The sequence below is a fragment of the Pinus tabuliformis genome, chromosome 7 (assembly GCF_031772625.1).
Source record: "Pinus tabuliformis cultivar Carrire ecotype Pingquan chromosome 7, CPIR1, whole genome shotgun sequence".
In the NCBI taxonomy this organism is placed as follows: Eukaryota; Viridiplantae; Streptophyta; class Pinopsida; order Pinales; family Pinaceae; genus Pinus; species Pinus tabuliformis.
The window spans coordinates 1,609,290,533-1,609,434,711 of record NC_142293.1 but is presented as its reverse complement, the minus strand read 5'-3'; the positions used below and the strand labels follow the sequence as shown (position 1 = coordinate 1,609,434,711).

General features: G+C 35.0%; 1 pseudogene; it reads right to left on the bottom strand.

Moving 5' to 3' along the window:
* Positions 1-52,382: 52,382 nt before the first annotated feature.
* LOC149254328 (7-deoxyloganetin glucosyltransferase pseudogene) lies at positions 52,383-143,113 on the bottom strand (annotated as a pseudogene).
* Between the last annotated feature and the right edge of the window lie 1,066 nt (positions 143,114-144,179).

Genomic DNA, 144,179 nt, shown 5'->3' with positions numbered 1-144,179 from the left:
ATTCGAAGTTATTGATGTTTAGGGAACCTATGCAATAATTGACCCACTAATGAAATTATTTATATATTTGATTGAGGAGATGGAATTTTGTGATATCCTTTCAACCAAGCTTCCACCCACATGGTAAAAAAATAGGACAAGATCTTATCGAATTTCCAAAATGTTGGACCATTTCATCATTTTAAAGGCCCTCCCTAACTCTAGCACCAGGTTTTGTCAAAGATCCATTGTTGGTGGGATTTTGATCACAATCCAATTCTCCTAAGTTTAGATCTCTTCCTCTCCAAGCATTTAATTCCCTTAAAACTTAATCCTTCTGGGCTTGAAAACCCAACTTTTATTGAATCACTGAAATCTAACTACATCCCCTTTTAATCCTCTTCCCTAGAGTCCCAATCGGCCCCTCCCGCCTCCCACAATACAATCCTACAAATGCAAAACTAATTGATTATTAAGTGGGCAAGGGAAGAAGAAGAAGAAGAAGAAGAAGAAGCACACAACAAATACCTCGCTGAAATTGAGGCTGAATTGAAAAATATATGAGAAAAATATCCAAGAGATGGCTACAATGGGTCAAAAGGAAGAGATAAAGGGATTAGAGGATAAAAGAGAAATTTCTCCTAGAAAAGGAAAAAGAATGATGGATGAAGAGTAGATCCATCTCGCTACACGTAGAGGATGACAACACCATGTACTTTCACAATATTTCAAACCCAAGGATATCTATTTACAGTATTTGGGAGATCAAACATCCATATTGGCTCACTTGCAACCTCCTTCAAAGATATTAGAAGAAGGATGTAATTATTTTAAGGACTTTTTTTCTACTCCTCAGAGAACCACCATACAGCAAGTCCTAAATGTGATCAACCTTTTCCCCAGATTTATAAACTATGAAGGGAACATCTCCTCAATGACTAAGGTCACAAAAGAAGAGCTATAGTTTTATATAGTTTCCAGAGAAGAAAAACCCCAAGTGAAATGGACTCCTTATTCAGTTGAACCTAGAATGTTACAACTTTATAGTAGATGGCCTTCTCTCTATAATGGAATAATGAATGACTTCATGACAAGTTATTTCCCCGTTTAATTGCACTTTAATCCAAAATCATACTCACCTACATCATTTTACCCTTTTCATCTGGTTTCTTTGTCTAACTCTATGTGCAAGATCATTTCAATGCTCATTTCCCTCTACCTCAAAGATGTCTTGTATAAACACATTTCTCTAGAAAAAAATGTATTCTTCCAAAATAATGATATTCATGATGTCATTATCCTTTCCCAAGAAGGCATTCATTCTATAGGAACTAAGAAACAAAGAGAGATTCTATATAAATTTTATCTCTCAAAATATTTTTATTAGGTAAGTTGGTTATACCTAAGAATCCTTTTAATCTATATGGGCTTCTACCAGTTCTTTGTAACCCAGGAGATGAAGTGCATCAACAAAACCTCTTTAACCTCGACAATTAATGGAGCAACCTCTCCATTATCCCAAATAAAAATAAGGCTTAGGTAGGTCTATCCACTTTCACTCCTTCTCTTCCTCCTTGTTGCAAAAGGACTAAGTAGAGCAATAATGGATTCAAAATCACAAGGAAATTTAAAAGTGATTTAAATATGCCAATTTTGAAACCTCTCACCTTGACTATTTCTAGACAATATTTTGGTTTTACTTGAAGGGAAGATATCCCATCTCCAGTCTCTAAAATACCTATCTTTGTTATTCATTAATGTTATAGGAATGAAGATAAACAATGCAAAATTTTCCATCTTTGGTTGGAGGATCACAGAAAGGGTGAAAGCCTTTGAGGAGTAAATTTTATCCATAAATGTTAATCAGTTGGGATTTGGAATAAAATATCCATGTTTTACTTTAAAACTTCTCAAATATCTCAAATCGGACTAGAGATGGCTTTTGGAAAACATGGAAAAGGGAGTATGAATCTCGTGCAATAGATGGATCTCAAGGGCATGGATATTAATGTTGTGTAAATAAGCTATGGAAGATTTCCAAGTGTTTTGGGCTTCATTAATCTAGATCCCTCTAGGAATTATACAAAAACTTAAACAAATTGTCAAAAAAATTATTTCGGCAAAGAGGGAAGAAAAATTTACCTTTTCTGTCCCATCCTAGAAGTACATAGCCATCCCAGAATACCCAGGTCAATGGGGCTTAAAAAAATATCATTTTGTTCTCAAAACACCTAGCCTCCAAAGGGAATGGAATATCATCCATGGCAAGGACCTTTGGGCATATACCACTGAGTAAAAATATATCATACCCCTCTCCACTCTAGATTGAATCAGATCTTGCCAAAAATGGCTCCATAATATGAAAGACAATCATGAAAAGAATTCCATTAATCAGCGATTTTCTCAGCTGGAAGGTAGGGAGTACTACACAAGTTCTTATTAACAAAGACTCTTGTATAGTAAGTCAACACTAGCACAAGATTTCAAACCCTCTTATCCATATACTAGTTGAAGAGGGATGGTATACTTTGAATTAGATAGAAATTGCCCTGACCATTTTAGGAAACCAATTCATCTTGGAGGTGAGAAATTTGAAGCTTGGATAACATTCATCAAAGGATTAAAATTCTCAAATGTTATTATTTCAGATTCAAAAGATAGTATTATATGGACCCCACGTCCAAGGGGATTTTTTTCTCCTTAAGTCATGTATATGATACTACAACAAATTCTCCTCTTGAACTCCCTTAATGCTGGGGGGGAATGCTTTGGAAAATATATTTTCCTCCAAATCTAAATTGTTTACATGGTTCTAAAAAATAGGCTCCTACTTGGGACAACTTGCAAAAACAATATTTTCATGGCCAAGGCTATTGTCCCTTGTGCAAGGTAGAATCAGAATCATTCAACCACCTTTTCATACGTTGCTTTTTCTCGAAGGAAGTATGCAAAAGAGATAAGCTAGTTAGAAAATCATCAATTCCTTTAGGATGCCATTTAATTTGAAGAAAATTAAAAAATATGGATGTAAGTCACAAAAAACCAAGGGCATAAATTCCTCCCTCTACCAATTGCTAGGGGAATTTGGCCTGAATGAAATTGTTCAATTTTTGAACCTTGAAATATAATCTTCATCAGAGTAGACATCAATAGTCTCTCTATAGCCATGCACTTAAAAATTTATTCAAATGGAAAGGCCCACCCTCCATAGGAATTTAAAATATGATTTAATTCCCCTTGGGGTCTTTTTGATGGTGAAACCCAAGGTTTCCTCTCTTGATGGATAAGAATCAACCCTTAGGCAAACATCTTTACCTAGTCCCAAAGGGGGTCATAAAATTTCCGAAGGGAAAGAAATTTATCACAAATGTAATTTCTATAAATTATAAAGAGTGGGTCTTTGATGCAATTACAAATGTCTTGACTCTAGAAGGAATCTTGATTGAAAGTTTGTTTTGGAGAGTTGTTACTTTGCCTAAGTGAGCCGTTATTAAAGTGACAATTTCTAGGTTGAGGTGTTAGTATGTTGGGAATGATGTCCAATTTAGTTTTGATCTGTTGGGATATTTTCTAGCCAGTATGAGTTATATCTATGTGTACATTTAGAATTTTATCAGTGAGAGGGGAGTATAACTCAAGGATATCAAAGAGAGGCAACCCGAGAAAGGCAGATGAGAGCCTATAGTAAACTAGCCATGTAAATTCTCTGTACGTAAATATTTATGAGATATAAACTAATTTAAGGTACTTTTAGTTATTTATTATGCATTTGATTCCTCTATCTGAACATGTGTTGATTCCTTGTTTGAAGGGGCGACTGTCTCTCTATTAAGTTTAACGAGTGTTACATATTTTCTTGAAACTAAAGTGAGTCCCTCTATGTTTATTTTGTTCACTCCCAAATGATGCTTGAGAACCTAACCCTCCATTTATATATATTAGTATAGATCACATATTTAAGTTTGGAATGTCTACTGAGGGAACCAAAGCTGAAGAAAAATTGTGGGCGAAGTCCTAATTAGTGGAATTTGTAATCGGGTGGCAGAGTGAAAACTAGAGGGTGGTGAAACAAAAGGAATTATAACTCACAGAAAAATTCCGACTTATGATGACATTGGAACATGTTCCAAAAGATATTAGAACCACGATTGGATACCTTGTCTTGTTGATGCCAGGTCCCCCACCCTCAATCGATAAGATTCCTCAATCCTCCTTTTCCTAATCTTCATCATTTAACTAATAGGGTGGAACCTCAGTCTAGAATCGAAAGTGAAAATCAACCCCCTTCGCTGACATTAGAGGTCACCCACCCCCCATCCCGCAATTCACCAGTACCATCGACCTCTTTTGATTGATCACATCTATAAATTGGAGGTCCCGCTTCACACAAACATGCTTGATTATTACCAGGGTCGCATGGGTGCAAGTGGGAAAGGAAAATCCCATGAGGACAAGCCCTTAAGTTTGGTAAACATAAGGTGTCTAAGCTGAACAAAAACTTGGGTATGACCCATGAGTTGTAGGTGTGCAGTGATATAGAAATTGAGGTAGTGGCTCATGCGAGACAAAAAGTCAAAGAAGTAGACCTGAGCTAGGCTAGTTAAATTAGAGTGGTGTCAAAGCACAACAATTCTCTTTTGGAATTAACAGATGAAGGAAGTGATTAGAGGAGGTTTTCAACTGAAAAAGGAGGAGATTTAGGATATTATTTGTGGGGGAGAGAGTGAGTTAAGGAACATTCCAAACTCATGGTTAAGATTGGAAAAAGGGTAAAAATCACTACATTTGGATCTTGAGATGGTTGGTAAGTTAACCATTGGAAAAATGCTATTTGAATGGTGATCCAATGTGCAGCCAATTGGTGAAAAATCGAATTGAGTTGTTGAATAAACATTCTCACACTATAAATCTTTGTAATGGGAATTATATGAATTCTAAGAATTAGTTACAAGTTGATAAATCATGTAAGCATGAATGAAGCTAAGTGTATTAGATTCTATCATATGGTAAGATGATGAGATCATCATATATATTCATGTTAATAATTGGAAATGCAGTTTGTGTGTTAAACTATAGTTTAATTATAGGAATTTTCAATTTCTTGTAACCACATACTAAGGGAGCTTATGGAAAGTATAGGTTCTAGGTAGCATTAAAACATTATAGGAAAAATAGGGAATTATAACTTCAATACAATGATTGGGGAAAGAACCAGAACAAGGATAGAGAAAATTGAGGAGATTCCAAACCAAGAAATAATCAAATTCGGAGAAATTTTAGTCCAAGCATATTAAATAAATGATTGAAGAAGAAATGGTGGAAATGCTCACAACCAAGAGTGAACTAGTGGTGTTCTTGAATGAAAAAAGACACCAGTGTTGTGGAGACCCAACAGGTAAACATGTTCTTATGTTTTAAACCTAGAGTAGAAGTTGATAACTTACAAGTAGTAGTAGTAGGAAGAGAGTTGTGGAAAAGAACCCTTGTAGTAAGAAAATTCAAGAGAACAAGTGAAGTTCCCAAGAGGTGAGAAGTATGTGTAGAAGGCCAGACGAGCAAGGAGTGATTAGGATGTTTTAGAGGAGAGAACCATAAGAATACCAAAAGGAAAATCTATAGATAAGGTTTGGTGACATATTAGGGTAACAAGTTAATGGATAAGATTTGTTACTAGGGCGTGATTGCAACACACAATGAGTCGTATGATTCTCTTAAAGTTGGAAGGTAGAGGAAAACTAATGGTCATTATAAATTTTCAAGTGTAACCCACAAAAAAAGTAAAGAAAATGCTAAAATCAATGGCATAAGGTGAAGGATGAATCAAGAAGAATTTTATGGAGAACTTGTTTAGATAAAGGAAATTATCAATATAGTAATTCAACTACTAGAAGAAATTAAAGAAGACCAAAATCATGTTTGGGTGTTAAACATTGAAAATTTTAAGGATGGAAAATTATCTTGAAGTTTAAAAACTATGGCGAATCTCACTAGTCCCTAATATGAAAACTATGATATATTTGTAAAATTATTCAAATTATAACAATTTTATATATACTCTCTATATAATGTTGGCGATTTTAAGGTAGAATAATTTTATATTGTAAAATTTGGGCGAGTCATTTTTATAAAAAATGGAAATTGGCAAATATTTTTTTGAGAAAAATCATGGAAAATTAACCCACTTGCGAATATTAGCCCATTTCCCATGGTGTTAAAGAGGAAAAAGGTGAAATGGCCTATGCTACAATAGAAGTTGAAGCATAGTTTGAGTGTATCATTATAGAAGAAAGTAGTCGGGAAAACTATGTATGAGGGGAAAAATGTTTACCTTTGTGAACTAGAACTAGGAGAATTCCTTGGTGAATATGATGATGAAGATGAGGTTATGAGATTCATTGAAAGGGTCATTGATTGTGTGAAAAGTATAGAAAAACAAAAGAAGATAATGATAGAGGATGAGGCTAGAGAACCTCGTGATTATAAATCTAACAAAGTTGGTGTGAATGTAGGTTTTGCAACTAATGAAGGTGGACAATAATTAAAGGTTGTCACAAAGGAGGATAAGGTAGATTTGTCCTTGTGAGAAAAAGAGAGGGACAATTTTTCTAATGAAATGAAGGGAGGTGGACTTGAGATGGTAAAAGAGAATGTAATTCTTGGTGAACTTGGGATGAAGGAAGTTGCAGAGGCTAAGGTAATGGGTTTAATTTTAGTAAATAATTTTTTTTGAATGAATATGAAAGTATGTTGATAGGTGAGGATCTAATGTTGTCTCTGATGACAATAATAGAGCTCAACAACAAAATAAGGTGAAGGAAATATAAACAAAGATTTCAGAACCAGAGAATGAACATGGTAAAGGAACACGTAGTGACTATAAGGGTTTTTCCAATAAACCATATAACTTTCAATTGAGAAATCTCTTGCAGCACGAGAATTCTTATGACAAGAAACCCTTATAGAATATTTAAGAATGAGGTCTTAGCAAGTCAGAGAAAGATCTATGTTATTTGGTATTTTGTCTCTAGAGCTGAATTATTTGATAAATTTTTTATCATCAATAGCTCAGTGAAAACGAGGCATGCAAATATTCCCAACAACATATTACCATATGGATTTAAAGCTTGGAAATATTGTCCCACGAAGCGCTCGTGTGCATTGATGTAGAAATTGAGGTAGTGGCTCATGTGGGGTCAAAATTTGAAGAAAAAAACCGACATAGGTTAGGTGCATCACCTTTGTAGGAGGCACTGATAGAATTTTAAATCTAAATCACAACACATCCTTTAGTATATCAACAAGCATATCACCAACGACAAAAAGCTATGCGAAAATCTTTGCTTTAAAATTGATTTTGCAACTAACAAGACTTTAGAGGATCTCAAAACCTCATATATATGAAGACGAACCGTAATAAAATGCATGTTGGGAACTCTTTTCGTCTAACGTGGTTGTTAAATCCCTCTACAAAGATGGATTGGATATTGACCGAGGTGCATGCAAGGTCGTAAAAAAAAGGAGGTGTGGTAGTCGCAAGAATATATTCATGACCCTTCACTAATTGATTTTTGGTTGATGATTAGTGAAGCATCTATTGTATAGACAGGAAGCGAGTACTTGGACTATGGTAACGACACTTTCTGAATTTTTTTTTGGGTATGATGAACAGATAAAGCCCCATAAACTATAAGTTATCTAATTGTTACATGCATCTAATTATTTTATTTATCTTTCATAAATACAATACCGTTTAATCAGAAAAAAATAATAATTAATAATTAGTTTAATGTGTCTGGGAAATTATAGAGAATGAAAGACCCCGTTAAAACCGGGAAGAATGTTCATTTCATTAGTAAATGATTCTCACCAATTTCCATGAAACCGAGCAACTACCAGGGAACCGTACGATAGAAATAGAATCAACGGTGTGCTGGAAACCCGGACACCGTAGTGGTAGTGACCGGTTGCACGGTACGTATGATTCATTAAGTCAACGGTATGCTCGAAACTGGGCGAATGGATTCTCAAGTCTCTCATATATATATATATATAGTATTAGTTTAATTAGAGTCTTTCATTGGAAATTTGAAAATCCAGCCTATTCGAAATTTGTAAGTCCTTCACAATCCCAAATGGAATCACAGATTCATATTCTTCAAGAGGCCTTTATTACACAAGGTAGCGGAAATGGAACCACATCTTCATATTCTTCAAGGGGCTTCAACAAATTTCGAGTGCAAGATAGATAATCATTAATTCATACAAGAAGTTGAAATTGGGGAACAACGGAGTGACCATTTGATGGAAATTGATAAGGAATTACAACAACAGCCTGCAAAGAGAGACGAGGAATAAAACGCTGAGATTTCTAAAGCTTGGCAACAATTGCACGAAGCCAAGGAGAGAAATTTCTGAGAAAGAACAAGGCAGTGTTTCTGATAAACAAACTCTGGAAACTAGTGTCTTGCAGTTGACAAATAAAATTAAGGTAATGTCTGGCTAATTTGAGGCCGCATGTAAAGCTTGGGAACTGGGATTTTTTTACAGATTGCAGCGACACGAAATGAGTCTGAGGAGATCGCTGAAACTAGATTAATTGGAGAGAAAGGACGGAAGATGGATAAAGGAGAACCTTTTGTCTTGATGAGGAAGAACATATAAGAATTTCTGGATTGAACCAAAGGATTTTGTTTGCAAAGATTGAGTTGGAATTTCAATGGAATGAGTCAAGACAATTACTTGAAATTTTATAAAATGACAGGCATTTGTTGGATTCCAAAAAACAAAAATTGCAAGGAAATTCTTCAGAGCTGCAAACGAAGAATAATTCTAAGGGGTAGTGAAGGCGGATTGCTCGGTCAGAAAAATAGAGTGCTCACTACTCAAGTAGAGTCCTCGAAGGCCCAGTTGAATGAGAATATCACGAGAATAGCTCAAATTCAGGATGAAAGGGTTCAAAATGAGAGGGTTCTACAAAAATATCGAACAGAAAAAGTTGATTTGCAATCCATCTTGAATGATTCCAAGGGAAAGACTCTGTATCTGCTCAGAAAAATTGGAGGCAGGCAATTATGGGTTGCTGAAAAGAATAATTTAGAAGGTATCATCGCAGAGCTGAGAGAAAACACGAGTCAGCACGAGTCAGGCTTGTGAAATGGGATCACTGACCCAAAAGAACGGAGCGCTAACCGTTCACGCGAACTCATTTAGTTCGAGGCGAATGCATTGGAATATGAAGTGATTGAACCCCAAAAGAGTAGTCTGGAATTACGGAAGAAAAATGAAGATGACTGGCATTTGTGGGATAAGCAAAGGAGTAATTTGAAAAGTACTCTTACAGAGCTGAAAAAATGCATGAAGATTTGATTTTACAATGGTCTAGAAGGAAAAGAAAAATTACTGTCAATAATGTCCTTTTTGAAATAAATGAAGGAATCTATTTATAAAAGTGAGATAAAAATAGCTAATTTAAGAAGTCAGATAACTTATTAGCGTAATTCTATGACCAAAATCATTTTATTTGTAAAATGTAATCAAAATTGGATAAGTTGTATTTTAAGCATTTGTATGGCTATGGATAAGTTGTATTTTCGGCATTTACATGGCTATGAATTAAAGGATTCTAAAATTTCTTCCCATATTAATTTGAATTCAAGCAAAGGCAAATGGAAGTTTTTCTACATACAAAGATAGCGCCTTCTATGAATATGGCAGAAGTTGTTCTTCTTTTAATTTGTTATTTAATAAGTCAAAACAAACCTGAAATTAATGAATGTTCTTTTCTAATCCGGTGCTTGAGCAAAGCCATTAACCACTCAAGTGTTAGTTAATGCAACGGTGAAAAAGAGGTTTATGTGATGTTTCTGTGTAGGCCGGTTCTTTTTTATGTTATTATAAATTGTAAATGGTTTATTTTTGTTTTTGTTATTCTTTTTCTTACCATTATTGTTATTGTTATTCAGGTTTATTTCTATTTCTATTTTTCCTTTTCTTCTACAACTATTGATTACTGTTAGGCGATTACTGTTAGGCTCAAGCCATTTTTTCTGGGGCATATCAATGTGTGAATAAATGTTGGAAGATTAAATTGTTACATAGGTTCAGGTTGAAGCTTAGATTTGTCTCTAGTATGTAGAAGATTTGCACATTATTGTTTTATCTTTATCTAAATTTCTTAACCACAAATAGTAAATTAGACTAAAAGCTTCTGTTTTTTGAATCTCCAAGCACAAAAATATTTAAAAAATAAAAAAATTTTGTTTTTAACTATTTAGCCTCGTGTATTTGTGTTTTTAAAGATTTATACTGTTGTAGGAAATTAAAGAAGACAGGTATAATGACATGCAACTATGCAAGAGAGAAAGAGCAATTCTCATTACCCTTCAATTAATTAACAAAAAAATCATTTTCCAATTTATAGGGAGTATTCAAGTTTATAAAACTAACTCTTCGCATGTTTAAAATATTAAGGTTAACACATTTCTACAATTATGGTATTTTCTATGGTTTATGCTCTTAGTTACTCTAATGACTTTTACATATTTTAAGCTCAACAATTGATTAATTATAATGAAAAAAAAAAATTATAATATGTAATTTTATTTTAATGTGTTCAATTTTTTTCTTTTTCAATTTAATTTAATTTAATTTTTTCACATATCTTATATATTATATTATTAATTTTAATTAAATTAAATAGGTGAATAAATGTCTTTTATATATAATTTTTTTTTCTCTGCAAATACTAACTTCTATTAACTGGAAAGCAAAATATTTTTACATATTGTCGAGACGTGGTAGCACCCGACAGAACATAACTGCCCCATTACATCCCTAAGCTGGGGAGACCAGTTACAAAGTGCAAGAAACCAGAAATCAGAAATAGTGAAGGACCACTGTTGCCGAGGAGGAGAATTAAGCCGGCATAGAAAAACAAAAACAATGCAACCCAGCATATAAGTGTCACCAGGAGTCCAACTGGGAGCCAAAAACAGTAGGAAAAACAACAAAGAAACTTGACCATGCGCCTGAAGCAGAAACCGAGACAAAAAGAGACAGTCCCAAGCGACGCTACTTCTCCTGTGCTGGGCCGCTGTCCTTCTTCTCATCCCGACCAATGTCACCAGCCTTCAAACCTTCATTGCCGCTTAAATCATCATCATGGATGGCGATGGTGTGATCAGCTTCGCCATGAATCCTTTCCTCAGCGTTCGGTCCTGTATCTTCCAGGGGAGGAAGACTGTTAAGACCAGCTTCCTGTTCAACTTTCTCTTTTTCCCAGATCTCCATACTGTCTTCGTCCGAAGAATTCTCACTGTTTGGAGAAGGATTAGGGGCAATGCAGGCCAGGGGGGTGACAAGATTTTCCTCTTCTGAGAGAATGAGAGTGATGTGGGCAGTGACCAGGGGGCGGTGCAAATTACTTTGGAACTTAAAGTGCATTGTTTGGAAAGCGCTATTCGACAGAGGTTTACGACCAGAACCAGCAGAGGGTCCAGCTTCATGGACGGGAGAGGGATTGAGAGGTTCCGGCACCGTTTCCATGGCGTAACCAGCGGGAGGATGCAGGCTAGTGTTACGATGCCCCTCAGGACAATACCTCTTACCCGAGCGAACCATGGTGATGGACAGGGGATTGGACAGAGAAGGGATGTGGAAGGGATGACCAACAGGCTGGGGGCGAATGAGGCCAAAGGAATGCCCAATAGAGCTTGCGATCGACACCACAGAATAACAGAGCTTGTAAATAGCCACAGTATTACAGAGCTTATAAACGTCCACAGAACTTGCGGACAACAACAGAAAGCAGGAATTCAAAACAGGTGAGAAATTACCCTGGATATAAATGGCTTGGAGCTCGTGGTCGTGAACGAAATTTAGACCCACACCCACAGCATCCTCAGACCAGAATCCATTATCGTGCAACTGAGCACCAAGCTTGGTGAGAAAGCAATGGAGCGTCATGATTATAACCGGAGGAATTTTGCGTCGATCCACGCAGAGCATTAATGCAAATCCGCCTCCCGATCGCACATTAAAACACTTCCCCTGCTCGCATGAGTTAACGTCCCGGGAGGCCACGCTGCTCTGCAGCTGGCAGTACTGGGCATTAACTGCTGGCATGGATAACTGTCGAAGTGGTTATGCCACCCGGATTCGGAGTCTTTTATATATAATTACATATATATAAAAATTTATTATATTTTACCGTTTTATAAACAAGTATTTTTTAACTTATATGAACCATTATTAACATATATTTATGAACAACTCATATCCTTATTCAATTAACATACATTATAACCATTTAACATGTATACAAAGTTACTATATTTTACCATTTTATAAACACATAATTTATAACCTATATGAATCATTATTCACATATATTTTCGAACAACTCATTTACATATTCAATTAGCATATATTATAACCATCTAACATGTATGAACTATTTTTTAAGTGAAGTTGGGAAAAAACACTATATAGTAATTTAAATACTCATTTTCAAAAAGCTAAACTGTATCCACAGGAAATCATTCTAGCTATTATTTTTCACTTGGGGAACTAAACCAATAGCCTAAGTTCAGAATTTTACCATTGGGTATTCTATAGTATCCCAAATTCTCTCTCAAAATTGATGTCAAACCAAAAACTAAAATAAACAGAAAATCATTCCAGCTATTAGTTTTCCACTTCGAGAACTAAACCCATTGGGTATTCTATAGTATACCAAATTGTCTCCCAAAATGGATGTAGAACCAAAAATTAAAATAAACCATGAGTTGACAAAGATGATAATTATTACATTAATTTAACACAAACTATTGTAATTATAGGAGAGTTTGGTTGGAGTTGAGGGAGAGGGGTTGGGGAAGCTAACCCTAGTTTTTTTGACCTTTGTTCGTGCCTCCCTTTCCAATTTTTCGTTGTGTCACCTTGCTCTTGCAAGTGCAGATCCTAGTTCGTGGTGTCCTCTGCGTTCAGTGTTGGATGAGTTTCAGCTATTGTGGTTTGTTATTTTTGTTTTCTCGATTTCTCTCTATCACACCATTGCTTGGTCCAGTTGGAAGAGTCGAGGGGTAGTAGGGCTTGTGGAAATCATTTTTTTGGAAATATTTTTCATGCCTCTTCAATCCACGAAGTTTAGTCGACCATTGGAGCTGGTCTAATATTTGGCAAGACCTGGTTTTTGGGTGGTTTTCTTTTGTTTCAGCATAGACATGTTGCATTTATGAGTGTGCCTTTGTCTTCGTCCTAGTGTCTTCTCTTATTCTTGTAAAAGTTCCTTCACAACCTCTTCTTTCCACTTCCCAAGCTTTCTCTAGTGTCGACGTCTCTGCTCGTTGTAAGGTTTTCAACAGGGATTCTTTTTAGGATTTTTACAGCCCAACTTTTTCTCAAAGCCCTAGTTCGGGTTATATATTCTAAGCTATCTAGGTGGCTTTGGCCCATATCTTGTTTATATTTTGTTAATGGGTTTTCTTCCGCCTTTTCATTGTTTCTCCATGCCATGTTTTTTTTCCTAACCTTTGTTTCCTATTAGTTTATATGGAGTGTGGGCTAGTTTTTATGTTATTTTTACCCATATATGGGTTTTATTCGAGCCTGGATTCCCTACCTCTATTTTTTGTCGGACATTCGTGCCCAATTCATTTTGCATCTTTCTAATTTGGTGCTTTTTGACCCTAGGGTTTCATACCCTCATCCTTCTTTGTCTAATCGTTTCCTTTGTAACAAACATGTTTTCAATCACAATTGCATATACATAAGGTGTGTCTACATAATGTAATTTTATTCCTTGTTTACATAATAAAATTAAATTTTTTTGTCTAAAAAAAAATAAACAAAAAATAATGTAATATCAAAGTTTTATTCTTTACTATTTTTTTTAAATGTTTTATATTTATATTAATTGTATTTTTTATATGATTCTTTTACAAATCAGCAATTTTGATTTTGCATTTATTGAATCAATATTATTCCAAATTTATTTGGCCGTAATTTTAATTTTCATAAACATTTTAATTAAGTGTATTAATTTTGGTACAATCTACCCCTCATGGATGACTATCGAGGCAAAGAGGCGTGGGGGGGTGGGGGGGTTGTGGAGGGGAGTGGATTTCCACCTCCCCACTAGACTAGTAGGTTGGGGGACATTGCAACATGCCCCCAACAATTGTAATCAATATGTAGAGGGCATTAACATTCCTGGTGAGTAGAAAATTGAGACGTTCGGGGAATGAGGTAGATAACATTAAACATGGGACGAGGAAGGTGGCCATAATGACATACATGCTTGTGTTGATTGACCTGTCTAGCTCAATAGTCCATAGCAAATGGGGAGATAGTTCGGTTTCGTGTCCGATATCCATATACGAAAGGTGGGTATGAGGATATAAGCCATAACATGGTGAGTAGTTGGGGAAAAAATTGTAGAGTGAATGGTCTCTTTGCACTATGTTTTTCTCCACCATGCAAGAATTGTGAGTGTCACTAGTTGGGGATTGTAGATTTTGCAAGTTCCATTTCTAGCTCATATATTGAATTCAGGAATCACCACATTAAATTCCTGAAGAGTAGACTACCAAGCTCCCAGATGGTAATGTTGGAAATAATTCTAATTTTTGTTGTTCAACTCAGGTTATTGTGATGGATCCTCATTATTTTCACTTCATGTAATAGATATGCTCATGGTTGGAGTCCTCCTTCTAGTTATGTCTTATGTCTATTCTATTTAGAAGTTATTCTGGGCACCTCATTCCCTATTTTCTAGACTATGGTGGCAGTGGGTATTTTCAAATTTGTTTTTCATCTTCTGGTGCTTTGTAATTGGAGGGGATTATGGAGGTTGCAGTGTCCTTGAACTTATGTTAGTTCTATGAGGGTTGTTTGGTCTAGGGATCATCACTGCCATATATATCTTGAAGTTTATTAAGGTTGTTTTAATCTCAGGTGCTAGTGTTTTTGTATTGATGTAGTGAATATAACCAAGACTCAAGGCCACTGGCTACGGTTTAAGAGTGATCTTGGTAAATGGGGGTATATGTTATTATGAGACTTCTTGGGTTTTCACTAGTCCACTAGCTTTCATGTGTCAACATGCATTCAGTGTTAATTGTATCTTTTATTTTCAATCTTTTCTTTGGTGTCAACGTAGTTTAACTACTAGATTCGTGAACTTGTTTTTGCATGGAAACTAGGAGTTAGGAGGGGTGGAGTATTGAAGTTACGACGAGGGGTGTTTGCTGAGATAGAAAGGGTGCCTCACCTGTGGCATTTCAGGTTATTTACACCAAAGCTTTTGGTCAATCCAAGGTGAGGTCACTCTATGTTAGAGAAATTATTTTTTACCAGAGTAGACTGTGTTGCGTAGCCTAGGCTCTAGGCGTTTCCCTCGCCATGCCTAGACAAAAAGCACAAGTAAGTTGAGAGGATACTTATTATGAGGAACATTCCAGTAGAGGAAATATATGTCTACATCATTGAACTAACTATTTCAAAACCAAATATAGGGAGTATATTCATGTTCATGTGTAAGAGAAAATGGCTTGGTCTAGAGGGGAATCCTCTTCCCACAAAATTTCCCTCTCATATACTAATGTGTTTGCAGAATGGATAGATTAGATCCTTGATACAGGACATATGTGAGGAGTATTTAATCAATATATGCAGACAATAGAATTTTATTAGAAAAATGAACTTCATGTAGGGACATACTCTATTAGATTTTGTTGGCATTATGATACAAGTGTTGTCCTTGATGGCAACTCACTCAGAGGTATGATAAAGTTGATGGCAACACAACCAAAGGGCAAATCTTAGTACAACAAGTCAAGAGAGAGATATATGCAGGTTAACCTTGATGAAAGTGCGTATACACGCGGGTGAGAAGAACAAAAGGTGCATATGCGTACACACGCAGGTTCACAGAAGGAAAGGCGCGTACATGTTGGTTTTGTCACAGATGCATATATACGCAGGTTTATATTGGCGAAGTAGTGTACGTCTCTTGAAATATGTTTTAGCTGCTTCTGTTTACTACTGCAGTGCTCTGGGTGCAGAATTGGTGTCTGGTTACTGGTACTATTTTCTGGTTACAACATTCTGAGAAGTTATTGGTTGATTCAGTATTTGTACAAAGGAGATTGGTTGTTGCAGTAAAACAGAACAGATCATCACACATAAGGAGCACACATGAACACCATGATATAAGGTGGAAACCCAATGTGGGTGAAAATCACCTGCTGCAATTCATCTCTATCTTCCTTTAATAAGAAACTTCTTTTTACACTAGTACTGGTGTAGTCTTATACCAGTACATAGGCTTTTACCTGCAGAAGGCTACAACCTTCTTAGCTCTTGTACTAGCCGATCCATTTACTAGTATGTAGGCGCGGGCCTACTGAAGGCTCCAACCTTCATTCTTTTTCCAGCTACTCCTAGAAGGGAGCTACAACCCCCTGGCTCTTGTACTGGCCGATATGTTTACCAGTATGTAGGCGCCGACCTACTGAACTCTACGATCTTCCAGGGACCACGTTTCATACATTTTCATACTGGATCCATAAATACAAAACAATCACCACTGCAATACAATCATCAACTTATACCTGCATCATCAATCTCTGAATCACCCAATACTGAACCACTGAAACCAGAACACAGAACAGACAACAGAACTCTGCAACAATAACCAAATCCAACTGCAACTTCAAATATCATATCTCATAATGTATACGCGACTATGAAGAATCAAACCAGCATACATACGCGCTTTTACCAAAGCCAACCTGCGTACAGATCTACAAATACTTACTCATAACTTTGCAGTTGTTCCAGACATCAGTCATACCCAGATCATAACAAAACATGCGTCAATAATTCAGATCTAGTCTATCCATAATCAAACCACATAATGATAATACATTCCAAGCCTTATGATCCCGATCCATCATCCATCATCCATCATCAACAGCATAGGTGCATCCTTGATTCAGATCAAGCACAACATCACAAACCCATAACCAACATACTAGATCTCACACTTCATCAGATATTCATCACTTGCACCTCCCTTGGCCCAATAATCCTCTCCTTATATAGGTTTAGGCTTCTCCCAATACCATGGTCCAAAACCATGTAGAACAAAGACCTTGGACCCAATACCTGGGGTCAACACTTCAAATACCACAGACCAATACCAAAATACCATGGACCAAATATCACAGACCAATACTTAGTTTTCCAACATGTACGTGCCTTTCCTTCTGTGAACTGTACGCATACGTTCCCTTCCTTCTGTGAACTTGCGGGTGTACGCATACGTGCCTTTTGCTCTTCTAACCTGCATGTATACACGTTTTCATCAAGGTTAACTTGCTTATATCTCTCTTTTGACCTGTTGTACTAATATCTTTCCTCTGATTGTGTTGCCATCACCTGTATCATACCTCTGAGTGAGTTGCCATCAAGGAAAACACTTGTATCATAATGCCAACAATCTCCACCTTTGGACTTGATGGCAACCACCACAGCAAGTCACTCTCCCCGTTTGACATCAAGGGCAATGGGCGAACCAAGATATTTTCTTCCTTGATATACATTTTTTTGTTCATACTCCCCCTGAGTACTTGCTCAAATCTCTGATTGAGCTCCCCCTTTGTTCATGCCAAGATGTACCAATTCATCCATGCTCCCGCTGAGCACACGTAAGGTCTACAAAAGCATAACATGACTCTATACATACATCAATCTCCTAACCAAGTGGGGATTACACCAATTATGACTCAAGCACAAGAACCATTACATCATCCATCCCATGCATAGTGGGGTAACACGATACATCATATGACTCACAAAGACCAAGGACCTAAACAAGACCATGACAGTTATCAGCAACTATCATATACTGTATGATCTGCATTATAAGCATCTTAACCTGCAATCCATTATCTTGGTTAATCAACAATCAGTAGCAAGATATGTCAATAAGCATAATCACCAAGGACTTCTAACCATAATGCCAACAATGCATTATTAAAAGTATATGCTCCCCCTGAACCTGTGCCATCTGTTTACTCTTAGATCTGATCATGCATATATCAGCAAGAAGTATCAATGCATAATCATCAACAGATTAGGATCAAAACACTTCTAAACATCTTATAAGTATCAAGATATTTTCACACACCATCAGCAGAGTGTAACCATTATCAAACAGACCAAATAATGGACTGAATCATATTAGACCCTTTTTCCTAATTCTGTCCCACTGCTTTTCCTCAAACTAACATATACGCGACTGTGCAGTGTCTAACTCGCGTATACATGTGACTTCCCTTTATGAAACTTGCTTATGAGATTTAGGATACTGAAGTTTTACACTTTCAGCTGGACCCTCTGAGTCTATTATGTCAATACATTGTGCTGTGCCACATTTTCCTGACTCTACTTCGTTCTTCTTCCATATCTTCAAGTGTGATGATGTTTTCTCCTTTCGGTATGGTGCCCATACTTTGTTCCTGCATTGCTTAGCTATATGTCCAAGCTTGTTACATGCATAACATCTCATATATTTCATATTCCTTCTATAGCAATTAAAAGCTCTATGACCAAACATATTGCAAGAAAAGCAATATCCCTTAAACTACCTGGAATGTGATGGTCTTGAACCATTCTTCTTCTGCATCTGGCTACAACATGTCCAAGATTATGACATACATAACATTCTACATTATTCATCGGATGAGTAACAGATTTTCTTTGAAGAATTTCTTTCCTTGGTTGTTGATGGGATTGACCTCTCATCTCTTTGTTGAGTATTTCAGATTGTGCATTAGGGTTCCTTGTCTTATTTTGTGAACTAGATTCACCTTCAACAGATTCATGAAAACCAAGACCAGTTTTGATAGCAGGAGACCTTTGACTGCTAAGAATATCATCCAAAATCTTAGTACTGTCTTGAAATCGTAATAGTTTATCCTTTTCTTCTAATTTACCTTTCAAGATATTTACCTCAACCTGATGTTGTTCTTCCTTTTCCAGACATTGCTTCTTCAAAATTTCCTCAGACTTTCTTCCTTCTTCCATTTGTTGCCTTAGTTTGAGAATCTCCTTTTCTTGTTCTTCATTTAGCTCCTGCAGCATTTGAAAAACTATGAAGGCACATTCTAGCTGATCTTTTAAGCTAATAATTTCTTCTTTAAGGGCACTCTCCCTTTTGCTAGGTAGATCTTGTTGATTTATGACTTTCTCTGATGCTTCCTTTGCTTGTCCATCTTCAATTTGAGGTGATTTAGGATCTGAATACTTGCTTCCACTCAACGGCAGGTTGTCATTGTTCCTTTGAGATGTCTTCTTCTTTTGATGCGCTTTCTTTCCCATTGTTCTACGTACTAGTAAATGGATCGGCTAGTACAAGAGCTAAGAAGGTTGTAGCCTTCTGTAGGTAAAAGCTTGCGTACTGGTATAAGACTGCACCAATACTAATGTAAAAAGAATTTTCTTATTAAAGGAAGATAGAGACGAATTGCAGCAGGTGGTTTTCACCCACATTGGGTTTCCACCTTATATCATGGTGTTCATGTGTGCTCCTTATGTGTGATGATCTGTTCTGTTTTACTGCACCTGTTTACTGTTATTATGGTTAATAATGTTTTGATGCACTCATTGAAGATCAACTAACTGAATCATAAGTTTACTGGATATACGCTAGTTGCATTAAACACAGTTGCATATATACGCGGGTATCCTTAACTGAAGTAGCGTATATGAATCTTAATATGGAAATGAAAATGTTTTATTGATTTGATAATATTGATTCACCCCGCCACCCCCCCCCCCCTTAGTATTCTTTCCAACAAATTTCAATGAGTCTGAGAAGGATTTACTACAATCCTTGGATCACATGGGTGGGCACTTGAAAGATTCTAATAGCAAGACGAATAATATGGATCACAGGTTGGCAACGATAGAACATCATCTCAACTTTTGACCAACAACTGATAGACCTCTTGCAGATCCAACAACTCTTATCTCAATAGCACACTCTGATTATGATCCACTTACTTGATTGTGTTATGATTCTGCATCATGGTCCCACTTTTGTAGTTGGTTTTTTTGCAAGGCAAAATATGCTACTATCTTAATTTGAGCTTGTTTAATGATGTTTAAATCTGTTTCTAGTCCAAATTTAATAGAATTCACTCCACAAAATAAAAATAAAAATTGTACAATCTAGAATAATTCATTTCATTTATTTTTATAATGATAAAATGAAAATAATTCAAAACATTAATTTTAATTATTCTATAATTTTAAATGAAATACTTACATTAAGTTAGTTTGGTGAAAACATATAAACTCAAATAAATACATTTAACTTAAATTTATCAAATATGTATATAAATTCATTTTTTCTAATTTATTTCATCTTAATAAATACTTGATAAGTAAATGCTAGAATGAATTATAATACAATATATTAATTTTATAATTCAAATTAAGTTGTTCACATTAAATTAATTTGGTAAATATAGATCTAAATATTTAATCCAAATTTATCAAATATTTATATCATAATTTTTAAAATTTATTTAATTTTAATAAATATTTTATAAATTGAAAGGTAAAGTAATTTAAATTGATTTAGGTGAATTATAATGAATAGATTTATGTATATATTTAATATTTATGAAATAATAAAATATAATAAATATTTTTATTTTGTTAAAAGGATAAATGAAAACATGTATTATATAATTTTTAAATTTAATTAAAATATACAAATCCATGCTATTATTTTATAGTTATTTATTTAAGTTATTTTCCTAAACGAAAAAATCGTAAATGTATTTAAAATAATAAAATTACATGTTGTGGATGTTAGGAAGCATTCAAGCAAACCAAGCTTACTTCGTATCTTAAAAATAAAAACTCCCATAGAAATAAGACAACATTATTCTTTTCTATTCTTTTTTTTTTCTCCACTTTTCTCCAACCACCAGAGTTGGGGAATGGAAAATACAATGGTCATATGACTTGCTTCTATATTTAGAGAAGTTTCTTTGTGAGGGTCTGAATTCTCTCTGATGCAAGATTTATTTTGGTGTCACTTGCTTCTTTATGAGAGATAGCCTTCTTAATATGTTGCTCGTGAGAGGTAGTTGTGGTAACTAAGGACAAATTTGGAACCACCAAATAATTTATTTTAGTTAAAATTAATAAATGAATATATAAAATTGAATTATTTATTTTAATTAAAATTAATTAAATGAATAAGTAAATAAAATGAATAAATGACTTAGTCTAACTTGAGACAAAATGGATACATTTTCTCTTAATTTTAATCAAAATACGACAAAGATTTTTAGAACTTGAGTTTAAGTTGCTTAATTTGCATAATTGGAGTGTCCTAGGGGTTTTTTTGGGTGTTGAATCCATTTATGCATTCAAAAATGCATTTCAAAATAACAAAAAATAACAATCTTTCTTGAAATTATTTTACTAGATTACTATGAAAAAAGTCTATTTTATAAGTTAGAAGTCTATTTTATAAGTTAGATTAGGAATTCATAAATTAAATTAAGAAACATATATATTTTAATCTTACTTTTTAAACACATTAAAATAAAATATTACATATTACACTTATTTATTTATCATTATTATTAATATTTTTTTCTTAAATAATAGGTTGTTGTGTAAAATATGTGAAATTAATATACAACTCTAAAAAATAAAAAGCAATAAAGTAGTAATAATAAAAAATGATTAATCTTAATATTTTAAAGATACTAATAATAGTATTATAAAATTATGTTTTTTAAGAAAATATTGCACACCATTAAAGATAATGCAATACTTTTATTAATTTAAATAATAATAATAATAAAATCATCGACCAAGGTATTTCAATGGTTGATTGAATGGTGGATTATACAAAGGTAAAGTAGATTGGGTTATATTGGCCATTACCATTCTAACTTTTCATACTTCAAATATTTTGATCTTAACTAGAAAAGTGACTTTGCTAATTTATTGAGTGGTGAGAGTTCTTGTATTCATTCATTTTGGAAAGAGTTATTATCTTCATTCACTTACTTTCTCAAGACTCCATGTCATGATAACTGTTTGGATTCCTTTCAATGATAATAAAAATATTTACTTTGTAAATGCATGCATCTTTGACATTCAAAAGAGAAAAGTTCTTAATCTAATTTACTATTTGTGACTAACAAATTGAGATCCAAACCAAGATTAAAATCTACACTTAAAAAAAATTATTTACAAATCTACTCTTAAAATTGAGCATTTACAAATATCTACTCTTCTGATATTTATTAAAACATTAATATATTTCTAATAATCTAATATTTATTTAAACATGGCTATACCCTTTCTTAAAAGTGGAGAAGTGAATTGAGGATTGACAGTGACCAAAAAGAAATTAAAATAAAAATCAACAAATATAACCCAAAAATACTAAAAATAGAAAAAACAACACAAAAACAGAATGTAAACTTAGTAAAATGCCTATGACATGAAAAGACATCTCTTCATTTCATATATGTTTTGAGCCAGTAGTAACAGAATATATGAAAATTGAAGAAATAAATTGCAGAAAAGACAGTTCTCGAGTATTCACGGAGGGCGCTCTCTATAGTCTTCAAATTTCAAATGGCGGGGATTGCATCATGAGTTCACTGTGAAATGCTCGATGGATGACTATGTGATGGTCATTGTAATACCATGGTATGTAACGGTCATTGTTAATATCTTAAAATCTGTTAACAAAGCTTAACCATGCTATTTTTAGATATTTTTAAAATAAGCAATCTATTCTTACTATTCTAGGACATTCTAGAAACTGCAATCCATATTAGTTTAGCAAATGCATGAATCTGGTCATTACATGTACCTTTTACAACAAAACACAAAGACATTTTTTTATTAACATTGACAAAGACATTTTTTTTCATTAACATCGACAAATAAATATGTTAACGTTGACAAATAAATATATTTATGAAATAAATATGTTAACGTTGACAAATAAATATATTTCTGAAATAGGAAAAAATTGTTGTTAATCATACACACAATCTTGATAACAATATTTTTTAAATAAATAAATTACTTTTCCAACATTTAAAAAACAATAATACTTCTCAATAAACAAAAAGACAAATACTTTTTTATTAATATTGTGGAACAAATATATTTATGATTGTTAATTTCTTAAAATGAACCACATTAGTCTTTCACACCTTTAAGATGAATCACTATTGCTGGTTCGAAATGTCATCAAAACAAACCTAATAGGATGAATCTGGAAAATGATCTACACAATTATGAAGATCGCAGAAACCTACAAGATAAAATATTTATGATTCTTCATGAAACCCAAGTCACATATAAAGAAATAAGAAGAAATTGTCATCCATCAAATACTTTTTTATTAACATTGTGGAACAAATATATTTATGATTCTTCATGAAACCCAAGGCACATATAAAGAAATAAGAAAAAATTGTGATCAATCATATACAATCACGATGACGGCAACTTTCAAATAAGTTTTTTATTAACATTATGAAACAAGCATATTTATGATTCCTGACAATGGCCAACGCGCCGATAATAAAATGGGAGAAACTAGTCATCAATCACTTCCCAGAATCCATGTTTTCTCTAATTTTATAAAATCGTGTAAAGTTTCCAGCATGAAATTGAAATTCAATAATTACTAACAGATATATGTCTTAAGGGATCGAGGATAGTTTAGAACGTGGTTATCTAATTTGAATTCGATCAATGAATTTAAATTGGAAAAATATTCTTTCAAATTTATGAATATATATTTTTGATATTTATTATTAGAAAATTTGTTGATATTTATTATTTTTCAATAGTTTTAAAAAGGTACGAAATTTTCTCGGATGCGGGTGCATAGGGGGAGGGAGAATGGCACGCGCCATCACGTGGGCGGGTGGCATGCTCACGGTGTCTGGCGGTACCACGCGCTGGGTTACATTAAACTGTTTGAAGGCGAAGAGGAGAAGGCATTAATGCCTGTCTACTCGGCTCGAGGGAGGCAGTTGAGCGAAGGGGTGGAGATGAAGTTTAAACAGCGAAGGATGGCACGACGGAGGGAGATTTGCGAGCTTAGTAAGGAGACCCTGCTCCGCCCAGACAGCAATGCGATTGCAGAGCTGAGGGGTGTTAGCTCTTGGAGCTGTGATTGCGAGACTGGTGTGGGTTCTTGGAGCTGGGTTTGCGAGACTGGTGTTGGTCTCTGGAGCTGGTGCTGGTTCTTGTTGCCGGGATTGGCTCTTGGTGCTGATTCTTGTTGCCGGGGTTGGTTCTGGGTGCTGGTTCGTGTTGCCGAGGTTGGTTCTTGGTGCTGGTTCTTGTTACCGGGGTTGGTTCTTGGGGCTGGAGTCGGGTCCTGGTGCTGGCGTTGGTTCCTGACTCGGGTGGTCGCTCTAGCCATTGTCGAAGCTCAGAGCACTAGAATTGGAAGGAGAATAGCAATGCGGCGGGAAAGGCCGAGAATGGGCAGCCGGAGAGGTGGAATTCAGGGCAGAGCTCCACCGCAGGATGACTATTATTCCCCCTCTTCTTCCATTGAGGTAACCTCGCGGCCTCAGTGGTTTCAGGACAGCAACGATGAGGAGGGGGGGCATAATGAAAGAAGCCCAACTGCTGAAGAAAGGCAGAGGGAGCTCCCCATGCTCAGGTATCGACTCCCCTGCCCACAAGTCAATTCCACTTTGGTTGTGTCCATTACTGTTGAACCTGGAGTTAATCCGAACATGGAGGTCGAGCCTCTGCCAGAAGGGCAACGCTCCAGCAGAGAAGACTCTCCAATTGCTTGACTTCCGGTCAGAACAGGAATTGGTTGGTCGCCGCCTGAGCGTGATCCTGGGCCGGGATGGATGGAGCCTCGTCGCGCACATGGGATGGGCCTGGAACGCCCCGCTACCAATCTTGACCCGGATGCTGGCCCTTTTGTGCACGCTACTGCTTCACTGGCCGGTCCGAGCAAGCCAGCCTGAAAGGGTAGCCCAGATAAGGTCATCCAGCTTTCAGATTCAGAGGATAAGCTCCATTTCGGGTGCCGAATTGCAGAGGCGCTCCAGACTACTGATGAAGATTGAACTCGCCCTGGTAATCTCTATTTTTGTTGGGATTTCGATGTGTAAATCGACTAAGTGGCAGCCTTATCTTTGTCAATGTGTCAGCTATAATGTTCAAGTGTCACCTGTAATTGTCCAAGTGTCAATTGTCATTGTCCAGTTGTTTGTGTGTCTTTGTCCGGGTCATCCTACGGCCCTGGTGTCTTGGGTTCCATCTCTGTTATGTCCATCTATGTTCAGTCCATCTATGTTATGTAACAGTCTCGGCAGTGGTTCAACAACATTCCCAATTTTGAATCCTTTCAATTTTGGAGCTGATAAGTGGGCAAGGCCAGGGCTGACAGGAAAATCTTCTTAAGCCTTGCCCTTTGTACTCTATTTTGTATATTTGTTTTGTATGATAATAGAATTAGTCAAATTCAGAAAAAAAAAAAAAAAAAGGTACGAAATTTTAAAAGAAGTGTGGAATATATATCAAAAATATACATTATGATTGCATCATCAGACATAGAATATACTGTATTTCATGTGACTAAAATGCAGATGGAAAAGTTATCATTAAACCTTCCCAACTACCCAAAATCTCTTCCAATAATTTGCTTCATTGAAAATGGTATATTATTATAAATTTATTGGCTTTGATATATATCACAATGCTACGGCATATTTCCATTTGATTTAGAAGATCATGTTCCATCCCAGTTGTGATCCCTTTAAACACATCACACCATTCTAGTTTTTGATGCCCTTTCTACGTAACATCAAACTCAAATGTGCCATTCAGTGATTTGAAACCCATCTATTATTTAGGCAATTAAAAAAACCAAAGGTGTCATTCAGTGATCTGAACCCCATCTTTCTTCCTCTGAATCTTATCAAATTCAGCCCCGATTCCTCCATGGGAATTGAAAGGAAAATAACATATTATTGCCGAATTGAACCCCTATACCTCCCTTATTCATAGGGAATTGAAAGGAATAATTATGTATTATTGCTGTGATCCCCAGGTGGCAGGCGTGCAGATAGGGAAACCAATATAATAAGGGTATCAGAAAACACTGACTGGCCTTTTAACATGCATGAAGATAGGGAAACCAATATAATAAGGGTATCAGAAAACGCTGAGCGACCCTTTACGCGTTTTGTATTCAATCAGCTACAAATCCGTGGACTCAGAGGCCTCATAAGGGGTGTTGACCCCTTAAGCAACATTTGCAGTGACAGCATATAGTCGACAACATATACTCTAAGCATTGTGTTTTAGGGGCTTTCACTTTGATTCTTTATTATTACTTTTTATTATTACTTTTTAGGTGTACATTTTGTAGGGGTTGTTATTCTGATTCTTACTCTGAGTGTTGCACCTTAGTTATACACTTTAGAAGAAAACAAAAGAGATAACCACATCAACTTTTTAGTCCAGATATCTATGATGACATAAAAAAAAAGGAAATTTGAAAACAAGGTAATTGAGAATTTATATGCTACAAAAGAATTAATATTCTTAAATACATTTTTATTAACAAAATAATATTCTAAGATAAATACATAAATGCATTTTTAAGATAGAGAAATTATATTGATTGTTAAACACATTTTTATTAACAAAATAATATTTTAAGATAAATACATAACTGCATTTTTAAGATACAGAAATTATATTGATTGTTAACCGCTTTTTTATTAACAAAATAATATTTTAAGATAAATGCATAAATGCATTTTTAAGATAGAGAAATTATACTGATTGTTAGGTGAGAATTGATATATTATAACAGAATTAAAATTTCATAAACACAATCTTGTTAATAAAATAATAATAGAAGTTAATTACATGATTAATGTATTTTTAAGACAAAAATTATCTTTTCAACGAGGAAGCTAGTTAATGCAGGATATCTCTCAATCTAAGTAGATTCAATAATCTCTTAAAGACTAGAAATAGACTCATTACATAGAAAGCATTCTAAGTAGATTCAATAATCTCCTAAAGACTACCAAGAGACTCGTTTACATAGAAAACATCACACTTAAGACAAGTAGGATTTATAACTCTAATAATCCCCCTTAAAGATTGTTTTTCCTAAACTTAATAAAAAAATCCTAGTTATGATCTAATCAAAATTTTGGCATTCATATAAAAGGAGAGTCATCCACCAGAATGCATGATACTTTATGGTTGCAACTACTAGTCTACTAGGATGTCCTTCATGTACATGGTTCATTCAACCATCATATCTTCAAACCAAGACCAGGACCTATACCTTAATTCCCCTTACATCACCATGTAAATCAACGGGTTTGGCTAACAAAATTGATTAAATTTAAAGTTGGTCTAATTTCATTGGTGCATGAATTTTTAGATGAGGTTCACAAATCTCAAGTTTAGTCGAAACAACCCAAACAAGAACATGAATAATTTCATGAAATTCATCTAATTTTTATTTTTTAAAGTTCGTTATGGAATCCAATAAATTCAAAGAAATTAGTAATAAAAAACAATAAAACTGTAAAGGCTAAATCCTAATCGTTCAAAAGAAAAGAAAAAATTCTGGCTTTTTTCACTAACAAAATGTTGTCTTTAAATATTAAACTTGACAAAGAGAGATAGACTCCGATAGATTTTGGGAGAATGTTGGGATTCATGCTCCTAATTTACATAGTTGCTTGCACTCACAAAATGTTGTCTCTAAATATTAAACTTGACAAAGAGAGAGAGACTCAGATAGCTTTTGGGAGAATGTTGGGATTCATGCTCCTATTTTACATAGAACACTACCGTTTTTTTAATAATATTGTTAATTTCTATTTGTTGATCTTTATTTTCAAAATTTTGATATGTTAATTTTTTTATTTATACCATACTCAAATGATATAAATTTATATGTTTATAAATAGTGATAATAGTAGTGTAATACTTTAATAAAATATAAAAGTTGAATATATAATATAAACCTATGTAAGTTTTTTTATTTGTTTTTGTAATCCAGAGGAATCCAACAACCAACGTGACACGTAACTACCAATAAACCTTTGGGGGCCTACAATATGTCCTCTCGACAGATGGGTGTGACAATACCTTTATCTTAGGCACCCATCCAATAAAAAACTTCCATCCTTTTCTTACTCAATGAGCTCTTCAAGCAATATGGTAGACTCACCATGAACTATATCTTGCCCAACAATCCACAAAAATGTTGGTTGCCGGAAGCCAATCCCCATGAAAATTCCATGAGTTCTTCATTAGAAAAAACTTTCATGCTTCCCTAACAAACATACATAACAAAACATGGATTCTGAAAATCTAATCGTGGGCGAAAACAATTTTCTTCCTTCCACATACTAATTTCATTCTGAGATACATCCTTATGTTTAAAATGGGATGACTGAGAGAGAAATATAGGATCAATGGGATATACACAGAAATTAACTAAGAGTGCCTCTAAGACTGGGCCTTCCAATTCTTCAAATGAGTTAACTATTAATGTAGTTGTCAATAATATACCTTGGCCTTGAATTATAGTAACTTCACCACTGGGATCCAAAGAGTCTTTGACTAAGAAGATGTCGAGCAGTGCCCTCAACCGCAGATGGGTGTTTTCGGGATGCTTATGTGTATAGAAAGTCCATAGATTATTTAAAAATTAGTATGTGTAGAATTAATTGAAACTATAAAGACGTGAATTGTATGGAAGAATTTTATCTAATGAAACAATTACATTTTGAATATTGTAAGTGTGAGCAGATACATCGATTGTCTAAACAGGTGAATTGTATAGAAGGATTTTATGTACATGATGTAAGTGTTAGAGTTGGCTTTTCCCATGCTTCATTTCTCTATGAGATAATTATGCTGAGTTGTAATCTCTCATAGGGTCTTGTATTTATTGAGATGTCATAGTTATCCTTAACCGACACTGAGCCTCCTTCATTGCTATATAATGGAGGTATTATATGTAATTTTACACAAAAATGTGAGTAATGAAATACTCTTTCATGGTATTAGAGTAGGCATTTCCTGCCCTATCTAATTATTTTTGGAGTTTATTATTTTTTAATTATATGAATGGGGCTTATTTCTCACTGAGTTCTCAAAATTTCTTTCGAGATCTATAGATTTATCCAAGGGATAATGATTTCGATATAATGTGGATCTTGAAGGAATTCTAGCCATTATGATGGGATTGTGTGTGCTCAAGTTAGATCAGAGTCTGATTAAACCTAGAATGATGGGAGTTCATAATTTCTTTTTTCCTTTCTGATCTGAATATCATGTCACAATATTTTATTCTAGATATCCATATCTTCACTAGTAGCATATATGCTTAAATAATTTCATCTGTCACTCTTGGATTGTATGTAACCTTTGAGATCAGCTAACATATCAGATCAAATTATTGTGCTCACATCTTTGATCTTAGCTGGCATCATTCACCCGTGGGAAGAGTTGCGCTTCAAGAGATTTTTGCAAGCTTCTTTTTGGTTATTCATGCAAATTGGTTTGATCTAGATTTTGTTGATGCCCACATCTTGATAAAAGGGAGCACTGGTTATTTCACAGAGCTGAAGAATCTTTGTTTTGGTGCTTCTCTCCAACCCCGTCACTATGAAATTGTCCATTGATTGTTTGAGATGTAGAACAATGCACTTCGTGAGCATTGATGAATGAATCACACAATCCCTTACATTTTTGGTGTAATGGAAAATGCTAGCGTGATATCGAGATGGTCAACCATTTGGATTTTTTCAGCGATTGAAGTTTGTAACCTATTTTTAATAGTGGCATTCTCTTCTTTCAAAAGGGATACGACTGACTGCAACTAAAGAACTTCTTTAAAAAGTTCATTCATTTCCTTCTTCTCACAAAGCTTCTGTAATATTTTACCCATCACGAAAAAATCAAGTTGGAAAATGTATTTCTACTAGCCACAAAAACAAAATTGTTGCAAAACAAGACTGATGTAGATGATCATGAATCATCTCATACTATTGTCACACCCAGTTTTGAAAACCATACTACTGGTATTGGGTTTCAATTGCTGAGAAGAATGAGGTATACCGGAGCAGGACTTGGGAAGAATGCGCAAGGAATTGTTGTTGATATTAATCTTCTACTGCAAACATCAAGAGAAATTCTTATTTATGATCATGTTATTTGCTCATCACCTACATCCAACTGTGAGGTGCTTGAAGAAAATGGTCGTGATAAACATATTCATGACCTACTAGCTAATGTCATTCCAGATGAAAATGTTGTGGCACTCAACTTTGAGACTGTAGAGGCAAAAACTAAGATATTTGCACCCCTCAATAGAAGAAATTAAGCAAGCATTAACATTATTGGTCAACTAGTAGTCCAACATTTAGATGGTTAGAAAAGTTATGTGAAAGAATGAATTGTGCACCAGTGCCAATCAATTGTGGATGGATCCATGAATGGTCATGACATCATTTGAACCAATGCTTAAAGAATATATATCTTGTATTGCATCAATTGTTCGTTGTTGATTGCCATTGTTCCCTTAGTTATTCTTTAGGGGAAATTTGGTGACAATGAAGACTATTAATTCTTGATTCTTTCACAGTTGTAATGGGGGGAAGTTAGATTGGGAGAAATATTGTTGTCATTTCCTTGCTGGAAATTGTCATTTTTTGTGGTTTATGAGTGTGATGGTGATGGCATTCAAACAAATTCAGGAGTGTTGTTGTACAAAATTTTCCATACTTACAGGCCTCATTGTTTGTTTGTTGGTTGATGGTGTTTCTTACGTTTGAAGCCATCTCCCGATTCTTTACCAACAACTACTTTCTTTGAAGCATTTTTTGGAGATGTTCATAGCGTTTACCACCCTTGTGCCTCTGCAAAAATCCTACTTTAGAGATCGACTGACCTCATTGAGGTTTCATGTCTCTCATATTCATAGTTTTCATACTTCAACATTTCATACTTCTTGATTGGAGAAAGCCAATGTTCTTTCCATTCATTGGATCATTATGGGGATCTACAAGTTCAACTCCATGATAATTTGAGCACTCACATCTTTCTATCTTTTGGGGGCAAATTTTTCCCTGTGATTTTTTCTCTCTTTCTCTACTTATAGAAGTTTGTACACTGGTACCTAATTTTACCTTGTTTTCTTTTTTCTTTTATTACTCCCTATGTTTCGCTTAGGGGGGGGGGGGGGGGGTGTTAGAGTTGGCTTTTCCAATGCTTCATTTTTCTATGAGCTAATTATGGTGAGTTGTAAGCTCACATAGGGACTTTAATCTATCCAGTTGTCGTAATTATCCTTAATCAACACTCGGACTCCTCCATTTCTATATAATGGAGGTATTCTATGTACTCTTACACAACAATGTGAGCAATAAAATACTCTTTCAATATGAAGGAGACAAATGCAACTTGAGCAAATAGTGTAGTGTATATATTTTCAGTTTCTATATAACTTGTAAATAAAATATTTGAAAAGTCAATTGAATTAGTTAGAAGAATTTTCTTTTGTATTTTTAAATAAGTTTAATTTTTTTAATCAATGATATGAAGAATTCTACTTTAATAATTTTAAATTTTAAATTGGGTTTAAATATTTTTTATATTTTTTATTTGAAATATATAAATAGTTTCATATTATATATATATATATATATATATATATAACTTACATAACCTTTTTATAAAACTTACATAACCTTTTAATATTATTTAGTAATAAAATGTTTCTTGCACATTATTCTAAGAATTACCAATAATGTAATATTACATTATTTATTAAATATATATTTTAAAAAAGAGATAAATTATAATTTAAATTAAAATATATATTAGATAAGTAATATCATATCATTAAAATATTTTTTTATATAATTTTTTTTCCTTTTATATAATTTTTTATTCTATTTTATATAGTTTATTTTTATTTAAATTATAGAGTTTGTATATTTAATAATTAATAGTTAATTTAAGATATATACAAATCATGGAAGTTAATATTAATTTATCAACTAGTACTGTACCACATTAGTTATTATGGTATATTGATTTGTCTCATTTCCATATGCCAAATGACTTATAAAGGGGAAAAGTGCAATATATCAACTACATTGACTAATGTGGTTGCACTAGTTATTATATATATATATATATATATATATATATAGATAAAACTAATAGTTGGAACTTGTTAATGGAGGCTGAGGGTTTGAGCTTTTGCTTTACCCTTAGGCCCTCTCACCATATCACTACGCTACCCATACTACCGTTCCCTTGACTCATACAAAATGCATGAAGAGAGGGTGGATTTTTTTGAAGGCCCCTTGAGGGCAAAATTATTTGGATATATCCACTGCTAACCTTGCAACACTCAATGGACGTTGGCACACATTGTAGTATCGCTAGTTTTTCTAAATGGAAATCACCTACAAACCCTAAAGGTGATGGACAAAGAGAGGGGAAGGAGGTATTGTCCTCAACTACCACCCCGCCTATGATAATAACAATTGCATCAAATATAAATACATCACTCCCTTTGTCAAGTGACAAAAATACCTCTCCCCATTTTCCAAACTCAACTTGTTTCTTAGCGACATCTCGTTCTCCTCACTCCCTTCTAGATGCTACCAACTCAATCTCGTGGAAGCCACATAGTAGATCTCCCCTACCAAACCTTTTTTTTGTTGTTACTGTCCTATCTGGTCTCTCAAGTTCCTATGTAGCCTTTCTGTACTAAATATGCTATGCAGAGGTAGTCAAAGCCCCACATTCTCATTTCTCTCACTTCTATTTATTCATGACCCACCAAGATAGAAGAGGAAATGCATTAGAAAAGAGGTTGAGGAGCCCTCCCTAGTTCTAGGAAAGGATGTGCAACTAAATGAGATTATCAGTATGAAAAAGGAGGTGGTCATGGCGAATTTTCAAAGAAGAAAAAATTACATGGCTACTTTATGTAGGTGTAAAAAGTAAAAAAAAAATGTCTACTTTTAGAGATTCCCCAAAATTCTTGATATTCGCCGAGATTCGCAAGGTGTGGATAAAAAAGACATAATAGGATGCAAAAAGATTCTTGAACAACAAATGGTTATGGGGATCTTGAGAACTATATGTCAAACCCTAGATAATAGATTTGATGTGAAATAAAAAAGGTGTTGATGCCCAATTAGGTTTAGCTGCGAGGAATTCCCATGGTATTTTAGTCAAAATATGTCTTTATGAAAAATTGGAATACATCGGGTCTTTTTCACAATGAAGATTATTCTTTTCAGCAAGTAATACATAAGGGAATGGTGCAAATTTTAGTGGGATTGAACCTCACCAAGAGGCTTCTAGCTTTTATCACAGGGACATTGAAGAACTAGAAAACTTGAGATTATGAGGGGGACCTATACAAGTGAATTCATTGTCATGCCCATGGCTATCTAAGTAAGGATTATTGAATAGCGTAGTCTGGTAGGATATCGGTCATAAAAGAAACATTATATGTGGTTTCACATCCTCCCTTGCTACAAAAACAAAGCTAATACGCCCCACTACAAAAAATGCCATCAACAACAACCTAGGAGGAGAAGATTTCCACCCCACTTAAGAACTCCTTTGGACCAATTAACCTTTCTACAATCGTTGTTGTAGAACTAGGGCTTCAATATTTATCCCCTCAGGATGGTCAAACCTCCAAAGGTATGATATTTGTTTCGTATGTCCTTTTATCTTCTAATTTTGATTTATTTTTGAAGGATTTAATTTCTCAACATTCTTCTCCTCCTTTCTCTGCAGATTCCCCTATGAATAAGCTCCAAAACATGAATCTCTTGATCTCCTCCCCTTTTACTCTGCCTTAATTACGCCTTCTTTTATTCCATATTCTATTCTTATTGATACTATATTCCTTATTTCACCCTTTGGATCGACTTCACTATTAGATCCTCCTACACGCTCCCTCGAGTACAACTTGAATTCATCTACTCACCCTCTACCTTCTAACTCTTTAGAATACTTTATACTTAAACCAAGGGGAGTTCTGCGCTTTTCCTTAGGTGCGACTCAAATTTCCTCATGTAGAGGTATATGATCATCCATATATATCGCTAAGAACCTACCTCACTCAAAAATAAAAGCTAGAAAACCAAAATGCATTATTTGGACTCTTAGAGAATCTAGTCCTGCACAGGTTCCTAAAAGATGTTCCTCTCCCAAAATTGTAGCGGATTAGATAGACCCTAAAAATTGTTGGGTATAAAATTGGTATTGGAATCCCACTCCCCTCACATACTATTATTTTAGGAGTCTATACTGGAAGGAACAAAGCCAATTTGGGCTCTCAAATCAATTCTCCCCTTCTTAGTTTTTCTTGCTCTAAATGCGACTAGGAGATTAGGGGGTATTGTCTATAGATGTGACATTTGATGGGTTAATTTGATATCATCCGAGTCCCTCAAATCAAAACTTTCCATTAAGATTTTCTCTAAAGAACTAAAAGAAACCTTCATCTACATAAATTTGTATAGGCCCTTTTGAGATCATTAGTTTTATTAGCTAAACATTCCGAGAATCCCTCATGTGCACTCTATAAGGGTAATCATGGGAGTTACTTAAATTTCATATTACGGGTTGCTAAGATTTTGGGACCTTCTAGCATAATTGAGGCCTTCACAAACCTCTTTATAGATCTAATTGAGGAGATCAACTTTTTGAATAACCTTCAAACCAAGCTTCTACCAACATGGTCAAACAGCATTACTAGATCTGATAAAATTTCCTAAATAATTTATCATTTCATCATTTCGAAGGCCCTCTTTTATTTTTGAATTAGATTTGGTCAAATATCCTTTGTTATGGGGGATTCTAATGACTATCCCATTCACTTATTTATTTCAACACCCCAATGTTATTGCACAACTAAAATCCAGCTGGATCCGTGCAAATTTGTCACTCGAATGTCATCCGATCGTCAAGACCCAAATCCAACAGTCTACAACCATATCGGGTTCACCCGATGTCTGACCTTTACCCACCCGATAAAATGGTATTTCCCAGGCCCCCATCTGCTACATGTCAAGCGTTAAGGTAGATTGGGTGACCTTACCGAAATACCACCTCCTCAATAAAGCGGTGCATGGCCTCTGATACCGCCTCCCCGCTAAACCCTAAACCACTCATTGTTCATAATATAACCTTCTGTGCCAATTTACCCATTACCCGTTAAAAATCCCGAAAACGCTCATTTTCATGCCTTTTACTCAGCTACATAGTGAAACCTATCAAACCCTTCCAGCACCACCCTGAGCCTCTGAGACATGATTTTACCATGGATTCCCTCCAGAACACCTTCCGGACTCTGTCCACAGTTCTTCCTAGTTTCAGTACAGCCTCCAGTCACCTCCTCGCAAAGCTGTGTTTTATTAACAAATTGTTGTATTTTGCAGGTAATTAGTAGAATACTAGAGCTTGGATAAAATTTTTTGATACTAGTCACAAAACTTGTTTACTCCAAGACTCGAAAGGAAATCTATTTAAAAACCTTCATTCAAAAGAAGAAAATAGTTATACACAGAACATAGAAAGAAATCATTCACATAGAGACATTGATTGTTAAACCAAAGGAACCAGACAAACCATATAGTCAAAAGAAAAATAGACCAAACATACAGAAAGTTGATCAATTTCCATTACCATATGCTGATACATATAAAAAACTAAATAATTTACTGTTGAAATACACATTAAAAAGTTAAAATGTATAGTAGAAGTAAAAAAACAGTAAAGGATATTGATAGGTCATCAAAGTGAAAGTGTATTAGATGATAGAGTATCGGTAAAAGTGTATCAGATTGAAAAATCAAAGTGAAGAAAGATGAAATCAAAACAGAAATGGTACATTTTCCAGAAATTCCCTATTTAATTCATAATTGTACAGAAACTAGTGTGGCCAATCCATGATGCATTTTGAGAAACTGGAGGGGGTTTGTGTTCCTAAAAGGGAAGTCTAAAAAAACCTATCTCATGTTTTACACAAGTATTTAAAAAACGGGGATAAATGCATATCTTCACAACCTATTTTTCGGACTGCGCAAAGTCCTGTTTTTGACATCTTTTTGAAGAGAATATTGTGAACATCGAGAGATGAATTTTTAAAAACTGAGAGAGGTTTATCTCAATAGCATACGTATCTACAATAACTGCTTTCACTCTTTACATATCTATATTAGATTAGCATATACAAAGGTGTCACTGGACCCCAATTTCGCAGAATTTATGGGGAAAAATGCACAAAGGAAGGAGGTAGTAAGTGACTTGGAAGCCTCATCATCAATTAAGAGTTGCTATCAAATTTGAATTTCACTTATTTGTCACCATCAATCCATAAATATAGTGCCAAATAGGTTCATTAGTTTTGAGTGTCCTTTATTTAAGTTCTATTAATGCAAAATAGTTTGAGATATTTGTAAAACCAATCTTGATATTTTTTCAAGATATTTCAGTTTAGAATTTTTATAAATACTTCTTCATTTGAAGTATTTTATGGTGGACTCTACTAGAAATTTCTATAGACTAATTGATCAAAAGACCCAAAAGGGCATTGCATCATTTGCTGAGCCAGCAAGCTGGATTGATGAATAAAGATCAGACATTTCAAAGGATTCATGTGTTAAGCGAATTTCAGACAAGTATTCTCATGTGTTGTTGTCATTTTTCTCAAGTTATTCATAATCTTTAATGTTATTCCAAATCTAAATGTTATAACTGGAATACTACTTCAGAACTTGTTTAATTACACTTTGTCTTAACAGTTATTCATTTGAATGTTTTCTTATAATATTTAAATTAAAGAATTCTTAATTTCTCTTTGGGTTAGATTGATTTCATGAATATCCAGGTTAAAGGATTTTTAATTTCCCTTTGATCTTAATTACCCTTTCCTTCCTCATTCATTTTCCATGTTTGAGAACCCTTAACTGCTCTCTAGTTTGACTCCATAGCCCAATGGTCTAAAATACATCATTAAACAAAGTAAAATTATAAAGAGAGAGCCCTCTCTGCATGAGGAAGGCTAGGTCCTGATCTCCAAAAGCGGTTTGTAGTTACCTTGGTGATTTCTTTCTTTAACCTTGAGAAAATATTGAGTGATAACAAGGCCTAGAGCCCAGCTCACTACCAAGAATGGAGTGATATCTTGAAATCAGTGAATGTACAAGGAAACAATGATGCAAAAGAAATAAGTTGAACAAGACCATAACCAGACCCCTATTAGCCATGAAAGGAATTTCTTCAAACATATCATCAACATGTAACCTACAGGTGTAAACAACATAATTAAGTTTAGGGATCTCATACTTATCTGAGAAACGCTATGAACCATTGTTCCCTCATGTCATTTGTTGCACTATCATCTATTAGGTCATAGACACATTATCCATTCATGTACAAGTAAAAACATGTTGAGAGCCCTACATAGCTGCTATCATAGAATATACATATATACAACATAATAAGAACAAAAATACCTTAAACACATCAAACATCAAAATTCAAATATACATCAATACATTTACACATGAAAATCAAGGGAATGAATTTATCATTAATAAATGCAATGAACCAAACAGAGATGGGACTACCATGTTCCACCCTACCATAGATTGGCTGACCCAAGTCTCTCTTTAAAAAATCACCCTCGTGCCATATTCCAAGCATGAATGTGGGACTCATAGTACACACCAAAAACACCAATCAGCATGGATGCCATGTGAGTTCTCCACCTCCATTGTGCCGAATTTGAGTGTCTCCTAGTCTCTCAGGATTTACCATGCATGCACAGTCTGATCTAGGGATCACTAAGCTCTACACCGAGACATACTCTCCAGGCTTTATCGTGCATCCCATCCCAAGACCATTAGGTGCAACAGAGAGAAAATCCACCTCTTGGCTTTAACGTATAACCCATTATTCATCTGTAAGGATTCCTAGGCCCACTGAGGCACACAATATGGCTTTACCGCAACCCACAGTCCAATTCATGGGTTACAAGGCTAGTGGCTTCGTGATACTCAGTCTGTTCAGGGGCCACTCAGACCATGTGATTGTCAATTCGAAGATCCACCCCACGCGACTTTCAATCCAATCCAATCATCCCACATAAACTGAATGAGAGAACCCATCTAATCAAAGCTATAAGGAAATGGCAAGGCTAGGCTGAAAATATGGTCACAGCTCGCAAAACCCATGCCATGATAGAAAAGAACCACATGTAATCCAACTCATGCCAAATCTAGCTAGGAAAATACAAAAGCAAGTCGATATCTACAATGAAGCCCGTTGTATCTACTTGATCCTACCTTTTCCACCTTGATCTTTGCTTCCTCTTGCCTTCTTTGCCTTTCTTGCTCCAATGCCAAAGCGCTCCAGGGAACTCTAAGTGTCCGAGAGAGAGAGAGAGAGAGAGAGAGAGAGAGAGAATAATGAGAGAGCTCCAAAACTCAACTGAAAAAATGTTACCAGCTAATCCTCAGAAGCCTTTTGTGAATGAGGCCTCTATTTTCTTCATTTTCCATTATTTTCCTTCATTTTCATCCTCACATGCATCCTATGACCTTTCACCTTCGTTTTCTCATAATTTCCATTATTTTCATAAATAAATGTTTCAAAATGCCATTTTGCCTTTCCAAAGCCTTAGTCATTGCCTTTGTCAATTTCCTTAGCCATAAATAATCAAATGAACACCCCCTAGGATGTCTTGCCCAACATTCAACTTGGAATAAGTGTCCCATCAATCATGGTTATTGTTTTTAACTTTTATTACATTGAACTTTCACCATGGGTGTTACAAAATCTAAGATCATTATTAAAAACTATAAGATTATAAAGTCAAAGAATCATAAACCCAAGGTATTATTAATATTATAAACCCACATAATTAAGAAACTAATGAAATTAATATTATAAACCCAAATAATTAAGAAACCAATGAGAATAATATTATAAACCTAAGGAATTAAGAAACCAATAGAATTAATAGCATAAACCCAAAGGATGAATAAACAAAGGAATTAATAAACCCAAAGGATTTAATATTATAAACACAAAGGATCAATAAACCAAGGAATTAATAAAACCAAGAATAAATATAAAAAATACAAGGGAATAGTAATAAACCAAAGAAATTAATATTAAAATCCCAAGAGATCAATATTATAAACCATTGGGATTATTATAATAAATGTAAGCAGAATATTAATATTATAAACCCCAGAAATTTATATTATAAACCCAATGGATTTATATTAAATCTAGGACTATTATTATAATCCCTATCATTACTATTATACCCTCGGAATATGAACCCTTAGACTAATAAACCCAAGGGTTTGATATTATAAACCCAAGGCACTAATAAATGCAAGGGTTTAATACTAAAAACTCAAAGAAATAATATTTAACCCAAGGGATTAACATTGTAAGACTAAGGTATATAAACTATAAGATAAATATTATAGACCCTAAAACAAACATGGTTGACCATGGTTGATCATCATTGATTTTCATATTAAGACAAGCTCTCTCACAATATGATGTTCAACCATGGTTGATCATGGTTGACCATCATTTATTTTCATATTGAAGAAATATTTGTCACAATGTGACGTTAGACCATGATTAACCATAATTATAATCCCAAAAAAATTATATTAAATCTTAGTATTAATATTATAAACTTAAACAATGAATAAACACGTTTTCATTCTAAAATCCATTTACAAATATTTTAGGATTAATATAAACAAAATTATACGTTATATATTATTTTTACATTTATTAAATTAAAAGAAAACTTTTAACACATTATAAATATGCGTCCAATTATAAATATAAACCTGAAACATTACTAATTGTAGTCAAATTTAGAAAATATTGTTCAATAATTTAATTATACGCATTTCCAATTTTTTTCAAAATTATTTATTTGAAATATTTCATCTTACTCTACACTTAGCTTCCCTTACTTTCAGTCTCGGATTTCAACTCTTCAACTTTCATCTCAAATAAGTTTCAACTCTTCAATTTTCATCTCAAAGAAGACTGCAATGCAGTGGAATACCTACCGAATATGGGATGTGATTTTGGGTGTATGGATAAAATGTCGATGCCGTGAATATTAATATTGTTATAAAACTATGCTTCTTTGTTATTCGTTGCTGCTTGTCTACAAACACTCGGGATAACTTGCGATAATTTTCAAACCAATCATGTAGTATGTATCAAGATTAATTATGTATTGTGTTGAAAGATTCTTTCAAAATATTTGTAGCTTTTTCATTTTATCTCCTATAGTATGCCAATTTGGAGGTGTTGTTTTTTTCTGTATTATATAGGTGAAGGGAAATCATAACCCATTAGAGAAAGCATCGATGCTTGCTAGCATTTCATACAAGTTATTCCTGTGTGGATGCATTTTTTTATGTTCTGAGCAGCTATTTTAATGCTTGGTTGGTAATTTTGGGCATGGGTCATTGTGCTTGCTGGCATTTCATACAAGTTATTCCTGTGTGGTTGCATTTTTTTAAGTTTTTGAGCAGCTTTTTTAATGCTCGGTCATTGTTTGAATGGCTACGCTGTGCATAGTGTACAAGTCTATAGTCCTGAATAGACAACCTCTTTTTACTGCCAACAATATCCAATGATACTATCTATTAAAAAATATGTTCCATACCATTTCAATTATTGCCATACTGCAAGCCAACTATGGTAATCATCAAGCCAATTTGTTTGGAAATAAATTTTATTTCTGTTAGCATTTTATGTGTTTCCTATTCTCCTATGGGAAACTTTGTTGTCCCAAGTCTAGCTTGTTGGATGATAATAATTGTATGGGAGGTTGGGGTGTCAATCAAATAATTAGTTGAGTTTATCTAATTTTTGTTTTTATTTTTTTTATTTCCTCATAGGCACCTGATTTGCTAAGGCATCCTCACCTTAAACCCCAATGTTGCCTTCTCGATCTTCAACTAGATATCAATGAATGGTGGAATTGGTAGGTTGAGTACTTGTTTAGTCAAACTAAGGCCAACCAATTCAAGAAAGCTAAAGTAATCAAATAATCCTACAACCATCTTTTAATCAAACAACATGAAGCCATTGTCACTGATGATATTGATAGTATGTGTGCATACCTGTACTGAAATGGTGACACCAATGATCTTGACAGGGAATACAACAATTCTTTTCTTGGATCTATTTGACATGAAATCGTTTGTAGAGGATCATAAGAGGATATATGGAGTTTTACCAATACCGAATTGGATCACAATAAAATTTGGTGGTCATGTAAGTTCTCAATCACATTGACCTGATAATCCATGGATCCATCTTACCCTAAGATTTATTGAAGATCAAACTTTAAAATGATTACTATTATTGAATGTTGAGTTTCTTTGAAGTTGTTAATGGTACACATTAATTTTTTTGTTGATACCCAGAACATAAGAAGGGTGCTAAAACGTTTTGGAAGCTATATAATATTCTCCAACGGATTGCAAGATCCATATAGCAGTGGAGGGTAAAACATATTTCTTTATATATTACTTTGTCACTTCATTCATAGAGCAATTAAGAGTTGTGTCTCCACAGACTTCCAGCTTCCAGGTATAACTGATTTTCCTGTGGTAACTGTGATAGTATAGTAGTTAGCAGAAACTCTATTGTGATAGTATAGTTGTAGTAGAAACTCTGGGTTGGGCTTTCCTCATAGTTTTAAGACCAACAAAATGACCTCATTCTGAATACACAAGCATTAAAATACTTACGCCAATGACTTTCCAAAAATGACTTCCCTTTGGACACAATTGGAGCACCCACAACCGCAAAAATAGAAAATCCAATGTGAAGCTATAAAACAAGCATGTAAAAATATAATTATCTCACACAGATATAAAAATAAATATTCCATAAAAACCAGCAAGAGGTTATGATTGGGAAAAATGAGGACTGGAAAAACTGTGAAGGATATGTTCTGACATGGAAAAATGAATCAAAACATTAACAAGTAAAACAATAAGGCGTCCCTGCTTTCATGTGCTCTACTACCCACTTATTTACCTTCTCCTTGTTTGTTGATTCAATTTCCCACTTGTTCAACTTTTCCTTGTTTGATAATTCAATTCCATCATTCGTGCCCATTCTAGGGATTGCAGCACTTGCAAATTCAAAGTTTTTTTTTTTGTCAGATTGAAACCAAGTGTTGCTCTTTCCACTTGCTCTCTGTTAATGGATAATAAAGCCAAATCTCAACCTCTGCCACATTAACCTTTGTGAATTGGTTAAGCAGGTGTACATACACAATGGTTGGGCCGATAAGTTTATGTTTGGTGATAGGTGACCAAATGCTGAGAGGTGTTGGCAGAAAATCGTTGACAGGTTGCAGCAAGCAGTGACACTTGAATGGTAACGGGGTGACACAGTTGCCTAGAAAGGTCGTGAGGCAACTTTGGATAAAAAAAAAAATTATGCAAATTAATTTAACATAAAATATTATGAACTAATGCTAACCCAGGCTAGCATTAGTCATCTTCATCTTTGATTATCTTTTAACTTTATCCTAGCTTTATGTGAAACAGTGAGTTTTTCTTTGCACTAAGACTCCAAAGGCTTCAATGGATATGGTTGGCCAGCGAAAACACATGTCAATATTTAATAGGTTGATAAAAACATTTATAAAATATGAATAGAAAACTTGATGTTAAAATTATCGTTTTGATTGAAAATAATGCTAGGGAGAGCGACATCGATCGCTATATACTTGCTACTTTCGACAGGTATAATAAGTAACTACATCTTTATATTCAAATGGTTATGACTTAAAATAAATATATCGTTTGATTATTAAAGTTATACCAAATTGGTAGTTGTAAATAAGCATACCATTTGATTTATAATGTTTTTTCACAAATTTATAAAATTATAAAAGTAACTTTTTAAATTTTAAATACATATATATAGAAATAATAAAATACAGTGTTATAATAAATTAAGTAAATATTGTAAGGAGAATATCTTAGGCAGAGCTCTGCAAGGAAAACCCTGCACCTAGGGTTTAGCACTGTTTTGAACAGGTTCTCCAACAGTTCTGGCAGCGCACAGAGACCGATTAGTTGATCTCCTTCTCAGAGGCCGTGTACTGGCCCGACAAATGACAGACGGGGGGTCCACTGGGACCCCATCTTACAGGGAAATAGTCATGCAGAAACACACAACTCACGAAGGTTTTAATATCTCTGGGTATGAAGCCCGAAAAGACAGCTCGGGGACAAGCAGCAGAAGAGCAACCCAGGGGCAGAAAGATCCAAATCACGGATCAGAGATGCCAGGAAAAGTCAGTAACAGGCAGGAGAAGCACGGGAACAAACCGAACGTAGGCCAAAACAGCTCAGACCCAATAATAGCTCCGTCAGATGAAGAAAAGGAACACAGGGAGGGAAAACAGCCCATAGAAAACGAGGATAAAACGGAAGCTTCCAACCTCAGCCCTAAAAATACCCTACAAGGAGTCTGCAAACCCAAAAAGAAGGAAGCCCTCCGTGTGGTTTTCTCAGATCCAGATATTTAGGCCTACAGAGACCACATGATGGAGCATGCAATCATATGTAAGTTTATGGGTCTGTGGCCAACAGAAAGAGCTCTTTGCCAATGGATCAAACAGCACTGGCGACCAAAAGGTGATGTCAAACTTCATCTCGGTGCTAAAGATTTTTTTACTGTTGCCTTTTCTAACCTAGAAGACAAGGATAGGGTCTTCGATGGAGGGCCTTATTTCCTTTCATCAGCAGGCCTCTACATGAGGCCTTGGAAAGCAAACTTCGTACCTGAAAAGGAAACCTTCACCCAAGTCCCTGTGTGGATCCGCCTCTTCTCTTTACCTATCGATTACTGGGGCCTAGCAACTCTAAAGCGCATAGGAGACTGACTTGGCACCTTCATTAAAGCCTCGGAGGCAATGACGCAAAGGAGGTACACTTCCTGTGCCAGGATCTGCATTGAAATGGATGTCTCAGGTGCCCTACATGAAGGACTGTGGCTAGAGTTCAGAGATGAAGATTACTTTCAACCTATCGACTACGAATAGATCCCTTTCCGATGTAGGAAATGCCATGAACACGGTCACCTTGTAAGGGAATGCCCATTAATCAAACCTGTGGAAGAAGCCAAGCCTGAGCAGCCGGCCAAGAACCAGGAGGTTTTCAAAAAACCAAAATCACGACAAAGGGCCTACAGGAAAAGAGTAAACAAAGCAGTGATAGATCCCAGCATAACTCTTAACCCCTTCAGCATTCTGGACTCAGAAGCAGACTCGGAAGGTAACAACAAAGAGACAAGGCTACCAGAAGATCCTCAAAAAAATAAGACAGACCACAGATCAACGGATGCAGAGGAAACCACCGAAAACGCAGCAATACAAACGCATGAAGTAGCAGATGAACGAGATGAAGACACAGATATGCTAACAAGCGATGGGGAAGACCTGGAACTCAATGAAGTTCTAGAAAAAGAAGGGGTAAACCTGTCAGATATGGAAAAACACTGGAGAACACAAGGGCTGGAAAATATCCTGGAGGAAGAAATAAAGAAGATCAGCGACCTCTTCATAGCAAGACAACAAGCGGCGCTAGACAAGCAAAAGAAAAGATTAGGAATCATGAAAAGCATAGGTAACCAATCCAAAAGTCTTTTTCTTCATTCATTAGGATGGAAGCAAAACAGAAAAAGAGGTCGAAGGACGAATGGAGAGGTTCTTCATGATTTGGGTATCTTTATGATCAATTCAGGAAAAATGAAGGATTTACACGCCTTCCTGTCCTACCAATAACCTCATCATTATCAATGAAAATCATCTCCTGGAATACAAGAGGGCTCAACAGCCAAGTCAAACAATGACTTCTCAAGAGGAAGCTACAACAGGAAAAGCCAGATATTATGCTCATTCAGGAAACAAAATGTGCCACTGATCAGCTGGAGAACATCACCAAAAAGCTAGGAAAATCTATCAAATACATAGACTCAGCCAGTCACGGATGGGAAGGAGGCATTGCAACCCTCTGGGATTCCAGAGTCATTGAAATCACCTCTATGGAAGCTACCAGATCATACATTGCCACAGAATTTCAACTAACAGGTAACTCTGAAACCTACCTCTGTATAAATGTCTATGGGCCTCAGCGTTTAGAAGATAAAACTTCGTTTCTGAACTCCTTAATGAAGTTAAAGCTAAGACACCAACATTCAAAGATCATAATGGGAGGGGATTTCAACATGATTACCACCCTCCTGGAAAAAAAAGGAGGCCTCAGGCGACTAAATAGAGACTCAGAACTCTTTGTTGACTTCATGGAATCCGCCCAACTGGTCGACATCCCCCCAAAAAATGGGCTCTTCACTTGGAACAACCGAAGAGGAGGAGAACACCGGATAGCCTCTCGCCTTGACCGTTTTTTGATCTCAGAAAACATCTTACTGGAAGGAACAACAGTTGACTCTGATATCCTCCCCTGTGGGGGATCAGACCACTGGCCCATCGCCCTGGAAGCTGCTTTTCTTGAGACCCCCAAAAACAGGCCATTCAGATTTGAGAAATTCTGGCTAACTCACCCAAACTTTCCTGATCTGGTGAAGAAATGGTGGGAAGAACCCAGAAATATAAGGGGGACCAAAATGTTTAAACTCCAATCCAAACTAAAACACATCAAACTCAAAATCAAGGAATGGAATGCATCCGAGTTTGGTAATATTTTCCAGGAAAAGCACAAGATAGAAGACCGACTAAGTCAAATTCATAAGGACTGGGCTTCAGGGATTAATAGGGAGGACTCAAATGAACAGGAAAAGATACTAATGCAGAAATGGCAGCTCCGCTGCCAACAGGAAGAAATCCTTTGGAAACAAAAGTCTCGCATCCAATGGTTGAAGGAGGGAGAGAAAAATACAAAGTTCTTCCATAGATCAACAATGGATTACAGGGGGGCTAACAAAATTCTGAAGCTGACCAATGCATCTGGAGAAGTTATTCAAAATCATAATGAGATTTCAACTTTGCTTACTAGTCATTTTAAGCAAATTGCCCAGGAATCTCAAGAAGATCGATCGGAAGCGAGAGAGGAAATAATTCAGGCCATTCCCCAAATCATTACTCCAGCACAAAATGCCTCTCTGTTAAGAAAAATCTCAATGGAGGAGGTGGAGGAGGCTGTTAAAGGCATGCCAAATGATAAAGCTCCGGGCCCTGATGGTTTTACTATAAACTTCTACAAAGCTTGTTGGCAAACAGTCAAAACAGAGGTCTGGGAAGTAGTTGAAGATTCAAGACGATCTGGCTCAATTCTTAAAGGCCTAAATTCTACTTTCCTAGCCCTAATCCCCAAAGAAGAGGAAGCCCTAACTCCAGAAAAGTTCCGGCCCATAGCTCTGTGCAATGTGATTTATAAAATCATCTCTAAAGTCATCGCTAACAGACTAAAACCTATCCTCCCTGACATCATCTCGGAGGAGCAGTCAGGATTCGTGGAAGGCAGACAAATTCTGGACAATATCCTCTTGGCGCAGGAGATGATACATACTTTGCAGTCCAGGAAAATCCCCGGTATGATGATCCAGCTCGACCTTTCAAAAGCCTTCGACAAAGTGAATTGGAATTACCTGGAGGCCACATTAAAGGCTTTTGGTTTTGATAATAGGTGGACCAAATGGATTCTCGCTCTTATCAAGTCAACAAATTTCTCTATTTTAGTTAATGGATCCCCCTCGGCCACCTTCTCTCCTTCCCGAGGCATAAGGCAAGGAGACCCACTGTCCCCCTTCCTTTTTGTGATCCTCATGGAAGGGCTTAGCAGATATATTCACAGAGCCAAAGCGGAAGGGAAAATCAATGGATTGTGTCCTCTCCCCTCCACCCCTGCAACTACTCACCAGCAGTTTGCCGATGATACTATGCTGCATGGATCTCCAACTGTCAAAGAAGCCAAGGCTTACAAGTCTATCTTATCTCTTTTCAGCATGGCATCAGGTATGGACATAAACCATTCCAAATCGACAATTTTTTTCTTTAACACTCATGTTTCTATTCAAAGCCATCTTACCAGCATCCTAGGCTTTAGAAATGGTTCTTTGCCCTCGAAATATCTGGGAGCCCCGCTCACCACCAAGCCCTGGCAAAAGGTTCATTGGGAAAGGCTCATAGCAAACATGGAAAAAATATGCAACCATTGGACCCACAGGGCACTCAACTTTGCAGGGCGCCTTGTTTTAACTAAAGCCATCCTGCAAGCCATCCCTCAGTACATGCTTTCTATCCTCCCGGCGCCCAAAGCCATCCTGCAGAAAATTCGATCCATCCAAAGATCCTTTTTATGGAGTGGCAGCGCAGAGAAGAGGAAATGGGCTCTAGTGGCCTGGGAAAAGATCTGCAAATCGAAACTTGCTGGAGGGTTAAACCTAATAGACCCCGATATTAGCAACAAAACTGGGGGAGCCAAACTATGGTGGCACTGGCTGAAAGAGACCAACCTTCCCTGGGCCAGACACTGGAAGGCGAAATATACTCCCAACTGCAGAAACCAAGACCTCATAAGACTTCAAGAATTACCGGAAGGCTCTCCAATCTGGAACCTAGCAAAAAGAAACCGAAACCTAATACAGGACCACAACTTCTGGGAGATCCGAAATGGGGAATCAGCCCTCTTCTGGGAAGATGCCTGGCAACAACATCCAAAGCTTGAAAACCCAGACCTTGAAGATTACAAAACAAACTGTCATAACAGAGGCAAATTCACCGTTCATCATTACTGGACCCCCAATGGCATTGACCAAGATTGGAGAGAATGGACCCTTCCAGATACCGAAAACCCTAATGAGGAAAATAATAACATACAAGACCTGCTTCAAGTCCTTCACAAACGGAAAATTAGGATAACCTCGGAGGCGGACAAGCTGAGGTGGGGTATGAAGGGCAATGGCAACTTCACTCTTAAAGAAGCCAGAGAGCAGTTGGAACTCACAGAGCAGGGGGAGACAGCCCCTTGGTTCACCAAGGTTTGGGATCCCTTATTCTGGCCAAAAATTCAAACTTTTCTATGGCTCCTTATGAGGCGCAAGACGCTCACCTGGGAGAACCTGCGAAAAAAAGGCTTTGAAGGCCCCTCTTTTTGCCCTATGTGTAATCAAGCAGAAGAAACTATGAATCATTTGTTCAATACATGCGATTGGGCTAACCACATTTGGCAAGGGATTGAAAGCATCATGCAGCAAAACAGAAGAGATATGGACTCCATCCAAAACACCATCACCAATTGGCCAAGTAATTACTCTGAGAACCCTCAAATCAATAGCATATGGAAAGTTCTGCCAGGTTTTATCACATGGACAATATGGAAAGAAAGGAACAGAAGAATTTTCCAAAGCGAACACAGGAATATAGAGCACCTGAGAATTACCTTAATGGAGAATATTCGCCAATTGATTCTGGTAAAAAGTAAAGTAGACCCATCCATCCAAATTTCTGCGGATGACCAGAGAATCCTGAAGGCCTTCAATATCAGCTACGACCAAAGCCAAAAGCCCCAAGCTAAACAGCAGAACATTAACAACACTCCAAAGGATTGGACTCGGCCTCCTGAGGGCTTCCTGAAACTGAATTTTGATGGCGCCTCGCGAGGTAACCCGGGTCCAGCTGGCATAGGAGGCCTCATTAGAAACCAGAGAGGTGAAATAATCCATATCTACAGTCAAGCGCTGGGCGAGGGCACTAACAATGAAATGGAATTCGCTGCAATGGAAAAAGGTTTAACAATTCTTCAAAGAAACCAGGCAGAAAATGCAGTAATCGAGGGTGACTCTGAGGTTGCCATTCTGGTGGCAAGGAAAATCTATGGGGGAACGCCGGCCAGCAAGGCTACCAAGCACTGGCGCCTAGCTATGGTCACAGAGAGCATAGGGAAATTGCTCGGGAAAATGAAAGGCCTCATCTTCCAGTCGGTAAGAAGGCAGGAAAATTCGGTTGCCGACCACTTGGCAAACCATGGGATCGAGAACCCAAATGGAATGGTGGACAACTGTTGGCATCAGGTCGAGAGTAATCAATTAAAGGAACGGTGCTCTCACCTCGCACGAATAGATTTGGTGGCAGCTGACAAGGCAGAATGCCAGACCGCCTAATTCTCTACCATAAGAGTATGGATTGGTCGACGGGACGAGAGCCATCAATACACAGCAAGCACAGAAGGACAACAGGGTTGAGGGGAATAATGCGCACCGCAGGACACAGTCAATTGTACAGTAACATGATCCGGAGTGACATAAGCCGCCGCAGATCCGCAGGACAGAGGGACACTTGGCACTTTCAGATCCGTGCAGGAGGAGGTGATCGAAAACATTCTCAATCATCGCAATTCCCCTCCACAACTCCGAATCGCAGCATTTATGTTGATCGGACATGCAATTTGCATGTCGCGATCCGCTCCACCGCCCAAAATCTTCCCGCTATTATCTATATATCCTTCCTTGTTCTCCTTTGGAGCATCAATGTTTCGGTGCTCAACATTCAGAGACCATCGAATTGTATTTTCACTCAGGCAAGCAACAATCAAGAGAGGGCTCCCATGGCGGGAGAAGGATGCCGCAACCAGTCTGCAAACAACGACCTGAGGCTTGCAAGGGAAATGTTCGAGCGGAGAACGTCTGAAAGGAACAAACAGAAAATTATTGACCTGGAAGCCTCTGCTCAGGAGGAAGAGAGTAAATTTTCTGACCATCAGTTAAGCCAGGAAGTTGACTGGCTGCAAGATCCGGGGATGACTAGCACTCGGGCGACCCAGTTCGTCCGCACCCAAGCAGAAGCGTGGCGCATGAAGACCATCCTGGCTAAGGCCATGGATGTCCAAGCGGAGCAGGCTGAGCAATTGAGAACTCTCCAGCAGTTTGCTGCCACAATGACAAAGGAGCACATGGCGGTGGTTCAAAGCAGTGAATTCAAACTCACTGCTCTGCATGAGGAGGTAGATACCATAAGCAGAAAGCTCACTGTCCTGATCAAGCTGCTCAGGAAAAACATTGAGCAAGACAGCAAGCCTCCAGAGCCGCATCGGGGTGGTCCGTCAAAGGGTAACCAGGAAAATGCACTCAACTGCAAAGAGTTGCACACAGTGCCGGACTCCTCAAACAAATTCTGATCAGTCTTCCCTGTCCCTCTGTCGGACTTTGTTATGTATGTTCTGTTTTTATTCTCTCAGTTATGTGCTCGCCAGTTTTTGGCCTAAGTCACCCTGCGAGGTGTACCTTTCGGCAGCACTCTGTTTCTCTGTTTCTACTGTTTTCAAACTGTTATTAGCTGGTAAGGCCTGCTTCATAGCGGCCAGTCATCTGCTTCGGCAGAATTTTTGTACTATATGCTACTTTTGTTAATATCAAAGCTTATTTACACAAAAAAAAAATTAAGTAAATATTGTGCAGTGATACATTCAACATCTTATTATGAGTGTGATACGTAACTTTTTATATTCAACATTGAGTTGGCACATCTCTTTTCAAAATGTGTGTGTGTGTGAGAATAAAAAAAAAGTAATATCTATTATAATAAAAAATAAAAATAAATAAATGTGTATGGTGTGCAAGAGATGTGATAAAAATATTTAACTACCATTCTCAATCTTAAATAAAATATTTGGAAATAAAATAACTAAAAAAAAACTTATTCTTCACCTTTGGTGCACAAAATGTGTCTCCTATTCTTCTTACAGAAGCAGGTATTTCCCCTATTGAGAGCCTAGCTATGATTAGGTTTCTATTGTACAAGCACAAACTCAATAACATAGACGATCATAGACTTCCTAAGCTAGCTTTAAATTACAACCAAAACCACCTAAGGCTCAATCGGGGGTGGCATAAAGACACAAGGGCCTCGTTAAACTATTGGGAGATCAACGAGAATGTTTCATTGCAAAACATAACTAACATTAAAGATATTGTTACTTCTAAGTTCAAAGAAAAAATGTGGTGTGAGAAAGATTTAGCGGCTAAAAGAAAATTAAGTTATTATAAGAAGGTCATTAACCCCACCCTAGAAGATCAAAAGTATCTCTCTATTTTAACTAGCTCAAAGAAGAAAATTAATATAGAAAAGATTAGAATGAATTCTCATGAGCTCCATAGTGAAACAGGTCGTTGGGCAGTTCGTAAAACGCCATGGATGGAAAGGATCTGCCATATATGTGAGAATAGGAACATCGAGGATGAAAACCACTTCCTCTTAGAGTGCCCCGCGTACAACCACATTAGATCTCAGTTTCACAATCTTTGTTACAATACTAACCTTCCTAGCCTTTTACAATGTCAAAATTATAGTGAGCTCGGGAGGCTTCTCTCCAAGATTTTTGAGCATAGGAATAAAATCTTAAATCAAAATAAATAACTTGTTTCTTTAGGTCCGATAGACCAATGTTTGGTCTCAGGGGACGCTAACCATCATCATCATCATCATCATCATCAAAGGAATACTCCAAAACATTTAAATAAATTATTTGAGTATCTATAAGAAATAACATATTTTAAGGTCAATTTCATATATATATATATATATATAAGGTTGTACGGAAGAACAAAATTTTTGAGCTAGAATTTTTTTTTTCAAAATAATTTTTTCATCACTCTCATTCCTTATGATTTTTATGGTTAAGATAAATCTATATATATTGGTTGGTTTTGAATGATTGATCTCATGAATAAAAAATAGAAAAATAACTTATATAATAATAATAATAATAAAAGCTCTTAATTTTATCATACATTAAAACATAACAAAAAGGTATTATCGTTTTATAAATGATCTTCCTATCTAGCTATCACATAATTGGTTGCCATGTATGTTAACTACTATCTGTATTATTATGTATTGTAGATTTCACCTCGTTATTAAAAACAAAAAACAACGAAAAGCTTAAAAAGTGTATAGCATGATCATATATATATATATATAACTAGAGCAACCGTAGCAGTCGTTTAACCACAATGCCACAGAGTTTGCCAAGGAATAAGTCCATAAATATTCATTTGAGGGCAAATTAAACTGATACATGGAACCGAAGTATCCTTATTTTAGCTCGTCTATGTTTGAGCTTGAAACGAGGCTGGAACATCACGATGCTGCATCAGTCATGAAGTAGAAATCTACGTCAGGTGGTGCTGAAACAGTACAAATTGTAGCTGCAGATGAGTTCTTTAAAGGTCTGCACCTATCATCTGATTGCCATGTGATGCATTCTTTTGAGGATAATTTGGTGGAGTAACTTGTCTAAGTTGCTATTAGAAGATCCTGTCGGGAATTTCTGGTTATTCCAAACAAAATACAATGGAAAAATCCTCTGTTTCCACTGTTGAGAATTTTCTGATAAATTCCGAAACAACAAAAATATGAACAGAGAGTAATAATCTGTTTTCTGATAATTCAAAAACACAATAACAGAGCATTAAATAATACTCTACTTTGCCTCAGGATCAAAAACTGATCAAAATAATACTCTGTGTTTGACACAGAAAAATACTCTGTTTTTAACTCAGAAAAACAGAAAAATTCGTTCTCTGGAAACGGTGTTGCAGCAACACAATTTTTTTTTTCAGTTGCTGTAACTTGTGTTGCACCAACGCTGTTCATGGTGTTACAGCAACGTAAATTTTTGACGTCAAGTATTTTTTGAGTTATGGTGTAACAGCAACAGGGATTTTTTGACATCAAGTATTTTTCGACTTACGGTGTAACAACAACAGGCAAAAAGAAACTTCTATTTATGAACGATAAACTAACTGATAAAATAAGTTTTCCTCACGTAGAGTGATCTTCACAAAATATTATGCTAAAGAGCATCTTCCTCTTGACAGAGGGATTACAACAGGAACGCTTCAGTTCCAAAAACAACTATCTCAGAAAATTTCAGCACTGCTGTGCAATACAAAAAAACTCTCCTGTTCTACACTGTTGTGTGTTACAAAAGAACTTTCAATCTATTTCCTCTGTTTTCTACTTCTGTTTCTGTTTCTATTTATAGTGCGGGAAAGGGTCATCACCGCTTTAACTTGCTGATGAAGTCTCTGCTGCTCATGATTAACAGATTTGATCTTTTGTTGTATTTCTTGAGTCGGTGATGATGAAATCTATGACTGATAAATGCTGCGTCGGCTCGAGGCTGGTTCTTTTCGCTTTCAGCCGTTCTGCTCATTAATATGGTTGTTGAGAAGTAATGATGTAGTGCTGTATCTGATCTTCATCCTTCGGGAACTCAAAAATAATTAAAGAGTGAAAATATGGTAATGGCAGTGACTTAAAAGATCGGGAAAAATGTGGGGCACCGGATCACGACAAATGAATAAAGTAGTTGTTGCTGTTCTGTTCACTGCAGTTGAAATTATAATTTCAACACTCCCCTTTAATTTCAACTGCTGGGTTATCAGTCATACCCAGAAGTTTCCTTAAAAACTCAAAACTTTTCTGATCCAATGGCTTTGTCAGAATATCCGCAACCTATTCCTGAGTCCTGCAATGTTGTAAAATGATTTCTCCATTGTTCACCAACTCTCTGATGTAGTGAAACTTTGTGTCTATGTGTTTCGTTCTCTTGTGGAATACAGAGTTCTTGGATAATGCAATAACTGAGCTACTGTCACAAAAAATAACTGTTGCTGTTGCCTGCTCCTGGCATAGACTTCTCAACATTCTCCTCATCCAAACTGCTTGACATGTTGCTGCTGTAGCTGCCACATACTCTGCTTCTGATGTAGATAATGCCACAATTGGCTATTTCTTGGAAGCCCATGAAATGGCTCCTGAACCTATGTGAAAAATGTAACCAGATGTGCTTTTCCGGTCATCTACACTTCCAGCCCAATCACTATCTGTGTATCCAACTAAATCTGAACATTCTGAAACAGTATAAAATATGCCATACCTTTTTGTACCTTTAACATATCTCAAAATTCTCTTTGCTGCCTGCCAATGTGTTTCTTTTGGCTTCTCCATGAATCTGGAAATTAAAGTAACAACATACATTATGTCCGACCTAGTTGCAGTCAAATACATGAGGCTGCCAACTATGCTCTTGTACATGCTAGGGTCAAAATCTTTGCTGCTGCCCTCTTTGCTGAGTTTTAATCCCATCACTGTGGAAGTGATTGCTGCCTTGCTGTCCTGCATGTTAAATTTGCTCAACACTTCATTTACATATTTTGCCTGTGAAATAAAAATTCCATTTTCATTTTGATCTACTTCTATTCCTAAGAAGTATCTCAGCAAACCCATGTCAGTCATCTCAAATTCTTCTTTCATGACTGATTTGAAATTTTCAATGAGGTAGTCATCATTACCTATAAAAATCACATCATCAACATATAACACAACAATTAAAATTTACAGTCCTTTTCTTTGATGTAAACAGTGGGTTCTCCCTCACACTTCTCAAATCCGTTTTCCAGTAGATAGGAATCTATCCTACTGTACCATGCTCTTGGTGCTTGCTTCAGCCCATAAAGAGCTTTCTTCAATCTGCAGACTTTGTGCTCTTGGCCTTTCTTCTCATAGCCTAGAGGTTGCTCGATGTAAACCTCTTCCATTAATACTCCATTCAAGAATGTTGACTTCACGTCCATTTGGTAAACTTTCCATTTGTTTTGTGCTGCTATGGACAACACTACTCTCACGGTTTCCATTCTTGCAACCGGTGCGAAAGTCTCCTCATAATCTCTCCCATACTACTGCTTGTATCCCTTGACAACAAGTCTTGCCTTATGCCTTTCTATCTTGCCTTCAACATTACTCTTGGTCTTGTAGTCCCATTTAACTCCAATGACTTCTTTACCTTTTGGTAGCTCAACTAAATCCCATGTCTTATTTCTTTCTATTGCATTCATCTCCTCATCCATAGCTTCTATCCATTTCTTATCTTTAATTGCTTCTTCGAAATGAATAGGGTCATCAACACTACAATACAAAGCAAACAGGGAATTCATTCCTTCATCATAAATATCACTTAAATTTCTGAATTTCTTACCTCTTTCATTTGCTGTGCAAGTGCTTGTAGATGCACTTGAATTTCCTCCTTGTGGTGTGCTTGGAGAAGCACTCTCATTTCTCCTCAAGGGTGTCTCTTGCTGTTCTGTTGTTGGCGTTGCTGTTTGGGGATGTGTTTCAGCCAACTCCTTATCATCATCATCATGAGACAAACAGTTTTTAACATTAACTGTTTTCTCTATGCTTCCATCCCAAGCTTCCTCTTCAATAAATTGAACATCTCTGCTCACAAAAAACTTCTTGGTGGATGGGATATATAACCTGTAAGCTTTGGATTCTTCACTGTATTCAATGAAAATACATTTCTCCCCTTTGCTGTCCAATTTCTTCCTTAGCTGATCTGGAATGTGTGCATAAGCCACACAACCTAAAACTTTCATGTGGGTGACTCCTTGCTTTCTCCTACTCCATTCTTCTTCTGGCACTTTTTTCATCACTGCTTTTGTAGGAAATCTATTCAAAATATATTCTGCACAGTGTACAGCTTCAGCCCAATAATTATTTGGAAAATGCTTTGCCTTCAACATGCTCCTCGCCATATCCATGATTGTTCTGTTTTTCCTTTCAGCAACTCCATTTTTCTGTGGGGTGTACCTTACTGTAAATTGCTTATGAATTCCATTTTCTCTACAAAAACGTAAAAATTCTTTGGAGATATACTCACCTCCTCTGTCAGTTCTCAAAACCTTGATACGCAGCCCACTTTGATTTTCTACAAGTGCTTTGAAATTTTGAAATTTTTCAAACACTTCACTCTTATTCTTCAGAAAATAAACCCAAGTCTTTCTAGTAAAGTCATCAATAAATGTTAGAAAATATTGGCTGCCTGCAAGTGATGGAGCTTGCATCGGTCCACATAAATCTGAGTGGACAATTTCTAAGGGTGCTTTTGCCCTTATGCTTTTCCCAGTTGGAAAACTTTCTTTGTGTTGTTTTCCCAATATACAACCTTCACAAAGGCTGTCTAGCTTTTCTATCAATGGTAATCCTCTTACCATTCCTCTTCTACTCAACAAATTAAGACCTCCAAAGTTGAGATGTCCAAATCTCAAATGCCACAACCAATTTTCATCCTTTGGTACGCTTTGGAGAGCCTCTTGTGTCACTGCTGCAACTACTTCTTTATTTTTCAAATATGCTCTTATTCTGAAAGGGAACATCATGTTCCTTGTCATCTTCACTTCAGCAATACAACATTTGCTGGGTAATCTGTCCATGATGGTGCATACATCATTCGTAAAGAAAACATTGTAACCCTTCTGAACAAGCTGTCCAATACTCAAGAGATTACACTTCATTCCAGGAACATAATAGACATCTGTTATGGTTTTCTTTTCACCTTTCTTTCTAAATGTTTTAACTTCTCCTTTTCCCATAACAGAAATTTTACTATCAGTCCCAAGTGTGACTTGTGACTGCACACTCTGATCTAAAACAGAAAATAGGGCTATGTTTCCTGTCATATGGTTGCTGCAACCAGAATCTAGAAACCATATATCTTCACTATTTCTTTCAGCCATATTACAAACTAACAACACATTATCTTGACTGATATTTTCTCTAGTGATATTTGCACTAGATCTATTACTCATATCATGCTGCTTCTTCCTACATTCATTTGCATAGTGCCCATATTTTTTACAATAATAACATTGGACATTGGATTTTTCATACCTTTGTCCTTGAGCATGATGTTGTCCACTTTGTTGACTACTGCCATAGCCTTGGTTCTGATTTGGATTGCTGCCTCTTCCTTGAATGTTTGCTGGACTGTTTCTTCCGCCTCTGTATTGGGTTCTGCCTCTTCCTCTATTGTTTCCTCTGGCTTGACCTCTTCCTCTTCCAAATGACATCTGGGTCTTGAAGGCTTGCTCTAGAGATGAGTTTTCATTTCTACTCAACCTCTGCTCATGTGTTATCAGTGATGCATGAAGTTCATCAACTGAAAAATTTGAGAGATCCTTTGTCTCTTCTATGGTTGTGACAATCACATCAAACTTTGAGGGTAGGCACCTCAATAGTTTCTCCACAATCCTCCTTTCTTAAAGAGTTTCTCCATGAGACCTTATCTATGTGACCAAACCAATTGCTTGTGTGAAGAATGAGTCAATATTGTCTGACTCCTTCATACGCAAGTTCTCAAAATCTTTCCTCAGCAACTGTAGTTTTGCTGTCTTCACTTTCTCCATGCCTTGATAGGTTGTCTTGAGAGTTTTCCATGCTTCTCTGGATGTCTTGGCTGCTGCTATCCTCGGAAACACACTCTCATGCGCTGCTTGATATAAAAGTACAAAGGCTTTTGAGTCCTTCTTATTGCTCTTCAACAGCTCTTTCTCTGCCTGAGTTAATCCAATAAACTCTTCTTCATTTGCTAGTTCTTCAAATACATATTCAACAAGTTCCCATAAATCTTGTGAGGCAAACACGCCTCTCATGGTTATTGCCCAGTAGTCATCATTTTTCCCATTGAACTGTGGGAGCTGGGTATTAAACATACCCACGCTGGTGCTGCCATTCTTGCAATACTTGACTGTAAAAAATCACTTAATTGTCTTGAACAGCTACACAAAAAACTAATCTGAAAAATACCTTGACAGCGTTTTCGCTCTGCTGGATAATTTGCTACAGCAACAAATCTTCTTTCAGCTTCTTTGATGTCTTCAAAGAGCCTGGACAAGCTCCGATACCATGTTGGGAATTTCTGGTTATTCCAAAAAAAATACAGTGGAAAAATCCTCTGTTTCCACTGTTGAGAATTTTCTGATAAATTCCGAAACAACAAAAATATGAACAGAGAGTAATACTCTGTTTTCTGATAATTCAAAAACACAAGAACAGAGCATAAAATAATACTCTACTTTGCCTCAGGATCAAAAACTGATCAAAATAATACTCTGTTTTTGACACAGAAAAATACTCTGTTTTTAACTCAGAAAAACAGAAAAATTCGTTCTCTGGAAACGGTATTGCAGCAACACAGTTTTTTTTTTTCAGTTGCTGTAACTTGTGTTGCACCAACGCTGTTCGTGGTGTTGCAGCAACGTAAATTTTTGACGTCAAGTATTTTTTGAGTTACGGTGTAACAGCAACAGGGATTTTTTGACGTCAAGTATTTTTCGACTTACGGTGTAACAGCAACAGGCAAAAAGAATCTTCTATTTATGAACGATAAATTAACTGATAAAATAATTCTTCCTCACGTAGAGGGATCTTCACAAAATATTATGCTAAAGAGCATCTTCCTCTTGACAGAGTGATTACAACAGGAACGCTTCAGTTCCAAAAACAATTATCTCAGAAAATTTCAGCATTGCTGTGCAATACAAAAAAAACTCTCTTGTTCTACACTGCTGTGTGTTACAAAAGAACTTTCAATCTATTTCCTCTGTTTTCTACTTCTGTTTCTGTTTCTATTTATAGTGCGGGAAAGGGTCATCACCGCTTTAACTTGCTGATGAAGTCTCTGCTGCTCATGATTAACAGATTTGATCTTTTGTTGTATTTCTTGAGTCGGTGATGATGAAATCTATGACTGATAAATGCTGCGTCGGCTCGAGGCTGGTTCTTTTCTCTTTCAGCCGTTCTGCTCATTAATATGGTTGTTGAGAAGTAATGATGTAGTGTTGTATCTGATCTTCATCCTTCGGGAACTCAAAAATAATTAAAGAGTGAAAAGATGGTAATGGCGGTGACTTAAAAGATCGGAAAAAAATGTGGGGCGCCGGATCATGACAAATGAATAAAGTAGCTGCTGCTGTTCTGTTCACTAACAGATCCTCCTTCCTCGACCGCTCGCTTCACACTTTCCTTCAATTTTCCAATTCTTTTGCTCATTTTGACTCCTTCCTCTCCTTCTACCAAATTCCTCACGAGCGCTGCCACCTCTTCCCTTTTCACGGTCTGTTTCAAGTGTAGTCCTACGCTCTACTCTTCACAAACAAATTTCGCATTTGTATGTTGCTCGGCATAGAAGGGCCAGCATATCATTGGCACTCCCGCGCTTATGCTTTCCAATGTGGAGTTCCACCCGCTGTGAGTCAGAAACCCTCCCACAGAAGGGTGGGACAGTACCTTTATCTGAGGTACCCACCCAACCAACAAACCTCTATCCTTTGTTTCTTCAATGAACTCCTTGGGCAATATGGCAGATTCACCATGAACTATATCTTGCCGGACAACCCACAGAAAGTGTTGGTTGCTGGAAGCCAATCCCCATGCAAATTCCAGGAGTTGTTGATTAGACAAAACGGTAATGCTTCCCAAAGAAACGTACATGACAGAGCATGGATTCCAAGAATCCAACCATGTGAGACAGCTATTTTCTTCCTTCCACATACTCAATTCATCCGAGGATCCATCGTTATCTTTACGATGGAACGATTGAGAGAGCAGTAGAGGACCGATGGGATATACACGGAAGTTAAGTCTGAGTGCCTCTAAGACCGGGCCTTCCAGTTCTTCGAATGTGTTAACTATCAATGCAGCTGCTGATAATGTACCTTGGCCTAGAATTATACTATGTTGAACAACCGGAACCGAAACGTCTGTGATTAAGAGGAAGTTGGGGAGGTCCCTCAGCCGCAGTGGGGGCATTCCCAGAATGCAAGTGATTCTCACTTCATCAATATATTCCTCGGTAAGGCAGCTTTCATCTGTCAGACATGAAAATTATTCTATAATAATACAAGAGAAAATCCATAGAAGGTTTAAAAATACATTTGTGTACAGAATTGCTTTTGGAAGGATTTTAGCTACTTGAGACAATTACATTTTGAATGAAGTAAACGTGTAGTGTGTATATGTTCAGTTTCCAAATAACTTGTACGTTAAGTAAATATAATATTCGAAAAGTCAATTTCTATATAAGTTGAATGTAAATCACATAGGATATTCGTTGGGAATGACTGTTATATTTTTTTATCATTTCAATTCTTATCCAGGTGATATAACGAATTTTATTATAATAATTTGACGCTAGAATCTAACGATTAAATCTAAATAATCCACAATCCACATATATGGAAGGAAAAAAAAATCGAATATATATATATATATATATATATATATATATATATATATTATAAATTCTTATTTTATATTATATATAGTTATTTTTATTTAAATTATAGATTTTGTATATATAATAATTAATAGCTTATTTAATATGTGTTATTTAAATTTATCATATATTTAATAAGTCATAGTAGTCAATACTAATTTATCAACCAGTATAATTATATTAGTCAATGTGGTTGATATAAATTGTTTGGTCTTATTTTAATACACCAATTATCAATTAGTATATATAGCTATCAATAATTGGAATTTGTTAATGGAGTGTCAGGGTTTAAGTTTTGCTCTGCAAAATGAAATAATTCAGGTTGCAAGCGTTGAAGGGCCTTTGGCCCTCCCCCATTTTAGTGCACTCCCCATATTTCCATTCCCCCAATTCATAAAAAATGCATGAAGACAAGGTGGATTTTTCTAAGGACCCCAATAGGGGGCAAATCATTTGGATATCTCCACCCCAACCTTGTAGCACTCAATGGACCTTGGCGCATAGTTGAATAACACTACTTTTTCAAAAAGGAAATCATCAGTGGGCTCTCCAAGTGAAGGATGAAGGGAGGAGTACGAGGTATTTTCATGAATTTTCACCCCACCTCCTACAATAATGACCAAATCAACTCCAAATAGATCACTCACTCTGACAAGTGACAAAATTACCCCTCCCCCTTTCATAGACTTAACTTATCATCCAATGAATCCTTCTTCTGCTCACTCCCCACTATATTCTACTAACTTAGTCTTTTGATAGCGACATAGTAGATCTCCTTCATCAGACCTTATCTTTAGTTGTTAGTTTTATAGCTCAACTTCTAGTTTCTTGTGCAACCTTCTCACAATAGACATTGAAAGCAGAGATGGTAAAAACCCTAGGTTCTTGATTCTCTCACCTCCACTTGTTGATGATCCACCAAGACAAAAGAGGAAATTCATCAAAAGAAAGAAAGATGAGCCTTCCCTAGTTCTAGGCAAGGATGTGGAATTGATTGAAATTCTCAGTGTGGAAAATGAATTGGCATTTTGCTAGCAAAAGAGTGTCCACAGTTGTTCTATAGTTGGATAGAGCAAAACATTTTTTTGTCTTTTGGATATGCCCCAAAATACTTGATATTAGTTAAGGGTTGGATGGGGTATCTGAAAAATACAAAAGAGGATGCACAAAGGCGCTTGAATGAAAAATGGTTTGGAAGATATTGGGTACTCCATCTAAAACCCTGGACAATAGATTTTGACGTGAAATCCAAAAAAAAAAAGAAATCATGCCCATCTAGGTTCATCTTCCAGTGCTTTCCCTAATATTTTGGTTTGAGGAAATCTTTAACGAAATTTTGACTACACTAGGGTTTTTTTACGTAGTGGTAACTCACAAATCATCATGTAGAGGAGGAAATGGAATCCTATCTATTTCTCAGAGCATGGATCACTTAGAAATCAATGCTAGAAAACAAAATTCCATTATTTCAGCTCTTAGGGAATCTATCCCTACAAAAGTTCCTAAATCAAGTTCCTCTCCCTCAATTACAAGGGACTAACCAACCCCTCATAAAAGCTAGCTATGAAATGACTAACGTAGCTCCACTCCCTCACATCTTACTCTTACAAGAGTATATGGTTGAAGTAATAAATGAAATTTCATCTCTCAAATCAATTCTCTAGTATTGGTGTTTTCTTGCTTTGGATGTAATTAGGATGTTAGGGGTTATTGTCTCTAGATGATACACTATATGGGTTCGTTTAATTTCGACCTAGTCCTTCAAATCATGGATTTCCATGACCATTCTCTCTAGAGAAATGGACAAAGCCTTCCTTTTCATAATGTGTATGGTCACTTTACAAATCATGAGGTTTATTGGTCAAACATTCCTAGACTCCCTTACATGGACTATGGATTTGTTATCATGGAAGGGGACCTAAATTTCACATTCGGAGTTATTGATGTTTAGGGAACCTATGCAATAATTGACCCACTAATGAAATTATTTATATATTTGATTGAGGAAATGGAATTTTGTGATATCCTTTCAACCAAGCTTCTGCCCACATGGTCAAAAAATAGGACAAGATCTTATCGAATTTCCAAAATGTCGGACCATTTCATCATTTTAAAGGCCCTCCTTAACTCTAGCACTAGGTTTTGTCAAAGATCCATAGTTCGTGGGATTTTGATCACAATCCCATTCTCCTAAGTTTACATCTCTTCCTCTCCAAGCATCTAATTCCCTTCAAACTTAATCCTTCTTGGCTTGAAAACCCAACTTTTATTGAATCACTGAAATCCAACTAGATCCCCTTTTAATCCTCTTCCCTAGAGTCCCAATCGGCCCCTCCCACCTCCCCACATTACAATCCCACCAAATCCTAGAAATGTCAAACTAATTGATTATTAAGTCGGCAAGGGAAGAAGAAGAAGAAGAAGCACACAACAAATACATGGGTGAAATTGAGGCTGAATTGAAAAATATATGAGAAAAATATCCAAGAGACGGCTACAATGGGTCAAAAGGAAGAGATAAAGGGATTGGAGAATAAAAGAGAAATTTCTCCTAGAAAATGAAAAAGAATGAAGGATGAAGAGTAGATCCATCTCACTACACATAGAGGATGAAAACACGTGCACTTTCACAATATTTCAAACCAAAGGATATCTATTTACAGTATTTGGGAGATCAAAAATCCATATTGGCTCACTTGCAACCTCTTCAAAGATATTAGAAGAAGGATGTAATTATTTTAAGCACATTTTTTCTACTCCTCAGAGAACCACGATACAACGATCACTAAATGTGATCAACCTTTTCACCAGATTTATAAACTACGAAGGGAACATCTCCTTAATGACTAAGGTCACAAAAGAAGAGCTATAGTTTTATATAGTTTCCGGAGAAGAAAAGCCCCAAGTCAAATGGACTCCTTATTGAGTTGATCCTAGAATGTTACAACTTTATAGTGGATGGCCTTCTCTCGATAATGGAATGATGAATGACTTCATGACAAGTTATTTCCCTCTTTAATTTCACTTTAATCCAAAATCATACTCACGTACATCATTTTACCTTTTTCATCTGATTTCTTTCTCCTACCTCAAAGAAGTCTTGTATAATCACATTTCTCTAGAAAAAATTGTATGCTTCCAAAATCATGATATTCATGATGTCAATATCCTTTCCCAAGAAGGCATTCATTCCATAGGAACTAAGAAACAAAGAGAGATTCTATATAAATTTTATCTCTGAAAATATTTTTATCAGGTAAGTTGGTTATACCTAAGAATCCTCTTAATTTATATAGGCTTATACTAGTTCTTTGTAACTCGGGTGATGAACCGCATCAACAAAACCTCTTTAACCTTGCTAATTAATGGAGCAACCTCTCCAATATCCCAAATAAAAATTTGCCTTAGGTAGGTCTATCCACTTTCACTCCTTCTCTTCCTCCTTGTTGCAAAAGGACTAAGCAGAGCAATAATGGATTCAAAATCACAAGGAAATTTAAAAGTGATTTAAATATGCCAATGTTGAAACATCTCATCTTGACTATTTCTAGACAATATTTTGGTTTTACTTGAAGGGAAGATATCCCACCTCCAGTCTCTAAAATACCTATCTTTGTTATTCATTAATGTTATAGGAATAAAGATAAACAATGCAAAATTTTCCATCTTTGGTTGGAGGATCACAGAAAGGGTGAAAGCCTTTGAGGAGTAAATTTTATCCATAAATGTTAATCAGTTGGGATTTGGAACAAAATATCCATGTTTTACTTTAAAACTTCTCAAATATCTCAAATTAGACTAGAGATGGCTTTTGGAAAATATGGAAAAGAGAGTACGAATCTGGTGCAATAAATGGATCTCAAGGGCATGGATATTGATGTTGTGTAAATAAGCTATGGAAGCTTTCCAAGTGTTTTGGGCTTCATTAACCTAGATCCCTCTAGGAATTATACAAAAACTTAAACAAATTGTCAAAAAAATTATTTCGACAAACAGGGAAGAAAAATTTACCTTTTCTATCCCATCCTAGAAGTACATAGCCATCCCAGAATACCAAGGTCGATGGGGCTTAAAAAAAATATTATTTTGTTCTCAAAACACCTAGCCCCCAAAGGGAATGGAATATCATCCATGGCAAGGACCTTTGGGCATATAGCACTGAGTAAAAATATATCATACCCCTCTCCACTCTAGATTGAATTAGATCTTGCCAAAAATGGCTCCATAATATGAAAGACAATCATAAAAAGAATTCCATTAATCAGTGATTTTCTCAGTTGGAAGGTAGGGAGTGCTACACAAGTTCTTATTGACAAAGACTCTTGTATAGGAAGTCAACACTAGCACAAGATTTCAAACCCTCTTATCCATATACTACATGAAGAGGGATGGTATACTTTGAATTAGATAGAAATTGCCCTCACCATTTTAGGACACCAATTCATCTTGGAGGTGAGAGATTTGAAGCTTGGATAATATTCATCAAAGGATTAAAATTCTCAAATCTTATTATTTCAGATTCAGTAGATAGTATTATCTGGACCCCACATCCAAGGGGAATTTTTTCTCCTTAAGTCGTGTATATGATACTTACTACAAAAAATTCTCCTCTTGAACTCCGTTAATGTTTGGGGGGAATGCTTTGGAAACTATATTTTTCTCCAAATCTAAATTGTTTACATGGTTCTAAAAAATAGGCCCCTAATTGGGACAACTTGCAAAAAAAATATTTTCATGGCCAAAGGCTATTGTCCCTTGTGCAAGGTAGAATCAGAATCATTCAACCACCTTTTCATACATTGCTTTTTCTCAAAGGAAGTATGCAAAAGAGATAAGCCAATTAGAAAATCAACAATTCCTTTAGGATTCCATTTAATTTGAAGAAAATTAAAAAATATGGACGTACGTCACAAAAAACCAAGGGCATAAATTCCTCCCTTTACCAATTGCTAGGGGAATTTGGCCTGAATGAAATTGTTCAATTTTTGAAGATTGAAATATAATCTCCATCAGAGTAGACATCAATAGTCTCTCTATAGCCATCCACTTAAAAATTTATTCAAATGGAAAGGCCCACCCTCAACCATAAGAATTTAAAATACGATTTAATTTCCCTTGGGGTTTTTTTGATGGTGCAACCCAAGGTTTCCCCTCTTGATGCATAAGAATCAACCCTTAGGCAACCATCTTTACCTAGTCCCAAAGCGGGTCATGAAATTTCCGAAGGGAAAGAAATTTATCACAAATGTAATTTCTATAAATTATAAAGAGTGGGTCTTTGATGCAATTGCAAATGTCTTGACTCTAGAAATAATTTTGATTGAAAGGTTGTTTTGGAGGGTTGTTACTTTGCCTAAGTGAGCCTTTATAAAAGTGACAATTTCTAGGTTGAGGTGTTAGTATGTTGGGAATGATGTCCAATTTAATTTTGATCTGTTGGGATATTTTCTAGCTAGTATGAGTTATATCTATATGTACATTTAGAATTTGATCAGCAAGAGGGGAGTATAACTCAAGGATATCAGTGAGAGGCAACCCGAGAAAGGCAGATGAGAGCCTATAGTAAACTAGCCATGTAAATTCTCTGTACATATATATTTATGAGATACAAACTAATTTAAGGTACTTTTAGTTATTTATTATGCATTTGATTCCTCTATCTGAACATGTGTTGATTCCTTGTTTGAACGGACGACTGTCTCTCTGTTAAGTTTAACGAGTGTTACATATTTTCTTGAAACTAAAGTGAGTCCCTCTATGTTGATTTTGTTCACTCCCAAATGATGTTTGAGAACCTAAACCCTCCATTTATATATATTAGTACAGATCACATATTTAAGTTTGGCATGTCTACTGAGGGAACCAAAGTTGAAGAAAAATTTTGGGCCAAGTCCTAACTAGTGGAATTTGTAATCGGGTGGCAGAGTGAAAAATAGAAGGTGGTGAAACAAAAGGAATTATAACTTGCAGAAATCATTCCCACTTATGATGACATTGGAACATGATCCAAAAGAGATTAGAACCACGATTGGATACCTTGCCTTGTTGATGCCAGGTCCCCCACCCTCAATCGATAAGATTCCTCAATCCTCCTTTTCCTAATCTTCATCATTTAACTAATACGGTGGAACCTCAGGCCAGAATCGAAAGTGAAAATCAACCCCCTTCGCTGACATTAAAGGTCACCCACCCCCCATCCCGCAATTCACCAGTACCATCGGCCTCTATTGATTGATCACATCTATAAATTGGAGGTCCCGCTTCACACAAACATGCTTGATTATTACCAGGGTCGCATGGGTGCAAATGGGAAAGGAAAATCCCATGAGGACAAGCCCTTAAGTTTGGTAAACATAAGGTGTCTAAGTTGAACAAAAACTTGGGTATGGCCCATGAATTGTAGGTGTGCAATGATATAGAAATTGGGGTAGTGGCTCATGCGAGATGAAAAGTCGAAGAAGTAGACCTGAGCTAGGCTAGTAAAATTAGAGTGGTGTCAAAGCACAACAATTCTCTTTTGGAATTAACAGATGAAGGAAGTGATTAGAAGAGGTTTTCAACTGAAAAAGGAGGAGATTTAGGATATTATTTGTGGGGGAGAGAGTGAGTTAAGGAACATTCCCAACTCATGGTTAAGATTGGAAAAAGGGTAAAAATCACTACATTTGGATCTTGAGATGGTTGGTAAGTTAACCATTGGAAAAATGCTATTTGAATGGTGATCCAATGTGTAGCCAATTGGTGAAAAATTGAATTGAGTTGTTGAATAAACATTATCACACTATAAATCTTTGTAATGGGAATTATATGAATTCTAAGAATTAGTTACAGGCTGATAAATCATGTAAGCATGAATGAAGCTAAGTGTATTAGATTCTATCATATGGTAAGATGATGAGATCATCATATATTTTCATGTTAATAATTGGAAATGCAGTTTGTGTGTTAAACTATAGTTTAATTATAGGAATTTTCAATTTCTTGTAACCACAGACTAAAGGAGCTTATGGAAAGTAGAGGTTCTAGGTAGCATTAAAACATTATAGGAAAAATAGGGAATTATAACTTCAATACAATGATTGGGGAAAGAACCAGAACAAGGATAGAGAAAATTGAGGAGATTCCAAACCAAGAGATAATCAAATTCGGAGAAATTGTAGTCCAAGCATATTAAAGAAATGATTGAAGAAGAAATGGTGGAAATGCTCACAACCAAGAGTGAACCAGTGGTGTTCTTGAATGAAAAAAGATACCAGTGTTGTGGAGACCCAATAGGTAGACATGTTCTTATGTTTTAAACCTAGAGTCAAAGTTGATAACTTACAAGTAGTAGTAGTAGGAAGAGAGTTGTGGAAAAGAACCCTTGTAGTAAGAAAATTGAAGAGAACAAGTGAAGTTCCCAAGAGGTGAGAAGTATGTGTAGAAGCCCAGATGAGCAAGGAGTGATTAGGATGTTTTAGAGGAGAGAACCATAAGAATACCAAAAGGAAAATCTATAGATACGGTTTGGTGACATATTAGGGTAACAAGTTAATGGATAAGATTTGTTACTAGGGTGTGATTGCAACACACAATGAGTCATATGATTCCCTTAAAGTTGGAAGGAAGAGGAAAACTAATGGTCATTATAAATTTTCAAGTGCAACCCACAAAAAAAAGTAAAGAAGATGCTAAAATCAATGGCATAAGGTGAAGGATGAATCAAGAAGAATTTGATGGAGAACTTGTTTCGATAAAGGAAATTAGCAATATAGTAATTCAACTACTACAAGAAATTAAAGAAGACCAAAATCATGTTTGGGTGTTAAACATTGAAAATTTTAAGGATGGAAAATTATCTTGAAGTTTAAAAACTATGTCGAATCTCACTAGTCCCTAAGATGAAAACTATGATATATTTGTATAATTATTCAAATTTATAACAATTTTATATATACTCTGTATGTAATGTTGGCGATTTTTAAGGTAAAATAATTTTATATTGTAAAATTTGGGTGAGCCATTTTTATAAAAAATGGAAATTGTTGAATATTTTTTTGAGAAAAATCATGGAAAATTAACCCACTTGCGAATATTAGCCCCTAACATTTTCCATGGTGTTAAAGAGGAAAAAGGTGAAATGGCCTATGCTACAGTAGAAGCTGAAGCATAGTTTGAGTGTATCATTATAGAAGAAAGTAGTTGGGAAAACTATGTATGAGGGGCAAAATGTTTACCTCTGTGAACTAGAACTAGGAGAATTCCTTGGTGAATATGATGATGAAGATGAGGTTATGAGATTCATTGATAGGGTCATTGATTGTGTGAAAAGTATTGAAAAACAAAAGAAGATAATGATAGAGGATGAGGCTAGAGAATAGGAATCACAGATTCATATTCTTCAAAGGCCTTTTTTACACAAGGTAGCGGAAATGGAATCACATATTCTTCAAGAGACTTCAACAAATTTCGAGTGCAAGATAGATAATCATTAATTCATACAAGAAGTTGAAATTGGTGAACAACGGAGTGACCATTTGATGGAAATTGATAAGGAATTACAACAACAGCCTGCAAAGAGAGACGAGGAATAAAACGCTGAGATTTCTAAAGCTCGGCAACAATTGCACGAAGCCAAGGAGAGAAATTTCTGAGAAAGAACAAGGCAGTGTTTCTGATAAAAAAACTCTGGAAACTAGTGTTTTGCAGTTGACAAATAAAATTAAGGTAATGTCTGACTAATTTGGGGCCGCATGTAAAGCTTGGGAACTGGGATTTTTTTACAGATTGCAGCGACACGAAATGAGTCTGAGGAGATCGCTGAAACTAGATTAATTGGAGAGAAAGGACGGAAGATGGATAAAGGAGAACCTTTTGTCTTGATGAGGAAGAACATATAAGAATTTCTGGATTGAACCAAAGGGTTTTGTTTGGAAAGATTGAGTTGGAATTTCAATTGAATGAATCAAGACAATTACTTGAAATTTTATAAAATGAGAGGCGTTTGTTGGATTCCAAAAAACAAAAATTGCAAGGCAATTCTTCAGAGCTGCAAACGAAGAATAATTGTAAGGGGTAGTGAAGGCGGATTGCTCGGTCAGAAAAATAGAGTGCTCACTGCTCAAGTAGAGTCCTCGACGGCCCAGTTGAACGAGAATATCACGAGAATAGGTCAAATTCAGGATGAAAGGGTTCAAAATGAGAGGGTTCTACAAAAATATCGAACAGAAAAAGTTGATTTGCAATGCATCTTGAATGATTCCAAGCCAAAGACTCTGGATCTGCTCAGAAAAATTGGAGGCAGGCAATTGTGGGTTGCTGAAAAGAATAATTTAGAAGGTATCATCGCAGAGCTGAGAAAACACGAGTCAGCACGAGTCAGGGTTGTGAAATGGGATCACTGACCCAAAAGAACGGAGAGCTAACCGTTCACGCAGAACTCATTAAGTTCGAGGCGAATGCACTGGAATATGAAGTGATTGAACCCCAAAAGAGTAGTCTGGAATTACAGAGGAAAAATGAAGATGACTGGCATTTGTGGGATAAGCAAAGGAGTAATTTAGAAAGTACTCTTACAGAGCTGAAAAAATACATGAAGATTTGATGTTACAATGGTCTAGAAGGAAAAGAAAAATTACTGTCAATAATGTCCTTTTTGAAATAAATGAATCAATCTGTTTATAAAAGTGAGATAAAAATAGCTAATTTAAGAAGTCAGATAACTTATTAGCGTAATTCTATGACCAAAATCATTTTATTTGTAAAATGTAATCAAAATTGGATAAGTTGTATTTTCAGCATTTTTATGGCTATGGATAATTTGTATTTTCGGCATTTACGTGGCTATGAATTAAAGGATTCTAAAATTTCTTCAAAAATTAATTTGAATTCAAGCAAAGGCCAATGGAAGTTTTTCTACATACAAAGATAGCGCCTTCCATGAATATGGCAGAAGTTGTTCTTCTTTTAATTTGTTATTTAATAAGTCAAAACAAACCTGAAATTAATGAATGTTTTTTTCTAATCCGGCACTTGAGCAAAGACATTGACCACTCAAGTGTTAGTTAATGCAACGGTGAAAAAGAGGTTTATGTAATGTTTTTGTTTAGGCTAGTTCTTTTTTATGTTATTATAAATTGTAACTGGTTTATTTTTGTTTTTGTTATTCTTTTTCTTACCATTATTGTTATTGTTATTCCAGGTTTATTTCTATTTCTATTTTTCCTTTTCTTCTATAATTATTGATCACTGTTAGGCTTAAGCCATTTTTGCTGGGGCATATCAATGTGTGAATAAATGTTGGAAGATTAAATTGTTACATAGGTTCAGGTTGAAGCTTAGATTTGTTTCGTGTATGTAGAAGATTTGCACATTATTGTTTTATCTTTATCTCAATTTGTTAACCACAAATAGTAATTTAGACTAAATAGCTTTTGTTTTTTGAATCTCCCAGCACAAAAACATTTAAAAAATAAAAAAAATTGTGTTTTTAACTATTTAGCCTCGTGTATTTGTGTTTTTAAAGATTTATACTGTTGTAGGAAATTAAAGAAGACAGGTATAATGACATGCAACTATGCAAGAGAGAAAGAGCAATTCTCATTACCCTTCAATTAATTAACAAAAAAATCATTTTCTAATTTATAGGGAGTATTCAAGTTTATAAAACTAACTCTTCGCATGTTTAAAATATTAAGGTTAACACATTTCTACAATTATGGTATTTTCTATAGTTTATGCTCTTAGTTACTCTAATGACTTTCACATATTTTAAGCTCAACAATTGATTAATTATAATGAAAAATAAAAAAAATTATAATATGTAATTTTATTTTAATGTGTTCAATTTTTTTTTTCAATTTAATTTAATTTAATTTTTTCACATATTTTATATATTATATTATTAATTTTAATTAAATTAAATAGGTGAGTAAATGTTTTATATATATATATATATATATATATATATATATATATATATATATATATATCTATATATATATATATATTTATTATATTTTACCATTTTATAAACGAGTAATTTATAACTTATATGAACCATTGTTAACATATATTTATGAACAACTCATATCCTTATTCAATTAACATACATTATAACCATTTAACATGTATACAAATTTACTATATTTTACCATTTTATAAACACATAAGTTATAACCTCTATGAATCATTATTCACATATATTTTTGAACAACTCATTTACATATTCAATTAGCATATATTATAACCATCTAACATGTATGAACTATTTTTTAAGTGAAGTTGGGAAAAAATCACTATATAGTAATTTAAATACTCATTTTAGAAAAGCTAAAATGTATCCACATAAAATCATTCTAGCTATTAGTTTTCACTTGGGGAACTAAAGCAATAGCCTAAGTTCAAAATTTTACCATTGGGTATTCTATAGTATGCCAAATTCTCTCTCAAACTGGATGTGAAACCAAAAACTAAAATAAACAGAAAATCATTCCAACTATTAGTTTTTCACTTGGGGAACTAAACCCATTGGGTATTCTATAGTATACCAAATTGTCTCCCAAAATTGATGTAGAACCAAAAACTAAAATAAACCATGAGTTGACAAAGATGATAATTATTACATTAATTTAACACAAACTAATGTAATTATAGGAGAGTTTGGTTGGAGTTGAGGGAGCGGGATTGGGGAAGCTAACCCTACTTGTTTTGACCTCTGTTCGTGCCTCCCTTTCCAATTTTCCATTGTGTCACCTTGCTCTTGCAAGTGTAGATCCTAGTTTGTGGTGCCCCCTGTGTTCAGTGTTGGATGAGTTTCAGCTGTTGTGGTTTGTTATTTTTGTTTTCTCGGTTTCTCTCTGTCACACCTTTGCATTGTCCAGTTGGAAGAGTCGAGGGGGAGTAGGGCTTGTGGAAATCATTTTTTTGGAAATATATTTTGTGCCTCTTCAATCCACGAAGTTTAGTCGACCATTGGAGCTGGTCTAATATGTGGCAAGATCTAGTTTTTGGGTGGTTTTCTTCTGTTTCAACATAGGCATTTTGCATTTATCAGTGTGCCTTTGTCTTCGTCCTAGTGTCTTCTCTTATTCTTGTAAAAGTTCCTTCACAATCTCTTCTTTCCACTTCCCAAGCTTTCTCTAGTGTCGACGTCTCTGCTCGTTGTAAGGTTTTCGATAGGGATTCTTTTTAGTATTTTTGCAGCCCAACTTTTTCTCTAAGCCCTAGTTTGGGGTATATATTCTGAGCTATCTAGGCGGCTTGGGCCCAGATCTTGTTTATATTTTGTTAATGGGCTTTCTTTCGCCTTTTCATTGTTTCTCCATGGCATTTTTTTTTCCTAACCTTTGTTTCCTATTATTTTATATGGAGTGTGGGCTACTTTTTATGTTATTTTTTACCCATATATGGGTTTTATTCAAGCCTGGATTCCCTACCTCTAATTTTGGTCGGACATGTATCCCCAATTCATTTTGCATCTTTCTACTTTGGGGCTTTTTGACCCTAGGGTTTCATACCCTCATCCTTCTTTATCTAATGATTTCCTTTGTAACAAACATGTTTTCAATCATAATTGCATATACATAAGGTGTGTCTACATAATGTAATTTTATTCCTTGTTTACATAATAAAATTACGTTTTTTTGTCTAAAAAATAAACAAAAAATAATGTAATATCAAAGTTTTATTATTTATTTATTTTTTTAAATGTTTTATATTTATATTAATTGTATTTTTTATATGATTCTTTTACAAATAAACAATTTTGATTTTGCATTTATTCAATCAATATTATTCAAAATTTATTTGGTTGCAATTTTAATTTTCATAAACATTTTAATCAAGTGTATTAATTTTGGTACAATCTAACCCTCATGGATAACTATTGAGGCAAAGAGGTGTTTGGTGGGGTGGTAGGTTGGGCGGGGTGGGGGTGTGGGGGTGGTAGGGTGGGCGAGGTGGGGGTGTGGGGGTGCGTGGGGGGGAGTGGATTTCCACCTCCCCACTAGACTAGTAGGTTGGGGGACATTGCAACATGGCCCCAACAATTGTAATCGATATGCAGATGGAATTAACGTTCCTGGTGAGCAGAAAATTGAGATATTCGGGGAATGAGGTAGATAACATTATACATGGGACGAGGAAGGTGGCCATAATGACTTACATGCTTGTGTTGATTCACCTGTCTAGCTCAATAGTCCATAACAAATGTGGAGATAGTTCGGTTTCATGTCTGATATCCATAGACGGAAGATGGGTATGAGGATATAAGCCACAACATGGTGAGTAGTCGGGGAAAAGATTGTAGAGTGAATGGTCTCTTTGCACTATGTTTTTCTCCATCATGCAAGAAATGTGAGTGTCACTAGTTGGGGATTGTAGGTTTTGCAAGTTCCATTTCTAGCTCATATATTGAATTCAGGAATCACCACATTAAATGCCTGAAGAATAGACTGTAAGCTCCGAGATGGTAAAGTTGGAAATAATTCTAATTTTTGTTGTTCAACTCAGGAAATTGTGATGGATCCTCACTATTTTCACTTCGTGTAATAGATATGCTCGTGGTTGGATTCCTCCTTCTAGTTATGTCTTATGTCTATTCTATTTAGAAGTTATTCTAGGCACCTCATTCGCTATTTCCTAGACTATGGTGGTGGTCGGTATTTTCAGATTTGTTTTTCATATTTTGGTGCTTTGTAATTGGAGGGGATTATGGAGGTTGCGAAGTCCTTGAACCTATGTTAGTTCTATGATGGTTGTTTGGTCTAGGGATCATCACTACCATATATATCTTGAAGTTTCTTGAGTTTGTTTTAATCTCAGGTGCTAGTGTTTCTTTGTTGATGTAGTGAATATAACCGAGACTCAAGGCCACTGGCTATGGTTTAAGGGTGATCCTGGTAAATGGGGGTATATGTTATAATGAGACTTCTTGGGTTTTCACTAGTCCACTAGCTCTCATGTGTCAACATGCATTCGGTGTTAGTTGAATCTTTTATTTTCAATCTTTTCTTTGGCGTCAACGTAGTTTAACTATTGGATTCATGAACTTGTTGTTGCATGGAAACGAGGAGTTACGAGGGGTGGAGTATTGAAGTTACGATGAGGGGTGTTTGCTGAGCTAGAAAGGGTGCCTCACCTGTGGCATTTCAAGTTATTTACCCCAAAGCTTTTGGTTAGTCGAAGGTGAGGTCACTCTATGTTAGAGAGATTATTTTTTACTAGAGTACACTGTGTTTCTTAGCCTAGGCTCTAGGTGTTTCCCTCACCATGCCTAGACAAAAAGCACATGTAAGTTGAGAGGATACTTATTATGAGGAACATTCCAGTAGAGGAAATATATCTCTACATCACTAAACTAACTATTTCAAAACCAAATATAGGGAGTAGATTCATGTTCATGTGTAAGAGGAAATGGCTTGGTCTACAGGGGAATCCTCTTCCCACAAAATTTCCCTCTCAGATACTAATGCGTTTGCAGAATGGAAAAATTGGATCCTTGATATGGGACATATGTGAGGAATATTTAATCAATATATGCAGACAGTAGAATTTTATTACAAAAATGAACTTCCTATAGGGACATACTCTATTAGATTTCCATGAGTTTGAGAAGGATTTACTACAATCCTTGGATCACATGCATGGGCACTTGAAAGATTCTGATAGCAAGATGAAGAATATGGACCACAGGTTGGCAAGGATAGAACATCATCTCAACATTTGACCAACAACTGATAGACCTCTTACAGATCCAACAACTCTTCTCTGAATGGCACACGCTGATTATGATCCACTTACTTGATTGTGTTATGATTTTGCATCATGGTCCCACTTTTGTAGTTGGCTTTTTTGCAAGGCAAAATATGCTACTATCTTGATTTAAGCTTGTTTAATGATGTTTAAATCTATTTCTAGTCCAAAGTTAATAGAATTCACTCCACAAAATAAAAAATAAAAATTGGTACAATCTAAAATAATTCATTTCATTTATTTTAATAATGATAAAATGAAAATAATTCAAAACATTAATTTTAATCTATAATTTTAAATGAAATACTTACATTAAGTTAGTTTGGTGAAAAGGTATAAACTCAAATAAATACATTTAACTTAAATTTATCAAGTATGTATATAAACTGATTTTTTCTAATTTATTTCATCTTAATAAATACTTTATTTCATCTTAATAAATACTTGATAAGTAAATGCTAGAGTGAATTATAATACAATATATTAATTTTATAATTTAAATTAAGTTGTTCACATTAAATTAATTTGGTAAATATAAATCTAACTATTTAATCCAAATTTATCAAATATTTATATCATAATTTTTTAAATTTATTTAATTTTAATAAATATTTTATAAATTAAAAGTTAAAATAAATTAAATTGATTTAGGTGAATTATAATGAATAGATTTATGTATAAATTATAAATTTAATATTTATAAAATAATAAAATAATAAAATATAACAAATATTTTTATTTTGTTAAAAGGATAAATGAAAATATGTATTATAAAATTTTTAAATTTAATTAAAATATACAAATCTATGCTATTATTTTATGATTATTTATTTAAGTTATTTTCCTAAAAGAAAAAATAGTAAATGTATTTAAAATAACAAAATTACATGTTGTGGATGTTAGGAAGCATTCAAGCAAACCAAGCTTACTTCGTATCTTAAAACTAAAAACTCCCATAGAAACTCCCATAGAAACAAGGGAGCCACTGCCGTAACAGTAGTCCGTGCCGGGGCCAGAAATATGAACAACAATATTGGTGTGCTCAGAAACCTCCCGCTTTCGGAATCATTCTTATTACATAGGTGAAAGATTGACTTCCAAAGTAATTTTAAATAACTAAATTTAAGACCATACAAAGCACGATTAACACTGGACACTGTTTATCCCACACTGTTATTATTCTCAACACGGATGACTATTGATGCACAGAGCCCCCTCCAAAGTGACAAATACAACCTCCTCCTCATAGAAGTAAGTTTGTTCGAGCTTCTGTTGATGATTTAATGATATTTCAAACTTATTCGGATTCATTAGACTTTATGTTTAGTTTGTTGATGACTGGTAGTTTTTAAGATTCATTGAAGTATGGCGAAATGGCCAATATTAATAGTTTATATTTATTGATAAAGTTATGTTTTTAAATAAATTTAAAAATGGTTTGGATAATTAAATATTTTTATGTTTTGGTCAATGAAGGATGATAACAATGATGCAGCGTTGTAACTAACCCAATTATTAATTATATCTATGATGCAGCGGTGTAACGAATCCAATTCCATAATCATATCTATGCTACAGCGCTGTAACGAACCCGATTCAGCTCTCCTTCCCTGAATTTCTCGTAATCATGGTTCATAAGTCTCATGAGCAGACAGGATCATTTGTTGTTGAAACCATGAAAACGGAGTTCTAGGTTAAACCCTTTTCGTTGTGAAGAGTAAGGAACCTGTACTGATTTTTTGAAGAGTCTTAAAATGGATCTTCTCAATTTGGAATCTTGGCATCATGAGGCCTTTCAAATTGCAGCTGGCCCGCTTGTCATTAATTTTATTATTGTCTTCCCGCTGACGATTGTAAAAGAGAATATGTATGCATGTTACCATGATGCCTCACAGGGAAGAAATTAAAGGCATCACTGTTTCTTCAGGAGCACTATATTCCAGTCAATCCAAAAATTCAATTCAAGAAAATCCAAATTGAAGTCGTTGCGAAAAGCTTTAATATATTTACTTATTTATTTAAATAAAATATTAAATCTTAATAATTGAAATAAAATAAAATATTAAATGTTAATAATTGAAATAAAATATTAAAAAGCTAAAAGAGTAAAAAACTTTTGGGTAGCATGCCTGGCATGCATGCACCACGTGTGAACTCCGTGGCGTTTTCTCAGTACAACAACCGCTGTGTTGATCCCACAGCTTCTGTGATCCTCTACGTGGCGTTTTTTCAATACAACAACTGCTGTGTTGATCCCACAGCTTCTCTGATCATAAATTCTCCCCATGATTCCTGAGTTTTATGTTCGGGGACTTTCCTGAGTTTGATATGTTTCTCATGGTCGCTTTATATGATTTCTTCCTACTGCTATATGCAGAGATTGAACTAATATGATATAATTTGTTTTCCACTTGTACATCCTTTCATAATCTCAGAGAAATGGATGCTGGGAACAATTCAAGTCAGATAATTTACTTTTCCGGGTATGAAATGGACGACTAGGAGGCTGGAATGAACAATTCCGGCCCTGATTTCAATTAAGTTGAAAACTTCCATGAATCTCTTATGCAAAACTGCTTAGGATTTTGAGGCCAACTACATTCAGTATGTACTCTTCTTCCAACAGGGATTTGTTAATAATTCGCATGAAGTAACAATTGAGCGGTTGAAATGGAGCCTGGAAAAGGTGCTCCTTCATTTCTACCCTTTCGCTGGCAGATTGGTCGACTCTTCCGACAGTTTTCTAAATGTGGAATGCAATGACAAGGGTGCCCAATTTACAGAGGTCGTTGCAGATGCCACTCTTGACCAGATTCTCCTTCACAAAAGTCCTCTCTATATTCAGTAACTGTTGTTTCCTTTGAACCATTCTATTTGTGCAGACGGCCAGTCTCTTCCTTTGCTTGCAGTTCAGGTATGTGATTGAAAAACATCCTAATTACAATCTGCATTTAATTAATGATTTGAAAGATGTTTTCTTTGTTACGGTTTACTATACACAGATGTAGAAAACAGACTTTTCTACGGTATATATGTTCTTGTCAGTTACAAATTTGATAAGAATTAGGTAGAAATCCGAACTATGGTCGAAATATAATCAATTTTTTGAGCACCCAACAGTTTTGTTAAATTTAAATAAACTTAAATTATAATAAAATATGAACAAAATTGTAATTCAATAAAAACTCTACTTTCCCAGTTTTGTAGAATTTTTCGGCTCATTCTCTCCAGTGCACCAGAAGACCTTAAAGATCTTGAGAATACTAAATGAGAATACTAAATTAGGCATTTACGGTTGAGATTTTGACTAAGGTTTTCATGTTCGATATCATTAATATCGCTTGCAGTAAATAGAAACAGTTAAAGAAAAAAACGATGCATTTAATGCAGAGGAAATTAAAGAACAAAATGGATGCATTTCTTGTTGAGTTTTTTATTAAGGTTTTGGTAAGTTCACCTTGAAGCCACGGTGCTAAATTTATGCTTTAAATTAACAGGTTCTCCATGATCCTCTGCAGGTAGATCCCTTGCAGCTAGCGGAATAACATAAAATAACAAGGTACTTCTCCGGAGTTAGCTGCATCTGAAGTTTGCGAAAATACATAAAGATCATCTGATACATACCAGGTCTCTCAGGTCACAAAATACAATGCCACTGTCTTCTACAATGCCATCTTGGAGACTCAAGCGACTCAAGCATGTAGATAACAGAGCACGTCCAAAGACTGCAATTGAAATCTTGCAGACTCTTCTGGACAGGCGGTGACTATCTTTTACCATACCAGAGTTGCATGCTAATAGCCATATGGAAGGGGCTTTGCATGCTAATAGCCATGTGGAAGGAGCCTTGATATACATGTGGAAAGGACCTCGAAAGGGCTTCGAAGTATATTGGTTGTCTGAACTTTGGATAAAATTGTATTGCCGTAATTTTCTTGCATCAGGCCACGTGAAGCCTCTAATAAGAGGTAGAATGCTTTCAGTCTTAAAACTTTAGATAAAATTTACGTGAATAAAATTGCTATGAGCAAACTTTGGTTAAAATACAAGAAAACAAAAATAAACGGGTCAACTGATCAACTAATAGGCGGCAAACGATCGATCGATCGCTATAGTCCCTGCTATGCCGGAGGTAGGGACTAATAAGACAACATTATTCTTTTCTATTCTTTGTTTTTCTCCACTTTTCCCCAAACACTAGAGTTGGGAATGGAAAATACAATGATCATATGACTTGCTTCTTATTTATAGAAGTTTCTTTGTGAGGGTCTGAACTCTCTCTGATGCAAGATTTATTTTGGTGTCACTTGCTTCTCTATGAGAGATAGCCTTCTCAATATGTTTTTCATGAGAGGTAGTTGTGGTTACTAAGGACAAATTTGTAGCCACCAAAAAAATTATTTTAGTTAAAATTAATAAATGAATATATAAAATTGAATTATTTATTTTAATTAAAATTAATTAAAAGAATAAGCAAATAAAATGAATAAATGACTTAGTCTAACTTAGAGACGAAATGGATACATTTTCTGTTAATTTTAATCAAAACACAACAAAGATTTTTAGAACTTGAGTTTAAGTAGTTTAATTTGCATAATTGGAGTGTCATAGGGGAACTTGAGTTTAAGTAGTTTAATTTGCATAATTGGAGTGTCCTAGGGTTTTTTTTGGGTGTTGAATCCATTTATGCATTCAAAAATGAATTTCAAAATAACAAAAAATAACAATCTTTCTTGAAATTATTTTACGAGATTACTGTGAAAAAAGTCTATTTTATAAGTTAGAAGTCTATTTTATAAGTTAGATTAGGAATTCATAAATTAAATTAAAAAACATATATATTTTAATCTTACTTTTTAAACACATTAAAATAAAATATTACATATTACACTTATTTATTTATCATTATTATTAATATTTTTTCTTAAATAATAGGTGGTTGTGTAAAATATGCAAAATTAATATACAACTCTTAAAAATAAAAAGCAATAAAGTAGTAATAATAAAAAATGATTAATCTTAATATTTTAAATATACTAATAATATTATTATAAAATTATGTTTTTTAAGAAAATATTGCACACCATTAAAGATAATGCAATATTTTTATTAATTTAAATAATAATAATAATAAAATCATCGACCAAGTTATTCCAATGGTTGATTATACAAGGGTAAAGTAAATTCGGTTATATTGGCCATTACCATTCTAATTTTTCATACTTCCAATATTTTGATCTTAACTAGAAAAGTGACTTTGCTAATTAATTGAGCAGTGAGAGTTCTTGTATTCATTCATTTTAGTAAGAGTTATTATCTTCATTCACTTACTTTCTCAAGACTCCATGACATGATAGCTGTTTGAATTACTTTCAATAATAATAAAAATATTTACTTTGTAAATACATGCATCTTTGACATTCAGAAGAGAAAGGTTCTTAGTCTAATTTGTCAAAAAAAGTTCTTAATCTAATTTACCATTTGTGACTAACAAATTGAGATCCAAACCAATATTAAAATCTACATTTAAAAAAATTATTTACAAATTTACTCTTAAAATTGAGCATTTACAAATATCTACTCTTCTAATATTTATTAAAACATTAATATATTTCTAATAATCTAATATTTATTTAAACATGGCTATTGCCTTTCTTAAAAGTGGAGAAGTGAATTAAATTAAAATAAAAATCAACAAATATAACCCAAAAATACTAACAATAAAAAGACAGCTCAAAGACGAAATGTTAACTTAGTAAAATGCCTGAAAAGACATCTCTTCATTTCATATATGTTTTGAGCCAGTAGTAACAGAATATATGAAAATTGAAGAAATAAAGTGCAGAAAAGACAGTTCTCGAGTATTCACGGAGGGGGCTCTCTATAGTCTTCAAATTTCAAATGGCGGGGATTGCATCATGAGTTCACTGTGAAATGCTCGATGGATGACTATGTGATGGATCATTGTAATACCATGGTACGTAACGGTCATTGTTAATATCTGTTAACAAAGCTTAACCATGCTATTTTTAGATATTTTTAAAATAAGCAATCCATTCTTGACTATACTATTATGGGACATTCTAGAAACTGCAATCCATATTAGTTTAGCAAATGCATGAATATGGTAAATGCATGAATCTGGCCATTACATGTACCTTTTAAAACAAAACACAAAGACATTTTTTTATTAACATGGACAAATAAATATGTTAATGTTGACAAATAAATATATTCTAGGACATTCTCGAAACTGCAACCCATACTAGTTTAGCAAATGCATAAATCTGGCCATTACATGTACCTTTTACAACAAAAAAAAGACATTTTTTTTAACTGGCATGTACCTTTTACAACAAAACAAAGACATTTTTTTATTAACATTGACAAATAAATATGTTAACATTGACAAATAAATATATTCTAGGACATTCTCGAAACTGCAATCCATACTAGTTTAGCAAATGCATGAATCTGGCCATTACATATACCTTTTACAACAAAACAAAAAGACATTTTTTTATTAACATTGACAAATAAATATGTTAACGTTGACAAATAAATATATTCTAAGACATTCCAGAAACTGCAATCCATATTATTTTAGCAAATGCATGAATCTGGCCATTACATGCACCTTTTACAACAAAACAAAAAGACATTTTTTTATTAACATTGACAAAGACATATTTTTATTAACATTGACAAATAAATATGTTAATGTTGACAAATAAATATATTTATGAAATAGGAAAAAAATGTTGTTAATCATACACACAATCTTGATAACAATATTTTTTAAATAAATAAATTATTTTTCTAATATTTAAATAAACAATAATACTTTACACAATTTTGATAACAACATTTTTTAAATAAATAAATTATTTTTCCAACATTTAAAAAATAATAATACTTTTCAATAAACAAAAAGACAAATACTTTTTTATTAATATTGTGGAACAAATATATTTATGATTGTTAATATCTTAAAATGAACCACATTAGTCTTTCACATCCTAAAGATGAACCACCGTTGCTGGTCTGAAATGTCATCAAAACAAACCTAATGCGATGAATCCGGAAGATAATCTACACAATTATGAAGATCACAGAATCCTAAAATATAAAATATTTATGATTCTTCATGAAACCCAAAGAAAATATAAAGAAATGGGAAAAAATGGTCATCAATCAAATACTTTTTGATTAACATTGTGGAACAAATATATTTATGATTCTTCATGAAAGCCAAGGCACATATAAAGAAATAGGAAGAAATTGTCATCAATCATATACAATCATGATGACGACACCTTTCAAATAAGTTTTAACATTATGAAACAAGAATATTTATGATTCCCGACAACCGCCAACGCGCCGCTAATAAAATGGGAGAAACTAGTCACCAATCACTTCCCAGAATCCATGTTTTCTGTAATTTTATAACGTCGTGTAAAGTTCCAGCATGAAATTGAAATTCAATAATTAATAACAGATATATGTCTTAAGGGATCGAGGATAGTTTAGAACATGGTTAGCTAGTTTAAATTCGATCAATGGATTTAAATTGGAAAAATATTCTTTCAAATTTACGAATATATTTTTTTATACTTATTATTAGAAAAAAATTTAATATTTATTATTTTTCAATAGTTTTAAAAATAGGAAATTTTAAAATAAGTGTGGAATATATATTAAAAATATACATTATGATTGCATTATCAGATATACAATATATTTTATTTCATGTGACTAGAACGCAGATGGAAAAATTATCATCAAACCTTCCCAAATGTCCAAAATTATCATTAAACCTTCCCAACTACCCAAAATCTCTTCCAATAATTTGCTTCATTGAAAACGGTATATTATTATAAATTTATTGGCTTTGATATATATCAAAATGCTACGACATATTTCCATTTGATTTACAAGATCATGTTCCATCCGAGTTGTGATCCCCATAAACACATCACGCCATTCTAGTTTTTGATGCCTTTTATATGCAATATCAAACTCAAATGTGCCATTCAGTGATCTGAACCCCATCTATTATTTAGGAAATCAAAAAAACCAAAGGTGTCATTTAGTGATCTGAACCCCATCTTTCTTCCTCCAAATCTTATCAAATTCAGCCCCGATTCCTCCATGGGAATTGAAAGGAAAATAACATATTATTGCTAAATTGAACCCCTATACTTCCCTTATTTATAGCGAATTGAAAGGAATAATTATGTATTGTTGCTGAGATCCCCAGGTGACAGGCGTGCAGATAGGGAAACCAATATAATAAAGGTATTAGAAAACACTGACCGACCCTTTGACAGGCGTAAAGATAGGGAAACCAATATAATAAGGGTATCAGAAAACGTTGAGCGACCCTTTAGGTGTTTCGTATTCAATCGGCTACAAAGCTATGGAGTCAGAGGCCTCATAAGGGGTGCTGACCCCTTAAGCAACATTTGCAGTGACAGCATATAGTCGACATCACATACTCTAAGCGTTGTGTTTTAGGGGTTTTCACTTTGATTCTTTATTATTACTTTTTAGGTGTACATTTTGTAGGGGTTGTTATTCTGATTCTTACTCTGAGTGTTGCACTTTAGTTATACATCTAAGAAGAAAACAAAAGAGATAACCACATCTGTCTTTTAGTCCAGATATCTATGATGACATTAAAAAAACGGAAATTTGAAAACAAGGTAATTGAGAATTGATATGCTACAAAAGAAATAATATTCTTAAACACATTTTTATTAACAAAATAATATTTTAAGATAAATACATAAATGATTTTTAAGATAGAGAAATTATATTGATTGTTAAACACAGTTTTATTAACAAAATAATATTTTAAGGTAAATACATAACTGCATTTTTAAGATAGAGAAATTATATTGATCGTTAACCACATTTTTATTAACAAAATAATATTTTAAGATAAATACATTAATGCATTTTTAAGATAGAGAAATTATATTGATTGTTAGGTGAGAATTGATATATTATAACAGAATTAAAATTTCATAAACATAGTTTTGTTAATTAAATAATAATAGAAGTTAATTACATGATTAATGTATTTTTAAGACAGAAATTATCTTTTCAATGAGGAAGCTAGTTAATGCAGGATATCTCTCAAGCTAGGTAGATTCAATAATCTCTTAAGGACTAGAAAGAGACTCCTTACATAGAAAGCATTCTAAGTAGATTCAATAATCTCCCAAAGACTACCAAGAGACTCGTTTACATAGAGAACATCACACTTAAGACAAGTAGGATTTATAACTCTAGTACTCCCCCTTAAAGATTGTTTTTCCTAAACTTAATAAAAAAATCCTAGTTATGATCTAATCAAAATTTTGGCATTCATATAAAAGGAGAGTCATCCACCAGAATGCATGATACTTTATCGTTGCAACTACTACTCTACTAGGATGTCCTTCATCTACATGGTTCATTCAACCATCATATCTTCAAACCAAGACCAGGACCTATACCTTAATTCCCCTAAGATCACCATGTGAATCAACGGGTTTGGCTAACAAAATTGATTAAATTTAAAGTTGGTCTAATTTCATTGGTGCATGAATTTTTAGATGAGGTTCACAAATCTCAAGTTTAGTCAGAACAACCCAAACAGGGACATGAATAATTTCATGAAATTCATCTAAAAAAATTTTTAAGTTCGTTATGGAATCCAGTAAATCCAAAGAGATTAGTAATAAAAAACAATAAAACTCTAAAGGCTAAAACCTAATCGTTTAAAAGAAAAGAAAAAATTATGGCTTTTTGCACTAACAAAATGTTGTCTTTAAATATTAAACTTTACGAAGAGAGATAGACTCCAATAGCTTTTGGGAGAATGTTAGGATTCATGCTCCTAATTTACATAGCTGCTTGCACTCACAAAATGTTGTCTCTAAATATTAAACTTGACAAAGAGAGAGAGACTCAGATAGCTTTTGGGAGAACGATGGGATTCATGCTCCTATTTTACATAGAACACTCCCTTTTTTTAATAATATTGTTAATTTCTATTTCTTGATCTTTATTTTCAAAATTTTGATATGTTAATTTTTTTTATTTATATCATACTCACTTAAATGATATAAATTTATATTTTTATAAATAGTGATAATAGTAGTGTAATACTTTAATAAAATATAAAATTTGAATATATAATATAAACCTATGTAAGTTTTTTTATTTGTTTTTGTAATCCAGGGGAATCCAACAACCAACGTGACATGTAACTACCAATAAACCTTTGGGGGGCTACAATATGTCCTCTCGATAGATGGGTGCAACAATACCTTTATCTTAGGCACCCATCCAATAAACAAACTTCCATCCTTTTCTTACTCAATGAACTCTTCAAGCAATATGGTAGACTCACCATGAACTATATCTTGCCCAACAACCCACAAAAATCTTGGTTGCTGGAAGCCAATCCCTATGAAAATTCCATGAGTTCTTCATTAGAAAAAACTTTCATGCTTCCCAAACAAACATACATAACAAAACATGGATTCCGAAAATCTAATCGTGGGAGACAACTATTTTCTTCCTTCCACATACTCATTTCATTCAGAGATCCATCCTTATGTTTAAAATGGGATGACTGAGAGAGTAGTATAGGACCAATGGGATATACATGGAAATTAACTGAGAGTGCCTCTAAGACTAGCCCTTCCAGTTCTTCAAATGAGTTAACTATTAATGCAGTTGTCAATAATGTACCTTGGCCTTCAATTATAGTAACTTCACCACTGGGATCCAAAGAGTCTTTGACTAAGAAGATGTCGAGCAGCACCCTCAACCACAGATGGGTGTTTTCAGGATGCTTATGTGTATAGAAAGTCCATAGATTATTTAAAAATATGTATGTATAGAAATAATTGAAACTATAAAGACGTGAATTGTATGGGAGAATTTTATCTAATGAAACAATTACATTTTGAATATAGTAAGTGTGAGCAGATACATCAATTGTCTAAACACGTGAATTGTATAGAAGGATTTTATGTACATGATGTAAGTGTTAGAGTTGGCTTTTCCCATGCCTCATTTCTATATGAGATAATTATGGTGAGTTGTAAGCTCACATAGCGTCTTGTATTTATTGAGCTGTCATAGTTATCCTTAACCGACACTGAGCCTCCTCCATTGCTATATAATGGAGGTATTATATGTAATTTTACACAAAAATGTGAGTAATGAAATAATTTTTCATGGTATCAGAGTAGGAATTTCCTGCCCTATCTAATTGTTTTTGGAGTTTATTATTTTTTAATTATATGAATGGGGCTTATGTTTCATTGAGTTCTCAAAATTTCTTTTGAGATCTATAGATCTATCCAAGGGATAATGGTTTCGATATAATGTGGATCTTGAATGAATTCTAGCCATTGTGATGGGATCGTGTGTGCTCAAGTTAGATCAGAGTCTGATTAAACCTAGAACGATGGGATTTCATAATTTCTTTTTTCCTTTCTAATCTGAATATCATGTCACAATATTTTATTCTAGATATCCATATCTTCACCAGTATCATATATGCTTTAATAGTTTCACCTGTCAGTCTTGGATTGTATGTAACCTTTGAGATCAGCTAACATATCAGATCAAATTGTTGTGCTCGCATCTTTGATCTTAGCTGGCATCATTCACCCGTGTGAAGAGTTGTGCTTCAAGAGATTTTTGCAGGCTTCTTTTTGGTTATTCATGCAAATTGGTTTGATCTAGATTTTCTTGATGCCCACAACTTGATAAAAGGGAGCACTGGTTATCTCACAGAGCTGAAGAATCGTTGTTTTGGTGCTTCTCTCCAACCCCGTCACTATGAAATTGTCCATTGACTGTTTCGGATGTAGAACAATGCACTTCATGAGCATTGATGAATGAATCACACAATCCCTTACATTTTTGGTGTAATGGAAAATGCCAATGTGATATCCAGATGGTTGAATCGAGATGGTCAACCATTTGGATTTTTCAGCGATTGAAGTTTGTAACCTATTTTTAATAATGGCATTCTCTGCTTGCAAAAGGGATACCACTCACTGCAACTAAAGAACTTCTTTAAAAAGTTCATTCATTTCCTTCTTCTCACGAAGCTTCTATAATATTTTACCCGTCATGAAAAAATCAAGTTGGAAAATGTGTTTCTACTAGCCACAAAAACAAAATTGCTGCAAAACAAGACTCATGTAGATGATCATGAATCATCTCATACTATTGTCACACCCAGTTTTGAAAACCATACTACTGGTGTTGGGTTTCAATTGCTGAGAAGAATGAGGCATACTAGAGCAGGACTTGGGAAGAATGGGCAAGGAATTGTTGTTGATATTAATCTTCTACTGCAAACATCAAGCTGTGATGTGCTTGAAGAAAATGGTACTGATAAACATATTCATGACCTAATTGCTAATGTCATTCTAGATGAAAATGTTGTGGCACTCAACTTTGAGGCCGTAGAGGCAAAAACTAAGATATTTGCACATCCTCAACAGAAGAAATTAAGCAAGCATTAACATTATTGGTCAACCAGTAGTCCAACATTTAGATGGTTACAAAGTGACGTGAAAGAATGAGTTGTGCACCAGTGCCAACCATCAAGATCAATTGTGGATGGATCGATGAATGGTCGTGACATCATTTGAACCAATGTTTGAAGATTATATATCTTGTATTGCATCAATTGTTCATTGTTGATTGCCATTGTTCCCTTAGTTATTCTTTAGGGGAAATTTGGTGACAATGAAGACTATTAATTCTTGATTCTTCACAGTTGTAGTGGGGGCAAGTTAGACGTGGAAAAATATTGTTGTCATTTCCTTCTCGGAAATTGTCATTTTTTGTGTTTTATGAGTGTGATGGTGATGGCGTTCAAACAAATCCAGGAGTGTTGTTGTGAAAAAATTGCCATACCTACAGGCCTCATTGTCTGTTTTTTGGTTGATGGTGTTTCTTACATTTGAAGCCATCTCCCGATTCTTTACCGACAACTACTTTCTTTGAAGCGATTTTTGGAGATGTTTTTAGTGTTTACCACCCTTGTGCCTCTGCAACAATCCTACTTCAAAGATCGACTGACCTCATTGAGGTTTCACATCTCTCATCTTCATAGTTTTCGTACTTCAACATTTCATACTTCTTGATTGGAGAAAGCCAATGTTCTTTCCATTCATTGGATCATTATGGGGATCTACAAGTTCAGCACCATGATAATTTGAGCACTCACATCTTTCTATCTTTTGGGGGCAAATTTTGCCCTGTGATTTTTTCTCTCTTTCTCTACTTATAGGAGTTTGTACATTGGTACCTAATTTTACCTTGTTTCCGGGACCCATTATTTGTTTTCTTTTTTCTTTTGTTACTCCCTACGTTTCGCTTAGGGGGGTGTTAGAGTTGGCTTTTCCAACGCTTCATTTTTCTATGAGCTAATTATGGTGAGTTGTAAGCTCACATAGGGACTTTAATCTATCCAGTTGTTGTAGTTATCCTTAATCGACACTCGGATTCCTCCATTGCTATATAATGGAGGTCTTCTATGTACTCTTACACAACAATGTGAGCAATAAAATACTCTTTTAATATGAAGGAGACAAATGCAACTTGAGCAAATGGTGTAGTGTATATATTTTCAGTTTCTATATAACCTGTAAATAAAATATTTGAAAATTCAATTGAATTAATTAGAAGAATTTTTTTTTGTATTTTTCAATAAGTTCAATTTTTTTATCAATGATATGATGAATTCTATTTTAATAATTTTAAATTTTGAATTGGGTTTAAATATTTTTTATATGAAATATATATATATATATATATAAAATAACCTTTTAATATTATTTAGTAATAAAATGTTTCTTGCACATTATTCTAAGAATTACCTATAATGTAATATTACATTATTTATTAATTATATATTTTAGAAAAGAGATAAATTATAATTTAAATTAAAATATATATTAGATAAGTAATATCATATCATTAAAATATTTTTTATATAATTTTTTTTTTATATATATAATTTTTTATTTTATTTTATATAGTTTATTTTTACTTAAATTATAGAGTTCGTATATTTAATAATTAATAGTTAATTTAAGATATATATAATTGATGGAAGTTAATATTAATTTATCAACTAGTACAACCACATTAGTTAATATGGTATATTGATTTGTCTCATTTCCATATGCCAAATGACTTATAAAGGGGGGAAAGTGCAATATATCAACTACATTTACTAATGTGGTTGCGCTAGTTATTTAATATATATATATATATATATATATATATATATATATATATATATATATATATATATATATATATAATAGTTGGAACTTGTTAAGCGAGTGTGAGTGTTTGAGCTTTTGCTTTACGAAATTACATAATTCAAGGTGTAGGATTGAAGGGCCTTAGGCCCTCTCACCATATCTCTATGCTCCCCATACTACCATTCCCTTGACCCATATAAAATGCATGAAGAGAGGGTGAATTTTTTTGAAGGCCCCTTGAGGGCCAAATTATTTGGATATCTCCAATGCTAACCTTGCAACACTCAATGGACGTTGGCACACGATGTAGTATCACTAGTTTTTCTAAATGGAAATCACCTACAGACTCTAAAGGTGATGGACAAAGAGAGGGGAAGGAGGTATTGTCCTCAACTACCACCCCGCCTATGATAATAACAATTGCATCAAATATAAATACATCACTCCCTTTGTCAAGTGAAAAAAATACCTCTCCCCATTTTCCAAACTCAACTTCTTGCTCAACAACATCCCATTCTCCTCACTCAGGTCAAAAAATACAATGCCACTGCCTTCTACAATGCCATCTTGGAGACTCAAGCGACTCAAGCATGTAGATAACAGAGCACGTCCAAAGACTGCAATTGAAATCTTGCAGACTCTTCTGGACAGTCGGTGACTATCTTTTACCATACCAGAGTTGCATGCTAATAGCCATATGGAAGGGGCTTTGCATGCCAATAGCCATGTGGAAGGAGCCTTGATATACATGTGGAAAGGACCTCGAAAGGGTTTCGAAGTATATTGGTTGTCTGAACTTTGGATAAAATTGTATTGCCGTAATTTTCTTGCATCATGCCACGTGAAGCCTCTAATAAGAGGTAGAATGCTTTCAGTATTAAAACTTTAGATAAAATTTACGTGAATAAAATTGCTATGAGCAAACTTTGGTTAAAATACAAGAAAACAAAAATAAACGGGTCAACTGATCAACTAATAGGCGGTGAAACGATCGATCGATCGCTATAGTCCCTGCTATGCCGGAGGCAGGGACTAATAAGACAACATTATTCTTTTCTATTCTTTGTTTTTCTCCACTTTTCCCCAAACACCAGAGTTGGGAATGGAAAATACAATGATCATATGACTTGCTTCTTATTTATAGAAGTTTCTTTGTGAGGGTCTGAACTCTCTCTGATGCAAGATTTATTTTGGTGTCACTTGCTTCTCTATGAGAGATAGCCTTCTCAATATGTTTTTCATGAGAGGTAGTTGTGGTTACTAAGGACAAATTTGTAGCCACCAAAAAATTTATTTTAGTTAAAATTAATAAATGAATATATAAAATTGAATTATTTATTTTAATTAAAATTAATTAAAAGAATAAGCAAATAAAATGAATAAATGACTTAGTCTAACTTAGAGACGAAATGGATACATTTTCTGTTAATTTTAATCAAAACACAACAAAGATTTTTAGAACTTGAGTTTAAGTAGTTTAATTTGCATAATTGGAGTGTCATAGGGGAACTTTAGTTTAAGTAGTTTAATTTCCATAATTGGAGTGTCCTAGGGTTTTTTTTGGGTGTTGAATCCATTTATGCATTCAAAAATGAATTTCAAAATAACAAAAAATAACAATCTTTCTTGAAATTATTTTATGAGATTACTGTGAAAAAAGTCTATTTTATAAATTAGAAGTCTATTTTATAAGTTAGATTAGGAATTCATAAATTAAATTAAAAAACATATATATTTTAATCTTACTTTTTAAACACATTAAAATAAAATATTACATATTACACTTATTTATTTATCATTATTATTAATATTTTTTCTTAAATAATAGGTGGTTGTGTAAAATATGCAAAATTAATATACAACTCTTAAAAATAAAAAGCAATAAAGTAGTAATAATAAAAAATGATTAATCTTAATATTTTAAATATACTAATAATATTATTATAAAATTATGTTTTCTAAGAAAATATTGCACACCATTAAAGATAATGCAATATTTTTATTAATTTAAAAAATAATAATAATAAAATCATCGACCAAGTTATTCCAATGGTTGATTATACAAGGGTAAAGTAAATTCGGTTATATTGGCCATTACCATTCTAATTTTTCATACTTCCAATATTTTGATCTTAACTAGAAAAGTGACTTTGCTAATTAATTGAGCAGTGAGAGTTCTTGTATTCATTCATTTTGGTAAGAGTTATTATCTTCATTCACTTACTTTCTCAAGACTCCATGACATGATAGCTGTTTGAATTACTTTCAATAATAATAAAAATATTTACTTTGTAAATACATGCATCTTTGACATTCAGAAGAGAAAGGTTCTTAGTCTAATTTGTCAAAAAAGGTTCTTAATCTAATTTACCATTTGTGACTAACAAATTGAGATCCAAACCAATATTAAAATCTACATTTAAAAAAATTATTTACAAATTTACTCTTAAAATTGAGCATTTACAAATATCTACTCTTCTAATATTTATTAAAACATTAATATATTTCTAATAATCTAATATTTATTTAAACATGGCTATTTCCTTTTAAAAGTGGAGAAGTGAATTAAATTAAAATAAAAATCAACAAATATAACCCAAAAATACTAACAATAAAAAGACAGCTCAAAGTCGAAATGTTAACTTAGTAAAATGCCTGAAAAGACATCTCTTCATTTCATATATGTTTTGAGCCAGTAGTAACAGAATATATGAAAATTGAAGAAATAAAGTGCAGAAAAGACAGTTCTCGAGTATTCACGGAGGGGGCTCTCTATAGTCTTCAAATTTCAAATGGCGGGGATTGCATCATGAGTTCACTGTGAAATGCTCGATGGATGACTATGTGATGGATCATTGTAATACCATGGTACGTAACGGTCATTGTTAATATCTGTTAACAAAGTTTAACCATGCTATTTTTAGATATTTTTAAAATAAGCAATCCATTCCTGACTATATTATTATGGGACATTCTAGAAACTGCAATCCATATTAGTTTAGCAAATGCATGAATCTGGCAAATGCATGAATCTGGCCATTAATCTGGCCATTACATGTACTTTTTACAACAAAACACAAAGACATTTTTTTATTAACATGCACAAATAAATATGTTAATGTTGACAAATAAATATATTCTAGGACATTCTCGAAACTGCAACCCATACTAGTTTAGCAAATGCATAAATCTGGCCATTACATGTACCTTTTACAACAAAACAAAGACATTTTTTTATTAACTGCCATGTACCTTTTACAACAAAACAAAGACATTTTTTTATTAACATTGACAAATAAATATGTTAACGTTGACAAATAAATATATTCTAGGACATTCTCGAAACTGCAATCCATACTAGTTTAGCAAATGCATGAATCGGGCCATTACATGTACCTTTTACAACAAAACAAAAAGACATTTTTTTATTAACATTGACAAATAAATATGTTAAAGTTGACAAATAAATATATTCTAAGACATTCCAGAAACTGCAATCCATATTATTTTAGCAAATGCATGAATCTGGCCATTACATGCACCTTTTACAACAAAACACAAAGACATTTTTTTATTAACATGGACAAAGACATATTTTTATTAACATTGACAAATAAATATGTTAATGTTGACAAATAAATATATTTATGAAATAGGAAAAAAATGTTGTTAATCATACACACAATCTTGATAACAATATTTTTTAAATAAATAAATTATTTTTCTAATATTTAAATAAACAATAATACTTTACACAATTTTGATAACAACATTTTTTAAATAAATAAATTATTTTTCCAACATTTAAAAAATAATAATACTTTTCAATAAACAAAAAGACAAATACTTTTTTATTAATATTGTGGAACAAATATATTTATGATTGTTAATATCTTAAAATGAACCACATTAGTCTTTCACATCCTAAAGATGAACCACCGTTGCTGGTTTGAAATGTCATCAAAACAAACGTAATGCGATGAATCCGGAAGATAATCTACACAATTATGAAGATCGCAGAATCCTAAAATATAAAATATTTATGATTCTTCATGAAACCCAAAGAAAATATAAAGAAACGGGAAAAAATGGCCATCAATCAAATACTTTTTGATTAACATTGTGGAACAAATATACTTATGATTCTTCATGAAAGCCAAGGCACATATAAAGAAATAGGAAGAAATTGTCATCAATCATATACAATCATGATGACGACACCTTTCAAATAAGTTTTAACATTATGAAACAAGAATATTTATGATTCCCGACAACGGCCAACGCGCCGCTAATAAAATGGGAGAAACTAGTCACCAATCACTTCCCAGAATCCATGTTTTCTGTAATTTTATAACGTCGTGTAAAGTTCCAGCATGAAATTGAAATTCAATAATTAATAACAGATATATGTCTTAAGGGATCGAGGATAGTTTAGAACATGGTTAGCTAGTTTAAATTCGATCAATGGATTTAAATTGGAAAAATATTCTTTCAAATTTACGAATATATTTTTTTATACTTATTATTAGAAAAATTTTTAATATTTATTATTTTTCAATAGTTTTAAAAATAGGAAATTTTAAAATAAGTGTGGAATATATATTAAAAATATACATTATGATTGCATTATCAGACATACAATATATTTTATTTCATGTGACTAGAACGCAGATGGAAAAATTATCATTAAACCTTCCCAAATGTCCAAAATTATCATTAAACCTTCCCAACTACCCAAAATCTCTTCCAATAATTTGCTTCATTGAAAAAGGTATATTATTATAAATTTATTGGCTTTGATATATATCAAAATGCTACAACATATTTCCATTTGATTTACAAGATCATGTTCCATCCGAGTTGTGATCCCCTTAAACACATCACGCCATTCTAGTTTTTGATGCCTTTTATATGCAATATCAAACTCAAATGTGCCATTCAGTGATCTGAACCCCATCTATTATTTAGGAAATTAAAAAAACCAAAGGTGTCATTTAGTGATCTGAACCCCATCTTTCTTCCTCCAAATCTTATCAAATTCAGCCCCGATTCCTCCATGGGAATTGAAAGGAAAATAACATATTATTGCTAAATTGAACCCCTATACTTCCCTTATTTATAGCGAATTGAAAGGAATAATTATGTATTGTTGCTGAGATCCCCAGGTGACAGGCGTGCAGATAGGGAAACCAATATAATAAGGGTATTAGAAAACACTGACCGACCCTTTGACAGGCGTAAAGATAGGGAAACCAATATAATAAGGGTATCAGAAAACGTTGAGCGACCCTTTAGGTGTTTCGTATTCAATCGGCTACAAAGCTATGTTGTCAGAGGCCTCATAAGGGGTGTTGACCCCTTAAGCAACATTTGCAGTGACAGCATATAGTCGACATCATATACTCTAAGCGTTGTGTTTTAGGGGTTTTCACTTTGATTCTTTATTATTACTTTTTAGGTGTACATTTTGTAGGGGTTGTTATTCTGATTCTTACTCTGAGTGTTGCACTTTAGTTATACATTTAAGAAGAAAACAAAAGAGATAACCACATCTGTCTTTTAGTCCAGATATCTATGATGACATTAAAAAAAACGGAAATTTGAAAACAAGGTAATTGAGAATTGATATGCTACAAAAGAATTAATATTCTTAAACACATTTTTATTAACAAAATAATATTTTAAGATAAATACATAAATGATTTTTAAGATAGAGAAATTATATTGATTGTTAAACACAGTTTTATTAACAAAATAATATTTTAAGGTAAATACATAACTGCATTTTTAAGATAGAGAAATTATATTGATCGTTAACCACATTTTTATTAACAAAATAATATTTTAAGATAAATACATTAATGCATTTTTAAGATAGAGAAATTATATTGATTGTTAGGTGAGAATTGATATATTATAACAGAATTAAAATTTCATAAACATAGTTTTGTTAATTAAATAATAATAGAAGTTAATTACATGATTAATGTATTTTTAAGACAGAAATTATCTTTTCAATGAGGAAGCTAGTTAATGCAGGATATCTCTCAAGCTAGGTAGATTCAATAATCTCTTAAGGACTAGAAAGAGACTCCTTACATAGAAAGCATTCTAAGTAGATTCAATAATCTCCTAAAGACTACCAAGAGATTCGTTTACATAGAGAACATCACACTTAAGACAAGTAGGATTTATAACTCTAGTACTCCCCCTTAAAGATTGTTTTTCCTAAACTTAATAAAAAAATCCTAGTTATGATCTAATCAAAATTTTGGCATTCATATAAAAGGAGAGTCATCCACCAGAATGCATGATACTTTATTGTTGCAACTACTACTCTACTAGGATGTCCTTCATCTACATGGTTCATTCAACCATCATATCTTCAAACCAAGACCAGGACCTATACCTTAATTCCCCTAAGATCACCATGTGAATCAACGGGTTTGGCTAACAAAATTGATTAAATTTAAAGTTGGTCTAATTTCATTGGTGCATGAATTTTTAGATGAGGTTCACAAATCTCAAGTTTACTCAGAACAACCCAAACAGGGACATGAATAATTTCATGAAATTCATCTAAAAAAAATTTTAAGTTCGTTATGGAATCCAGTAAATCCAAAGAGATTAGTAATAAAAAACAATAAAACTCTAAAGGCTAAAACCTAATCGTTTAAAAGAAAAGAAAAAATTATGGCTTTTTGCACTAACAAAATGTTGTCTTTAAATATTAAACTTTACAAAGAGAGATAGACTCCAATAGCTTTTGGGAGAATGTTAGGATTCATGCTCCTAATTTACATAGCTGCTTGCACTCACAAAATGTTGTCTCTAAATATTAAACTTGACAAAGAGAGAGAGACTCAGATAGCTTTTGGGAGAACGATGGGATTCATGCTCCTATTTTACATAGAACACTCCCTTTTTTTAATAATATTGTTAATTTCTATTTCTTGATCTTTATTTTCAGAATTTTGATATGTTAATTTTTTTTATTTATATCATACTCACTTAAATGATATAAATTTATATTTTTATAAATAGTGATAATAGTAGTGTAATACTTTAATAAAATATAAAAGTTGAATATATAATATAAACCTATGTAAGTTTTTTTATTTGTTTTTGTAATCCAGGGGAATCCAACAACCAGCGTGACATGTAACTACCAATAAACCTTTGGGGGGCTACAATATGTCCTCTCGATAGATGGGTGCGACAATACCTTTATCTTAGGCACCCATCCAATAAACAAACTTCCATCCTTTTCTTACTCAATGAACTCTTCAAGCAATATGGTAGACTCACAATGAACTATATCTTGCCCAACAACCCACAAAAATCTTGGTTGCTGGAAGCCAATCCCTATGAAAATTCCATGAGTTCTTCATTAGAAAAAACTTTCATGCTTCCCAAACAAACATACATAACAAAACATGGATTCCGAAAATCTAATCGTGGGAGACAACTATTTTCTTCCTTCCACATACTCATTTCATTCAGAGATCCATCCTTATGTTTAAAATGGGATGACTGAGAGAGTAGTATAGGACCAATGGGATATACATGGAAATTAACTGAGAGTGCCTCTAAGACTAGCCCTTCCAGTTCTTCAAATGAGTTAACTATTAATGCAGTTGTCAATAATGTACCTTGGCCTTCAATTATAGTAACTTCACCACTGGGATCCAAAGAGTCTTTGACTAAGAAGATGTCGAGCAGCACCCTCAACCACAGATGGGTGTTTTCAGGATGCTTATGTGTATAGAAAGTCCATAGATTATTTAAAAATATGTATGTATAGAAATAATTGAAACTATAAAGACGTGAATTGTATGGAAGAATTTTATCTAATGAAACAATTACATTTTGAATATAGTAAGTGTGAGCAGATACATCAATTGTCTAAACATGTGAATTGTATAGAAGGATTTTATGTACATGATGTAAGTGTTAGAGTTAGCTTTTCACATGCCTCATTTCTATATGAGATAATTATGGTGAGTTGTAAGCTCACATAGCGTCTTGTATTTATTGAGCTGTCATAGTTATCCTTAACCGACACTGAGCCTCCTCCATTGCTATATAATGGAGGTATTATATGTCATTTTACACAAAAATGTGAGTAATGAAATAATTTTTCATGGTATCAGAGTAGGAATTTCCTGCCCTATCTAATTGTTTTTGGAGTTTATTATTTTTTAATTATATGAATGGGGCTTATGTTTCATTGAGTTCTCAAAATTTCTTTTGAGATCTATAGATCTATCCAAGGGATAATGGTTTCGATATAATGTGGATCTTGAATGAATTCTAGCCATTGTGATGGGATCGTGTGTGCTCAAGTTAGATCAGAGTCTGATTAAACCTAGAACGATGGGATTTCATAATTTCTTTTTTCCTTTCTAATCTGAATATCATGTCACAATATTTTATTCTAGATATCCATATCTTCACCAGTATCATATATGTTTAAATAGTTTCACCTGTCAGTCTTGGATTGTATGTAACCTTTGAGATCAGCTAACATATCAGATCAAATTGTTGTGCTCGCATCTTTGATCTTAGATGGCATCATTCACCCGTGTGAAGAGTTGTGCTTCAAGAGATTTTTGCAGGCTTCTTTTTGGTTATTCATGCAAATTGGTTTGATCTGGATTTTCTTGATGCCCACAACTTGATAAAAGGGAGCACTGGTTATCTCACAGAGCTGAAGAATCTTTGTTTTGGTGCTTCTCTCCAACCCCGTCACTATGAAATTGTCCATTGACTGTTTCGGATGTAGAACAATGCACTTCATGAGCATTGATGAATGAATCACACAATCCCTTACATTTTTGGTGTAATGGAAAATGCCAATGTGATATCCAGATGGTTGAATCGAGATGGTCAACCATTTGGATTTTTCAGCGATTGAAGTTTGTAACCTATTTTTAATAATGGCATTCTCTGCTTGCAAAAGGGATACCACTCACTGCAACTAAAGAACTTCTTTAAAAAGTTCATTCATTTCCTTCTTCTCACGAAGCTTCTATAATATTTTACCCGTCATGAAAAAATCAAGTTGGAAAATGTGTTTCTACTAGCCACAAAAACAAAATTGCTGCAAAACAAGACTCATGTAGATGATCATGAATCATCTCATACTATTGTCACACCCAGTTTTGAAAACCATACTACTGGTATTGGGTTTCAATTGCTGAGAAGAATGAGGCATACTAGAGCAGGACTTGGGAAGAATGGGCAAGGAATTGTTGTTGATATTAATCTTATACTGCAAACATCAAGCTGTGATGTGCTTGAAGAAAATGGTACTGATAAACATATTCATGACCTAATTGCTAATGTCATTCTAGATGAAAATGTTTTGGCACTCAACTTTGAGGCCGTAGAGGCAAAAACTAAGATATTTGCACATCCTCAACAGAAGAAATTAAGCAAGCATTAACATTATTGGTCAACCAGTAGTCCAACATTTAGATGGTTACAAAGTGACGTGAAAGAATGAGTTGTGCACCAGTGCCAACCATCAAGATCAATTGTGGATGGATCGATGAATGGTCGTGACATCATTTGAACCAATGTTTGAAGATTATATATCTTGTATTGCATCAATTGTTCATTGTTGATTGCCATTGTTCCCTTAGTTATTCTTTAGAGGAAATTTGGTGACAATGAAGACTATTAATTCTTGATTCTTTCACAGTTGTAGTGGGGGCAAGTTAGACGTGGAAAAATATTGTTGTCATTTCCTTCTCGGAAATTGTCATTTTTTGTGTTTTATGAGTGTGATGGTGATGGCGTTCAAACAAATCCAGGAGTGTTGTTGTGAAAAAATTGCCATACCTACAGGCCTCATTGTCTGTTTTTTGGTTGATGGTGTTTCTTACATTTGAAGCCATCTCCCGATTCTTTACCGACAACTACTTTCTTTGAAGCGATTTTTGGAGATGTTTTTAGTGTTTACCACCCTTGTGCCTCTGCAACAATCCTACTTCAAAGATCGACTGACCTCATTGAGGTTTCACATCTCTCATCTTCATAGTTTTCGTACTTCAACATTTCATACTTCTTGATTGGAGAAAGCCAATGTTCTTTCCATTCATTGGATCATTATGGGGATCTACAAGTTCAGCTCCATGATAATTTGAGCACTCACATCTTTCTATCTTTTGGGGGCAAATTTTGCCCTGTGATTTTTTCTCTCTTTCTCTACTTATAGGAGTTTGTACATTGGTACCTAATTTTACCTTGTTTCCGGGACCCATTCTTTGTTTTCTTTTTTCTTTTGTTACTCCCTACATTTCGCTTAGGGGGGTGTTAGAGTTGGCTTTTCCAACGCTTCATTTTTCTATGAGCTAATTATGGTGAGTTGTAAGCTCACATAGGGACTTTAATCTATCCAGTTGTTGTAGTTATCCTTAATCGACACTCGGATTCCTCCATTGCTATTTAATGGAGGTCTTCTATGTACTCTTACACAACAATGTGAGCAATAAAATACTCTTTTAATATGAAGGAGACAAATGCAACTTGAGCAAATGGTGTAGTGTATATATTTTCAGTTTCTATATAACCTGTAAATAAAATATTTGAAAATTCAATTGAATTAATTAGAAGAATTTTTTTTTGTATTTTTCAATAAGTTCAATTTTTTTATCAATGATATGATGAATTCTATTTTAATAATTTTAAATTTTGAATTGGGTTTAAATATTTTTTATATGAAATATATATATATATATATATATATATATATATATATATATAATAACCTTTTAATATTATTTAGTAATAAAATGTTTCTTGCACATTATTCTAAGAATTACCTATAATGTAATATTACATTATTTATTAATTATATATTTTAGAAAAGAGATAAATTATAATTTAAATTAAAATATATATTAGATAAGTAATATCATATCATTAAAATATTTTTTATATAATTTTTTTTTTATATATATAATTTTTTATTTTTACTTAAATTATAGAGTTGGTATATTTAATAATTAATAGTTAATTTAAGATATATATAATTGATGGAAGTTAATATTAATTTATCAACTAGTACAACCACATTAGTTAATATGGTATATTGATTTGTCTCATTTCCATGTGCCAAATGACTTATAAAGGGGGAAAGTGCAATATATCAACTACATTTACTAATGTGGTTGCACTAGTTATTTAATATATATATATATATATATATATATATATATATATATATATATATATATATATATATATATATATATATATATAGATATATATATATATATATATATATATATATATATATATATATATATATAATATATATATATATATATATATATATATATATATAATAGTTGGAACTTGTTAAGCGAGTGTGAGTGTTTGAGCTTTTGCTTTACGAAATTACATAATTCAAGGTGTAGGATTGAAGGGCCTTAGGCCCTCTCACCATATCTCTATGCTCCCCATACTACCATTCCCTTGACCCATATAAAATGCATGAAGAGAGGGTGAATTTTTTTGAAGGCCCCCTTGAGGGCCAAATTATTTGGATATCTCCACTGCTAACCTTGCAACACTCAATGGACGTTGGCACACGATGTAGTATCACTAGTTTTTCTAAATGGAAATCACCTACAGACTCTAAAGGTGATGGACAAAGAGAGGGGAAGGAGGTATTGTCCTCAACTACCACCCTGCCTATGATAATAACAATTGCATCAAATATAAATACATCACTCCCTTTGTCAAGTGAAAAAAATACCTCTCCCCATTTTCCAAACTCAACTTGTTGCTCAACAACATCCCATTCTCCTCACTCGCTTCTAGATGCTGCCAACTCAATCTCGTGGAAACCACATAGTAGATCTCCCCTACTGAACCTTCTCTTTTGTTGTTACTGTCCTATTTGGTCTCTCAACTTCCTATGTAGCCTTTCTGTACTAAATATGCTATGCAGAGGTAGTCAAAGCCCCACATTCTCATTTCTCTCACTTCTATTTATTCATCACCCACCAAGATAGAAGAGGAAATGCATTAGAAAAGAGGTTGAGGAGCCCTACCTAGTTCTAGGAAAGGATGTGCAACTAAATGAGATTATCAGTATGAAAAAGGAGGTGGTCATGGTGAATTTTCAAAGAAGAAAAAATTCCATGGGTATTTTATGTTGGTGGAAAAAGTAAAAAAAAATGTCTACTTTTAGAGATTCCCCAAAATGCTTGATATTAGCCGAGATTCGAAAGGGGTGGATAAAAAAGACATAATAGGATGTATAAAGATTCTTGAACAACAAATGGTTATGGGGATCTTGAGAACTCTATCTCAAACCCTAGATAATAGATTTGATGTGAAATAAAAAAAAGTGTTGATGCCTAATTAGGTTTCGCTGTGAGGACTTCCCATGGTCTTTTAGTCAAAATATGTCTTTATGAAAATTTGGAATACATCGGATCTTTTTTACAATGAACATTATTCTTTTCAGCAAATAAGACATAAGGGAACGGTGAAAATTTTAGTGGGATTGAACCTCACCAAGAGGCTTCCAGCTTCTATCACAGGGACATTGAAGAACTAGAAAACTTGAGATTATGAAGGGGACCTATACAAGTGAATTCATTGTCATGCCCATGGCTATCTAAGTAAGGATTATTGAATGTCGTAGTCTAGTAGGAGATCAATCATAAAAGACAAATTATATTTGGTTTCACATCCTCCCTTGCTACAAAAACAAAGCTAATACACCCCACTACAAAAAATGCCATCAACAATAACCTAGGAGGAAAAGATTTCCACCCCACTTAAGAACTCCTTTGGACTAATTGGCCTTTCTACAATCGTTGCTGTAGAACTAGGGCTTCAATATTTATCCCCTAAGGAGGGTCAACCCTCCAAAGGTATGATATTTATTTCGTATGCCCTTTTATCTTCTAATTTGATTTATTTTTGAAGGCTTTAATTTCTCAACATTCTTCTCCTCCTTTCTCTACAAATTACCCCATGAATAAGCTCCAAAACATGAATCTCTTAATCTCCTGCCCTCTTACCTTACCTTAATTACTACTCCTTTCATTCCATATTCTATTCTTATTGATACTATATTCCTTATTTCACCCTTTGGATCGTCTTCCCTATCAGATCCTCCTACATGATCCCTTGAGTACAACTTGAATTCATCTACTCACCCTCTACCTTCTAACTCTTTAGAATACTTTATACTTAAACCAAGGGGAGTTCTGGGCTTTTCCTTAGGTGTGACTCAAATTTCCTCCTGTAGAGGTATACGATCATCCATATATATCGCTAAGAACCTACCTCACTCAGAAATAAAAGCTAGAAAACCAAAATGCATTATTTTGACTCTTAGAGAATCTGGTCCTGCACAGGTTCCTAAAGGATGTTCCTCTCCCAAAATTGTAGCGAATTAGATAGCCACTAAAAATTGTTGGGTATAAAATTGGTATTGGAATCCCACTCCCCTCACATCCTATTACTTTAGGAGTCTATATTGGAAGGAAAAAAGCCAATTTGGGCTCTCAAATCCATTCTCCCTTCTTAGTTTTTCTTGCTCTAAATGCGACTAGGAGATTAAGGGGTATTGTCTATAGATGTGACATTTGATGGGTTTGTTTGATATCATCTGAGTCCCTCAAATCAAAACTTTCCATTGATATTTTCTCTAAATAACTAGAAAAAACCTTCATCTACATAAATTTGTATAGGCCCTTTTGAGATCATTAGTTCAATTGGCTAAACATTCTGAGAATCCCTCATGTGCACTCTACAAGGGTAATCATCGGAGTTACTTAAATTTCATATTACGGGTTGCTAAGATTTTGGGACCTTCTAGCATAATTGAGGCCTTCACAAACCTCTTTATAGATCTAATCGAGGAGATCAACCTTTTTGATAACCTTCAAACCAAGCTTCTACCAACATGGTCAAACAACATTACTAGATCTGATGAAATTTCCTAAATAATTCATCATTTCATCATTTTGGAGGCCCTCCTTTATTTTTGAATTAGATTTGGTCAAATATCCTTGGTTGTGGGGGATTCTAATGACTATCCCATTCTCTTATTTACTTCAACACCCCAATGTTATTGCATAACTATAATCTAGCTGGATCTGTGCAAATTTGTCACTCGAATGTCATCCAATCGTCAACACCCAAATCCAATGGTCCACAGCCATATCAGGTTCACCCAATGTCCGACCTTTACGCACCCGACAAAGTGGTATTTCCCGGGTCCCCATCTGCTACGTGTCAAGCGTTAAGGTAGATTGAGTGACCTCACCGAAATACCGCCTCCTCAATAAAGCGGTACGATGGTCTCTAATACCGCCTCCCCGCTAAACCTGAAACCACTCACTGTTCATAATAAAATTCTGCGCCGATTTACACTTTCCCTGTTAAAATCCCGAAAACACTGATTTTCATGCCTTTTACTTAGCCACACAGTGAAACCTATCAAACCCTTCTGGCGCCACCTTGAGCCTTTGAGACATGATTTTACCATGGATTCCCTCCTGAACACCTTCCGGACTCTGTCCACAGTTCTTCCTAGTTTCAGTACGGCCTCCGGTCACCTCCTCGCAGACCTGTGTTTTAGTAACAAATTGTTGTATTTTGCAAGTAATTGGTAGAAGACTAGAGCTTGGATAAACAATTTTGATACTAGTCACAAAACTTGTTTACTCCAACACTCAAAAGGAAATCTATCTAAAAATCTTCATTCAGAAGAAGGAAACAATTATACACAGAACATAGAAACAAATCATTCACATAGAGACATTGACTGTTAAACCAAAGGAACCAGACAGAGCATACAGTCAAAAGAAAAACAAACCAAACATATAGAAAGTTAATCAATTTCCATTACCATATGCTGATACATATAAAAAACTAAATAATTTACTGTTGAAATACATAGTAAAAAGTTAAAATGTATATTAAAAGTAAAAAAACAGTAAAGGATATTGACAGGTCATCAAAGTAAAAGTGTATTAGATGAAATAGTATCGGTAAAAGTGTATCATATTGAAAAATCAAAGTGAAGAAAGATGAAATCAAAACAGAAATGGTACATTTTCTAAAAATTTCTTGTTTAAGTCATAATTGTGCAAAAACTAGTGTGGCCAATCCAAGATGCATTTTGAGAAACTGAAGGAGATTTGTGTTCCTAAAAGGGAAGTATAAAAAAACCTATCTCATGTTTTACACAGGTATTTACAAAAGGGGGATAAATGCATATCTTCACAACCTATTTTTCGGACTATGCAAAGTTCCTGTTTTTGACATCTTTTTGAAGAGAATATTGTGAACATCAAGAAATGCAGTTTTGGAAACTGGGAGAGGTTTATCTCAATAACATACATATCCACAATAAACGCTTTCACTTTTTACATATCTATATCGGATTAAGATATACAAAGGTGTCACTGGACCCCAATTTCGCAGAATTTATGGGGCAAAATGCACGAAGGAAGGAGGTAGTAAGTGACTTGGAAGCCTCATCATCAATTAAGAGTTGCTATCAAATTCGAATTTCGCTTCTTTGCCACCATCAATCCATAAATATAGTGCCAAATAGGTTCATTAGTTTTGAGTGTCCTTTATTTAAGTTCTATTATTGTAAAATAGTTTGAGATATTTGTAAAACCAATCTTGATATTTTTTCAAGATATCTTAGTTTAGAATTTCTATAAATACTTCTTCATTTGAAGTATTTTATGGTGGAATCTACTAGACATTTCTATAGACTATTTGATCAAAAGGCCCAGAAGGCCAATGCATCATTTATTGAGCCAACAAGCTGGATTGATGAATAAAGATCAGACATTTCAAAGGATTCATGTGTTAAGCGAATTTTACACAAGTATTCTCATGTGTTATTGTCATTTTTCTCAAGTTATTCATAATCTTTAATGTTATTCCAAATCTAAATGTTATAACTGGAATACTACTTCAGTACTTTTTTAATTACACTTTGTCTTAACAGTTATTCATTTGAATGTTTTCTTATAATATTTAAATTAAAGAATTCTTAATTGCTCTTTCGTTTAGATTGATTTCATGAATATCCAGGTTAAAGGACTCTTAATTGCCCTTTGATATTAATTACCCTTTCCTTCCTCATTCATTATCTGGGTCTGAGAACCCTTAACTGGTCTCTCACCACGAGTGAAACCCTTTCACCCCTCTGTCTCAAAGACTTGAAAAACACTTTGCTATCTTGCCCTTTGAAAGTTCCCTTTAGTGAGTTAATCCATTTTTGCTTCCTTATTGTTTGACTCCATTGCCCAATGGTCTAAAATACAACATCGTATCCATATGTCTAAGTAGATCCCACCACCCAATCTCAAATATAAATCAAAAACCTCTTGAACATTCATAAATAGCCTAAAAGCACATAACTAAAACAAAGTAAAATTATAAATAGAGAGCCCTCTCTGCATGAGGAAAGCTAGGTCCTGATCTCCAAAAGTGGTTTGTAGTTACCTTGGTGATTTCTTTCTTTAACCTTGAGAAAATATTGAGTGATAACAAGGCCTAGAGCCCAGGTCACTACCAAGAATGGAGTGATATCTTGAAATCATTGAAAGTACAAGGAAACAATGATGCAAAAGAAATAAGTTGAACAAGACCATAACCAGACCCCTATTAGCCATGAAAGGAATTTCTTCAAACATATCATCAACATGTACCCTACAGGTGTAAAAAACATAATTAAGTGTAGTGATCTCATACTTATCTGAGAAACGCTATGAACCATTGTCCCTCATGTCATTTATTGCACTATCATCTATTAGGTCATAGACACATTATCCATTCATGTACAAGTAAAAACATGTTGAGAGCCCTACATAGCTGCTATCATAAAATATACATATATACAACATAATAAGAAAAAAAATACCATAAACACATCAAACATCAAAATCCAAATATACATCAATACATTTACACATGAAAATCAAGGGAATGAATTTATCATTAATAAATGCAGTGAAGCAATCAAAGATGGGACTACCATGTTCCACCCTACCATAAATTGGCTGACCCAAGTCTATCTTTAACAAATCACCCTCGTGCCATATTCCAAGCATGAATGTGGGACTCATAGTACACACCAAAAACACCAATCGACATGGACGCCACGTGAGTTCTCCACCTCCGTTGTGCAAAATTTGAGTGCCTCCTAGTCTCTCAGGATTTACCATGCATGCACAGTCTGATCTAGGGATCACTAAGCCCTACACCGAGACATACTCTCCAAGATTTATTGTGCATCCCATCCTAAGACCATTAGGTGCAACAGAGATAAAATCCACCTCTTGGCTTTAACGTATAACCTGCCATTCACCAGTAAGGATTCCTAGGCCCACTGAGGCACACAATATGGCTTTACCGAAACCCACAGTCCAGTTCATGGCTTACAAGGCCAGTGGCTTCGTGATACTCAGTTTGTTCAGGGGCCACTCAGACCATGTGCTTGTCAATTTGAAGATCCTCCCCACACGGCCTTCAATCCAATTCGATCATTCCACATAAACTAAATGAGAGAACCCATCTAATAAAAGCTATGAGGAAATGGCAAGGCTAGGCTAAAAATATGGTCACAGCTTGCAAAATCCATGCCATGATAGAAAAGAACCACATGCAATCCAGCTCATGCCAAATCTAGCAAGGAAAATACAAATGCAAGTCGATATCTACAATGAAGCCCATTGTATCTTCTTGATCCTGCCTTTTCCACCTTGATCTTTGCTTCCTCTTGCCTCTCTTGCTCCAATGTCAAAGTGCTCCAAGGAACTCTAAGTGTCCGAGAGAGAGAGAGAGAGAGAGAGAGAGAGAGAGAGAGAGAGAGAGAGAGAGAGATAATGAGAGAGCTCCAAAACTGAACTAAACAAATGTTACCAACTGATCCTTAGAAGCCTTTTGTGAATGAGGCCTCTATTTTCTTCATTTTTCATTATTTTCCTTCATTTTCATCCTCACATGCATCCTATGACCTTTCCCATTCGTTTTCTCATAATTTCCATTATTTTCATAAATAAATGTGTCAAAATTCCATTTTTCCTTTCCAAAGCCTTAGCCATTGCCTTCGTCAATTTCCTTAGCCATAAATAATCAAATGAACACCACCTAGGATGTCTTGCCCAACATTCAACTTTGAATAAGTGTCCCATCAGTCATGGTTATTGTTTTTAACTTTTATTACATTGAATTTTCACCATGGGTGTTACAAAATCTACGATCATTATAAAAAACTATAAGATTATAAGGTCAAAGAATCATAAACCCAAGGTATTATTAATATTATAAACCCACATAATTAAGAAACTAATGAAATTAATATTATAAACCCAAATAATTAAGAAACCGATGAAATTAATATTATAAACCTAAGGAATTAAGAAACCAATAGAATTAATATCATAAACCCAAAGGATGAATAAACCAAGGAATTAATAAACCCAAGGAATTAACCCAAAGGATGAATAAACAAAGGAATTAATAAACCCAAGGAATAAACCCAAAGGATAAATAAATCCAAAGGATTTAATATTATAAACCCAGAGGATCAATAAACCAAGGAATTAATAAAACAAAGAATAAATATAAAAAATACAAGGGAATAGTAATAAACCAAAGAAATTAATATTAAAAACCCAAGAGATCAATATTATAAACCATTGGGATTATTACTATAAATGTTAACCCCAGAAATTTATATTATTAACCCAATGGATTTATATTAAATCTAGGATTATTATTATAATCCCTATCATTAATATTATACCCTTGGAATATGAACCTTTAGACTAATAAACCCAAGGGATTGATATTATAAACCCAAGGCACTAATAAATGTAACGGTTTAATACTAAAAGCTCAAAAAAATAATATTTAACCCAAGGGATTAACATCTTAGGACTAAGGTATATAAACTCTAAGATAAATATTATAGACCCTAAAACAAACATGGTTGACCATGGTTGATCATCACTGATTTTCATATTGAGACAAGCTCTGTCACAATGTGATGTTCAACCATGGTTGATGATGATTGACGATCATTTATTTTCATATTGAGGAAATATTTGTCACAATATGATGTTACACCATGATTAACCATAATTATAATCCCAAAAAAATTATATTAAATCTTAGTATTAATATTATAAACCTAAACAATGAATAAACACCTTTTCATTCTAAGATCCATTTACAAATATTTTAAGATTAATATGAACAAAATTATATGTTATATATTATTTTTACATTTATTAAATTAAAAGAAAACTTTTAACACATTATAAATATGCTTCCAATTATAAATATAAACACGAAACATTACTAATTGTAGTCAGATTTAGAAAATCTTGTTCAATAATTTAGTTATACGCATTTCCAATTTTTTTCAAAATTATTTATTTGAAATATTTCATCTTACTCTACACTTAGCTTCCCTTACTTTTAGTCTCAAATTTCAACTCTCAACTTTCACCTCAAATAAGTTTCAACTCTTCAATTTTCATCTCAAACAAGACTGCAATGCAGTGGAATACCTACCGAATATGAGATGTGATTTTGGGTGTATGGATAAAATGTCAATGTCGTGAACATTAATATTGTTATAAAACTATGCTTCTTTGTTATTCTTTGTTGCTTGTCTACAAACACTTGGGATAACTTGGGATAATTTTCAAACCAATCATGTAGTATGTATCAAGATTAATAATGTATTGCGTTGAAAGATTCTTTCAAAATGTTTGTAGCTTTAGTTGAAAATAATTAATATTATTTTGTATTAATGGAGAAATGGTTACACAAGTTGTAACGTATCTCCTTAGTTTAGGATTTGTTCCTAGAGTTTAGGAGTTTGTTTGCAACTACCTGATTTCTAGTGATGTACTTAATGATGTAATTTCTCATTTGATGGAAGTAGAGTGAACAGAGAGAGTCTCTTTGTTTGAGTGCAGTCTCCAAGTGCTGTACTCACCTGTGAGCTGTAACTCCTTCTTTTTCAACCCAAATCTGATTTTTATCTTGGTATCAGAGCACAGAGTAGGGATAACTTTAATTTTTTTAGGATGCATCATTGATTACAGAACTGTAGTGGCAGTGGAGTGTACAGAAGCATTCATAGGATCAGGTGGACTGCAGTAACACCTGGAGCATAGGTCTCAGATGACTGATCATCTCTGAGCGCAAGAAAGTGTTGGCACGGAATCTTCGCAAACAATCGTGCCATTTTTGAGCGGAAGGAAGAGCTGGCGTGGGATTTTAAGGAATAGTCGTGCCACTTGGCGCGGTTTTGAGGCTGATAAGCGTGCCAGCACACCAGAAAGTACAGTTGGCATGGAAAATCAAGGATTAAGCGTGCCAATTTCGTAAGACACGTAAATTTTGTTTCTGGCGCGGGTATTTCTTTGTCGCAAAGTGCCAACATCTTTCTCTTTGGAAAATCTGCAATTTTTGTAGATCGACCTTGCTCGGTGGTGGCACTTTGAATTTCTGGATCTGTTCGGTGGAAGCAGATCAGGGTAGCCCGGTGGTGGCACATTGAAGTTCTTGATCTACTCGGTGGCAGTAGATCGGACTTGCCCGGTGGTGGTGTATTGGAGTTCCTGATCTGTTCGGTGGCAGCAGATCGAACTTGCCCGGTGGTGGCGTATTGGAGTTCCTGATCTGTTCAGTGGCAGCAGATCGGACTTGCCTGGTGGTGGCACATTGGAGTTCCTGATCTGTTTGGTGGTAGCAGATTGGACTTGCCCGGTGGTGGCGCATTGGAGTTCCTGATCTGTTTGGTGGCAGCAGATCGGACTTGCCCAGTGGTGGCTCATTGAAGATTGATTTATCAGAGGATCAGAAATTTATCAGTCCAATATGAATAACAGTGATGAGTACTCTCTTAACCCAGAAAAGACATTGTCTATTATTAGGCTAGTAGATTATTTGCTCAGGGAGCAATGGTTGCTGTTAATTTTGATAGGAATCGCCATTGCATCGAATTTCTTTATCCTTCAGCGTGGTGTTTTGGCTTCTAATGTTAATGAAAATGGAAGGTTTGTGCCCAAAAAAGCTCATTGGGTTGTTTATGAGACCCCTGTTTCTCGGTGTGCTCAGTATCATTCGGGTTCGATGGTGAATTCGGGGATTAAAGTGCTCCTAGGTTTGAAGAGAAAGTCCCTGCGAGTTGTCATGACGGGTGGAGCTGACAGGCTCATGACAAGAGGTGACAGTGTTATTGCTGTCGAAAATTTCTTCAAAGGAAGGAAGGAGTATGTTAATCCCATCGAAGTCCACAGTTGTTATGATGAGTGTAAGAGAACAGCCGAAACTCTGACTATGGGAGCATATGTTGAGGTGCGGATTGCTCGAATTTTCAATACATACAGTCCGTGAATGTGCTGTGATGATGGTTGAGTTGCAAGTAATTTTGTCGCTCAGGCTTTGCACAAGGGGCCTTTGACAGTCTATGGAAATGGGAAACAAACACGGAGCTTCCAGTTCGTTTCTGATCTAGTTGAAGGCCTTATGCAACTTATGGAGGGTGAACATGTTGGTCCTTTCAATCTTGGGAATCCTGGGGAATTTACAATGTTAGAACTAGAACAGATTGAAGAAGGAAAGGATGACTCTAACAGTGATTGGCACATTCCATTGCTAATGGAAGAAAACAGTGAGGAAGATGAAGAGCAGGAGCAAAAACAAGAAGAAGAAGTAACACGAAATGTAACCAATAATGCAAGCCCAGAAAAGGCTGAAATAGACAGATTTGAGGTAAGTCCCCTACCAAGGAGATCCAGTAGAAATACTTGATTATCTTTTAAACTGAAAGATTATGCATTAATGTCAAAGTTTTTAAACACTGTAGAACCTGCAAATTATGAGGAAGCAAGTAAATGTGATACATGGAGGGCTGCAATGTATGAGGAAATAGAATCAATAAATAGAAACCATATTTGGGATTTGGTTGAATTGCCTGAAGGTAAAACCCCCATAGGATGCAAATGGCTGTATAAACCAAAAGTAAATGAAGATGGGAGTATAGAGAAACCTGAAGCTAGATTGGTAGCAAAGGGTTACTCATAGAAAAAGGGAATAGATTTTGATGACACCTTTACTCTTGTAGCCAAATTAAACACCATTAGAATGCTAATTCCCTTAGCAACAAAACACAAATGGCAGCTACACCTGCTAGATGTTAAGTTTGCATTTCTGAATGGTGACTTAAAGAAAGAAATTTATTTAGTACAGCCTCAAGGTTTTGTGAAAAAGGGGCAGGAACATCTCGTGTGTAAATTGAAAAAGGTACTTTATGGTTTAAAACAAGCACCCAGGTCGTGGTATGAGAAAACTGACTCATTTTGTTATATACCTAGGGGGGATAATATGGGGTACCAAGGGAGGTACCCAAGGTAATAATGTAATAATGGGATGGGCCATAGTAATAAATAAGGTGGTTAACCCATATCATGTAAGGGACAACAAGTAGTTAGTAATAATGTAATGGGCCCATGGTATTAGTCGATGGTATGAGGGAACCATGGTAATGATCCATGGTATTGTATGTATGAGGCCTATATAGAGGCTAGAGACTCCACATGGAATATGGTTAAGGATTATTGTATGAACAGGCATATGGCTTGTGGAGTGCTCTCCTTCCTTAAGGAGTGAATGTATGGTGTTGCCCTACCTTAAGGGTTTGATCAATAAAGAGAATCATTTCTATCTATTTCAATCTTATTATTCTTGGGTTTATTTCTGTTATCATATATTTCTGGGTTAGATCTATAACAAGTGGTATCAGAGCACTAACACATTTTTTGTACAGCATGGCTTTCATAGGAGCTTGAATGATCCAAATCTGTATACCAAGTTTAATAAACAAAGGCAAATTAGTTTGATTTCTTTGTATGTAGATGATATGATTGTAACAGGGAATGCTAATAATCTGATCAAAGAAATCAGATGTCACAAGTGTATGAGATGGAAAGACTCTGGACAAACCTTTCTTACTCAAGGGAAGTATGCCAGAAGCTTGCTGGAAAGGTTTAGAATGGTTATTCTAGCAGGTTTTTCAGATTCTGATTGGGAAGGTAATTTGGATGATCGAATATCTATCACAGGTTACGCATTCAGCATTGGATCCGAGGTCATCGCATGGAGGAGCAAAAAGCAGAGCACTGTAGCTCTGTTTCATCGAAAGAAACTACTGTCAAAAGAGATATGTGTTGAATATTGTAAAACTTGTGATAACATGGCTGATATGTTTACTAAGCCTCTTGGGCGTGTAAAGTTTGAATTGTTTAGAGGGATGCTAGGAGTTCAGGATAATCCTTTCTCCATTAAGGGGGGAGTTGAAAATAATTAATGTTATTTTTTATTAATGGAGAAATGGTTACACAAGTTGTAACGTATCTCCTTAGTTTAGGATTTGTTCCTAGAGTTTAGGAGTTTGTTTGCAACTACCTGATTTCTAGTGATGTACTTAATGATGTAATTGCTCATTTGATGGAAGTAGAGTGAACGGAGAGAGTCTCTTTGTTTGAGTGCAGTCTCTAGGTGTTGTACTCACCTGTGAGTTGTAACTCCTTCTTTTTCAATTCAAATTTGATTTTTATCTTCTTTTTCATTTTATCTCCTACAGTATGCCAATTTGGAGGTGTTTTTTTTTCTATATTATATAGGTGAAGGGAAATCATAACCCATCAGAGAAAGCATCGATGCTTGCTAGCATTTCATACAAGTTATTCTGGTGTGGCTGCATTTTTTTAAGTTTCTGAGCAGCTATTTTAATGCTTGGTTGGTAATTTTGGGCAAGGGTCATTGTGCTTACTGGCATTTCATACAAGTTATTCCTGTGTGGTTGCATTTTTTTAAGTTTCTGAGCAGCTTTTTTAATGTTTGGTTGGTAATTTTTGGGCATGGGTCATTGTTTGAATGGATACCCTCTGCATAGTGTACAAGTCTATAGTCTTGAATAGACAACCACTTGAGTAGACAACCTTTTTTTACTGCCAACAATATCCAATGATACTATCTATTAAAAAATATGTTCCATACCATTTCAATTACTGCCATACTGTAAGCCAAGTATGGTAATCATCAAGCCAATCTGTCTGGAAATAAATTTTATTTCTATTAGCATTTTATGTGTTTCCTATTCGCCTCTTGAAAGCATTGTTGTCCCAAGTCTAGTTTGTTGAATGATAATAATTGTATGGTAGGTTGGGGTGTCAATCAAATAGCTAGTTGAGCTTATCTAATTTTTGTTTTATTTTTTTTATTTCCTCATTCCCAACAAATATCATATGTGATTTACATTCAATTTATATAGAAATTGACTTTTCATGTACAAGTTATTTGGAAACTGAACATATACACACTACACATTTACTTCATTCAAAATGTAATTGTCTCAAGTAGCTAAAATACTTCCAAAAACAATTCTGTACACAAACGTATCCGGGCACTTGATCTTAATTACCCTTTCCTTCCTCATTCATTATCCGGGTCTGAGAACCCTTAACTGGTCTCTCACCACGAGTGAAACCCTTTCACCCCTCTATCTCAAAGACTTAAAAAGCACTTTGCTAGCTTGCCCTTCGAAAGTTCCCTTTAGTGAGTTAATCCAGTTTTGCTTCCTTATTGTTTGACTCCATAGCCCAATGGTCTAAAATACATCATTTTATCTATATGTCTAAGTAGATCCCACCACCCAATCTCAAATATAAATCAAAAACCTCTTGAACATTCATAACTAGCCTAAAATAACATAACTAAGACAAAGTAAAATTATAAAGAGAGAGCCCTCTCTGCATGAGGAAGGCTAGGTCCTGATCTCCAAAAGTGGTTTGTAGTTACCTTGGTCATTTCTTTCTTTAACCTTGAGAAAATATTGAGTGATAACAAGGTCTAGAGCCCAAGTCACTACCAAGAATGAAGTGATATCTTGAAATCAGTGAAAGTACAAGGAAACAATGATGCAAAAGAAATAAGTTGAACAAGACCATAACCAGACCCCTATTAGCCATGAAAGGAATTTCTTCAAAAATATCATCAACATGTAACCTATAGGTGTAAACAACATAATTAAGTGTAGCGGTCTCATACTTATCTGAGAAACTCTATGAACCATTGTTCCCTCATGTCACTATCATCTATTAGGTCATAGACACATTATCCATTCATGTACAAGTAAAAATGTATTGAGAGCCCTACATAGCTGCTATCATAAAATGTACATATATACAACATAATAAGAACAAAAATACCATAAAAACATCAAACATCAAAATCCAAATATACATAAATACATTTACACATGAAAATCAAGGGAATGAATTTATCATTAATAAATGCAATGAACCAAGCAGAGATGGGACTACCATGTTCCACCTACCATAGATTCGCTGACCCAAGTCTCTCTTTAACAAATCACCCTCATGCCATATTCCAAGCATGAATGTGGGACTCATAGTACACACCAAAAACACCAATCAACATGGATGCCACGTGAGTTCTCCACCTCCATTGTGCGAAATTTGAGTGCCTCCTAGTCTCTCAGGATTTACCATGCATGCACAGTCTGATCTAGGGATCACTAAGCCCTACACTGAGACATACTCTCTAGGCTTTATCGTGCATCCCATCCCAAGACCATTAGGCGCAACGGAGAGAAAATCCACCTCTTGGCTTTAACATATAATGCGCTATTCACCGGTAAGGATTCCTAGGCCCACTGAGGCACACAAAATGACTTTACTGCAACCCACGGTCCAATTCATGGGTTACAAGGCCAGTGGCTTCGTGTACTCAATCTGTTCAGTGGCCACTCAGACCATGTGCTTGTCAATTCGAAGATCCGCCCCACACGGCATTCAATCCAATCCGATCATCCCACATAAACTGAATGAGAGAACCCATCTAATCAAATCTATAAGGAAATGGCAAGGCTCGACTGAAAATATGGTCACAGATTGCAAAACCCATGCCATGATAGAAAAGAACCACATGCAATCCAACTCATGCCAAATCTAGCTAGGAAAATACAAATGCAAGTCGATATCTACAATGAAGCTCGTTGTATCTGCTTGATCCTGCCTTTTCCACCTTGATCTTTGCTTCCTCTTGCCTTCTTTGCCTTTCTTGCTCCAATGCCAAAGCGGTCCAAGGAACTCTAAGTGTCCGAGTGAGAGAGAGAAAGAATAATGAGAGAGCTCCAAAACTCAACTGAAAGAATGTTACCAACTGATCCACAGAAGCCTTTTGTGAATGAGGCCTCTATTTTCTTCATTTTCCATTATTTTCCTTCATTTTCATCCTCACATGCATCCTATGACCTTTCACCGTCGTTTTCTCATAATTTGCATTATTTTCATAAATAAATGTGTCAAAATGCCATTTTTCCTTTCCAAAGCTTTAGTCATTGCCTTTGTCAATTTCCTTAGCCATAAATAATCAAATGAACACCCCCTAAGATGTCTTGCCCAACATTCAACATGGAATAAGTGTCCCATCAATCATGGTTATTGTTTTTAACTTTTATTACATTGAACTTTCACCATAGGTGTTACAAAATCTAAGATCATTATAAAAAACTATAAGATTATAAAGTCAAAGAATCGTAAACCCAAGGTATTATTAATATTCTAAACCCACATAATTAAGAAACTAATGAAATTAATATTATAAACCCAAATAATTAAGAAACCAATGAGATTAATATTATAAACCTAAGGAATTAAGAAACGAATAGAATTAATATCATAAACCCAAAGGACGAATAAACCAAGGAATTAATAAACCCAAGGAATACACACAAAGGATTTAATATTATAAACCCAAAGGATCAATAAACCAAGGAGTTAATAAAACCAAGAATAAATATAAAAAATACAAGGAAATAGTAATAAACCAAAGAAATTAATATTAAAAACCCAAGAGATCAATATTATAAACCATTGGGATTATTATTATAAATGTAAGCAAACTATTAATATTATAAACCCCACAAATTTATATTATAAACCCAATGGATTTATATTAAATCTAGGACTATTATAATCCCTATCATTAATATTATACCCTCATAATATGAACACTTAGACTAATAAACCCAAGGGATTGATATTATACACCCAAGGCACTAATAAACGCAAGGGTTTAATACTAAAAACTCAAAGAAATAATATTTAACCCAAGGGATTAACATTGTAAGACTAAGGTATATAAACTCTAAGATAAATATTATAGACCCTAAAACAAACATGGTTGACCATGGTTGATCATCATTGATTTTCATATTGAGACAAGCTCTGTCATAATGTGATGTTCAACCATGGTTGATGATGATTGACCATCATTTATTTTCATATTGAGGAAGTATTTGTCACAATGTGACGTTAGACCATGATTAACCATAATTATAATCCCAAAAAATTTATATTAAATCTTAGTATTAATATTATAAACCTAAACAATGAATAAACACCTTTTCATTCTAAAATCCATTTACAAATATTTTAAGATTAATATAAACAAAATTATACGTTATATTTTATTTTTACATTTATTAAATTAAAAGAAAACTTTTAACACATTATAAATATGTGTCCAATTATAAATATAAACATGAAACATTACTAACCGTAGTCAAATTTAGAAAATCTTGCTCACTAATTTAATTATACGCATTTCCAATTTTTTTATTTGAAATATTTCATCTTACTCTACACTTAGCTTCCCTTACTTTTAGTCTCGGATTTCAACTCTTCAACTTTCATCTCAAATAAGTTTCAACTCTTCAAATTTCATCTCAAACAGGACTGCAATGCAGTGGAATACCTACCGAATATGAGATGTGATTTTGGGTGTATGGATAAAATGTCGATGCCGTGAACATTAATATTGTTATAAAACTATGCTTCTTTGTTATTCGTTGCTGCTTGTATACAAGCACTTGGGATAACTTGCGAGAATGTTCAAACCAATCATGTAGTATGTATCAAGATTAATAATGTATTGCGTTGAAAGATTCTTTCAAAATATTTGTAGCTTTTTGATTTTATCTCCTACAGTATGCCAATTTGGAGGTGTTGTTTTTTCTTTATTATATAGGTGAAGGGCAATCATAACCCATTAGAGAAAGCATCGATGCTTGCTGGCATTTCATACAAGTTATTCCGGTGTGGCTGCATTTTTTTAAGTTTCTGAGCAGTTGTTTTACTGCTTGGTTGGTAATTTTGGGCATGGGGCATTGTGCTTGCTGGCATTTCATACAAGTTATTCCTGTGTGGTTGCATTTTTTAAAGTTTCTGAGCAGCTTTTTTAATGCTTGGTTGGTAATTTTTGGGCATGGGTCATCGTTTGAATGGCTACCCTGTGCATAATGTACAAGTCTATAGTCTTGAATAGACAACCACTTGAATAGACAACCTCGTTTTACTGCCAACAATATCCAATGATACTATCTATTAAAAAATATGTTCCGTACCATTTCAATTACTGCCATACTGTAAGCCAAGTATGGTAATCGTCAAGCCATTCTGTCTGGAAATAAATTTTATTTTTGTTAGCATTTTATGTGTTTCCTATTCTCCTCTGGAAAACTTTGTTGTCCCAAGTCTAGTTTGTTGGATGATAATAATTGTATGGGAGGTTGGGGTGTCAATCAAATAACTAGTTGAGCTTATCTAATTTTTGTTTTATTTTTCTTTATTTCCTCATAGGCACCGGATTTGCTAAGGCATCCTCACCTTAAACCCCAATGTTGCCTTCTCGATCTTCAACTAGATATCAATGAATGGTGGAATTGGTAGGTTGAGTACTTGTTTAGTCAAACTAAGGCCAACAAATTCAAGAAAGCTAAAGTAATCAAACAATCCTACAACCATATTTTAATCAAACAACATGAAGCCATTGTCACTGATGATATTGATAGTATGTGTGCATACCTGTACTGAAATGGTGACACCAATGATCTTGACAAGGAATACAACAATGCTTTTCTTTGATCTATTTGACATGAAATCGTTTGCAGAGGATTATAAGAGGATATATGGAGTTTTACCTATATCGAATTGGATCACAGTAAAATTTGGTGTTCATGTAAGTTCTCAATCACATTGACCTGATAATCCATGGATCCATCTTACCCTAAGATTTATTGAAGATCAAACTTTAGAATGATTACTATTATTGAATGTTGAGTTTCTTTGAAGTTGTTAATGGTACACATTAATTTTTTTGTTGATACCCAAAACATAAGAAGGGTGCTAAAATGTTTTGGAAGCTATATAATACTCTCCAGCGGATTGCAAGATCCATATAGCAATGGAGGGTAAAACATATTTCTTTATATATTACATTGTCACTTCATTGAGAGAGTAATTAAGAGCTGTATCTCCACACATTTACAGCTTCCAGGTATAACTAATTTTCCTGTGGTAACTGTGATAGTATAACAGTTAGCAGAAACTCTATTGCGATAGTATAGTAGTAGCAGAAACTCTGGGTTGGGATTTCTTCATAGTTTTAAGACAAACAAAACGACCTCGTTTGGAATACACAAGCATTAAAATACTTACACTAATGGCTTTCCAAAAATTACTTCCCTTTTGACACAACTGGAGCACCGACAACTGCAAAAATAGAAAATCCAATGTGAAGCTATAAAACAATCACGTAAAAATATAATTATCTCGCACAGATATAAAAATAAATATTCCATAAAAACCAACTAGAGGTTATGATTGGGAAAAATGAGGACTGGAAAAACTGTGAAGGATATGTTCTAACATGGAAAAAGGAATCAAAACATTAACAAGTAAAACAATAAGGCTTCCCTACTTTCATGTGCTCTACTGCCCATTTTTTTACCGTTTCCTCGTTTGCTGATTCAATTTCCCACTTGTTTAAATTTTCCTTGTTTGCTAATTCAATTCCATCATTCGTGCCCACTCCAGGGCTTACAACACTTGCAAATTCAAAGTTATATTTTTTTTCAGATTGAAACCAAGTGTTGCTCTTTCCACCTGCTCTCTGTTAATGGATAATCAAGCCAAATCTCAACCTCTGCCACATTAACCTTTGTGAATTGGTTAAGAAAAAGCACATACACAATCGTTGGGACGATAAGTTTATGTTTGGTGACAGGTGACCAAATGCTGAGAGGTGGTGGCAACAAATCGTTGACAGGTTGCAGCAAGCAATGACACTTGAATGGTAACAGGGTGACACAGTTGCCTAGAAAGGTCGTGAGGCAACTTTGGATAATTTTTTTTTCCATGCAAATTAATTTAACATAAAATATTATGAACTAATGCTAACCCAGGCTAGGATTAGTCATCTTCATCTTTGATTATGTTTTAACTTTATCCTAGCTTTATGTGAAAAAGTGAGTTTTTCTCTGCACTAAGACTCCAAAGGCTTCAATGGATATGGTTCGCCAACGAAAACACTTGTCAATATTTAATAGGTTGATAAAAGCGTTTATAAAATATGAATAGAAAACTTTATGTTAAAATTATCGTTTTGATTGAAAATAATGCTAGGGAGAGCGACATCAATCACTATATACCTGCTACTTTCGGCAGGTATAATAAGTAACTACACATTTATATTTCAAATGGTTATGACTTAAAATAAATAGATCCTTTGATTATTAAAGTTATACCAAATTGGTAGTTGTAAATAAGCATACCATTTGATTTATAATATTTTTTCCACAAATTTCTAAAATTATAAAAGTAACTTTTTAAATTTTAAATACATATATATAGAAAGAATAAAATAGAGTGTTATAATAAATTAAGTAAATATTGTGCAGTGATACATTCAACATCTTATTATGAGTGTGATATGTAATTTTTTATATTCAACATTGAGTTGGCACATTTCTTTTCAAAATGTGTGTGTGTGATAATAAAAATAAAAGTAATATCTATTATAACATAACATAGACGATCATAGACATCCTAAGCTAGCTTTAAATTCCAGCCAAAACCGCCTAAGGCTCAATCGGGGGCGACATAAAGACACAAGGGCTTGGTTAAACTATTGGGAGATCAACGAGAATGATGCATTGCAAAACATAAATAACATTAAAGATATTGTTAATTCTAAGTTCAAAGAAAAAATGTGGTGTGAGAAAGATTTAGCGGCTAAAAGAAAATTAAGTTATTATAAGAAGGTCATCAACGCCACCCTAGAAAATCAAAAGTATCTCTCTATTTTAACTAGCTCAAAGAAGAAAATTAATATAGCAAATATTAGAACGAATTCTCATGAGCTCCATAGTGAAACAGGTCGTTGGGCAATTCCTAAAACGCCATGGATGGAAAGGATCTACCATATATGTGAGAATAGGAACATCGAGGATGAAAACCACTTCCTCTTAGAGTGCCCCGCGTACAACCACATTAGATCTCAGTTTCACAATCTTTGTTACAATACTAACCTTCCTAGCCTTTTACAATGTCAAAATTATAGTGAGCTCGGGAAGCTTCTCTCCAAGCTTTTTGAGCATAGGAATAAAATCTTAAATCAAAATAAATAATTTGTTTCTTTAGGTCCGATAGACCAACGTTTGGTCTCAGCAGACGTTAACTATCATCATCATCAAAAGAATACTCCAAAACATTTAAATAAATCATTTGAGTATCTATAAGAAATAACATATTTTAAGGTCAATTATATATATATATATATATATATATATATATATATATATATATATATATATATATATAAGGGTGTAAGGAAGACCAAAATTTTTGAGTTAGAATTTGTTTTTCAAAATAATTTTTTCATCACTCTATTATGATTTTTATGGTTAAGATAGATCTATATATATTGGTTGGTTTTGAATAGTTGATCTCATGAATAAAAAATAGAAAAATAACTTAAAAAAAGAAGAAAAGAAAAAGCTAAAAAACTCTTAATTTTATTATACATTAAAACATAATAAAAAGGTATAATCGTTTTATAAATGATCTTCCTATCCAGCTATCACACAATTGGTTGCCATGTAGGTTAACTACTATCTTATTATTATGTATTGCAGATTTAACCTCGTTATTAAAAACAAAAAACAACGAAAAGCTTAAAAAGTGTATAGCGTGATCAGATAGATAGATAGATAGATATATATATATATATATATATATATATATAAAACTAGAGCAACCGTAGCAGCCGTTTAACCACAATGCCACATAGTTTGCCAAAGGAATAAGTCCATAAGTATTCATTTGAGGGCGACTTAAACTGATACAAGGAACCGAAGTATCCTTATTTTAGCTCGTCTATGTTTAGCTTGAAACGAGGCTGGAAGATCACGATGCTGCATCACTCATGAAGTAAAAATCTACGTCACGTGGTGCTGAAACAGTACAAATTGTAGCTGCAAATGAGTTCTTTAAAGGTCTGCTCCTACCATCTGATTGCCATTTGATGCATTCTTTTGAGGAATAATTTGGTGGAGTAAATTGTCTAAGTTGCTGTTAGAAGATCCTCCTTCCCCGACCGCTCGCTTCGCACTTTCCTTCAATTTTCCAATTCTTCTCCTCATTTTGACTCCTTCCTCTCCTTCTACCAAATTCCTCACCAGCGCTGCCACCTCTTCCCTTTTCACGATCTGTTTCAAGTGCAGTCCTACGCTCCACTCTTCACAAACAAATTTCGCATTTGTATGTTGCTCGGCACAGAAGGGCCAGCATATCATTGGCACTCCCGCGCTTATGCTTTCCAACGTGGAGTTCCACCCGCTGTGAGTCAGAAACCCTCCCACAGAAGGGTGGGACAGTACCTTTATCTGAGGTACCCACCCAACCAACAAACCTCTATCCTTCGTTTCTTCAATGAACTCCTTGGGCAATATGGCTGATTCACCATGAACTATATCTTGTCGGACAACCCACAGAACTATATTTGCCCTCCCCCATTTTAGTGCACTCCCCATATTTCCATTCCCCCAATTCATACAAAATGCATGAAGAGAAGGTGGATTTTTCTAAGGACCCCAATAGGGGGCAAATCATTTGGATATCTCAACCCCAACCTCGTAGCACTCAATGGACCTTGGCACGTAGTTGAATAGCACTACTTTTTCAAAAAGGAAATCCTCAGTGGGCTCTCCAAGTGAAGGATGAAGAGAGGAGTACGAGGTATTTTCATGAATTTCCACCCCACCTCCTACAATAATCACCAAATCAACTCCAAATAGATCACTCACTCCAAAAAGTGACAAAATTACCCCTCCCCCTTTCATAGACTTAACTTATCATCCAACGACTCCTTCTTCTGCTCACTCCCCACTATATTCTACTAACTTAGTATTTTGATAGCCACATAGTAGATCTCCTTCATCAGACCTTATCTTTAGCCGTTAGTTTTATAGCTAAACTTCTAGTTTCTTGTGCAACCTTCTCACAATAGACATTAAAAGCAGAGGTTGTAAAAACCCTAGGTTCTTGATTCTCTCACCTCCACTTGTTGATGATCCACCAAGACAAAAGAGGAAGTGCATCAAAAGAAAGAAAGAGGAGCCTTCCCTAGTTCTAGGCAAGGATGTGAAATTGATTGAGATTCTCAGTGTGGAAAATGAATTGGCATTTTGCTAGCAAAAGGGTGTCCATGGTTGTTCTATAGGTGGATAGAGAAAAACATTTTTTGTCTTTTGGATATGCCCCAAAATGTTTGATATTAGTTAAGGGTTGGATGGGGTATCTGACAAAGACAAAAGAGGATGCACAAAGGCGCTTGAATGAAAAATGGTTTGGGAGATATTGGGTACTCCATCTGAAACCCTAGACAATAGATTTTGATGTGAAATCCAAAAAAAAAATGATGCCCATCTAGGTTCATCTTCGAGTGCTTTCCCTAATATTTTGGTTTGAGGAAATCTTAAAGGAAATTTTGAATACACTAGGACTTTTTTACGTAGTGGTAACTCACAAATCATCATGTAGAGGAGGAAATGGAAACCTATCTATTTCTCAGAGCATGGATCACTTAGAAAACAAAATTCCATTATTTGAGCTCTTAGGGAATCTATCACTACAAAAGTTCCTAAATGAAGTTCCTCTCGCTCAATTACAAGGGACTAACCAACCCCTCATAAAAGTTAGCTATGAAATGACTAACGTACCTCCACTCCCTCACATCCTACTCTTACAAGAGTATATGGTTGAAGTAATAAAGGAAATTTCATCTCTCAAATAAATTCTCTGGTATTGGTGTTTTCTTGCTTTGGATGTAATTAGGATATTAGGGGTTATTGTCTCTAGATGATACACTAGATGGGTTCGTTTAATTTCGACCTAGTCCTTCAAATCATGGCTTTCCATGACCATTCTCTCTAGAGAAATGGACAAAGCCTTCCTTTTCATAATGTGTATGGTCCCTTTACAAATCATGAGGCTTATTGGTCAAACATTCCTAGACTCCCTTACATGGACTATGGAATTGTTATCATGGAAGGGGACCTAAATTTCACATTCGGAGTTATTGATGTTTAGGGAACCTATGCAATAATTGACCCACTAATGAAATTATTTATATATTTGATTGAGGAGATGGAATTTTGTGAGATCCTTTCAACCAAGCTTCCGCCTACATGGTCAAAAAATAGGAAAAGATCTTATCGAATTTCCAAAATGTCGGACCATTTCATCATTTTAAAGGCCCTCCTTTGTCAAAGATCAATGGTTGGTGGGATTTTGATCACAATCTTATTCTCCTAAGTTTAGATCTCTTCCTCTCCAAGCAACTAATTCCCTTCAAACTTAATCCTTCTGGGCTTGAAAACCCAACTTTTATTGAATCACTGAAATCCAACTAAATCCCCTTTTAATCCTCTTCCCTAGAGTCCCAATCGGCCCCTCCCGCCTCCCCACAATACAATCCCACCAAATCCTAGAAATGTCAAACTAAATGATTATTAAGTGGGCAAGGGAAGAAGAAGAAGAAGAAGCACACAACAAATACCTGGCTAAAATTGAGGCTGAATTGAAAAATATATGAGAAAAATATCCAAGAGACGGCTACAATGGGTCAAAAGGAAGAGATAAAGGGATTTGAGGATAAAAGAGAAATTTCTCCTAGAAAAGGAAAAATAATGAAGGATGAAGAGTAGATCCATCTCGCTACACGTAGAGGATGACAACACCATGTACTTTCACAATATTTCAAACGAAAGGATATCTATTTACAGTATTTGGGAGATCAAAAACCCATATTGGCTCACTTGCAACCTCCTTCAAAGATATTACAAGAAGGATGTAATTATTTTAAGGACATTTTTTCTACTCCTCAGAGAACCGCCATACAGAAAGTACTAAATGTGATCAACCTTTTCCCCAGATTTATAAACTACGAAGGGAACATCGCCTTAATGACTAAGGTCACAAAAGAAGAGCTATAGTTTTATATAGTTTCCAGAGAATAAAAACCCCAAGTCAAATGGACTCCTTATTGGGTTGAACCTAGAATGTTACAACTTTATAGTAGATGGCCTTCTCTCTATAATGGAATAATGAATGACTTCATGACAAGTTATTTCCCCCTTTAATTGCACTTTAATCCAAAATCATACTCACCTACATCATTTTAACTTTTTCATCTGATTTCTTTGTCTAACTCTATCTGCAAGATTGTTTCAATGTTCATTTCCCTCTACCTCAAAGACGTCTTGTATAATCACATTTCTCTAGAAAAAATTGTATTCTTCCAAAATCATGATATTCATGATGTCATTATCATTTCCCAAGAAGGCATTCATTCTATAGGAACTAAGAAGCAAAGAGAGATTATATATAAATTTTATCTCTCCAAATATTTTTATCAGGTAAGTTGGTTATACCTAAGAATCCTCTTAATTTATATAGGCTTCTACCAGTTCTTTGTAACTCGAGTGATGAACTGCATCAACAAAACCTCTTTAACCTTGCTAGTTAATGGAGCAACCTCTCCATTATCCAAAATAAAAACAAGCCTTAGGTAGGTCTATCCACTTTCACTCCTTCTCCTCCTCCTTCTTGAAAAAGGACTAAGCAGAGCAATAATGGATTCAAAATCACAAGGAAATTTAAAAGTGATTTAAATATGCCAATGTTGAAACCTCTCACCTTGACTATTTCTAGACAATATTTTGGTTTTACTTGAAGGGAAGATATCCCACCTCCAGTCTCTAAAATGCATATCTTTGTTATTCATTAATGTTATAGGAATGAAGATAAACAATGAAAAATTTTCCATCTTTGGTTGGAGGATTACAGAAAGGGTGAAAGCCTTTGAGGAGTAAATTTTATCCATAAATGTTAATCAGTTGGGATTTGGAATAAAATATCCATGTTTTACTTTAAAACTTCTCAAATATCTCAAATCGGACTAGATATGGCTTTTGGAAAATATGGAAAAGAGAGTATGAATCTGGTGCAATAAATGGATCTCAAAGGCATGGATATTGATGTTGTGTAAATAAGATATGGAAGCTTTCCAAGTGTTTTGGGCTTCATTAACCTAGATCCCTCTAGGAATTATACAAAATCTTAAACAAATTGTCAAAAAAAATATTTTGGCAAACATGGAAGAAAAATTTACCTTTTCTATCCCGTCCTAGAAGTACATAGCCATCCCAGAATATCAAGGTCGATGGGGGTTAAAAAAATATCATTTTGTTCTCAAAACATCTAGCCTCCAAAGGGAATGGAATATCATCCATGGCAAGGACCTTTGGGCATATAGCACTAAGTAAAAATATATCATACCCCTCTCCACTCTAGATTGAATAAGATCTTGCCAAAAATGGCTCCATAATTTGAAAGACAATCATCAAAAGAATTCCATTAATCAGTGATTTTCTCAGCTGGAAGGTAGGGAGTGCTACACAAGTTCTTATTGACAAAGACTCTTGTATAGGAATTCAACACTAGCACAAGATTTCAAACCCTCTTATCCATATACTGGATGAAGAGGGATGGTATACTTTGAATTAGATAGAAATTTCCCTGACCATTTTAGGACACCAATTCATCTTGGAGGTGAGAAATTTGATGCTTGGATAACATTCATTAGAGGATTAAAATTCTCAAATGTTATTATTTCAAATTCAAAAGATAGTATTATCTCGACCCCGCGTCCAAGGGGATTTTTTTCTCCTTAAGTCGTGTATATGATACTTACTACAACAAATTATCCTCTTGAACTCCCTTAATGTTGGGGGGAATGCTTTGGAAACTATATTTTCCTCCAAATCTAAATTTTTTACATGGTTCTAAAAAATAGGCTCCTACTTGGGAAAACTTGCAAAAACAATATTTTCATGGCCAAGGCTATTGTCCCTTGTGCAAGGTAGAATCAGAATCATTCAACCACCTTTTCAGACATTGCTTTTTCTCAAAGGAAGTATGCAAAAGAGATAAGCCAATTATAAAATCAACAATTCCTTTAGGATGGCATTTAATTTGAAGAAAATTAAAAAATATGGATGTAAGTCACAAAAAACCAAGGGCATAAATTCCTCCCTCTACCAATTGCTAGGGGAATTTGGCCTGAATGAAATTGTTCAATTTTTGAAGACTGAAATATAATCTCCATCAAAGTAGACATCAATAGTCTCTCTATAGCCATGCACTTAAAAATTTATTCAAATGGAAAGGCCCACCCTCAACCATAGGAATTTAAAATACGATTTAATTTCCCTTGAGGTTTTTTTGATGGTGCAACCCAAGGTTTCCCCTCTTGATGCATAAGAATCAACCCTTAGGCAACCATCTTTACCTAGTCCCAAAGGGGGTCATGGAATTTCCGAAGGGAAATAAATTTATCACAAATGTAATTTCTATAAATTATAAAGAGTGGGTCTTTGATGCAATTACAAATGTCTTGACTCTAGAAAGAATCTTGATTGAAAGGTTGTTTTGGAGAGTTGTTACTTTGCCTAAGTGAGCCTTTATAAAAGTGACAATTTCTAGGTTGAGGTGTTAGTATGCGGGGAATGATGTCCAATTTAATTTTGATCTGTTGGGATATTTTCTAGCCAGTATGAGTTATATCTATATGTACATTTAGAATTTGATCAACGAGGGGGGAGTATAACTCAAGGATATCAGAGAGAGGCAACTCAAGAAAGGCAGATGAGAACCTATAGTAAACTAGCCATGTAAATTCTCTGTACATATATATTTATGAGATATAAATTAATTTAAGGTACTTTTAGTTATTTCTTATGAATTTGATTCCTCTATCTGAACATGTGTTCATTCCTTGTTTGAAGGGGCGACTGTCTCTCTGTTAAGTTTAACGAGTGTTACATATTTTCTTGAAACTAAAGTGAGTCCCTCTATGTTGAGTTTGTTCACTCCCAAAAGATGGTTGAGAACCTAAACCCTCCATTTATATATATTAGTACAGATCACATATTTAAGTTTGGCATGTCTAATGAGGGAACCAAAGTTGAAGAAAAATTTTGGGCCAAGTCCTAACTAGTGGAATTTGTAATCAGGTGGCAGAGTGAAAACTAGAGGGTGGTGAAACAAAAGGAATTATAACTCGCAGAAATCATTCCCACTTATGATGACATTGGAACATGATCCAAAAAAAATTAGAACCAGGATTGGATACCTTGCCTTGTTGATGCCAGGTCCCCCACCCTCAATCGATAAGATTCCTCAATCCTCATTTTCCTAATCTTCATCATTTAACTAATAGGGTGGAACCTTGGGCCAGAATCGAAAGTGAAAATCAACCCCCTTCGCTAACATTAAAGGTCACCCACCCCCCATCCCGCAATTCATCAGTACCATCGACCTCTTTTGATTGATCACATCTATAAATTGGAGGTCTTGCTTTAGACAAACATGCTTGATTATTACCAGGGTCGCATGGGTGCAAGTGGGAAAGGAAAATCCCATGAGGACAAGCCCCTAAGTTTGGTAAACATAAGGTGTCTAAGCTGAACAAAAACTTGGGTATGGCCCATGAATTGTAGGTGTGCAGTGATATAGAAATTGGGGTAGTGGCTCATGCGAGACGAAAAGTTGAAGAAGTAGACCTGAGCTAGGATAGTTAAATTAGAGTGGTGTCAAAGCACAACAACTCTCTTTTCGAATTAACAGATGAAGGAAATGATTATAGGAGGCTTTCAATTAAAAAAGGAGGAGATTTAGGATATTATTTGTGGGGGAGAGAGTGAGTTAAGGAACATTCCCAACTCATGGTTAAGATTGGAAAAAGGGTAAAAATCACTACATTTGGATCTTGAGATGGTTGGTAAGTTAACCATTGGAAAAATGCTATTTGAATGGTGATCCAATGTGTAGCCAATTAGTGAAAAATTGAATTGAGTTGTTGAATAAACATTCTCACACTATAAATCTTTGTAATGGGAATTATATGAGTTCTAATAATTAGTTACAAGTTGATAAATCATGTAAGCATGAATGAAGCTAAGTGTATTAGATTCTATCATATGGTAAGATGATGAGATCATCATATATTTTCATGTTAATAATTGGAAATGCAGTTTGTGTGTTAAACTATAGTTTAATTATAGGAATTTTCAATTTCTTGTAACCACATACTAAGGGAGCTTATGGAAAGTAGAGGTTCTAGGTAGCATTAAAACATTATAGGAAAAATAGGGAATTATAACTTCAATACAATGATTGGAGAAAGAACCAGAACAAGGATAGAGAAAACTGAGGAGATTCAAGACCAAGAAATAATAAAATTCAGAGAAATTGTAGTCCAAGCATATTAAAGAAATGATTGAAGAAGAAATGGTGGAAATGCTCACAAAAAAGAGTGAACCGGTGCTGTTCTTGAATGAAAAAAGATACCAGTGTTATGGAGACCCAACAAGTAAACATGTTCTTATGTTTTAAACCTAGAGTAGAAGTTGATAACTTACAAGTAGTAGTAGTAGTAGGAAGAGAGTTGTAGAAAAGAACCCTTGTAGTAAGAAAATTCAAGAGAACAAGTGAAGTTCCCAAGAGGTCAGAAGTATGTGTAGAATCCCAGACGAGCAAGGAGTGATTAGGATGTTTTAGAGGAGAGAACCATAAGAATACCATAAGGAAAATCTATAGATAAGGTTTGGTGACATATTAGGGTAACAAGTTAATGGATAAGATTTGTTACTAGGGCGTGACTGCAACACACAATGAGTCATATGATTCTCCTAAAGTTGGAAGGAAGAGGGAAACTAATGGTCATTATAAATTTTCAAGTGCTACCCACAAAAAAAGTAAAGAAGATGCTAAAATCAATGGCATAAGGTGAAGGATGAATCAAGAAGAATTTGATGGAGAACTTGTTTAGATAAATGAAATTATCAATATAGTAATTCAACTACTACAAGAAATTAAAGAAGACCAAAATCATGTTTGGGTGTTAAACATGGAAAATTATCTTGAAGTTTAAAAACTTTGGCGAATCTCACTAGTCGCTAATATCAAAACTATGATATATTTGTAAAATTATTCAAATTTATAACAATTTTATATGTACTCTCTATATAATGTTGGTGATTTTTAAGGTAGAATAATTTTATATTGTAAAATTTGGGCGAGTCATTTTTATAAAAAAATGGAAATTGGCCAATATTTTCTTAGAAAAATCATGGATAATTAACCCACTTGCGAATATTAGCCCCTTACATTTTCCATGGTGCTAAAGAGGAAAAAGATGAAATGACCTATGCTACAATAGAAGCTGAAGCATAGTTTGAGTGTATCATTATAGAAGAAAGTAGTCGGGAAAACTATGTATGAGGGACAAAATGTTTACCTCTATGAACTAGAACTAGGAGAATTCCTTGGTGAATATGATGATGAAGATGAGGATATTAGATTCATTGAAAGGGTCATTGATTGTGTGAAAAGTATAGAAAAACAAAAGAAGATAATGATAGAGGATGAGGCTAGAGAACCTTGTGATTATAAATCTAACAAAGTTGTTGTGAATCTAGGTTTTGCAACTAATGAAGGTGGACAATAATTAAAGGTTGTCACAAAGGAAGATAAGGTAGATTTGTCCCTGTGAGAAAAAGAGAGGGACAATTTTTCTAATGAAATGAAGGGAGGTGGACTTGAGATGGTAAAGGAGAATGTAATTCTTGGTGAACTTGGGATGAAAGAAGTTGCAGATGCTAAGGTAATGGGTTTAATTTAAGTAAATATTTTTTTTTGAATGAATATGAAAGTATGTTGATAGGTGAGGATCTAAATGTTGTCTCTGATGACAATAATAGAGCTCAACAAGAAAATAAGGTGAAGTAAATATAAACAAAGATTTCAAAACCAGATAATGAACATGGTAAAGGAACACTTAGTGACTACAATGGTTTTTCCAATAAACCATATAACTTTCAATTGAGAAAGCTCTTGCAGCACGAGAATTCTTATGACAAGAAACACTTATAGAATATTTAAGAATGATGTCTTAGCAAGTCAGAGAAAGATCTATATTATTTTGTATTTTGTCACTAGAGGTGAATTATTTGATAATTTTTTTATCATCAATAGCTCAGTGAAAACGAGGCATGCAAATATTCGCAACAACATATTACCATAGGGATTTAAAGCTTGGAAATATTCTCCATGACTCTTAGGGAAACTGGAAAGTATTAGACTTTGGATTAAGTGCATTAATCAGACAATTAAGGGAAGGTGGATTCTTGCACACAACCATTGGAACACCAAATTTTGTGGTAGCTAAGGTTTTTAACCATAAGGGCTATGATGGTAAATTAGCTAAGGTCTAGTCTTATGGAATTATTCTTTATATGTTAATGGCGAAATTTCTTCCATGTTATGAAGATGGCCTAACAAGTATATATAAAAATATATATGAGACACATTTCTCATGCCCAACATGGTTTTCCACTGGTACCCTAACAAGTGAAAGGGAAAGCTCGAGGAAATAATGCAACCTCATAATTGTTGGGGAAATATTTTTTTAAAGAGTTATAGGAAAAAAAAAATTATTCAAAGCACAAGGAACAAAAGCCATCTCACTAAGGAAAGGAGGAAGAACACATTACATGAGGTATAATATTCTTCCAAAGGAAAATTGGAAGAAGTAATCCAAGGAAGGATAATTAATGAGATGTGTAATCAGAAGAATTTAGAAATAGAACAACAATTCGAAGGCATCTTGAGTTGGTTTAAAAGTGTTATAATTAGCAAAGCATGCATGGTCCTAAAAGAGGATGGGTGGCCCTACATTGAAGCAAGAATAAAACTTGTCAAATAAGAAAGGATAGTTTAGGAAAATGGCAGTGAAGGAGCACGCAATCAATGGTGAATGCTTACAATGAGGTTCTTGCAAAAGGAATATGTGGAAAGGAATTTTTTTAAAAGTCCATTGTGTTATAAAATTAAAATCATAATTGAGATAAATTTTGGACAACATATCGAGGAGAAAGTATCAGTAGTAGCTTGGGTGGATTATGCCTTTGTTGAATATTAAACTTCACATAACGATGGCGGAATGGGAACATAATAGGTCATAATATCCCAAGTGAAGGAGGAAACAAATAGAAGAATAAGGCTAACTATAAAATATTGCACCAACAAAGTGAGGAGACCACAACAAAGTAGAGTATGGGCCCTGAGAACATTGGAGTTAGTAGATGGACAACTAGAAAAAACCCATGAATAAAAACAATTCAAAATCTAGGATGCCTAAGGACTACAATAAATTTGAAGAAGTATGACTACGAAGCCATAAATTTTCTACCTGGGGAGTTTAATGCATGATCATCAACCCTTATGCAACCATTTTTCCTAGACCCAAAGGGGGCCATGAAATTTCCAAAGTTAAACAAACCTCCCTCAAATGTAATTTGTATAAATTAGAAATAGTGTGTATTTTATGTAATGACATGTGTCCCAATTCCAGAAGGAATGTAGGTTGTTAGGTTGTTTTGGTGATTTAGAACTTCTCCCAAGTGGGCCTTTGTAAAAGTGACAAGTGCTAAGTTGAGGTATTAGTAGCTTGTGATATATGTCCAATTTACCTTTGATGTATTATGATATTTTCTATTCAATAAGAGTTATATCTATATGTAGAGTTCGAATTCGATCAACGAAAGGGAGTATACCTAAAGGAGCTCAAAGAGAGGCAACTTTAGAAAACGATCTCAAAACCTATAGTAAACTATCCATTAAAATTCTCTGTAAATTCTTTTTTTGTTTTTTTCTAATGCAAGAGTTGGACCTTCCCATTCATTAAACAAGAAATATATTACATAGAGTTACAACACAACCCTCAAGCTCGTTGACAAAGGAAAAGGACTTAAGAAAAAAATTTCCTTGCTTCTAACCATCAAACTAACCCATTCTAAAGAAGAGAAAAAGATGAGAATCTACATGGTTTCATTAAAACCCAAAGCATACGACAAGAAGAAAAGGCTCCAATGCCCAAGAAGTCAAACCAAGGAAAGCCCACCCAACTTAGGAAAAAAGGTCCAAGAACTTAATGAAGAACTGCTTGGTCGTTCCCCGGGGACCACAAACCTGTGCGGTTGATCAAGACTGTTGAAACCCCAAGAGCCAGCCAGCAGAGTATAATAAAATTGGACCTGCCAACAAGCACGGAAAATAACTCGCGATGAGGGCCGTTTTCCACCTGACCCCACTGCCACGTGGAGCTCAACTATTATTATCGCTTTCCAACGGGAAAAACCACTTCCCGCTTGTTGGGGTTGAGAAAACCACATCAGCGCCACAAATCTACACAAGCCCTCCAGACCGTCGGATGGTTTAGGAAGAAAAGGATGGTTGCGCTTGATATAGCACAACCCTAAGTCACCGAACTTTATGGTGCGATGGGGGTGGTTTTCGGAACTGCCCTGCCACCATTTGTCACTCTTGTAATGGAATCGCTACACATACTCTGAAATCGCTTCCTGATGGAAAGCAGTGCAAACACCTGAATATCGCTTCATTTGCTACATTTTCACTCGGCAATAGGAAATAGGAAGCGGAAGCACCCAGCTCCACTGTCGACACTTGTTGACCAAAGCATTATCCGAGAAAGGGGAAAACTGGTGCCAAACTCTGAGGATTTTAGCGGAAGAGAAAAACTAACCGACAATATCCACTAGGGCCATGCTTTTGCCTATTTGTCTTAAAAGAATGAAACCAGCTAGGCTCTCCCCATAACAACGACAGGGAAAACTCATCCAAAAGCTGAAGGAACAGCTCTCCCTCCTCCTCCACTCTAACGCTGGCACCAAAACCTTAGGATGGTTAGAAGAGGCGAAAGGAATTGTCTCAAAACCCTCCACGAACCAATGGCGCCCAAAGGGAAAATCAGGAGGCCAAGGAATCATAGGTTGGGGACACTTCACCTCTGCTAGAAACCCTGCCACTACTACGGCCCTCCTGAATGTATTCTGCCGCTTGGTTATAGGAAAGCACCTTAAAATGATTTTGGGGCAAATCCTACCACTTTTTCTCCATCCTGAAATCTACATTGCGCACCCCTTGGTTGGCTAGAATGTCCACCATCTTATTAGCAGTTTTGTGCACGTGATTGAAACTGAACGATCCCAAACTTTGAAAGTGAGCTTGAATCCTTTGATAAACCTGGATTAGTCTCCAATGATTTAAGACTGTCTCCGGTCTAGATCCACAGCTGATTCTTTTAATAGAGTTGATGGTGATTTCGGAGTCTGCCTCAATAATGACATTTGAGCTACGATTTTTAATCAGAATCTCTAGACCCTACTACAACGCCATTAGTTCTGCCATTTTATTGGTTGCTTTACCTAAATGGATGTGGAAGATTAATAGAATTCTTCCTTCTTCATTCCTTAAAACTCAACCGAACCCAATGACTCTGAGATTACCTTTGGAGGCTCCATCAATATTGAATTTCAGGTAGTTATTCGGAGGAGGCTGCCAGCAATCTTTCTCTGTATTCATTGTCATTTTCTTTTTTCCAAACCCTTGCGGGATGATCTTTTGCAATCCCAGTAGTCTGAGAGTTCTCAACTCCATTGTTGAGGGAGGAGTCTCTGGGATATTGCACACTATGGTGTTGACTGTTTCCCTTATCTGCTTTAGAATCAAATCATATAGCTTCTGAGGGTTGGCTTTTTCATCCTTAAAGATTCTCTTATTTCTTTCTTTCCACACATTCTAGATGATGAATCCTGGTGTGAAAGCCCATGCCCGATTAATCACTTCATTCTCTGAAAAGCTCCTCCTCCAATTATTAAGGGTGTTTGTGATACTCTCTCTATCGCTGTCTGATTGTTGGAAAATGGTATAGAAGGAATTCCATAACCAGGTGGTGTAAGAGCAGCAGTTGAGGATGTGCTCCATAGTCTCCTCTTGCTCTTCACAAAGCTGAAATTTTGAAGACCCTAAGACTCCCCTTTTTCTAATATTGTCCCAATTCAAAATTTTCTTATGGTACACCAGCCACATAAAGAGCTTGATTTTCATCCATCCTTGATGAGACCAGAGATGCCTCCAAGATTTTTCTAGAACACGGGACTCCAACCCTAGGAGAATATACTTTGCCTCTTTGAGATTGAAGGTGCCTTTGTTGTTGTTACCCCATCTTAGTTGATCCCACCCCTCTGTGACCATGATCATCATCTGTTTTAAAATGCTTCTTAGTTGTTTTGCTTTCGTTGTTATGAGACTGTTATTTCTACAATCAATGTTGCTCCAGCTTCTCCACTTGTCCTGTCCCTAGGTGATGTTCCGGAAATCTTTAACTTTATACAATCCTTGGGAACCTGTTTCCTAGTTAAGACTTATTAAGTCCTCCTTTAATAGCACTGGTTCTTGTTGCCATTTTTCCTCCCAAGAGAGTTCTTTCTCACCATCTCTGATTTCCCAGAAACTGTGTTGTTGCACTATATTTCTATTCTCCCAAGCCCTGTTCCAGATGAGAGAGCCCCTTATATCTCCCGACATTCTGATAAGATTATTGGTGTGCCAAGAGCTGGTGTATTTTTCTTTCCAGACCCTTGCCCAAAGGGCTCTTGGCTCTTGCACCCATCGCCACCAAAGCTTGGCTCCTAGAACTTTATTTAGAATCTCCTAATCATCTAAGCCTAGACCCCCATGGCTTTTGGGTTTGTAGATTTTTTCCCAGGAAACTAGGGCCCATTTCATCCTTGTTTCTTCCTTGCCCCACAGAAAATCTCTTTGAATATTTCTGTTTTTTTCTAAGACTCCTTTGGGGCCTGGAAGGGCTGATAACATGAAAACCAGGATGGCTTGAAGAATTGCCTTTGTCAGAACCAATCTTCCCACTAAGTTCAAGGCTCTGAAGGTCCATTTTTTAACTTTTTCCTGCAACTTGATTAGCATAGGTTCCCATATATTTTTACGCGTTCGTTTGTCTGTGAGAGGTACTCCCAAGTATTTTGAGGGTAGGGAGTCCCTTTCGAAGCCAAGGATTCTTGAGATATTCCTTTGAATAGCAATGTTAGTATTAAAGAAGAATATTTTTGATTTTGTGAGATTAGCTTCCATACCTGAAGCCTTTTCAAAAGCATTGAGGATTTGCTTGTAGGCAGTCGCTTCTCTGACTATGTGAATACCTTGTAACATGGTATCATCTATGAATTGTTGGTGAGTAAGGGTCTGTCCATTCTCTGAAACTTGAAGGCCCTTGATTTTGCCCATATTTTTAGCCTGCGTGATAGCCCTGCCCAGTCCTTCCATCATGAGGATGAAGAGAAAGGGAGAGAGTGGGTCTCCCTGTCTCAGGCCTCTAGAGGGAAAGAAGATAACTAAGTGAGAGCCATTAACCAATATAGAAAAGCTAGAAGTAGTTACCAGAGCCATCACCCATCTTGTCCAGTTGTGATCAAACCTGACGGCTGTGAGAATCTTCTTGATATACCCCCAATTGACCTTATCATATGCTTTAGCAATATCGAGTTGCATGATCATCCCTACCTTCTTTTTTCTTTTAATAGAGTGCACCACCTCATGCACTGGAATAATGTTATCCAAAATTTGCCTGCCCTCCACATAACTAGATTGCTCCTCAGACACTAGTTTAGGAAGGAGGGGTTTGAGTCTGTTAGCCACTACTTTAGATATAATCTTGTAAACCACATTGTATAAAGCTATGGGTCTGAACTTATATGTTGTCTGAGTCGAGTACTGTTTGGGAATCAGGGAGATGAAGGAGGTATTGAGGGCTTTTAGGACAGATTTATTGACACTGGAATCCTCCACAACATTTAAAATATCCATTTTAACTATATCCCAACAAGCTTTGAAAAAATCCACACTAAAACCATCTGGGCCTGGTGCTTTGCCATTCTGCATACCTTTGAGAACTTCTCTAACCTCCTCTTCAGAAACAGGTCTGTTTAGGTTGATATTGTCCTCTCTAGTCACCAGCTTAGGGATATATCTTGTGATTTCCTTTATGGAATATTCCCTGTCTGGATTGTTTTCTCGAGCAATGTCTTGAAAATGCTGAACAAGCACTTTTTCAATTTCCTTATGAGTTTTCTGAGTCTCTCCCTATTTATTCTTTATTGCCGAGTTTCTGTTGAATGCCCTATTGGCCATGGTGGATCTATGAAAAAAGCTCGTATTACGCTCCCCTTCTTTGAGCCATTGCACTCCGGATTTTTGTTTCCAGAATATTTCCTCTTTTTTACATAGGTTTTCCCACTCCTGGTGCAGTTTGTGAGGCTGTTGATTTATTTCATAGCTAAAGCTTTCTTGGATAAGCTTCTGGTTGAGTTCCTGCATTTTCCTTTCCACCAGTTTCTTATTCACAAAAATGTTTCCAAAATCCTTTCTATTCCAGTCTTTGAGTTTGCTCTTAATATGCTTTAGTCTTTTGTGAAGGAGAAACATCTTAGATCGTTGGATCTATAAGTCCTCGCTCCACCACTCTTTGATATTACTCAAAAAGTTCAGGTGGGTAAGCCAAATGTTTTCGAATCTGAAGGGTTTGTTCCTTGGAGAATCCAAACCCTTAATTTCCAAGTGTATCGGCCAGTGATCCAAGCCACCAAAGAGAAGAATTCTTTCTATTATTTCATTATTTATAGGCATAAGCTCTTCTCATACCAAGACCCTATCTAACTTGGAAGCCACCTGGGCTTCCCCTCCTCTCTTGTTATTCCAAGTAAAAAGTGCATTCTCTGAGTCTGAGTCAACCAATTTCCAATTCTCCGTGAACGCTTGAAATGTTGATGCATCCTTGTCTAGTTCTCTGGTTCCTCCTTTCTTTTCCGAAAAAGATTTTTTCATATTAAAATCGCCTCCCAAGATCCAGGGGATGCCATTTTGTCTGTTCCTTAGATCAGTGAGGGATTCTAGCAGTCTGAGTTTATCCTCTACTCTTTGAGGACCATAAACATTAGTGACTATGAAGGTTTCAGCCACCCCTTCTGGTTGAATGACTACTGACAAGTAGTTTCTGGATGCCTCTGCATCTAAAACTCTGATTTTTTGAGGGTTCCACAAAGTGAGAATGCCCCCCGCTGCGTTATCTTCTTTGACTTCTAAAAACTCAAATCTTTGAAGCCATTTGCTATGGATTGCTTTTATTTTCTGAATGGAACACTTCGTTTCCTAGATAAAGATTATGTCCAGTGTATCTTGTTTCATTCTCAAACTTAGCATTCTTTGCTTTCTTTTACTACCCAGCCCTCTTATATTCCAAGATGTAAACTTCATAATTAAAGATTTGTGGAGGAGTAACTAGTTAGGTCTTTCATCTTACCTAAATCTATCATCAGCTTCCCACATTCCATTAAAAGCTCCTTCTTCTTCTTTCTTCCTCGTTTCTTACCTATGCTTTTGGTTGCTAAACATGGATTAGCCTTCATCATTTTCACACCTCTGTATTCCTGCCCTTTGTTTCTTCTTCCTCTAACTACCCCCTTTTCCCGTGTTTTCCACAGAAACAGCTGTTGTATTCTATTGCATTCATCTGGAGGTAAAGAATCTATCCCCACCCTCGTTCCCTATTGTAGAAAACCTTCCAGATCTAGGTTTTCCTTGTCTAGTATCTCCTCTAGTTCATGCTCCTCCAGATCTGTTTCGCTCTAGATCATTTCTTGGTCCATTTCTAGCCCTACTTCACTCATCCTTAATTCTTCCTCTTCATATATATTCTCTTCTGGGGTGTTGTTTTCCTCTTTCTCCTTCTCCTTAGGGTCTTTCTCCAAAGACTGATTTCCAACTGGCATGTCTTCCGTATCCACCAACGCTTGGAATTTTTTTTGACTGATCTTTTGTCCCTCTTTATGTTGTTGCTTTGGTTCTTTTTTGCTTCCTTTTCCTCTACTTGAAACTTTCTGAAAGTTTTAAGTGTCCTTCTTTGCTTTTACTTTACTTTTGTCTTCTTCTTTACTAAGAGGGAAGTCTTTGATCAAGTGTCCATGTTCGTGGCATTTACGGCATCTAAATGGAATATGCTCATAGTCCACCATTTGTACCCATTCCTCATCCAAGACTTCCAAGATGACTTCGTCTAGAAGAGCTCCTGAAAGGTCCATCTCCATACAAATCCTTGCATAGGAAGTATATTTACCCCTTTTGGTGGCTTCCAAGGCTTTGATGAAATGACCTAGTTGGTTTCCTATAGCCACAAGTGATTCATTTTGCCAATAATCCAGGGGAAGCGAAAAAAGCCTTACCCAAATAGGAACTGTGGTGAAGGTTTCCCTTTCTAGAATGAAGTTCATCACCCAAGGCCGCATATATAAGCCTGCTGCTACTAAAAGGTAGGGCCCCCCTTCGAATATTCTATCCTTGTCTTCGATGTTTGTAAACACCACTGTGAAGAAACCCTTAGACCCAAGGTGAAGATCGATGCTACCCTTAGGTTTCCATTGGTATTTGATCCAGGTTTGCACAAATTTCTCAGTGAGCCATACACCCATCAATTTTCATATGATGGAGTACATTTCCATATGTTCCCGGTGCTCCTGCAGTGTTGGATTATTTAAAACTACTCATGGAGTGATGTTCGCTATGGGTCTACACGGTCCCTTTTGACTGATGTCATCTCTTTTGCCTGCCTGGTTTTTGTCTTCTTCCTCCTTGTCCTTAGTGTTGCCCTTTTCCCTTGCCTCTGTCTCATCTGACTCCTCCTTATTTTTGTTATCTTCTGCCCCTGCACCTCTAATATTACACAGATGGGTCTTTTCTTTGCCGGCTACAACTTCTTTGTAGGAGGGAGCGGAGCTCCCTCCTCTGCTGACCGCCATTAGGGTCTCAGACTGCGAGAATCCGAGCTCTGCGCACTAATCCGTCTCCCGCGTTCCCTCCTGCTTCGTCCCCTGTCTCCCTCCCCCCCACTTTCGATCCTAAAATTCTCTATAAATTCATTTTATGAAATATAAACAAATTTGAGGTCCTTCTAGTTATCTGTTGTGCATTTGGTTCATCAGTATGAACATGTGTTGATGCCTACTCTATACGAGTGAGTGTATTTGTATTATGTTTAATGGGTGTTACATGTGTTCTTGAAACCAAAGTGAGTCCCTCTGTGTTGAGTTCTTTCACTCATTGCTGAAGGTTGAGACCTCAAAGCCTTTGCTTCCTAATATCACTATAGATTAGAGGTCCAAGTTTGGGAGGTGTGTTGAGGGAACTAGATCCAATCGAGAAATCATGGACAGAATCCTTATGAGTGGAATTTGTAATTGGGCAGTTGAGTGAAAATTGGAGGGTAGTCGAACAAAAGGAATTGGAACTCGCAGACAACATTCCCACACATCGTGCCATAAGAACCTTGTCCAAATGAGAGTAGGACTGTGATTGAAGATCCCCCCTCCTTGATGACATCGACCACCCCCTTCAATAATTGACTGCAATAGTCAATCCTCCACAACCTAATCTATGTTGTCCAACTAAAAGGGTGGAACCTTTGGCTGGAACAGCAAGTGTGAGACCCCATCTACTAACGTTAGGGGTCACCCCCTTACAAGTCACCATAGTCAATCTCTTTTTCTTGATTGGAGACATGAATTAGATGGCTCACTTCGTGTGAACATGCCTATTCATCACCTCGGTCACGTGCATGCAACTAGTCAAGGCCAAGCCCGTGAGGGTAAGCCCTTAAGTTTGGCAAGTGCGGGGAGTTTGAGTTAAACAAAAACTTAAATATTGTCCCACGAAGCGCTGGTGTGCATTGATGTAGAAATTGAGGTAGTGGCTCATGTGGGGTCAAAATTTGAAGAAAAAAACTGACATAGGTTAGGTGCATCACCTTTGTAGGAAGTACTAATAGAATTTTAAATCTAAATCACAACACATCCTTTAGTATATCAACAAGCATATGACCAACGACAAAAAGCTATGCGAAAATCTTTGCTTTAAAATTGATTTTGCAACTAATAAGACATTAGAGGATCTCAAAACCTCATATATATGAGGACAAACCGTAATAAAATGCATGTTGGGAATAACTCAACTGAAGAATTAATCTACTTTTCGTATAACATGGATGTTAAATCCCTCTACAAAGATGGATTGGATATTGACCGAGGTGCATGCAAGGTCATAAAAAAAAGAGGTGTGGTAGTCGCAAGAATATATTCATGACCCTTCACTAATTGATTTTTGGTTGATGATTAGTGAAGCATCTATTGTATAGACAGGAAGCGAGTACTTGGACTATGGTAACGACACTTTCTGATTTTTTTTGGGTATGATGAACAGATAAAGCCCCATAAACTATATGTTATCTAATTGTTACATGCATCTAATAATTTTATTTATATTTCATAAATACAATACCGTTTAATCAGAAAAAAATAATAATTAATAATTAGTTAAATATATGTCTGGGAAATTATAGAGAATGAAAGACTCCGTTAAAACCGGGGAAAATGTTCATTTCATTAGTAAATGATTCTCACCAATTTCCAAGAAACCGAGCAACTACCAGGGAACCGTACGATACAAATAGAATCAACGGTATGCTGGAAACCCGGACACTGTAGTGGTAGTGATTTATGATTTATTAAGTCGACGGTACGTCATAACGTATGATTTATTAAGTCAACGGTATGCTCGAAACTGGGCCAATGGATTCTCAAGTCTCTCTTATATATATATACACTATTAGTTTAAATAGAGTAATAAATTTATTATTATAATATATATATTTTTATATATTTAATTTTGTTTAAAATTTAAAATATATATTTAAAAATTATAAAGGTAAATAATTTAATTAGTAAAAAAAATTTAAAATTTAGAATTTATTTATACATTTAAAATTATATTTTAAAATAAAAAATCACAATTTTATATCAAATTATACATGATCCACTCATTCAACTTGCCGACGATGAACCACACTAATTGGTTCGAAAAGCATTGACAAATGAAACATTTTGTAATTTATGCAAAAAATTCTCTCATCAAAAAAAATCATTTGATTTTTAGAATATTTTTTAGAATATATATTAGCCCAGTCCGATTGTTTGGGACTCTCTGTCACATCTTCAAACATGAGGAGAGAAACCCAAGCTGAAGAGGACAGATTCTGCCCATGTCCTTGGCCTGACGCCCAAGATATTCTTATCGCTGAAGCATCTTGGAAGTTTCTGCGCACTAAGTATTCAATTAGCATCCCTTCTGCTAGGGCCTTCAGACTATCAAGAATCTACTCCACATGAATCTCACTGATCACCACACCGCAAGCACAACTTCCCGACCTCTGGGGATCGCCGTAGAAAACATTTGCGTTGCTTCATCATCTTCCATGACGCTCGCCACTATCTTATTAAATATATAAATGTCGTAAAAACTGTATATATGTTTAATTATATAAAATTACGCATAGTTTTATTAATAAGATAATGTGGAGAGATATAAAGTTGGGAAGAAAAAGGAAATTAAGAGGATTAATATTTTAAAAAATGGTATTTATAGTTAAATTGGGTGTTGATATACTCAAAATATTATGGGATTGAAAATGTCTTTTTTTTAATATTCATATTTAATCAAAATTACCTTAGTGTTAAAACTCTGAACTAATCTGGATTGTTGTATCGCCAGCAGTCAGAGGGAGCAATCATAGGGACCTTCTGATTGCCAAATATTCAGCGAATCAGCCATCTAAAGATGCCCGTCTTAAAATATATTTCTAAAATTTTTCTAACATAAAAACAAAATGCTCAATTTCACATGGTAAATACTGAACAGGTAAAAAGTCGTTTCGTTTCCAAACACTAAATTGGGAGATTCAAGATGCAATTAAAAAGCAAAAGTCTCACCGTGCTCCTCAAATCTGGCGTCATTGTATTCATGTGTGCGTACCTTTGAGAGGAATATACCCTTTGTCAATGAGCAGAGGGACAGAAAAAAGGGCCGTGAAACCGAATGCACTGGTCGGCCAGAAAGCAACTCTGGGAACATGATATTCGTCTGCAATAATCTGCGTCTTTGAGAAAAGTCCATCCGACACAATAAAGGTGAGTGGAGGAACGTTGGGAAGATGTCGGAGTTTCTCCATCAACTTGCGTAAATGAATATGAGTGTGAATTTCCATGGAATCGAAGAGCTCCTGAAGATTTTGATTTTGACTAAACCCGTGTTCGGGCGGCAACCCGTCTGGCACTGTTTCGAATCTTATTTTCGTACTCATGAAACATTCACGGTTTATAATTGCCCCAGATTCAGAAAGGCGCCTTTGGACAAATTCGGTAATCACAAAAGTGATATAGAACCCCCGGGAGGACAAAACGTTGGCCAAGTTCATGAAAGGCTTTATGTGGCCCTGCAAGGGATATGGAAATAATAGGGCATGGAGGGGAACTGATTCCGATGCTTCCATGGTGAAGGCTTTGAGAGGGATCTGAACTCTGGAAGGAGCACAGAGATGCCAAGAGAATCTGAACTCTGGAAGGAGCGCAGAGATGCCAAGAGAATCTGAACTCTGGAAGGAACTTTGAGATGTGGAGCTATCTGTAGAGATTTCCGGCGACCGCCGAACTGATCTCGATCTCAGGTTGCTCAAAACCATTGACGTGGCTAACTGGGCCCCTCCGTTTCCCTTATGGTTTTCCGTCTCACTGTCGTACACCAAAAAACACTTTTGACTTTGCACATTAGATGGCATGGATACGTGCAGGATTCGGCACCGATGACTATCAACATAAGCATTGATGAGCATTTTAAGGATGATCATGTAATTCAGGCGCAGTCTCTTTCATTGGAAATTTGAAAATCCAGCCTATTCGAAATTTGTAAGTCCTTCACAATCCCAAACGGAATCACAGATTCATATTCTTCAAAAGGCCTTTATTACACAAGGTAGCGGAAATGGCATCACATCTTCATATTCTTCAAGGGGCTTCAACAAATTTCGAGTGCAAGATAGATAATCGTTAATTCATACAAGAAGTTGAAATTGGGGAACAACGGAGTGACCATTTGATGGAAATTGATAAGGAATTACAACAACAGCCTGCAAAGAGAGACGAGGAATAAAACGCTGAGATTTCTAAAGCTCGGCAACAATCGCACGAAGCCAACTAGAGAAATTTCTGAGAAAGAACAAGGCAGTGTTTTCTGATAAACAAACTCTGGAAACTAGTGTTTTGCAGTTGACAAATAAAATTAAGGTAATGTCTGGCTAATTTGCGGTCGCATGTAAAGCTTGGGAACTGGGATTTTTTTTACAGATTGCAGCGGCACGAAATGAGTCTGAGGAGATCGCTGAAACTAGATTAATTGGAGAGAAAGGACGGAAGATGGATAAAGGAGAAGCTTTTGTCTTGATGAGGAAGAACATACAAGAATTTCTGGATTGAATTAAGTTCGAGGTGAATGCATTGGAATATGAGGTGATTGAACCCCAAAAGAGTACTCTGGAATTACGGAAGAAAAATGAAGATGAC